We start from the raw sequence: 121,341 nt of genomic DNA, 5'->3' as shown, positions 1-121,341 counted from the left end.
CAGATAGGCCCTTTTATGAATCTTCAAACCAGTTAGGCCCCTTCAGTTAGGCCCTTTGATTGAACATGGTTTCAGTTAGGCCCTTTTATAATTTGCTAATTTTATTGATTTTTGAACTGGTTTGCATAAATCTTGGACAAAATTTAGCGATTATGTGAAAAAACACCATATAATAGCTAAATATTGGAAATTTCCGGTTGGAGATTCAGTACCATATTGATTATTCCTATTTCAAACCTATTCGCTTTTTACTAGTTTCATACTTGGGGAAGATCTAAAAATGACGTCCATCGTTTTTCGGGATTTCTAGAACCCTTCTACCCCCTCTGTCACGCTTTTTCTAATACCCAATCCATGCACTGTCACATTTTCGTACATCCCCCCATTGGAGCAGGCCCCAATTGATGGACGTCATTTTCGGATAACCCCTTGAGTTCGACACTTATAATGGTCTATTACGTGGCTCACAACGATTTGAATTTGAAATAGCACAACAACTTGTAAAAATAGTTCAATTCAAACATCATCCGCAGATAGGCCCTTTTACGAATTTTCAAACCAGTTAGGCCCTTTTTGAATTTGCTAATTTTATTGATTATTGAAGTGATTTGCATAATTCTTCGACAACATTTAATGATTATGTGAAAAAACAACACAATATCATACAAGCTAAATATTGGAAACTATTCTATACAAAATCAGCAACAAATCAATATGTTGATATTTCAAACCCATTCACTTTTTTTACTAGTTTTATACTTGTGTTAGACACTCATTATGGTTTATTACGTGGCCCAGAACGTTAGTAATCTCAAATAGCATAACGACTCGTGAAAATGGTTGCATTCAAATATCATCAGCAGTTAGGCCCTTCAATGAATCTTCAAACCAGTTAGGCCCTTTCAGTTAGGCCCTTCGATTGGACATGGTTTCAGTTAGGCCCCTCCAGTTAGGCCCTTTTATTAAACATAGTTCCAGTTAGGCCCTTTTGGAATTTGTTGATTTTATTGCTTATTGAAGTGATTTTCATATTTTTTAAATAAAATAAAGCGAGAGAAAAACAATGTAATAGCTAAATGTTGGATATTCTCGGTTGAAGGTTCAGTACCTTATTGATTATATCTATTTCAAACCCATTCACTTTTTTACTTGTTTTATACTTGAGGGCCTTCCTTAGCCGAGCAGTTTAAGTCCGCGGCTACAAAGCAAAGCCATTCTGAAGGTATCTGAGTTCCATTCCCGGTCGGTCCAGGTTTTTTCGTAATGGAAATTTCCTTTACTTTCCTGAATATAAAGTACCTTCGTACTTGTCACACGATATACGAATGCGAAAATGGCAACTTGTCAAAGAAAGCTCTCAGTTTATAACTGTGGAAGTACTCATTGAACACAAAGCTTAGAAGCAGGCTCTGTCTCAGTGAGGACGTAATACCAAGAAGGAGTATAAGAAGAACTCTTGCAGGGCTGTTACAAAAACAAACGAATTTGGTTTTGTGAAAACCGCGACTTTTGGAACTCGATCCACAACTAGAGGCAACAAATAAAAATTAACAAATACAAATTATTCAAAATTTTTAATGTAATTGATTTTTTTCAGGATAAAAAATCAGTTTTTCAACTAACTTTGCATTAAGATTATGATAAAACTAGTAAAAAAGAGAATGGGATTGAAATAGGAATCAATATAGTACTGAATCTTCAATAAAGAATTTTTATTAATCAATGTTGATTTTCTCACATTCCTAATCGATTGATTTTGATCTAAAACTTTGAAAATCACTACAATAATCAATAAAATTAACAAATTCCAAAAGGGCCTAACTGGAACTAAGTTTAATAAAAGGGCCTAACTGGAGGGGCCTAACTGAAACCATGTTCAATCAAAGGGCCTAACTGAAAGGGCCTAACTGGTTTGCAGACTCGTAAAAGGGCCTATCTGCCGATGATGTTTGAATTCAACCATTTTCACGAGTTGTTTTGTTATTTAAGATTTAAAACGTTATGGGCCACCTAGTAGACTATTATGAGTGTCGAACACAAGTATAAAACTAGTAAATAGGAGAAAGGGTTTGAAATATGAATAATCAATATAGTACTGAATCTTCAATAAAGAATTTTCAATATTCAATGTTGATTTTCTCACATAATCGATTGATTTTGTTCTAAAACTTTGAAAATCTATTCAATAATCAATAAAAATTAACAAATTCCAAAAGGGCCTAACTGGAACTATGTTAAGGAAAAGGACCTAACTGGAGGGGCCTAACTGAAACCATGTTCAATTAAAGGGCCTAATTGAAAGGGCCTAACTGGTTTGAAGACTCGTAAAAGGGCCTATCTGCCGATGATGTTTGAATTCAACATTTTTTACTAGTTTTTATGTTATGTTAGATTTAAAATGTTACGTGGCCCAGTAATAGACTATGAGTGTCGAACAAAAGATTAAAACTATTAGATAGCAATGAGTTTAAAATAGTAACAATCAATATGTTACAGAATCTTCAATCGAGCATTTCTCAATTTTTACGTTATGCTTTTCAAATTTTCACTAGGTTCCATTATGTGAGAAAAACACTATACAATGGCTAAATATTGAAAAATATGGAGGAAAATTAAAAATGCACGGAAGGGCCAATCTGATTTTGATGGAAATTTTCAGTTAGGCCCTTTTATGACCAGTTAGGTCCTCTTAGTTTTTATTATTTTCAGATAGGCCCTTTTAAATTTGAATAAAATTACCATTAATAATGCATTTTGCATGCCCGTAAGAGTATGTAGGAGTAATGAACGTAAAAAATGATACGAATAATAAATAATCAAGTTTGTTTACATTTTGCAGTTAGGCCCTTTTCAAATGTTACGCTAGAATTGTGCGGTGAAAACTACACGGGAAAAAATTCTGTGGTTAAAATTACTATTTTAGAGCATCTTTAACGGGGGCGACTATTTGGGTGATTAAAATGATCACCTCCAGAGTTGTCATTTTAGTCTAGTCACTCATTCTCACACCGGTGGCTACCATATTTAGTAACTCGTTTCCGCACCGGTCGTTGCTTTTTGGGTTAACATATGAGTTGTGAAAATAATGATGATCAATTCAGGTTGGGAATTTTTGTAACTCTGCTGGAATATCTATTCATATATTCTGGTGCGGAATTATTAGAATTCCATCGGAAAATTTTGAGATTGTTTATGAATCCGACTGGATGCTAATTTGATTGGAACCCTTGCCAATTCTACCGGAATCCTTGTAAATCCTACAAGAAATATTGCAAATTTGACCGTAATTATTGTGAATCCGACTAGAATCCTTGGGATTCCGACTGGAATCCTTGGGATTCCGACTGGAATCCTTGGGATTCCGACTGGAATCCTTGGGATTCCGACTGGAATCCTTGGGATTCCGACTGGAATCCTTGGGATTCCGACTGGAATCCTTGGGATTCCGACTGGAATCCTTGGGATTCCGACTGGAATCCTTGGGATTCCGACTGGAATCCTTGGGATTCCGACTGGTATCCTTGGGATTCCGACTGGAATCCTTGGGATTCCGACTGGAATCCTTGGGATTCCAACTGGAATTCCAGTCAGAATCCCGAGGACTCTAGTCTGAATCCCGAGGATTCCAGTCGGAATCCCTAAGATCCCAGCCAAAATTCCGAGGATTCCAGACGATATCCCAAGGATTCCAGTCGGAATCCCAAGGATTCCAGTCGATGTTATTATCAAAATCTCTTTCCAATTCTAGTCGGAATCCCAAGGATTCCAGCCGAAATCACGAGAATTCCAGTCTGAATTCCAAGGATTCTAGTCGTAATCCCAAGGATTCCAGTCAGAATCCCAAGGATTCCAGCCGAAATTCCAAGGATTCCAGGCGGAATCCCAAGGATTCCAGTCGGTGTTCTTATCAAAATCTCTTTCCAATTCCAGTCAGAATCCCGAGGACTCCAGTCTGAATCCCGAGGATTCCAGCCGAAATCACGAGGATTCCAGTCTGAATTCCAAGGATTCCAGTCGTAATCCCAAGGATTCCAGTCGGAACTCTAAGGATTCCAATCGGAATCCCAAAAATTCCGGTTGGAATCCCAAAATCCCATAATTCTCCGAAATCGATACGAGGATTCTTACGAAGATTTTCGAATGCTTCATAAACTGCTATCGGATTTCCAATAATTGCATCAGATTTTTAGTATTCTTATCGAAATCTTGAAGTTTTACCCGAATTCCTAAAATTTTGAAATTTCTACTTCATGCGCATCATGCATCCAAAAATTTCCAAAACTCTAACCAGAATTTCATATCCCACACCGTATGCTTGAATTCAAATCGAATAGCAGCGCAACTATCGCGCTGCTAAATTTGCTCACCCGATGCTTTCCGAAAGCAGCGCTGTCATTTTGCTACCCCGGTTAGCAGCGTCCGGTACGGATCAGCGTAATGATACTGCGCTATGTAATTTAGTTTAGTCGCGCACCGTTACGGTTGCTCTTAGCTGACTACGCCCATTGTTGAAACTACTATGGAATTTCAGACCAATTTACTATGTTTACGGTACATCCCACCACATTACTGGTACATTTGACAGAAATAATTTACAACAATCTGATTTCGACTATAGATATGGTAAAATCAAACGCATTTCTGGTCTGCTGAAAATTGCCGGTGCGAGCACTTAAGTTAACCCCCTAAAATGAAAGTTTTTACTGCACAATTTTTTTGCGTGTACCAATGTCGTCCTAAAGCCCTGTCCCAATTTCAGTGCCAAAGATTTCAAACATTTTAGGACCCTATTGACTGTTTAACGATAAACTTGCGACGATCGACGCGCCACCATATTTCATATAACGGAGGCTATTAGAACTAACTTGGAGGTGATGATTTGGAGGTTATTTGGCAAGTTGGAGGTTAAAATCACCTCCAAACACTAGCGATTTTGCGGTGGGATGTTGACGTTTGATCACGAATTACCAAATAACCTCTAAATCATCACCTCCAAGTTAGTTCTACACACTCAATCTCAGTTTGGCTGTTCGGTATTTTTTTTTACGGTTTTAGAACCGTAAATTATGAAAATTACTGAATTTTCAGCTGTTCTGCTTTTAATCACTGATATTCAGCAACATATTTTTCATTTTACTGAAATCGGTAATTGTCGATACTGATAGTTCAGCTATTTTGAAGCTTTACCGTACAGGCACTGTAAAATAATAAAGTCAGTAAAATGCTAGTACCGAATTTCAGTATCGATAAATTGTTAGCTGAGAATTTCAGTAAAACAAAAAGAAAATAAATCCTCATGCGGGTAATTGTCAAATAACAACTCTAGCAGCAGAAATAATTGTGAAGATGATGAGCTCCAGCTTAAAAAAGACATAAATTTATCGCGGGTTTTTCTTGTGCTCTCTTTGAATGGTAAGTAATCGAATATTGGCAACTTGTTATTATAAATATCGGATCTAATTCCATATATTTCGATTATCCAAGACAAATTTGACGATGGAACTTATACAACGGTACAATCATATTGAGGTTAGGCTGCATTGTTTCCGGAAACATCCCAAAGAAGATGGCCTCATATTAAGCAGTCACGGAAAACCAATTGGTTTTTTGGAGACAAAGTATTTCTTGCTAATTTTCGATTATTAAAATTTTTAATTTCAAACAAACTACTCTAATTCATGATTACATTTTTGAAATCTTGAAAATTGTTTGAGAGGGAAAGTCCCGATTGGAATTGATGAGAATGATTCGGTTTTAATAAAGTAGCATTGTATACGAAAAATGGGAAGGATCGGGAGGGCCCTACTCTTGAAACTGAAAAACTCAGCAAAAAAAGTAAACAAAATATTTACCGAGAAACCCAGTAATACATGTACACCAATCATTACTGACTAAATCGTTATTTTTTGACAACTTGAATAGCTTTAAGATTTACGGAGTTTTCGGTACATATCAGAATTACTGAGTTAACTCTGCTGTTCAAAAACCCAGTAAAATTTTACCGACTTCGGTAATAAAATCTTAGTGTGTAATACCCTCCGTTATATGAAATATGGTGGCGCGTCGATCGTCGCAAGCAAGGTATCTAGAAGGGAGGTAGCCCAATGTGTCAGATTTCCCATTCCACCATTTTGAAATGCCAAGTGACAGCTGGCGAGTTTGTTTTGGTTGTTTGGATATCAGATGCATGGCGTGACAAAGTAGGTATAGAATGTTTCTTTTACACCCACATCTGTGTGGTATACGCGGCAAAGTATCTGAATTTACTTCACTGTGTAATGCACTGATAGTAGAATGACTTAACTTACGAGATAAAGTTACAAGAATACAACCGTCATCGTCAGACGGCGACACCGTGGCGCATCCTCTCTTTCTTCGGTAGACCATCGGTGGTGGGTGGCTCTCACCCGCTGCACTATTCGAAATTTCCACATTTTCATGCATTACATGCAATTGGGTCCTAAAATGTTTAATGAATTCTTGTTTTTATTTAATAATACGAAAGAGCATGTTATTGCAACTACTTTAGCAAGTTTTCCAGCTCAAATAACGGCTATAACATTTTTAAACTTCAATTTTAAAAATGGTTTCGAATATGAACCTTGACACTTGTGATCTTGTTTGACATTCACTTTTTCGACAAAAATGCCACAGGGCATATAGTTTGAACACTGGGGTTGTTCCTATCTGACATTTCGGAAGGGACACGGAAAACAAAATATACCCAACATTTGAGTTTAAACCAAAAGGTGTGACAAAATCATAAAAAAATGTTTTTTGTACTTAAACCAATGAAAATCAATTAAAAATTGAGTAAACATGTGTTTCTGCCCTAAACTTAAGCGTTTGGAACTAAAATTGAGACAGGGCTTTAGGACCCTATTGTAAACCAATTTTTCAAATAATCTGCTTTTCTTCGACACAAAACACCGGAATACTACATTAAAGACGAAAATTTGATTCACGACAAAATGCTGGAGAAAATTTTCACTTCACTGTGTTTATGTTTGTTGGAATAAACATTCTCTAACAACCCTATAGAAACGGTTGAGTACACGAACCCGCCAGCTAGCCAACTCACCAGCTGTCGCTTTCGCCTTCCCCGCAGCTAACCACACCGCGCACCCACTGACTGCTAAGATCGGTAAACCTGTCGTTATAATAATCTTGGTCGCAAGTTTATCGAAACAGTCAAATTAATTATATTTCAGAGTGTCAAAAATTCTGAGAGTGCATCATTGCGTGGTCATATATTTTCCGCTGGGAATGATAAATGCCATTTATATTGTTGTTACCCGCCACTGGTGGACTGTATGGCGCTAGTATCGTAACTGGAGTGGTGCCATCGCTGTTTTTGCCATTGATTAAAAATATCAAAATATATGCGAATAGTTTCAGAATGTTATATTTATAATAGTAATTGATGTGATGCGTGCAACAATGATACATTTTGAGATTATGATCATTCTCAAGTTAAATCCAAAACATTCATCCTTCCGCGAAATACGTTTAATTATTTTAGAAATTTTGTTCTTGATCTGTTCAGATCTTCATAAAAGAATGGCATCACTGCGCTGAAGGTTTGCGACGGTGTAGTGACACGAAGCCACCAAGAAGAAGATCGAGACAAGACTCCAAAAACTGCCACAGTCGCGATCGGTTGTGAATCTCGTCGTTGTTGTCGCGTTGTTTCGTGAGAAAATCGTTGAAAATATCAGCTCGAAATGGTGCGTTTTTCCCCGCAAACGCAAGAACGGTGACCAGTGCTTCGAGTGACGGTAATTATTGCCGGGAACCGGAATGATCCGTGGTAAAAATCGTGATTCTTGCTGAGTGGTGACCCAAGTTTCTTGAAGATTTTCCTCCCTTTTTTCGATGCCTGCTTTGATGGTGTGCGCGCAAGTGTTTCAGAGCGATCGTCGTCGCGTTTCTCATTTTTCGTTTGTGTGAGTGCGTCTGTTGACAACCGAGTGTTGCTGATAGCAGGGCTAGTAGCGAGTTACTTTCCGTCACCTTATTTGACCTGATGTCTAAAAATTCGCTTTTTTCACAAATATGTTCACTAAAATTACTATATTTGGGATCTGATGATAATAAAACAATAATTCTTATTAGCTTTGTAAAATCAAACCAAATGCATGATCATTATTCTGAAGACGAATTTCTTTCTCATATAAACTAAATATTATCAGGAGATCTTGTTTGAGGATTATTTAATTTGGTACTTCCAGATCCTTTCTACCGAGTGAGAACTACTTAGTCCGCGCTAAATATATATATACCTAGCCCATATTCGGCCTGGAAAATATCCATTGCAATATATTTTAGGCAGCCACGCTTTTCCTCGTCATGATGCATCATGCGTATTATAGAAACCTTCCAATAAATTCTCCATAGGTTTTTTTTCTGAATACTTTCAGGAACTTCTAGAGGGATCTTGCCCGCAATACTTCCAGAAATTCTGCCAAAAATTCGTCCAGAAATCTCTCCAGCGATTTCTCAAGGAATGTTCAGTGTTTTTTCAAGATATTCTACGGAAAAATCTTCAGCACTCCTTTAGTACCTAATTTTATTATTCAGGATTTATCCCTGGATTTCCTCGAATCTTTTTTATACTTATTGTTCCACCGTTTCTCTAATTTCCAAGAGTTCTAAAATAAACCTTATTTTATTCCATTTTTTAAAGAGGAATCACTCAAGGATTTTCCAGAACACCCTACAAGAATCCTTTCAGGAGTTCTTACGAAGATTTTACAGTTTTTCTTATAGCCATTTTCATAGAGATTTCTTCAATAATTCAACCACAGTTTCTTCCATGAAGTATTCAAAAAAAAAACCGGCAGTTGTTGTTCAAGGGAATCAATGGAGATTTTTTAAGGATGTCCTTAATAAATAATACCAGTGATTTCTAATAAAGGTACTATAGACATTTGTCGAAGAATTTTCCTCCGCATTATATGCAGGATTTATTCCTGCAGTTCTTTCAAACATTTCGCGATCCATTTCTTCTGTAAAAGTCTTCATTATACCGTGCACCCCCACTAATTTGAAAGGTACCTCATGCAAATCATCGGGGTTCATTTTTAATTTGAACATCTAGTCACCCTAGAAACGTGTTTCTGATTACCTCTTTCACTGTTTTGTTTTGATTCTGCATTCCGTTCCACAGCGTTCCATCTCACTTCACTCCGTTCCATGAGCTAGATGACGTTTGAACCATTTTTAATCTGAACGATTAATTAGCGGGGTACAGATTAAAAAGTGTTCAGATTAAAAGTGGTCAAACCAACGGGGGTACCCGGTATAAACGTTCCACAGCGAACAATACAACAATTATTCTAGTAATTCCTCCGTCATCAAACAAATTTTTCCAAGGGTGTGCGATATTTTGCAGGAAATTCAATAATTATGTTGTCTGTCAAGATTTTTTTTCAGGAATCCTTGCAGGATTTCATCTGGAATTTCTACAGAATTTCATTAAAGATTAGGATTACCTTCAGGATTTACCTCTCGGTTTTCCCTTACAATTCGCTGGAGACAGTTCTAGAATTACTTGAATTGTATAAATTCTTTGAAGTAACCTTACGTGAATTATTTGCGGAAATACCTAAAGGTGTTGAAAAAAAAATCTGGCTTGAAGAAATCCTGAGCGATATTTTTTTCAAAAAGAAAAAAAGAAATTCGTTAAATTATCTCATTAATTTGTATGTAATTTCTGGGATATACTTTGAATTCTCGACGTAAAAAATCCAAGAGGGACTTTTTGTACAGAATCTTAGATTTTATCATGGATTAATTCTTAGTGGACTATGGGTTCCTTAGGTAATCCTTGGAAAATATTTCAGATTTAATTGTGGAACGCATCTTGGCATCAGCAATAATATCTGAAGGAAACTTTGAACGAAAAGCTGGATTGATTTCTGATTAAATTCCTTCAGAAAATCATCAAATAAATATTTCCAAGATCACATTCCAAAAAAATAAACTATTGGAAATGTCATTAGAGTCCACAGAGACTTCTTTTTAATTTTAGGGTTATTGTTTGGTCTCTTTTTTCATGTATGAGGTCTCTAAAGTTCCTATTTTGGAACATTCAGTTATTATCAGAGTTGTTTATCGATGAATTATCTCGATATTATAAATTAATCGATAAATTAACGATAAAGTTTTCAGACATTAACTTCATCGGTGATAACACGTTAACGTCTTACATAACTTTTTTTTTGCATAATGAACTGTTGCTAATGTTGTTAGTAGAGTAAATCGATTATCATAATTTTTTGTTCGAAGGTTCGTTGATGTTTAAGTTGATTTATCGCTTAGTTATCTTAGTTCCTTAACTTATCGCTTAATGATCCTGATCACTACTAGCCCTGTTTTTAGTATTACATGTTCATGTAGTATCGTTTCTAGGCATAATTTTGAAAAACATTTTTGTACATATTTTGAAGCCATTATATCAACATTTTGATCACCAAAATTACTATTATTTTACTGTTTGACCGCTACCAGCCCTGCAGTGATGGGAGTTTGACAACTTCTTTCAACGCTTCTCCGCCCAGACAGAAGCAGCAGAGCCAAGGAATAATATCACGGGAAGTGCGATGTAGTGTGGTGTGGTAAAAGTTTCTGCAAGGGAATTCTTCGAGTGAAAAAAACGGTGAAAGAAGCTCAATAACAAAGAGCGTGTGACTTCGATTTGTTGTCAACGTGCGTGGCTAATTCAGGGTGATTTTTACGCCCCTAGGATGGCACTTGATATCGACGAAACTCCAAGAAATCGCTGAGGAAGCTGTCGAGAAGAAAGCAATTTTGTGAATCGGTGATCCAAATTCCACTGCTAGTGAAAAGAATAGAGTGTAAAATTGCGTCGATCTGGTTTAGTCGTCGCATAGTGAGAAGTGCACGAAGAATAACGGAGAAACGGTGAACCAGAGTGGGGGTAATTAATCGGTATCTGAGGTGGAGCTTTCGGAACAAGTGGTTATCTGGTGCATGTTGTGAAAATGTTCTCCAAAAAGAAGAAAAAGCCACAAATTTCCTTCCCGAGTAACTTTGAGCACCGCGTCCATACGGGCTTCGACAAACGGGAAGGAAGATACGTTGGCCTCCCATTGCAGTGGGCTTCAATCGTGGGAAACAATCAGATATTGAAGTCCACCAATCGCCCTCTGCCGTTGATCGATCCATCGGAGATAACGCCTACGGAAATCCTCGATCTGAAGACCATTGTGCGGCCGCACAACACATCCAGTGCAGCATCCACAACCGGCAGCATCGGAGAACCAGGAAAGCTGGTTCTCCCGAAAACTTCCAGCGTTGCCCGTTCCAATTCTCTGCGCAGCTCGAGTCCACCGCGCGTCCGAAGAGGAGATCTACGTGCCAATACCAACGTTCCTCCCTCAGTTCCAGAAGAACCTCTCCACCTTGGTGGAGGTCAATCCCCCTTCCCCTCGATAAACAACAATTTTCCTCCCTCACTCCCAACCAAACAGTCCTTCCCCGGAAATCCCATTCATCCCCATCAGCAGTCGCAACCGGCCGGATCATCCTTCTCCGACGGTAGCCAAAGCGGCTTCAATCATCTGAACAACAACTTCGACCAGCAGCATCATCCTGCGCACTCGCATCAGCATTCCCAACAGCACCAACCGCCGTACAATCATCACCATCAGCAGCAGCAACAGCCTCAGCCAGGAGCCCATCATCATCACCATATGAATGGGCACTTGGCGGGACACCAGCAGCAGCAACATCATCAGCAGCAGCAGCCGAATGCTGCTGGAACGAATGGCAATCACCTGTCAAATCCGGTCAATGTAGTGACGGACGGAGGAGCACTGTTCCCGAACAGGTGAGTCACTTGGATAGACTTAGACGGGGTTGGAATTTATTGGGCTCTGTAAACTCATTTCAAAGAAAATCTTTGTGTTTCCGATCGAAAATCAAATTTTCCATCAACTTTTTTATAAAAGACACCGACACGTTAATGCTTCCAGTGAATGATTTGCCCTTTGAAGGAAGCACCACGCTAGACAACGGACTAGCATGCAACGCCCAGTGGCATAGTCGAAAAACCCTTCTGACGAAAAGTTTTCTGGACTGAAGCGGGAATCGAATCCACACCCCTTGACTCGATGCGGCTAAATGCTTGGTAACACTAACCGCACGGCCACGAAGCTCACAACTTAAAGGCCAAATAGCCGTAGCGATTAACACGTATATATCCACCAAGACCAAGCTGAGGGTCGTTTGTTCGAATCTCGTCGGTCAAGGTTCTTTCGGATTAAAAATTTTCTCGATCAACGATCTTTGTACCTGCCGCACGATATGCAAATGCATAAGTGATCAATTGAAAAAGGAACCTCGGTTAATAACTATAGAAATGGTCATGGAGAGCTGAAAAGCGAAGAAGTGTGAAGCCTTCTTAATGATTTCCAATGATAACACCAAGTGAATTTACGCAGAGCAACACTATTCCAATTTTTTATCATGCTGTCATCTTGTTAGAATCTCTGACGGAATTCCTGATGAGACTTTTAACAATGTTTGCCTTTGCATAATATTAGCAGATTTCAATCAGACATTTTACTGGTTTCTAAAAAAAATACTTATCGAAAGCAAGGCGAGATTTTTGGAAAATTTATGGTGAATTCCTTGGCGGACTCTTGTTGGGATTCTCGACAGTTTTTTTACATCATTATCGGAAAATTTCGTTCAAACCTTTAGAGAATAATTCTAGATGTAATCACTGGGTGTCTACTACCTGGAAATCCCTAGAAAGCCTGGAATTATCAGGGAGTTTTATTCAACCTGGAAAAACTTGGAATTCTCAGGGAAATTATTTTGTAACAGTAGAATATGTCGGTTTTTTGACACATTTTTTTTCAATCAAAAAAATAGTCGGCTGCGTCACTATCAAAATTTAGCATAGAACATGTTTAGACAATGATACAGAACTTAAGATTGCCATGCCTTTACCAAGCAAGTACAGTTCCAGTTGGGTTTCGTTCATGAGCATATGAAACATAGTTGAACACATTTCATTTTTTTTTTGTCATACAATTAGAGAGCAAAAAATACAAAAAGTACAAACATAGTACATTGTTCAGAGTCAGTCACTATTTTAATGCAAGTTTCTATTAATTAATTAATTAATCTGCCTGTAGTAAATTCTAGTGCAAAATTCTAGACTCAAGAGAAACCTTCAGAGACTATTACGCGACTATTCCACAAGTCCCTAATAATATTTTTCTCAGAACCCGAGGAATGCTTCAGCATTTCTAGTAATTCATTCAGCGATTTCTTCTGAAATACTTCCAGGAATGCTGCCAGCGATTAGGTCCAGAAAATCTTTGAGCACAACACTTTCACAAAGGTTCATTTCAGAGTAAAAAAAAAAACTGCAGTAATGTTCACAGAGATTACCCTGACAAAAAAATCCTAGGATTATCCCAGGATTTCCTCCAGATATTTTTGCACTGATTCTTTCGCCAATTTCTTCAGTTGTTACTTCAAAAGATTTACAACAGATCCTTCAAGAGCTTTTCCACAAAGGTTCACTTCAGAGTTTTTGATAAAATTAGTTTCGACATTTTTCCAAGAAACGCTACAATAATACCTACGCCGATTTTTCATTTATGCTAGATATTTTCATTAGGATTCGTTTTAAAAATTCATACACGATTACTTTTAGGAATTGCTCCAAAAACCCTTCCAAGAATTCTTCGATAAATTTGACCTGGGGTTCCACATTAAGTTCCTCCAGATTTTTCTGACAGCCTTTGCCCAGCATTTCATCAAAATATTATTTTTGCTGTTCAAATATATATCCCAAAAAAATCTAATAAAATTTCCAATCTCCATGTATTCTTCAAAACATTATTCGAGGCTCCACACCAGTTGATACTACAGCAATTATTTCAGTAACTGCTTCGATTATTCATAGATAGTTTTTTGTCAGGGATTGTGTCCGAATTTTATCGAAGCATTTTTTCAGAACGTCTTATAGGAATTTATTCAAATTATTTTAATTTTCTTGCAATTTATCAAGAAAATTTTAGGAAGAATTTTATCAACAACATAGGAGTTCTGTCAGAAATCCTTGTAACAATTCATCAAAGTATACTTAGAATTCACATAAGTTTCATCTGAGCTTGTAATGTAGCGAGGCGTTCCAAAAAATAGAAATAATCGTATAAAAAAGTAGGTTTTTTAACTTAAGAATTGAACTCTCATGTCGTGGTTCTTTTTAGGCTTCTTTTTTTTTTGTCGGTAGCGATAGGGGTAGTACTGGCACTCTTAATCTGCCCTAAGCTCCTTCCCAGCATTTGCTTTTATAAGCCTCTATTGCGTTCATCACACAGACGTTCCTAAGCAATGTTGCTCAAATGGTCACTGTGTACCCTAGCAGCAATCAGCCCTTACCGTAGTTTTGCAGTCTAGTACTTTAGACTACTATCAAACTATGATAAGGCCTGAAATGCTACTTGAGTGGTTAAAGTGAAGAACGAAATAGTTTTATTAAAAGGTCCTCAGTCTCCATTTCATTTCATCACTCACTATCGTCACTTTTATTTTCGACACTATCACGTATTTCACCGATTATGACTCATCAACTTTCGTAATACACTTCAGATATACTTTCCATTATATCACTTTTCACATCACTACATTTCCATATAAATTCATTGTTATTAGCGTTTACCATCTGTTAGCATTACTAAGTAATGAAAAGATATTCAATTTAAATGTTTCATTAATTTTGTTGCTGTAGAGTCATTACTATTCAAACTACAATTTAGCACTATCAACATAGTTACAGTAAAACAAAATCACTTCGATCCATTTTTCTGCACTCGCTGTCATTATTAACACTTTTATCATGCATGTTTCAAGAACTAGGCAATAATGTTTATATTCAGAGAAATGATTGCAAAACGTATTATGGCCTTTATTGAATTAGTAGAGTTCACATCATTATACATCATCATTATTATATTTCTAACAAAACTATCAGAATCACTTCCAATTTCATTTTCAAATTTTCATCACCATAGATTTTATTATAAACACACCATTAGCACCAACACAATCACTAAATTTAATAACAACAAGTGTTACGCACAGTTCCACCAAACACCCATTCTTATGTTGCATTATAAAACGATTGATCACACGTTAGCTTCGAAACTTAACAACCATTACTGATTAGTACAAAGGATGCTACAGCTCGTGGTAAACGAACTGAACCATCAACAACCAGCACTGGTTTATAAGTAACTAATGAGCCCTGGCGGTCCCTCCGTTCGAAGAGGACCTGATAATATGCCGAAACATATTAACAGATCCTCCGCCTGAATGCAGCCGTTTCATGATAAATCATGAACCGTTAGAGGTGTGCCAAAGTATTGGGAAGGTGATATGTTTCACAGACGGGTGTTATTATGGTGCACCTTCTACTTTGGCACCGTCAAACCCTGTGATCGTGGCCAGGGAACTTAAGAATTGAACTCTCATGTCGTGGTTCTTTTAAGGCTTCTTTTTGTATTCGTAATTCATGTAAGGACTCGTTTTGGTTCACAATTTTCATGCAAGTGGTCTCTAAAGTTCTTATTTTCAAGACGATATGTCGCTACCAGCCCTGATTTCCCCAAGATATTGGGCGGTATGAATAAATGGTAGTAAAGTTGAGTTTACTACATTATCGCTAGTAAACGCTACATGTGGAACACGAGTGGAACATGTTTGTGTCATTTCTCTTTCTACACCTTTCGAACATACTACAAACAATGCGTTGCTATGAATGAAGGTAGCATTCACTACAAAGCTACTGTTAGTTAGCTTCAGAGGTTGCTACTCATGCTTTGAGATTGTTGAAATGAATGGAATGATTAAAATTTGAGTAAACATCATGGGAAAACGATGCCAGCTTTGATATTTCGAAAGGTATTTTGAGATTTCCGTAGAAATTTTGATATTTCGAAAAAATATTTGAGATTCCGGTAAGAAATTTTAAATTTATTTGAGAGATCTGGTATTCTTTCTGGCGTTACGTCCCAACTGCGACAGCACATAATTCTCAGCTTAGTGTTCTTATAAGTACTTACACAGTTTTAAACTGAGAGCTTTCAATGTCAATTGACCTTTTTGCATGTGAATATCGTTTGACATTATTATTAATTATTTGCTGAAAAGCTAGCTGATCTTCCAATATTTGAAAAATACATTGTTGAGCCAAACTCGTGAAATACTCATAAGGAATCGTACAATTATCTCCCCACTCTCAACCTAGAATAAGTTTTAAAATGTTATGGGTTCGGTGTAATGGCGTTCGGGGTAGTGTCATAGAGTCATTAAAATGCTAGCAGAATTGTTAATGATATTTGATAATCTATTGAAATATTTGTGCACGGTAAATCATTTACCAAGAAACTTTAGCTTGTTAAGTTATTTTACAAAAGCTAGAAACCAAGCTTCGATGATATTTTGTTTGCGCCACCGCTATCGCAAATCATAATGAGTTGATATCAGTTTTCAACATACCTTCCAACATTTGCTCGAACAGTTGCACTAATGATACAGCACGACTTCTTCTGTTGAATTAGGCAAAACGTGCAAAAAAATTTCAGTACATGTTCTCAATGCCTTCTTTTTACATATGAGACTCACTTGCAATTCATGACAGTACAGAAATTATTAGTTTCTTCCTGTAAGCTTTATAAAGCTACTTCGGGAATCTTTATTTCACAATTCTACGAATAATATAGAAAAACATGCATTTTGAAGTTTTAATAGAGAAATTATAGAACAATTTCACGGGCTGTAGAGTTTTACAGTTTATTTTGTCTAAGTGAACAGGTTCAAAGAAAGATATGAATTTTGATCTAATAATAGATCACTAAGTAGGGGCCCAGATAGCCGTAGCGGTAAACGCGCAGCTATTCAGCATGACCATGCTGAGGGTCGTGGGTTCGAATCCCGCTGATCGAGGATCTTTTCGTAAAGGAAATTTTCTCGATTCCCAGGGCATAGAGTATCTTCGTACCTGCCACACGATATACACATGCAAAAATGGTCAATCGGCAAAGAAAGCTCTTAGTTAATAACTGTGGAAGTGCTCATAAGAACACTAATCTGAGAAGCAGGCTTTGTCCCAGTTGGGACGTAATGTCAGAAAGAAGAAGAAGGGGGGCTGGAGGCAAGAAGGACACCTTAAGATATATAGGTTCAAATCATGGTTGATTAGCACAATTTTTGAAGATTATTCCAGTGTAGGGGCAAGCTCAGCTCTTGTTCTAAATGATGTTATCGATAGATTTCAAAAATATAAGAAACACATGATGATTTGAGATTTTTGAAAATGTCCCTTCTTATGAGGTTTTTAAACGAGGCACGGGGCAAGAGTGCCACTCGTATGGGGCAAGAAGACCACCAGAGCAAATGCCACAAATTTTGTATATTATTATTTCCCCGCCTAAAGGATAAATTGTAGAGTAAGTAAAGATAAAAACTGAGGGATAAAAGTTGACTTACAGTTAATAAGTAATTTTACGAAATTAATTTAGTTTTCATCTTATTTGACTGTAACAATAATAGTAAAAATTTTCAAAAACCATTTTGAATGTCCAAATTGGTTTATTTTGATTTTATTTAGTAGGAAACATTGATTGAATGCAATATTAAACAAGAAAAATAAAAGTTCATTTGATTTTATATGAGAAAATTGCGGTGTCCCTCTTGCCCCATAAGACATACTGTTATTATATATGTAAAATTTTATGTCAAAAGGACTTTTTCGAAAAAAAATCCTCACAGCTATATTAAAAAATTGAAAATCATCAATACTGTGTGGAAAAATCAATATGTTTTGTATTTATTGGGAGTCAAACCTTGTTTTCCAGCCTTACATTCTTATAATATTTCGCATATTTTGCGTTGGTGAGTTAAAGACATTTTTCTAATTTTTTGTACTAAACATTTTTAACTGTAATATTTACACAACCCTCAATTAGTACTCAATTTATACTTATCCTGCGTTAAACATAAAAAAAAATGATTTGAACTACGTGAAATTAGAGGTGGCACTCTTGCCCCGGGTGTCCTTCTTGCCCCGGGTGTCCTTCTTGCCCCATGTCCCCCAACTTGTTTTTAATTGTGAATCGTGGTTTACGGCTAACCAGCCGAGTGCAAGTTTAACAACTACCGAAAAGCTAAACATTACATATAATTTGCAATTAAATTAAATGGACAAATTGATGTGAAGATTTGCGAAAAAGTTACACGTCTTCTCAGTGAGCGATTATTAAAAGCGCATTATTAATAATGAGCTCTCGAGTTAGGCATGAATAGAAATCGTTGTGTGTTTGGATGGGCATCTAATTCTCCCGAAAGAGGTGCACTTTTCGAAAAAGGACCACGTGATTATTGAGCTGAAATCGAATTCAGGTTAACTTCTGCGTTCATGAGTCCTCTCATGGCGTAGGGGTAACGCGCCCTAACTAGAGATCAGGGATTCGTGAGTTCGATTCTCACTGAGAAGAAGTGTAACTTTTTCGCAAATCTTCACATCAATTTGTCCATTTAATCCAATTGCAAATTATATGTAATGTTTAGCTTTTCGGAGATCACTAAGGTTCGATTTCTTCACGACCGCTTAGGCCTTGAACATAGTTTAACTATATTGGTAAGCGTGGTTTACGGCTTAAGCCATGGTGAAGAAATCGGCCATTAACATAAGACCAACATTGAAACAGTCACTTTCAATTTGCTGTCATGGATCCTCTACATTTGTAAAATTTTGTGGGCTCTCTTGGACATGAAGATTTTGCCAGCATTTGTCCTACCCATGGTTTTGAATGGGGTCGCGCCTCTGCCTGTAAGCATACGAACAATGTCCCCACCAGAGTTGGTTACCTGATCTTCCCTAAGGTTGCTCGTAGGTACCCTGGCTAGTATAGCGCAGAGGAATGAGTTGATGGGCAGCAGGCTAAGGACCACGTAGATGCGTGAAGTGCAAAGTATAGAAGTTGCGTAACATTTTAAATTACGTGTATACACCAAATGGTATCCTATACGAAATGCCTCCGAAATCATTTTCCAAAGTGTGTCACATAGCAGCAATATCTGGGGCGGATACCGACCTTCAGATAACAGTGCTTGCGTTCCAAGTAAACAATCAATCAAGCGTGATACGCATCGCTCTGTCCGCCACTTCAAGTCACTGTCCGTCTAGTACCGAGATAGCGCCCGGCAGAGGAAACAGAGGAAGTGGATATTTAAATTGTGCATATTTTCCCTTTTTCTATGTCATCCCTCTATCGTCACAATCGGCCTAATGTTTCATGTCGTCTTTGCCCGCAGCACCTACCTGGAAGGTGCACCGCAGAGTAAACTGCATTTTTTATGGTTTACAGCTATCGGTCGCTTTTTCCTCGACTGCTTTTTTACTCATAGCTCCAAATGATGTACACATTTACCAAGTCTGTCCCTTCCTGTGCGTGTCTCGCTGGGGTCTCGTCTTTCGTGTGTAAGCACTTGTTGGCGACCACCATCTCCGCCCGTAGCAGTGCATCTACCCTGATAAACCAACAGTGAAAAAAGGAAATTTTCTCATCCGTCTGCTATTTATCTGTCCAATAGTGGTCGCACTATTTACAAATGTTGGCCGAAAGTTCGAATTGCAAATTCATTGACAAAATTTTATGGAAACGTTCGACGAAACAAAAAAAAATCAATACAATTTTTGTATTCATTTTGGAGCTGATGATGGTGAGAAATGCGATATTTGAAACAAGATTGGGTGTCTTATTCGTTGTGTAATAAAAAGTATAAAAAAATCATATATCAGCGCAAAAAATACGCAAATGAAGTCATAGCGCATCGAATACAATGATCGATATCTCTCCATCGTTGCTCTCTTCCCTTTAGTGTTGTACTCCCTTTTTAGTTTTGTCAGATAAAAATAATCTAGATTTAGACATTAAGTTTTAGTCTGTACGATGTAAAGATATCGAAATAAATAAATAAAAATTAAATTAAGCAACCGTGTTTAATTTATAAACTTGTTGACATTCTCAAGATTTTAATACATCAAACACGATTCAAAACATTTTTTAAACACAGAATATAGTATATTTTTGCAAATGAGACCGGTTGGGATAGACTTGGTTGAGAATTAGTACAGAAACAACTGTTTTGATGAAATAACATCCACGAAATATAAAAATTTGAAAAGCGTCAATTTCAGTTCACTTCTTTACTGTTCACATGATGTGAATAGTCGAAATGTACACCATCGTACTGGAGAACTTGTTTTGGAGAAGTATTATTCAATACTGAACAGGGCAAGAAAAACAACAGTTTGTCTGTGGTAAAAGAATTTCCAAACATATATTTTTTAGTTTTGGCTAGCTTCAAGCCACTGTGCATCGTCTTCATGCACCTGACTGAGCTGACGTTGTTTATGTTGATTGCAGCGTTGTAAAATCAGCTTGCAAAACAAACAGAGAAATGTAAGAGGAAATAGTGAAACAGTCCCGCGTGTTCACATGCTGATAACACTGGGAAGGGCATTTCGGCAGGGAGTTTTCGCTGAAAATGGAATGGATTAGGCTGGTGACCAAGGTTGTTTTCGTCAACGCCATTAACGTTTGGCAAAGGTAATTAAATTAACACACGTAGCAAGTTTGGGGGCGGTAAAAAAATTGACGCTGATCTGATTCGTGTTTGTACATCTACATCGAGTACAGTACAGAACAGGAAAATAAAATAAATATTGCTGATTTCGAAGCGTCTAAAGCTGCTAGGCTATCGTACATTATGCAAATATTTGAATGTCTGTACTTTCTGAGTAAGAAGCTCGCATTAGCTTGAACAACTGTTGGCTACTTGCCTATGGGAATTGATCTGGGAACTCCTGTTCCCTGTTAGAAACTTCAGCGAGCGTACTTAATAGCGTAATAATCGGAGCAATTGAAAGAGCAGCTAATCTTCAAAGTTTATCCAGATTCTTTTATGCTACATTTTCTTTCAATGTTGGTCACCAGACCAATGAATGTATATGTAACTTGAGTCTTATAATTGCCCCGTGAATCCAAAGAATCTTTTTTGGTTTAAGTCCACATTTTTACTGAACGTTTTCACTTATCCATAGAGCATTTATAGCTTTTTTAACTTCTTGTTCCTGATGTAAACTTTAATTCAATTTTCAGTCAAAAACTACTTCAAAGTACATGACTGTACTTAAAAGTTTTAGAACAGATCTTTTCAATTTTAAACTGGTTATTTTTATTTCTTTTCTTTCTATGTACAGTCCTACATTATCGTACCACGAAGAGATATGGTTTAAAGCTATTTGCATTAAGGACTGTTCATTTTATAAAGTGGACACCTTGTACATGCAATATCTTCTTCTTCTTCTTCTTCTTCTTGGCGTTACGTCCCAACTGGGACAGAGCCTGCTTCTCAGCTTAGTGTTCTTATGAGCACTACAGTTATTAACTGAGAGCTTTCTTTGCCAATTGACCATTTTTTGCATGTGGCAGGTACGAAGATACTCTATGCCCTGGGAATCGAGAAAATTTCCTTTATGAAAAGATCCTACACTGGTGGGATTCGAACCCACGAGCCTCAGCATGGTCATGCTGAATAGCTGCGCGTTTACCGCTACGGATATCTGGGCCCCATGCATGACATGCAATATCTTTTTTATTTATCAACCGATTGCAATGGTTTTCTGTACGTCGTTGAACTAGTACTGTACAATGTTTTAGTAATAAAAAAGTTACCAAAATAATTAAATTTCACACTTGTAAGGTACAACGTTTAGAACGGTCGATATTTTGAGGTTATCAAAATCAACGATTATTAGAAATTAGCTGGAATATTCGACATTCTATAATTTTTATTTTCAAAAAAGGCTTGTTCTTCGAAAGCATCATCAATCAGAAGCCTGCTAAAAAATATCCAGCTAGTTTTGGAACAACAATTATCTAGATATCATAAAATCATTTTTCATCGATGTTTTTAGAGAAAAATATTTTCAATTTAAATGAAACTTATATGAGTAGACCTTAAATGTTCAAAGTACGCCCTGACAGAAGTAATAATATATTATTAAAGTAACCTACGTCTTCATAGAGTTGGTTATTTAGTCTCCACGTCATAATAGCACAAAAGAAAAACAAATGCTTTACTTTCAGAAGACTTCTTATAGCACAATGACAATCATCAAAACTAGGAACACTGCTTTAATAAAATCGAATTTATTTTCCATGCATTATTTTCAAAATGTGTTACTCTGAGATAACCTATCAAAATATTTGGAGAAAAACGCTTACAATTTGTTCTAGATCGATAAATATTCAAAGATGATTTTAAAAGTATGGTATTTTTAATAAAACGACCATAAAGAGTAAAATTTGTACCTAAGAATGCCGGTAAAACTCAAGATTTAGCTCTCTTTCATACAATTATAGTTTCTTCAGTAATCTAAACCAAATTTGAATACGCTTTTTACTTTACTTTACTTTTTTGCTGAGAGTAAAAGGACGGTGTATCAGCAAATTTATCCTTAAGATTTATTCCTTATGACTTCATTTCAGAAAATGATGGAATATTATTGATGTTTTTAAAGTTCTATCTTTGATAGAATAGTGAAGGATACCAACGTACAAGTTGTTCATAAAAATTAAGATGCGAACAATAATGCTTAACTTTGGTGAACAGTTTTTCTTAGTAGTTTTTGGAAAACTTATTCAGTTCTTCAACTAAAAGCATTTTGTAAGTTTTTATATTTTCATAACATTGTAAAATAATAGTTGAACGATGCACAGAAAACGATTGCGGTTTTATCAAAAAAAATAAAAAAGATAGCATAAACAAAGTGTCCACTTTATAAAATGAACAGTCCTTATGTTGGTGATAACGTGCTAAGCCAGCTAAGCCACAAAATACTTCGACAAGGGCACTAAAATTGATTATGAAACGGGCGAAGTTCAACATGAGGGACACGATCTTCAATAAACCCAGTCAGTTCATCTGTTTCGCTGACGACGTAGACATTGTCGAAATAACGTTCCAGGTGGTTGATAAGCAATCCGCGAAGCCTATTACTACGAAGCCTTGTGCTTCCACATGTGTGAGAAGATCATCAGCTATTAAAGACCACAACAGTAGTGACAGTACGCCTTCTTGAGGGCAGCTCCCTACTGTTCTAACACTGATTGATGGCTTTCAAGGTTCCGTTAATCGAACCCAAACAACCTTCAGTATGACTTTGCTTTATAACTGCGGACGTTTCCTCAAGGCTAAGGAAGGCCTCAGACAAGATTCTTGTATGTTGTATATTAAAAATCTTTACAGTTCGTGATTTTGCATGAATTTACAAAATACTTATGAACTTAAAGTGAGTTCCACAAATAAACTGTAGATGTTTCTGGGTGATTCCATTTTGCATTAATGCATGTAACAATCCCTAAAATAAATTCAGGGATAACCATTGAACTAATTCTGTATAAATTTCAGGGAAAATTCATGGGATGATCTTTTTATTGAACTGCTCATTAATCGTTGTTGAATCTAAATAAATTCCAGGAAGCATTCCACGAGTTATTCCTGGAAGCATTTCTGGAGAAAATCGTGGTGTAGTTTCAGGAGCAACTATTGATAAATCTAGAGAGGAATTCAGGGATAATTACACAGTTCGACAAAAAAAGTCGATATGAATGCACAGAGACCGGACACCCCGGGCTTGAAAGTATAAAAATACACAAAAATAATGGCGTTTTCAGAATGTTCGTGTCTGCCCCAGGTCATTTTTAAAATATACTTGAACTTTTTGCATTTTTTATTTAAAAATCTAATCTAATCAATAAACCGACACAGTGTTTTATATTCAGGACAGGGGAATTCATGTGCCATATAATGTTTTCAACTTTAAATACAATATGAAGAGTTGTAATAAGATTTGCAGGGAGCCCTCCCCCCTTTTTTGTACCCTCCCCATTTTTAAAGTATCGCAAATGATGGAATATTTGATATACAGGGGGTTGTCAAAATAACTGGGACAGGCAAAAATTGGGCCAACTTTGGAATGCTGTAACTTTGACAAAAATTGACCGATTTCAATTCTTTAAGAAGTAATGGACGGGTCAACTAATCTAGTTTTGAGGTGCATCCACGGAGATGAACTATGACCACCGGATACCGGTGATAATCCGGATTTCCGGAAGCATGTCTTATGCAGTAAAATTATGACGTGTTTTTAGCAAAGGTCTCGGCTAAAAAATCAAAATTTTACTACACATGAAGATAGAAGATCTAATTCTGAAGCGATTGGTGCGCCAAGTATTAATATTGGTCCAGAAACAACCAATAAATGGCCATTTCCCCGGAATCGGTGCCGGTAGTGGATCCGAATTGGGATCAAACAATTTATTCACTCAAAATATGTCGCGCAATATTGTTTTCTCCCTAGCTTATCATAAAATACCCTATTATAAGTTGAAAATGAGTCTTGTACAGATTTGGCCACTCATGGCGCCGCCCAGTGCCCCGGGGGAACCTTGCATAGGGGACATTTCGATTTTGACACCAAAGCATATCATGCGACGGCTCATTCTTCATGTCTTGTCGTAAATAGGGCAACTGTAGACTCAAAATGGATAGTTGACTACAGTGACTACTTCCGGGACCACCGGATGTTCCAGAGGGAACCTGTAATTAGGGACAATTGATATTGAACTCCAATACATATCGTGCGACAGTTCATTTTTCATGTCTCGTGCTAAATAGGGCTATTGTAGACCTAAAATGGATAATTGACTACAGTGGCCAATTTTGGGACTACCGGAATTTCCCGGAGGAACTTTTCATTGGGGACATTTCTGTTTTTACAATTTTATTATCGCTGTTATCATTTTGATATTCTGTTATCAATGATAACAGAATGATAACAAAATCTGTTATAATTGTATCCATGACAGATACGTTTGATAACATGTTGGTAACATCTTTCCCATAACATTTTTATAAAGCATGTGTCAATAAACAAAGTAGGCTTTTTATCATACATTTTTTTTCCAAAATTGTAGGGAGCGTAAGTTTAAGCCATAACACATCCCTCTAATTTTTTTCTGGGATTTATGTCCATAATATTCAAAAAAGAATGATGATACGCATTTAGTTATAAACTTGAACTCAGTGATAACAGGATTTACTGTTACTTTGTTATTTGACGAACAAATTTGAGTTTTAATCGTTGTTATGTTGGCTGTTAATTCAGCCAAGATGAGAACAAAATCAATTATCAAATGTTGATTATCAGGTAACAAAATTTCTTATCATTTGGTTATCAATCTCTGCTGGGGGAATGCCATTACATATTTATTCAAATATAGATAGATAACTATTGGTAGGAGTTTAGTAGTTCTTTTATTTCCTTTTTTTTCTTTTTGCAGAGTGAGTGATGAAGTGTGGTGTTAAGATTCAGTTAGTTCCTCAAGTATTCTAAAAATACGTCCAAATATAAAGGTGTAGTAGAAGTTTATGATTGCATATTTGTTTGCAATTATTCCAGTCGTAATTTATAAAAGCATCTCTGGACAAATCCTCAGGAGAGTTCTTGGGTATTCGTTGAATGAATTACTGCGAAAGTTACTGGGGAATTTCTGGAAGAATTCATAATGGAATAATTGGAGATGGTTATAAGGCTTTAAACAAAGCCACACATTTGAACTCTTCGTTAAGTTTCTTAGTGAACAAACCTCCATATCGTGCATGTTAGATCTCCACTCATACACCGCACATAATACATCCACTTTAGGACAGCAAACTTTTTGGCACTGGCTGACGCTGCCTGGACGATGTTTTGGCCAACGTCGTTGCAGTTGTTTGAATAGAATCGCGTGTTGTGCGACCTTGAAAGTAGCAACCTCCAGAGCGCGAGGGTCCATACGTATTATCATCACATCACCATTAACATCAATGCCCGTGGTCCTCCGTGTAGGGGTAGGCGGGACAAGATGGCTACCCGCTAGATGGCAAGTTGAGCACCTTTTGTTAGGGATTCTGATGAACTATATCAAATTGATATGACGACAAAAATGTTTACCGGAAAATCAATATTAGTACGTAGATATTGTTTAAGCTATTTTTCAAAGTGTTATTTGGAAAAGTATTTTTCACTTTGCAAAACCTCTGCAAGTAATCATGTCAAATACAAGAATGATTACTTATTATACACAAATAATAATGTATAAGTAGACTAGCTCATCCTTAGGGTGCTTATCTTGCCTCTTCTACCCCTACCTGGTCTACGCTCGAAACCAAAAGAAAAACCGGTCGATCGGTTTGCGGCGCACGCCTCGGACGCTCGCAGTGTCAGTCAATCGATTACGAAACGGTGATGTTTTGTTAATTCAAGAAAATCAAAGCACCGAATGCGATGTGTTACCTTCGAATGAGCGGGTCGCTTTTGGGGCGGTTGGTTTTCTTTTCAATGGTTGGCCAGGTTTCGGAATTCGATAAATATAAAGATCGTGTTTATCTAGCCACCCCAAAGACGTCATTCGTATGCGGTGCGTAGTGATTTTGGCCATTTCTCACGGTCTGACATTCGCAGACAAACTGGCGAAGTGTGAACGACCCACTTGTTTGTGTGTAGAGGAGTTGGATGCACATGCCGCAAATGCCAACCTGTTGAAAGCGTTTATCCGGTGAAGGATATTTAGGGGATCTCATCTGATTGTAATTTATGATATGTGACAAGTTTTACGATGGCTTGCGGGTGTTAAAAATGCGTCGAATCGATAGTAGCAATGGTGTTTAATTCAATGAGCGAATTAATGAATTTTATTAGCAATTTAAGATTATTGTTTGCCGATGAAGTTGGGGTCAGATGTCGGAACATATGAACCATGTGTTTGTTTGTTGCGTGTTGCATCAAGGTCACATGCTGCATAGTGGCAAAGGTTTTCATAATTTTCATACAAATTCATGCACTAGGCCCTCTATATAGGCGAGGTTATTGATTTTATAATGTTGGTGTTCTTGAGATAACAAGTTACTCCCATCCTGCATTTATTGGCTAACATAAAAAATAAACATTGTTTTCAAATTTTGGCTTCTTAAGCCAAATTAACAAAATTCAACCTTGGTCATTCTATAAAATACGCATAAATTTAAAAATTCCTTCAAATACGTTGAACATCTTATCACCACTATTACTGGTACACTGACTATCCCGAGCTCAGCCACCCTACGTTGTTTAGACGCACTAACTAATTAAACGACTGAGTTTGGACGAGTCGCCGTAGTAACATTGTCTAAATAAACTAATCGACGAAAGTGAAGCCGGCGTTGGTACACGTAAACCATACGATGGGAACTAAAAGCATTAAACAGTGCTTGGTGTGTAGTATAAAAATCAATCAACTGACTTCTGTTCCCTATGTCGCGCAGTTACATTAGCTGTTGCAGCTACTTGCTATAGTTACCCGTACTTGCTTGCACAGCTTACACCGACTAAACCAAACACCGGAAATATGAGCCAGGAGGAAAGCGATAGAAAACGAAAATAAACCACAAAACTAAATATTTAGAAGCGGAACATGCCAGCAAATAGTAAATGGCAGGGAGGGAGCAGTACCAAGTAAAAGACCGTGACGACACCATGGGGCTGACAATCGTGTTCGATAGTGGTATCATTTGTCATGTTTGACGGGAGAAAGAAGTCGTATTTGCCTATATCATATTCGACTAAGTTTCATTGTATACATTAGTAAATATACAGAGTAACATTGAAAGTTGTTCAATTGCGTGACTCTCTATTTGTATTATTGATTCGATACGACTGTCTGTCACGTGGAGCTACCTTTTTTCGGTTTCTATGGGTTTCGCGGGTATTGACCCACAGATGTTTTGCATAAAGAAGTTGAAATCTTCTAGCCTAAAGATTTAATTTTCATTTGGGAGCGTTTGATGTGTTATAGAGTGTCCATCCCGGGACATCCCGGGACAAGAAATCCAGGGATTTGGTAAATTTCGGGATTCCCGAAATGTACACTACCCACCATAAGTAATCGCATCACCTAGTATTGCAATACCCCAGTTGAATATTGCAGCACCCCGAAAAGTTTAGCATCACCTAAAAATTATAATATTTATGATGCAGTATCTCGAAATCCTTACTTCCTGCAAAGTTGCGGTCTTCAGCAAAGTTGTTCAACAGCCTTATGGCGTTCATTAGGTGGAGTTATGGATGCGCAATTTCGCCGCTACGTGGCGCTAGTGTGCATATTATTTGGTTATACTCCAGTAGACTCTAGCTCATGATCCTGACTACCTAGAAAGTTCGTGTCTTAGGCAAAGTTGTTCAGAAACTTGAAAGCAATTTGGGGCAGCTTTGTTTAGTTAGCCATTTTGCCGCTACGTGGCGCTAGTGTGCATATGACTTTGGTCATAATCATGATGCCGACCTAGAAAGTTGTTCAAAAACAATTTGAAGAAACACTGTATGTTATTTGTCAAATTTGATATTTGAATGTTTTGAAAACAAACAGATACATAATTTCATATTGTATCATATAATATTTCATCATGTTTCGATTTTTTTTCCTAAGTGTACAAGTTTTTAGAAACATACTTTCTGCTAAACATTCATGTTTGAAACATATTTCTATTAGGATATTTTGTTATTTCTCTCAAAAATATATTTTTTAACACCCTGCGGTGTTGACAGCAAAATTACTAATAAAACAGTGCTGTCTCAAATTGCTTTCAAGCTTTCAAACAACTTTGCTGAAGACATGAGCTTTATAGGTGCCCAGGATCATGAGCTAGAGCTTTCTAGAACATGGCCAAATCACTTGCACATCATGAGGGATGGTACACACATTATGTCATGCTAAGTTGCAACTGTTTTGAACCCCCCTCCTATGTCACGTTTTTTTTTTGTATGAGTCCGCAAATTTTGTAGGGCTTGACACACTTGGCTTTACCTTCCTCCCTCTTGAAGCGTGACGTAATTTGTGCAGGACCCCTGAGCAAGTTTTAGCTATAATATTACCAAATTACATTCACACTACCGCCACGGTGTCTGGCCATTTGTCGAATGCCATTTACCCGAATGCTATCTGGCCGAATGGGTCGTTTGGGCGAATGCCGTTTAATTCGTGGTTCGTAATCAAAACTCAAATTATAAATGACTGTTCTTTCAAAAGAAGCCGTATTTGTTACTGTCAAAAGCTGACTACAAACGCAATGCGAAAACCTCTGCTGGTAACTATTACCGCTAGCAATGAAATAAATAATTGCTTACATATAGGATGTTCTTCTTTCAGCACTGACTGATTCTTGAACTAACACTTAGAAACTAATTGTTTGTATATCAATGATAATTCATCCTTGTTTCAGAAAAAGCTGAATAAGTTCTTTGAAGTTCAGCTTAGAAATTCATTACAAATGCATGCTAGCTGTATTTCACAATTGATTTTATCATTATTAGCATTTATTGGCTTTTCTCGGTGTTCTAGTTATAGTTAGCAGGTCGAGGCGACAAATGTTTGCCTGTCTAGTGTTAGTAGTGACCAACGCTACAACATCTCGCCGTTCAAAACCAGGACGTTAGGCAAGGATTTGTCGTTTCGATTGTGTTGTTCATATATGGCCCTCTGTTAGTTTTTAACTTCTATTCATTTCTCTCGTCGCTCGCTTGCGATTCTATCCATCATATTCTTTCATTACTTTCCTTGCTCCCTTCGACTTTGAGTAGTATCGCATTCACCGAGCAAAGCCAATAAATGCTAATAATGATAAAGTCATGCGGTGATTAAACTTTGGATTTTAAATTTCGGCCAAACGGCATTCGGCTAAATTACCCGGAACCATCGCCACGTAGCGGCAAAATTGCAAACTACACAGTGCTGCCTCAAATTCATTTCAAGCTTCTGAACAACTTTGCCGAAAACAAGAACTTTCTAGGTGATCAAATTACATCATCACTACCGCCACGTAGCGGCAAAATTGCTAACTAAACAGTGCTGCCTCAAATTGCTTTCAAGCTTCCGAACAACTTTGTTGAAGACACGAATTTTCTAAATAGTCGGGATCATGAGTTAGAGCCTGCTAAACAATAACAAGTAACTTGCACGCTAGTGACACGTAGTGGCAAAGTTGCTAACTAAAAGTGCCTTCTCTTTTTTTTAAGCTTCTTAACAACTTTGTTGAAGACACGAACTTTCTAGGTGGTCAGGATCATGAGCTAGAGTATAATGAATTTGATAAAGTTACATGCATACTAGCGCCACGTAGCGGCAAAATTACGCATTAAAAATTTCGCCAAATAAACGCCATAAGGCTGCTAAACAACTTTGCTGAAGTACGGAAATTTGTAGATAGTAAGGATTCCGAGATATTACATCATAAATATTATTGTTTTTAGGCGATGCTAAACTTTTTGGGGGGTGCTGCAATATTCAACTGGGGTGTTGCAATACTAGGTGATGCGATTCCATACTTATGGCGGATAGTGTACGTAAAATTAGATGAAAACCATTAAATTTCAATGAAAAACACTTTTTCGAGGTGCGTTACGGGGTAAGATCTACCATATTGTACTTTTGTTGTATCTGTTCTTGTTAAAACTTATAAGTTACGGTCGGAGGAGTATAAGAGATTAAAAAAACACTAAGACCAACCTATTTGTCCTAGAATCCTAGATGATGAGGAGGTCGAAGTGGAAAAATGGCTCAATCAGCATCTGAGGTTGGTTTCAACTCATGAGACAAGTTCTTTCCGAGTTCAAGAGTTTATCTTTCGATATCTAGGAGGGAAACGATTCCGAATCAGTGGAGTAGCAGACCTACCTAACTTCTAAAATAAGCTTCTTGTTTCAAGGAATCTAAATGTCTCATGCGATGAAACCTGTTCACAGTTTCAAAAAACGACTTTGAACCTTATAAGTAGAAGCAATAATTTGATACGCTAGAGTACCGATGTATGGTCAAAATCAGTATCATTCAACCAGCTTATTGGCCGAACCTGATTAAGGGGCGCGCTTTTGAGAGTTTAATGGTGACAAACTGTTTTCTCCAAAAGGTATAAATAGCGGTATCTTTTTCTAAAGAGCCTCTATGCAAAATGGTAAAGAATGATAACACAGAGTAGCAAAAATAACACTTTTGCCTGTCTTAAGGATCAAATTATGTGTCTCTAGTAGATTTGGGGTTGCTTTATATTATACCGTTCTCAAAAATGTTCCAGCACGTCAAAATTTTTAGCTACAGGTCGTCAAAGTTGTATAAAATACTGCTTTTATTGATGTTTACATGAATTTTATAGTATGATTTATCGAACTTATTTGTGATCTAATACACCAAACATACAACCCAAGTAACCACAAGCATTATACCATTGCATTAATTTGGTCGAAAGTCAACATTTTTTGCATTAATAATGTTATCATGCATTTATTCAATAACTGTCAAGCAATGATGCTTTTGATTAACATTGTAAATGCTTTGTAGCATTATTTTAGTATAGCATTATGCTAAGCGTTTAGAGTGAATATACAGTTATGCTGTCATACAAGATAACATAACGCACTCGAATCTGTAATAAATAAGTAAGACGATCGAGCACGTTCGCACTCGCTCATTACGTTTTGTGGAATATGGAAGAATAATGAAATGACTTTCTTTCATCTCGAACCCCCATTTCATGATCTAAGGATATAAGTATTCATTCAAAATTGTTGTATTTTATCTATGAGACTCTTTTATTCATAAAGAGCGAGAAGAAATGTCGATCAATTTCTCTCCCCCGAAATCTGTTAAATGCGCTACGGCTTTGTTTTGTGGATTAAGTTCTGTTATTTCCTCTACGAGAAAGAATGGTGATCAAATTATTTCTATTGTGTTTCATTTGGTGAGGAAAGGAAATTAATCGCCGAAGAGAATTCTTTCTAATCGTAATAACTGGGCGAACAGTAATGTTGACACACACAATGGCTTCGTTTATAAGGAACTTTTATCCTACCTTATTACATCAGCAGCTTTAGCACAGGACACCAACGCGCCAGGCATCCAGCACACCATCATCCTAGTTGTGGGTTCGAATCCTGATTCCAACAAAAAAAAATCATTAAGCTGGTAAAGAAACCCATTGAAAGGTAGTCAATGGATTCATTGTTTTGTTTATTTTTAACGCAAGCCCTAAACATACATTGTTTTAAGCTAATATACATCATGAACCCTAAATATACAAACATAAATGCTTTAGTAGGGCTTGTGCATTAAAACTGCTTTACCAAGTATTGCATTAATTTGGTTGTTGTGGGGCCCTTTCCTACTTTAATTATGCTTTATAAAGCTCTTAAAGGTTATGTCACTTTAAAACAAAATCTGATAGCATACTATAGAGCAAACATAAAGTATTCATATAAAGCTTCGTGGTTACTTGGGAATGTATGACTTGAAGTTTCAATTCAGATGTAATTTGGTTGAAATTGCACGATTAAATTTGAAATAAATTGATTTTTGCAATATGCTTGCAGTCTCCATACAAAATTATTTGTTTCTCTTATATGGAAAAATACAATACTTTTCAAAACAATCAAAAAATAACTTTTGAACATCGAAAGTATTATGAACTTTGTTGATAATAATTGTTATACACATAAAGTTTGAATTCTGTGGCAAATTGAGCGAATAAATTGCCATACAAGCTAACAAACTTGCATGCAAGTTGGCTGAAATAGTAAAATTTTGCATTTTCAACAGTTAATATCTCAAAAACTAGACGTGTTATGATATGTCTGAAAACGGCAATGGATTCAGCAACCCATATTTTAGTAAACAGCGGTATTTTGGTGCTTGAGACAAAAACGTGTACCGCTGTGTAATTGTACAAAAAACGACTGCTTCATTATTTCTCAATAGTAATGGAGTAGAACGATATGCACTAAACACAGAACACGGGTATACCACAAAAGATCAAAGAAAACTGGTCGCAGTAGTTCATCCCGAACAGAAACAGTAATAAAAGCCTTATTCAATGATATAGATAAATATCATAGAAAATAACAAATGAGTAATTGTTTTCATGAAAAGACCAATTTACCAAGTAAAACACATAATTTTATTTGTCTAGTTGCAAAGTTGTCTTTTTTTTTTATTCTGCTCACTTTAGAAAAGATACCCGTTTCATTTTAAATATATCAATTATTTAACCGAAAACCCCCGCAAAACTGAACAAATTTACAGTTTAGCTGTAAAATACTGTCGAACACCTCGATGAAAGCAATATTTTTACTAGACTTTCATAAAACAATGTGGGTCGCGCACTAGAAAAGTTTGGGAACCTATGAATCTAGATATTCCTCTGATCATTCCTTTACAATGATTTTCAGGGTTTCTTTTAAATTTTTCCGCCGGACATTATCCAGGAATTCGAAGTATTTTTTCAATTGTTGGAAAATTAAAAAATCCCTCAAGACTCCCAAGAATTCATCAGGAACTTCTGCAAATCAGAGTTTACTTTTGGGCTTTCTTAAGAAACACCTATTGGAAAAATACTTGAAGGAATTCCTGGACAAATACTTTGAGGACTTCCTAAGAAAATTCTCAAAGAATTTTAGGAGGAATCTCCTTAGTATTTTTTGAAGATAGCCTCAGATACATTTCTGGTTGACATCTTAAAGCAATCTTAAACAGTAATTTTGAAGAAAATCTTCCTAAATCGATAGATCCATCTCTGAAGAAATTAGTGGTCGAGTTCTTGTAGTTGTTCTACACAAAACCTAGAAAAAAAATCCTCGTGAAACATTGGAAAAATCATTATTCATCAAGTGCTCTTAGAACTTTCTTCAGAAACATCTAAAAAAATATCTTTGGTGGAAATCCTGACGGAACCACTGTAGTAATGAATAATGAATTATTTCCAAAAAAAGTTACAGGTTAAAAATATTTTGAACGAACCTGATTCAGCAAGTAAATGAGACCCGAATTCAGATACGCGTATTTCGACCTCAACTGTGGAGACGGGCCCACGCCACGTCTTCAATGTCACGATGAATTGCAAGAAATATCCTTGGTGAAAGGTCTGGTTGGATTATCTGATAAATCTTCATAGACATTCTTATCCCCGGGTTTCGTTGGTTGATTGGTGTTTTCTTGATTTATTTAAATCTAATTTTGTTTCATCTATGTTTTTTTAGTTGATTTTTTAATCCTGCTTGGTCTTTTTTTGGTCCTTTTTCAGGCATGAGTTCCTATTTTTAAGACACAGCAATGCATTAATATAGTAAAACTTGATTTTTTCCTAGTAAATCATTTATCCATACGATGACATTTTCCATGTCAATGAATTCATTCCAACAATTCGTTTATGCTCCACGGCTAGGTCACGCTTGAATGAGTCCAGTGTTAATACAACAAAAAATAACTGACACGGCATAGAAAGTGATGGGCAGTGCCACCTCTGCTGTAGGAGGAGAAACAATTGAATTTTTCAGCTTCCTACTGTCTGTCCCCTTGCTCCTGCACTTGGCTCTGCTTGACCGTTGTTTTTTTTCTGTCTCCGGATGGGTTGGACGCGTGGAAGCGAGGAGGGTTAAGTTGAAATCAATTGACTGTGCTAGAAGAGCAGCGAAGAAAGGTGCCTCGCAAAGGTGAATCTACAAGGGTTCTGTGTGCTCCACCGTATGGTTGGCTGATTGCCGATTACGTGATGGCTTTTGTGTCTCCTCGATGGGCAGGGGCGTAGCACCCTGTTGCTCTCAAAATCCTTCGAAGATTTTTTTCAAAAACATATCTTAGAAAAAATCCCAGATACATTTTTGAAGGACTTCCTGAAAGCATTCACAAAGTTTTTTTTAAGAAATCCCGAAAAAAAACCTGATCTGATAGTAATCTTGAATTAATATATTATTTATGAAAGAGTGCTGAAAAACATGCCAGGAGAATTTTTTGGAAACATTATTAAAAGATTTTTTTCCTCAAATATGCTAAAAGAACTTTATAGATTTTCCATACAAAATTGTCAATTTTAGAGTGTTAGATTAGGATTTTCACAGTTCTTTAGACATAGCTTATATTTCAACATATATTTTTGAGTGATTATTCTAATCACGAGTTTAAGAGCAATAACTAAGATCTAGCCTACCCAAGTACCCTGGGCTTGGGATTATATTTTCCAGGGAGCGATGAATTTTGATAATTGATCGCTGTTGTTAGTAGTTTTGATTAGATGTTGGGTGAATTTCAAAGCAATGGCAACCTTTTTATTACAAAATTTAGATTTTATCTTCTGACCTAAAATTCTGGTTAAACTACTGTACTATGCAGTTGGGCTGCACTAGGCTATCACTCATCAAAATTACTTTCACTTCGGGAAAATATAATTTCAAACTGGCGAGAAGATTACGAACTGAGGGTGGGTTAGGAGCACAATTAGACCCTTGAATGTGCAATGTGGGGTAGTAATTGGGAATGCCATTGACGGTTTGTAATCTTCTACGAGGTTTTCGAAAACCAACAGGGCGCGTGCACCGGGTTGCGGATAGGAGCAAAGGGAGATCAATAGCATCTACCTAAAATAATAGAACAAAAAGCCGTTCGATGATTAGGTAATGTTTAGCGATCTTCTATGGTGTTCTAGTACTATAAAATTCTTCACTCACTGGGAATTTTGGCCTTGATAATAACAATAGTGATAAAAACATAAAATAATACCTAATACTTGATAAGTACAATGTAGCTTCAATATAGTAATAAATGAAATAAAATCAATTTTCTATACTTGACAAGGTTTTGAAGACAATCAATGAGTGAAAGAACTACCTATTAGAAAAGCCACATCAGCTAAGGCTATACATATACAAATGTTGGTCATAGGGTCATGGCGAGCATTCGGTATGTACGTCTATGATTGATTCTTATCTAATAGGGGCACTAGAAGACCACGCGGACAATTTCGAAACAAATTATTTTTATACATCGGTCTTACGATCCGAAAGGCTCAGCTATGCTGCAAAGTCATTTTAAAAGCTATTCATTACTACTGTTTAATTGTTTATAATTCTAACAAAACTACATAATTAACTCATTACTAATCACTGTTTCTATATTCTCTTTTTCTCTCCTTCTTATCTGTTGCATGATTATGAGCATCACTAATATAACGCATGAGCATGCACAATAAGAATAATTTCAGGATTGAAAGCAGTACATGGATACCTGGATAGAATAGCTTCGAAAAGGGCGCTCAAAATATAATATTTCTGATCAGGGAAGTATTATTATTAAGGGTATGTATGTTTTTCCATTATTAACACTTAGATCACACAAACAAATGAACTAATAATATCAAATATTTTTAAAATATTTTTATTTGAATCAGTATCGTCAATCAGTGCAAAAACAGATAAAGTTTGTAAAGTTATCACCATCGATTGAATTGCGCTCTGTATAGTAATGTTCAATCAGTATCAAAATCTCCTAAAGCGTCGCATTGTGCCATCAGCAGCCCTCATATTGTTATTATTTTGTTGTTTATAAAATTTCTGGAAAGCGATCAGCATATTCTTTCTTACTTGTACAATGGCCGATCTATTTGGAATTTTAATAAGTCAAATCTAACTTCAAAACTCAAATTTAATTGCTCTCAGCACATTTACATTTTGCAGCATTAATCGCATTACTGTGTCAAGTCTTCTCCATTCCCTATACCCTACCCCAACCCTTCTTATCCTTTCCGATGGTGTTCAAGTGGTCCGCATAGACTATTACGGCCATTACCTATCCCTTCCCCCGGCTTTGGACTGACTTGCGCTCTCATTGCCCCACCAAACGCTGCAAAATGAAAATGAAAATGAAATAACTAAGATCTAGCCTACCCAAGTTGATCATTTTGTATGGAACATCGAAAAATACTGTATAACAGAATCCCAGAAAAAATATTAGTGGTAATGTCATAAGAAATTTCTTAACAATAAACAAATTTAGATGAAATTTAAAACAATGTCTATAAAAACAAACGTACCGATTTCTGGAATGAATAATGACAGTAGTACCCATGAAAGAATCCCAATAGGAATTCTGAGTATAATTCCTGAAGGAATCCAACGTTCGAAGGAATCTGTTGTGAAACTGAATGTATCATTAGTGGAACTCGTCGAAAAATTACTTAGGAATCTTATGGAAGAATCAACAAAATGCTAGTATAAAATTCATGAGCCTATTCCTTGTGATTTTGAAGTTTTGCATTTGATAGAATACATAACCGGAAGATAGACTAAAAACAAATTCTGGAGAAATCCTAATAGAATCAAGAATTTCTAATGGATCTTTAGAAGAATACTTCGAAAAATTATTTTAGAGATGCCTGCTAAAATTGTGGTGTTATCTTTGCAAGAATATTTGATGGAATCTATTTCAGGAACACTCAAAGAAACTGCATGTACTTTTTATATTCCGTGTCTACCACTGGCCAGAGTAAAATTGCTAAGTATTGGAATTGGAATTTTCCAAACCGTTATTGGACCTTCATATTACTCAGAAAACAAATTAGACCAAGACGTTTTGTAAACTACATATTGTGAATGGTTTTTTGCCAAAAAGGTGCAAACTTAGTGTATGATGACCGTTTTTGCATGAAATTCGTGAATGAACTTTTAGTGTCGCAGGTTACGCCCTGTGAGGGAGGCACCGATACTACACACATAATATAAGACAACGTTATTTTGAACTGCAAGATAACTCCAGTATGCCAACAACAATCAAGGCAGGCTTCGAGAAAATCGGTAGTTTCCTTTTGTTGTGCACCTTCGATCTTTCCTGACAAACATGAAAAAAGGCCACAGTTTTCTATGTACTAAATATTAATTTTCATTGGAAAAAGTAGAACGATGCGTTTTTCAATGCTTTATGTTCAATCAGATTAAATGGTGCTCACGTGACATTACTTGCATTATATGCATGAATTGATTTTTATTCGATTTTTATTACTTTTGAAGAAATACGAAAATGTGTTTTAATCAGTTACGCGCTTTTTTCATGTTAGTCCAATGTTTGAGATCTGGGCTCACAGTGACAGTTCGTGACAGCGGAATCTCGGCTCACTATGACGTACAGAAATTTTGTATTGGTTTCTCCCTCCCAGGTTACGCCCATCCTGGTTACACCCATGCCGATAGATACTCGAAAATCAATGGGAATGGTTATTATAATTGAGCCGACCGTCGTTTTGTTCGCTTCTTGAACTGTAAGTCAGTGACACAAATGCGACAAAATATTTGCTCAAGGTGTGGGATTGCAGAAAAGACCTTTTTCGTTGGATGAATGCTTAATTACAGCACCGTGGAAAAGTTATTTGGGTTGTATATTGTGATCGTGAGCTGAATGAAAACTAAATGTAAAAGCGTAGCGATTGATTGCAATCGATTCCAGATTGAATGAGAATTATATGTTTTGCTTGTGTCTTGCAGTTATTTATAATTTAATTTGTTTTTTTTTTCAGGTCACAAAAATCTTCTCCCACTGGTTATCCACATCAGCCGTACCCGGGTCAATATCCGGGCTCACTCCAAGGACATCCTCAGCATGGAACGGGGCCACCTCCGCTGCATAGTAAACCCAACTTCAGCAGTTCACCTTTGGGCCAAGGTCCTTCAACGGTTCCACCCTCTCACACGAACCATGTGCACCATCAAGGTATGCATGGGCCATCCGTTACCGGGCAATCTGGCATGGCAACGCCTCAGCTTGATCTTGGACCGAGTAATCCGGTCCCCCACCATCACCACCACCATCCGAACCACATGGGTGGAGCACCCGGAGCTGCTTCTAGCCATCAACACCAGCCTCAGCAACAGCAGCATCTCCCGCCTCACAACCAACAGCAGCATGCTATGCCACCGGGCAGTAACGGACCCATGAATGGACCGGGTCAGTTTCCGGGCCATCATCAGCCCACCATACACCACAAGATGCCATCGCCCGCTTCGATCACGGGATCGACAGCCGAGCCGAATGTAAATAGTATGAACAACAACAATCCCAGTACAAAGGCCAACTCGCGGGCTTCCAGCTCCAGCGGTGGTAACATTTCCGTCGCGCATAGTACGACCTCTTCCGTGCAGACCGGCGGTGCCAGCCAGCAGGGTGGTTCGGGTTCCACGAAAGCCGAACAGAGGTTGACCCATGAACAGGTTCGATTGTAGCAATGTCTTTTTTTTTCTGGCAAATCATTAACAACTGCTCTTGTTTCAGTTCCGAGCGGCGTTGCAAATGGTAGTATCTGCCGGTGATCCACGAGAGAATCTTGAAAATTTCACCAAGATTGGCGAAGGATCTACGGGAACGGTCTGTATTGCGACGGACAAATCCACAGGTAAGCTAGTCGCAGAATTGTTTATTATTTTTAAATGCTACTGATCTCATATTTGGCCACAAGCGTCAATTTAAAGGAATTTTCCATAAGAATTCGTGGAAAAACCCTCCAAAACAATCCTACAGCTTCCAGAAATTCTAAAGCAAATCCTCTACGAGTTCTTAAGTCATTCACAGGGTGTTTAGAGGAATTTTCTCCAGCAAATCCCTCAGCAGTCCAACACTGATTACTCCAGTAAATCCCACAGGTATTCTCTCAGGATTTCCCCTAGAGATTTCCTCTAGAGTTTCTTCCCCCGCGTGTACGCACAGACCTATCGACCTCAATGTTCCTGATTCGATATCATGTTGCCGCAAAAAAGGTTCCATAGGTGTCGTGTTCATTTTACCCAAACTCCCCAACTTGTTCTTCTTCTTGGCATTAACGTCCTCACTGGGACAAAGCCTGCTTCTCAGCTTAGTGTTCTTATAAGCACTTCCACAGTTATTAACTGAGGGCTTTCTTTGTCAATGTTGCCATTTTTGCATTCGTATATCGTGTGGTAGGTAAGATGATAACTCTATGCCCAGGGAAGTCAAGGAAATTTCCATTACGAAAAGATCCTAGACCGACCGGGAATCGAACCCAGACACCTTCAGCATGGCTTTGCTTTGTAGCCGCAGACTCTAACCACTCGGCTAAGGAAGGTCCCTATCCCACACTTGTAAGGTTTTTATAAAAAATTTCATATTACTAGTGGTCCCGGTTAACTTTGTCTTGCCATCAAGTAGGCTGTTGAAAAACACCATGAAACGTCTTGTACAAAATTACTTTTCCGCTCACTCCCGTTTTTCTGACTTTCCTGTTAAATATCCTGTGCTTTTTATATACACTTTTATAAACACGTCGGAACACTTTAGGAACATAACTATGTCAGAATTTTCGAAATCCGATCACCCATTTTCAAGCCATTTCGTTTTTATTCCAAATCAATTCCATTTATATGTATATAGATATGATGGTGAAACCGTTTATGCGCTATTGACATAACGTTTTTCCAGCGATTAGTTTGAAAAATTGTGTGCTTGAATAAAAACTGATCGCACAGATCGGTTCCACTCTCATTTTACCAGAATTCTCTATTCTCATTAGGGTTTTGATAGGCTTTCTTTTATGAAACTACATAATGTTTTCAAAGCGACTGTAGGCTAAGAAAGTGCGTGCTGGCTTTATAACTGACCGCAACGATCGTTATCATATTCTTGTTTTTTCAACACTTTTAAAAGAAGAAGTCCTTTTTGCATGTAGCGAAGTTGATTATGAGCGACTGAAATAACTTTTTCTAAGTGACAATAGTCTATGAAAGTGAGTGCAGGAACTGATCGGAAGCATCGGTATCTCGCTCGTATTACCAAATTTCCCATTTTATCAGCTATTGAAATTACGTTTTCATAACGATAACGCCCTAGGAAAGTGAGTGCAGAAATTTAAACTGATCGCACGGATCGGTATCATGCTCATTTTCACTAATATTCACTCTTATATAAACAGGTAAACTTCATGAACAGTTGAAATGATGTTTTTTAAGTGACCATAGTCTAAGAAAATGAGTGCTGGAAGGGAAACTGATAGCAGGCATCGTCTTATGCTTCATTTACTCATATTTCTCATTTAATATTTTTTATAGAAAAAAATAAGCATTGCTGTTGTGATTTGAGCTATTGAAATAAAGTTATCTAGGCGACAATAGTCTAAGGAAGTGAGTAACATTTCAGCAGTAATGTTATCACTTAGGAAGTGTTAATGCATAGCTAATTATCAGCTTCCCTGAATATATAAGACCGATAAATGCGGTTTTTGGGTAAAACGTGAATGATAACGATCCGTTTGATCAATTGTAATTCATGCATTTATTTACTCAGACTGTTATCGCTTAGAAAATGTTGTTTCCAACAGTTTCCTGTACATCATATGAGAAATCCTATCAAAACTTGGTAAAGTAGGTCATTCTGGTAAAATGAGCTTCATACCGATCTGTGCGATCAGTTTTAATTCATGCACTTCCTTCTCTAGACTATTATTGCTTAGAAAACGTTATATCAATAGCTAAAAATTAATAAGCTGATAAAATGGATTAATTGGGTGCCATGGGCATGATCGTGCGGTCAGGTCCAACTCCTGCACTCACATTCATATAATCTTGTCGTCTGAAAACGTTATTTCAATAGCCCATACACAGTTTCCCTGCAAAATGTGAGGAATGCTATCAAAAATCTAATAAAAATAGGGAATTCGGATAAAATAGACAATCCGTGCGGCCATCCAAACTACTTTCATTCAATTCCTTAGTCAATTTTACAAAAGATACATGTATTTTCTCAGGGATAACGCGTTGCGTTCACAAGATACAGAATTCTTCGTCGGTTTCCTACCTTTTTTTCTCATTGTGGACCGGTTTGACCAGTTGTAATGAGATTTCCCAAAGATCCTATAGGAACTTTTCCAGGTAAACGCAATAAGGTTTATCCAATAACTCGTTTAACTTTTCAAGTAAATCCTGCAATACTTTCTCAAGGAATTTCAGCACCATATTTTGAGTACTTATTCGAGCAATATTCCAAGGCGCATTGATTCATAAGTTTCTTCCTTGACAGTTACTTGGAAGAATTTTCCCAGAAACGCCCAAAGAATTCCTTAATAATTAACTCACATAATTCCTTGAGAAATTCCTGAAAGAGTCCTTGAAGGAAGCCATGGAGAAATTTCTGTGGAGAAATTCTCAGTCGAAATTTCAAAATTCTCGTGAATGCAAAGTTTGAAGGAAGTCTGTAGAATATAACCTGGATGAATTTATGTAGAAACCCAAGAAACAATTCATCAAAAATTTAACAAGAAATTTATCGAGAAAATTCCAGATAAATCTCTGAGGGAAACTCAATATTTTTTTTTTAACTTCAAAGACTTCCTAGACAAATTCCTTGAATAATCTTCGGAAGAATCTCTGAAGTAACTACCTCAAAAATAACACAATCAGGTTTTCTATTCCTACCTGCAAAACCATGTATGTACTTCGTTTCGAAGTAATTAACAGTTCAGTCTTTCCTCGCTGTCTTTCTGTTTAGGCACACAAAAACCTCTTACACGTAACGCGTGTTGAGTAGATAATCTTTTCGTGATATTGTATGCGAACTTTGTGACCATTTCTGATAAACATTATCATTCTCGCTGAACTTTACTAAAGCACCTATGTATGTACAAATGAGAGATTCTTCCCTTTCTCGCTCTCTTTCGTTTATAACAGTGGAATACTAAAGTTTTTGGGACATTTTTCACTATAGATCGAAAGGCAATTTCCTTGACTAGCGTTTCATACAAAAAACGCAACAGGAGAAATTAATGTGACTCAGTTAATGATTAAAGAGAAAGTAAACAAAGAGAGCCCCTCAATGCTAGATATGTCTTTTCGTAAACGCACAAAAATAAATTTGAAAAATATGAATTTTGACATTGCATTTTGATATATTATTATTATTATTATCACGAGACACTAGTATAAACATTACAAAGTAAATTAAATTGTAGTTTTACCATATTTTGTTCAAATATGGTACAAAATAATTCATACTTTCAAATTATGATTGCTTTCCATTACGTGATCTAAATAAATTATTTTTCTTTATTCAAAATCATCATTGATTATATTCAAATTTAAGGCAATACGTCAACTTTTTATCGGTTTTCAAATATCTCTGTTTTTTATTTTCAACAAGCAATGTATATTGTAAGGGTATGCAAACATTACTATCCATAATAGTTTCCTTTTCTCTTAATACATCATTTTGATAGGACTATGATTTCTCAATTTTTTGACGGTGTCTGGTATTGGGTGCTGTCCGGTACTAAGGGATCTCCCTATACATATTTTTGTTTGATATCGAGCCGAGTCTACTTCAAGATAAAGTTCGTAGGCATCTAAGAGAGCCGAAGGAGATGTAGGGTTGTGAAGGAGGAGAATATGGGGTCGTGACGGACTTTGACGGTTGCGCTGCAGAATCGTTATCCGTTCTGTGGCGTAGTTAGTTAACGCGCCCATCTAGCGTATTGGGAGTCGTGGGATCGAAGCCCACCAGAACGATACCATTATTTTTCACAATTTTAAATCTCAATTTATCCAAATTGACTTTTGTGTCTATGAACTTCAGGGTTTTGTCGAGACTTACAATTTATTTATTTGCTTCATCTTCGACTTGGAAGTCGCACAGACTGTTAAATTGACTTAATCCTAGTCTTATAAATTAATTTACTAATATTAAAGTTGAACACATTACACACCTGATTGAACAGTCTACAACATATATCAAAAGGATTATTCAGTCCGTAAAGAGTGCTATGGCCAGGAATCCACAACAGTTGGCGGTTACGAAGCTGACGAATGGGCACGTGTAGTCTGACATTCTCCAGAAGGCTGCTACAGTCAATGTTATTTCTGATAACGTCGAAAGTGAACAGGCGTTGAAGCATCACTCGACGACTCGCCAACGACTGTACACCGATTTTCGTAGGGCGGTAAATTGACCGGATCATTCCAAGGGAGCCCACGCGGAAGCGTTTTTGAACTCTTTCGATGCGTGCAATATGCACGGCGTGGTACGTTGCCCATACCTGAACTCCGTATTCGAGTATGCGTCGAACTAAAGCACAGTACAGTGATTTGAGAGCATACAAGTTATCCAACTGCGATGTGTTCCGGCGCAGGAAACCGAGCATCGCGTTGGCTTTAGCTGTTGTCATCGAGATGTGTTCGTTAAATCGAAGCTTGCTATCAAGGGTTACTCCAAGGTCCTTGATCGTTCGAACCTTTTCAAGTGACGTGTTATCCAGAGAGTAATCGAACGAGATAATAGACTGACGGCGGGTAAATGTAATCACCTTACACTTCGAAATATTCATCTGCATTCCATTTACTTCACACCAACGAGATACGGTTCTAATATCGGCTTGCAAAGCACAGCAATCCAAAAGCGATTTGATGACACGGAACAGCTTCAAGTCATCGGCGTACAGTAGTTTGCTAGAGTTGAGGGTCTCACACAGATCGTTGATATACAGGATGAAAATAAGTGGCCAAAGATGGCTGCCCTGTGGAACTCCAGAGTGGATATCAAAAACATTTGATCTTGCGTCGTGCACTTTCACGAAAGCTTTTCTCGATGAGAGATAGGACTTCAGCCATTGAATCACCCAAAATGGCAGACCAAGCCGGCTCAGCTTTTCAATAGCTAGTTCATGCGGCACTTTGTCGAATGCTTTAGCAAAGTCAATGTAAATGGCATCGACCTGATTGCGTTTCTCCAGATGGTTGATTATAGAATGAGTATATGACATAAGATTTGTCGTCGTTGATCGTTGTCTGACAAAGCCGTGTTGATATTCGGATATCGCGTGCTGTACAATTGGGTACAATATGCCGTGTATTAAGCTTTCAAAAACTTTTGCAAGGCAATTTAGAATGGAAATCGGTATGTAGTTCTCCACGTTGTTCATATTTCCCCCTTTATGTATTGGGGTAATTGAGGCGAGCTTCCAAGCATCAGGAAAAACTTCAATCAACGAGCGATAAAGGTTTATTTTTATATTATCATATTGTTTATACATGTAGCACTAAGTAGCTAATATAATACAAATTTATAACATCACAAAAATATTGAATGATAACAGAGTAAACATGAAATAATAATATTAATTAATTGATATAAAAGTATGCCTTCAACTTGATACTGAAAACAATATATGTTTTTGACTTGTTTTCTGTTAAATAATGGATTTTGTTTTGGAATGGTGTGTTTTTCGTTTTCTCTTTCGTGGCTCATTGTCTTCCACGAATAATAAAAAGTCATGCGTGTTGTGTGAATGCGGGTGGATAAATGGGATAAAATTATGGCTCGTGTGTAAATAATCGTTGAATTTTGCAAAGCCTGCAGATTACAACGGAATTGCTCTAGGAAAAGCTTCCGGAAGTCTTCATGTGATTCCTCCAGAGATTTACGCAGGATCTCTTCTAAATATCTCTAGAAATTCCTCATACTTAAATTACTTTTGCGTTTTTTCATAGGACGCTTGACGGATTTCCTTTCCACCAGCAAGTTGGTTCCGTCAATAGTTGCTCAAGGAAATATCTCAGAATTATCCCCAGAACTTTTCTCCAAAGATTTTTCCGGTAATTCTTTTACCGATTTTTTCATAAGACCTTCCAGAGATTTCTACATGATTGTTCTCCTGCTATACGCAATGAAGGTTTTCAAGAAGTTTCTACTTTGTTTTTTTTTCAGTTCCCAGGAATTGTCGCTTAAATTTTTTCATAGAAGATTCTCCAGAACTTCTTCCAAGCAACTTTCCATTCAATCCTAGAAATGCCTCCAGGAATTCTTCCAGGCATAAATCCAGAAATTCTGCCAAGACTTCTCAATATATTCGTCCAGGAATTCCAGGATTTTCCCCAGAGATTTCTGCAGGATGTTCTCCAGAAAGTACACTAGCAGATTCTTGTAAAGATTTTTCAAATAATTTCTCAAGTTAATTTTCCACGGAATCTCATCTCAAGTTTCTTTTACAGCTGAATTAGGATTACCATCCGTCCTGATTTCCAGCTTTTTCAGGCTGAAACCTGATGAGTTTAGCAGATTAAAAAAAAATACATGATTTCATCAACTGATCAGATGGTATCCCTAATAAGGGTCATTGTTCCAGTAATTCCGTTGATTCCTGTACCAATTTCTCCCACCGTTTTTTTTTTTTAAATTACCGGTTGAAATCCCGCATGACGAGTATTTATTTGAAATGCTCAAGAATCCATTCATTTACTTGAAGAATTTCTCGGGAAATTTACGGAAGAACTTCTCTGGAGTGATTCCCAAAGTTACCTTAGAGAAATTCCTTGTTGAATTATTTTTGAAGAAAACCCTAAGAAAGTTCATGGAAGGTATAAATTAACGGAGAAATCCCAAAAAGCCTTCCTGGAAAAAAAATATCACCTAGGTATAAACTTGATAAATTTCTGCAAAAAATATGAACAAATTTATAAACAAATCACTTAAAATATTTCTGGAGTTAACTTTAGATGAATTGCTGGTTGATTTGCTGAAGAGGTCTTGAACAATATACTTATCAAAATGCCGGCTCGTTAGTGCAAACCTCGTCTGTAATTTAATCACTTCGTCTCTCTTAGTTTGTTAAACAGAATACTCGGCAGAATTTTGTAATCCAAATTTGGCAAATTTATTCCTCTGTAACACTTCAGACTGAGCACTTTCTTGTAGATTGAGCGTATAATGCCATTCAACCTTCTAGTCGACTTCCAATACCTTCAGAAACACTCGATGGATCGACTGATAAAGAATTTCCTCACTTATCGTGCATTGATATCTTTTGATCGTAGAATGGAAACAAATAACCGTTGTCGTTAAATGCGCTGCGCAATCGATTTTACCCGGCTAACCATTTGAGCAAGAGTAAATTTTGTATATTCATTATTTTTGAAATTGAACACGCATTATTATTTGCTGAAAAATTTCCAAAGCCAAATCAAACACGTATTTCTACCGTTAATATTTTCGAATTGCAGGTCGCCAAGTGGCCGTCAAAAAGATGGACTTGCGAAAGCAGCAACGACGCGAGCTGCTGTTCAACGAAGTCGTCATCATGCGGGACTACCACCATCCGAACATCGTGGAAACCTACAGTAGCTTCCTGGTGAACGATGAACTTTGGGTCGTGATGGAATACCTGGAGGGAGGTGCCCTTACCGACATTGTTACCCATTCGCGGATGGACGAGGAACAAATTGCCACTGTGTGTAAACAGTGTCTGAAAGCACTTTCCTATCTACATTCACAGGTATGCTTTGTGTGGTGATGGTTTTTATTAGTGTGTGAAATTCATGTTCTGTTTTATCCGTGTCTTTTTAAAGGGTGTCATCCATCGGGACATTAAGTCTGATTCCATTTTGCTGGCCTCTGATGGCAGGGTAAAGTTGTCCGATTTCGGTTTCTGTGCCCAAGTATCGCAGGAGCTTCCGAAACGTAAATCGTTGGTAGGTACGCCGTACTGGATGTCTCCTGAGGTGATATCCCGACTACCGTATGGTCCCGAGGTGGACATTTGGTCATTGGGTATAATGGTTATCGAAATGATCGACGGTGAGCCGCCGTTCTTCAACGAACCTCCACTGCAGGCCATGCGAAGAATTCGCGATATGCCACCGCCAAAGTTGAAGAACTCTCACAAGGTGTCGAGTCGGTTACAGAACTTCCTCGATCGCATGTTGGTTAGGGACCCGGTACAGAGAGCAACGGCCGCTGAGCTGCTGGCCCATCCTTTCCTCCGACAGGCTGGACCACCGTCGCTATTAGTTCCGCTTATGCGCGGTGCGAGACACAGTAATTGTTAGGTTTGACGAGTATTGAAACGAAAGTGACCTTCGAATTGTGTATATACATGTAGCTCTAATATATTTGGAATGAGACAACAACCATTACGTTACATGCTTTCTAAAGCGAATTATTGCCGCTGTTATTTTGTAGTATGTTTCATTTTGAACCATATGTCACGCAGAAGTGTGTATTTTAAATGTATTTTAACATGATTATTTTGTTGAAAGCTAAGCTACTATCCCTTACATATATCAGCATATTTTACGAGAAAAGTTAGTGTATAAATTAAAAGATAAGACAATTGAATGCCCTTGATTCTCTCTAAAGCATTTCTTGTAGGGTTTCGACTTCTACTATTCATCTAACGCTCCTTTCCATATCTAATCCATTACGATAATACAAGTTTCAAGTGCGAAATATTTTGTTTTCAAAGGAGTTATATGAATAAAGGAGTCGTTCCCTTCAAAATGTACTCAAAGCTCCTACTATATCAGCAGCGAATAATATCCTTTATCCAAAGGAAACGATACATTCCACCGCAATTTCTAATCATCAACGAATCTACTTCTAATTCTCACCCATCAATCCACTATTCAGATTCAAGGGACAAAATCTGCATTTGCCATTTACGATTTTAATTTTACATCGAATGTTGATTGTTTTACAAAACGCCAGATATAGTATTTTAGTTTAACTAAAAATGTGTTTGGTTTAATAAATTTTTACAGATACGCTACTTTTTAGATCTACTAGTAATAGTTTGCATTCCGTTCGTTGAATGCCGTTGAAAACGAACTTCCACTCCACCAGTATTTATTATTTCCAATTCAACGAACTACTTTCTTCCACTCTTTCATACTCGAAAAAAGCTGGGTATGTGACAATTACTTTGCCTCCGAGAGTACTCTCAAGCAGCAACGATAAGGACTGAGATGTGAAAACTTATACACGAGTGTTTACAAAAATGCCGGCACCGTATATCACAGGAAATGAATGGCAGCGAAAGAATTTATTTTACCCGATTGGAGACGATCAGTATACAGTTAGAGTTTATCGAACACTTTACGACTAGATGAGTCCGTCTACTTATACATTCAAGATATATACAAGAAATGTTACTGTAAAATAAACTTATCATAAAGCTTCTCCAGAGAAACTTCTACTTTAGGAAATATGTACTACATACGTTAAATGTTATGATTATATCAGTCTCGAAAGATTTTAAAATAAAGGTAGTATTACAGATGTCGTGCTTTGATTTCCTATCTGATGACAGCCTACATAATTTCTCTGATTGATTTTACATAATAAGCTTCGATTCTCCTGCTTATATTCCACAAGGTTAAAACGAGAGTTTAGGATCGTTAGTTTGGTAATGGATTTAGTAAATCAACCATCAAAAATGCAAAAAGGTTGAAAAACTATCGATTTTTCTGAAGAGCCGAGTGAGTTCGATCTAATCCCATCAAAACCTTACGAACTATCGACTGATTCGCACTACTGGACTTGGTAATAGGTAGCTAGGTTGCAATACCTTATGTTCAAATCTAGAAAGGGAAAGACACTATCGAAGGATACAAACTAATCACGTTTATCAGTTACATGGCTACGCGCCACGAGCCAAGACGTGCAGGAATAAGGACGGTAGCACCTTGACGGACGAACGTGAGGTGATCGAAAGGTGGAAGCAGTACTTCGATGAACATATGAATGGTGCTGGGAGTGTAGCCAATGAGCGTAAAGACTACGAAGGAAATGTCTACATCAGTACTGCGGACGAAGTAAACCAACCAGACCCCACTTTTGAGGGACGTTAACATGCCATTCACCAGCTCAAGAACAATAAAGCTATGGCCAGGATGGCATGGAAGCCGAACTCATAAAAATGGGTCCGAAGAGGCTGGAATCTGGGAAACAGAACACTAACGGACTAGTGAACAGTGCCGGATTTGGTCACCAGGGGTCACCCGGGTCAGATGTCAGAAAAAGGCCCCTTAATACAAAATTCAACACGTTTTGGGATTCCACAAACTAACGTATTGATTTTGAGTTTTTTTTAAATGAGATGTTTGGTCCTAAAACAATTGAAACATGTTGACTTTTTTCTAGCTTTCCAGTTGTATTTCAGGATTTGTTTTCCGTTTAATAGGGAAAAATACCAGATTTTGTAGAAGATTGGCTTGTGTTACGGATTTATATAATTTGTATGGAGTGAATAATTGTTGAAAAACTTCAAAGCCGTTTTCCTCCAATGTATCTCTTAACTCCTTCATATAGAAAATTGCATCTTTTCACTCTTCTTATAGTGCTCCATTTAGACAAAAAGAACACAGTTACTAGTTGATATAACGACAAGCAGTTTTTCCAATTGTATATGAATATGATGCGTTAGTGTTCTGGGGCCCAGATAGCCGTAGCGGTAAACGCGCAGCTATTCAGCAAGACCAAGCTGAGGGTCGTGGGTTCGAATCCCACCGGTCGAGGATCTTTTCGGGTTGGAAATTTTCTCGACTTCCTAGGGCATAGAGTATCTTCGTACCTGCCACACGATATACGCATGCAAAAATGGTCATTGGCATAGTAAGCATCTCAGTTAATAACTGTGGAAGTGCACATAAAGAACACTAAGCTGAGAAAGCAGGCTCTGTCCCAGTGGGGACGTAACGCCAGAAAGAAGAAGAAGAATGAATATGATGCTATTTTCATTGAAATCTTCCATGACGAGAGTAAATGTTGTATCGAGAATAGACAGGGCAATGCTACTTTTCAAATTAATCAAAAGTTCCTTAATTTATTCTGTCCTCGGAATTATTAGCATCCATTTTTATTTTCAATTTATCAAATTATTTTCTACTTTCTAGTTTTTAATATTTTTACTGGGCCGTATTTGAGCATTAGCCCGTTATATGAACCTATTAATAATAGTGCCCCGAATATCCCGTTTCCCCGACTAGTCCACTTCCCTGAAAAGTTTTTAGCACTCGTGGTTGTCATAACTTTATACATTTCAGGGTGGTGAACGAACTGACCATCTAATATGCACCCTTCTTTATTTAATTGGCGGTTCTTTCGAGTTTTACTGTCCTCAGCATTTTTGCCAACATGTGTATAGCCGAGAATGACAGAATATTTCCTTCTTTTGCCTGTTTATCGTTCTTTCTCGTCACCACTTTTCGGGGAAACCAGTCATTCAGGGAAATGGCATTCGGGGAAAAGTAGCACAATCACTTCGATGATTCTGAAAGCACTTTTTATGTCTTTTCGTTTTATTACGCCACAATAATTTTTGGCGTCCATTCTTCTATTGGTACCATGACCCCACAGTTATGGATCAAATAGTGTGGAGTCCAACCTATAAAATTCAATAAAACGACATGGAAAACGTAAAATTGTAATTTAAAAGCACGAATCGAGTCGTTTCAAATTGAAACTTCGGTTAGTAAACTGTTTTAAGTATAATATTTACATAGGATTGCAAAAAAAATAAAAATTGTGTCGGTTCCTGAAAACCATATTATGGATCAATTATCATATTATGGATCAAATTGTGACATATTACGGATCAGTGCGCAAAATCAATAGATTTTCAACTCAATGCATCTGTATTGCATGGTACGGCGAAAGTTAACAATGTGTTATATATTACTGCAAAAAATAGCAGAGTTAGAGCTGGAAACAAGGGTAAAATGCCCTTTTTATTGTGATACTGCATTGTAGTAACTGAGACATGAACTGCTTTCGCTCCACACCAAGTTTTCCACCCATTTTTGTCTGCTAAAATATGAAATTTACAAACCTTGATGTTTTATTAGTTTTATCCTTAGTGCTATTGTCTGAAAATGTCAAATCCAATGCTTAAAATAGCAGAAATCTACATTCTTTGGAAGTGATCCATAACCGTGGTAAACAATCATTTCCTGGTCCATATTATGGATCACTAGTTAGAAGTGCTAATACAGGTCGGACTCGATTATCCGGAGACTCGATTATCCGGGGACTCGATTATCCGGGATTCGATTATCCGGAATTTTAGACTCGATTATCCGGAATTTGTTTTTTGATGTTCTTGTTTTTCAATTTTTATGCACAAATATGAGATAATTTGGTATTGCAATATACAATATGAATGTTTTTGCAGTTTTGAACGTATTTAAAGGGGGGTTTGAAGAAGTGTTTTTTTTTGTATACTGGTCAAAAAAAAAAGTTTTCTTGTAAAGACCCCTACTATTCCTAGGAATAATTTCTGGTTACACCACTGCATCATATAAATAAAACAAAAAAAAAATAATAATATTTAAGTGCTTCTATCGAAGATTTCAATTTTTTTCTTAGTGATTCGATTATCCGGAGGATTTGATTATCCGGAGTGAAAAAAAAATCGATACTCCGGATAATCGAGTCCGACCTGTATTCGGTGTTTTGAATAAAAATTCATGTAAAATGTTTTCCAAAGATGAATTCATACTAAATCGAAGCGAACCAGCATAAAACATGCTATAACATTTAAATTTTACCACCTGTGGGAGCTTATGAATGCTGACGGCACTTCTTACAGAAAACGACCATATAATGATAGCTTTGTGGTACCAACTAAACATTTGTCAAAAACACCGTTATTTAGCGGTTGAATGTTGTGCTTAACATTACAAATGGTAGAAGACAAATAGTATAACATGGGAAAAATATGTTTTACGTCAACATTTATGTTTTGAGCGAGTTATCCGATGTTGAACGCCAAAGTGATCCGTCACTGTGGGTGATCCGTAACTGTGTGGGCATGGTATAATTATAAATTTTTCCTACTTTTCAAAATAGGCTGTCCATTAAATTTATACTGTTTTAAATTTTATTATTTAGTAAAGCCAAATGCTAACCATTTTTATATTTTGTTGTTTTATCAATTCTTGCCAGATGTGTTACTTACTTACTTATTTGGCTTTACATCAATTATCTTGATAAAGCCTCGCCAACAATATTTCGCCAATTCCCTCGGTTCATGGCCGCTTCTCTCCATCCTCGACTGCGACCCACGCTCTCCAGGTCCTGGTGTACCTGGTCCATCCACCTAGCTCGCTGCGCCCCACGCCTTCTTGTTCCGACCGGATTCGTGGCGAACACCATCTCTACAGGGTTGTTGTCCGGCATTCTTGCAACATGCCCTGCCCAGCGTATCCTTCCAGCTTTAGCTACCTTCACGATACTGGGTTCGCCGTAGAGTTGAGCGAGCTCGTGGTTCATCCTTCGCCGCCACACGCCGTTCTCCTGCACGCCGCCGAACATCGTCCTTAGCACTCGGCGTTCGAAAACCCCAAGAGCTTGCAAGTCCTCCTCGAGCATAGTCCACGCCTCATGCCCATAGAGGACTACCGGTCTTATGAGCGTTTTGTACATCGTGCATTTGGTGCGGGGGTGAATCTTTCTTGACCGCAGTTTCTTCTGGAGCCCATAGTAGGCACGACTTCCGCTGATGATGCGCCTTCGTATTTCCCGACTAACATTGTTGTCAGCCGTCAACAAGGATCCGAGGTAGACGAACTCGTCCACCACCTCGAAGGTATCCCCGTCTATCGTAACACTGCTTCCTAGGCGGGCCCTGTCGCGCTCAGTTCCGCCAACCAGCATGTACTTTGTTTTCGACGCATTCACCATTAGCCCGACTCTTGTTGCTTCGCGTTTCAGGCGGGTGAACAAATCTGCCACCGTTTCAAATTTTCTCCCAATAATATCCATGTCGTCCGCGAAGCAAACAAATTGTCCGGATCTCGTGAAAATCGTGCCTCAACTGTTAAGTCCGGCTCTCCGCATGACACCTTCAAGCGCAATATTGAACAACAGGCACGAAAGTCCGTCGCCCTGTCGTAGTCCCCGCCGAGAGTCGAACGAACTGGAGTGTTCGCCCGAGATCTTCACGCAGTTTTGCACACCGTCCATCGTTGCTCTGATCAATCTTGTGAGCTTCCCGGGAAAGCTGTTCTCGTCCATGATTTTCCATAGCTCTATGCGGTCGATACTATCGTATGCCGCCTTGAAATCGATGAACAAATGGTGCGTAGGGACCTGGTACTCACGGCATTTCTGGAGGATTTGCCGCACGGAAAAGATCTGGTCCGTTGTCGAGCGGCCGTCGATGAAACCTGCTTGATAACTTCCCACGAACTCGTTTGCTATAGGTGATAGACGACGGAAGAGAATCTGGGATAGCACTTTATAGGCGGCGTTTAGGATGGTGATTGCACGATAATTTTCACACTCCAGTTTGTCGCCCTTTTTGTAGATAGGGCATATAACGCCTTGCTTCCACTCCTCCGGTAGCTGTTCCGTTTCCCAGATTCTGACTATCAGCCGATGCAGACAAGCGGCCAACCTGTCCGGGCCCATCTTGATGAGTTCGGCTCCGATACCATCCTTGCCAGCGGCTTTGTTGTTCTTGAGCTGTTGAATGGCATCCTTAACTTCCCCCATCGTGGGAGCTGGTTGATTTCCGCTGTCCGCTGTGCTGACGTAGCCATCGCCTTCGCTGTCCTAACCTTCTGTGCCTGTGTTCTCTGCGCCATTCAGGTGTTCATCGTAGTGCTGCTTCCACCTTTCGATCACCTCGCGTCCGTCCGTCAAGATGCTCCCATCCTTATCCCGGCACATCTCAGCTCGCGGCACGAAGCCTTTGCGGGATGTGTTGAGCTTCTGATAGAACTTCCGCGTTTCTTGAGAACGGTACAGCAACTCCATCTCTTGGCATTCCACCTCTTCCAGGCGGCGCTTTTTGTCCCGGAATAGGCGGGTTTGCTGTTTCCGCTTCAGTCTGTATCGTTCCACGTTTTGCCGCGTACCATGCTGCAGCATTGCAGTCCGCGCTGCATTCTTCTCCTCTAAAACCTCCTGGCACTCCTCGTCGAACCAATCGTTTCTTGAGCTCCGTTCCACATATCCGACAACGCTTTCGGCAGCGTCGTTAATGGCTGCTTTGACTGTCCTCCAGCAGTCCTCAAGAGGGCAGATATATATATATATATATATATATATATATATATATATATATATATATATATATATATATATATATGTATCGCAACAAGCTCAAAGATACTCTATGTTTTGAGACCCGTCACGAGTTTTATTTAGTAATGCTTTCTAATTTCATAACAATTTTTTGCTTGTTCAGAACCTACCATTTTTTTCTGCTATGGGCTCGGTGGTGTTGATCTCGGTAAAAGCTTAAAAAATGCCGATATTTATTTTAAGTCAATCATTATGCCAAATGACCATTATGCCAAACGGCCATTATGCCAATCAACCACCCAGACAACCAAAATGTACGCATAACGAAATCACCTGGAGGCTTTGTACGTGCAAAATTTCACTTATAAGATGTCGCGAAAAGGCCTTCTACGTACAAAAGTGGAGGCGATATGCGTGCATATATTATGCAGGGTGGCCACCGAACCGGGAAAAACGGGAAAAGCGGGAAAAAGACGGGAATTTGAATCCATCGGGAAAAAGACGGGAAAAACCGGGAATTTGAGATTGTCACCGGGAAAATTATTCATTTTGAACGAACATCTTCTAACTCTAAATCTACAAACCACCGAAAATAAGTTGTAGACAGTTGTAATGGTTAATAATATTGACATTGAGTAACTGTAATTATGGAAACATAATTTTTAAACAATAATGATTTAATAAATTGTAGAAAATTTATTTGCAACACTATATTTTTTTATAAATGTTTCACTTTTCTCATCGGCTAGCATCGTCGCAAAAAAAATTGATTTGTTTTCTCACCAGGGTTTGAATTTTTCTCTAAATTAGTCTCTGATTTATCTGTATCACAACCAATTGACAGACATATGATAAGTATTATATTTCGAAGATTGCTTTTTATATCACAAATTGTCACTATCAATCAAGTGAAATATGGAAATGCAAACAATTATTCTACAATAAATTTCTACGCATTCAATGTTGTTTGCCATGCCAGAAGATCTCCGCGGACATTTAGGTAGCTCACCATGGTTCTCAATAGGAGTGTTCTATTCGAGAGACTGTTACGGCGAGTACTTCAACATGTGTGGCTCCGTTTTGAACTTGTTTTCTTTAGGGAACTCTTCAATTTTATGAAGAAAAAGAAATGGAAAGAATTGCAATTGATGCACCTTATAATGTTGATAAATATGGGCTTGGTAGTTTTAAAACAAACCCTGTCAAAGTGAATCAAAAGAATAGGAACCGCTCTAATTGCACAATTGAGAAGCAAAGAGGTAATAAAAACCTAGTTTTGAGAAAACCGACTAATAAGTTTTTTGAGCAAATTTTATGGAAGCCAAAAAAAAAAAAAAACAAGCCAATCTTCTACGAATTATATCTTTTTTTTCTATTGGACGGAAAAATCACCTAAACATTCAGTTGAAAAGCTTTTTTTTAGTATATTCAACTCAAAGCTGACTAAAATGTCAATTTTTTACGTTTGGACACCCCTGTTAAAAACTGGGAAAATTTTGAAAATTATATCGGGAAAACCGGGAAAAAAGCGGGAATTTCAAAATGGATATTTGGTGGCCACCTGATTATGTGATGATTAATAACATACAATGCGAGTGTATAAATATTCTCCCGAACTAACCTGTTATGTTATGCGACTTAACTTATGATAACAAATGTTGATTTGACAGCTGCTACGGATTGATCCGACTTACTTTGTACGAGTGTACGAGACGAAACAAAATGTACAAATGAACTCAGAAAAAAGTATTTTATGCGAGGAAACTCATCAATTTGACGAGTTTATCCACGGTGTTTTGCGGGTTTGATGTAATTAGTATGAATAAACGAGTTATAACGTGAACTTTCATGCGATTTCTGGTTCATTCGGTGGCCGTCTTGCCCCATATAGGTGGCACACTTGCCTCATGGTGTTGAAAAATTAGTTATTTTAGATGATATTTGAGAAGCTCTAAAACTAAAACTTTTTGAAGTTATTTTCTGTTAAAATGGCACAGTGCTTAAGAAAAGATGCGAAACTAACACAATAAGGTTAAACTAACACAATAAGGTAGGTTTTGTAAGTTTTAGACAAAGTTAAAGAACAATTTGCTTAAGGTGGCACACTTGCCCCAAATTTCGTTTCCTGCTAAAGAGCTTTTTCTTCGTTCATACAACTGGTTCTTTAAAAACAAATACATTCCACTAGCCTGGAGAAATATTAAGGTGGTAGCTATACTCAAAGCTGGTAAAGATCTTGGTCCCTGGAATATCACAGTCGTATCGTCCAATGGGGTGCTAACCCGTCGGAAACTGTACAAAACGACTATCCTATCAGTAATTGAATACGGCTCTTTCAGAATATTCAGAATTGAATTGCAGATATTCAGTCAATTGTCACATAACATATTCTAGATTGATGACCCAATTGGATGAACTGTTCAAAATACATCAACAGTCAAATTTTCTCAATACATTTCTGGAGTTGAAAATCCATGGAGAACTTCGGTAAGAATGTCGTTATACAATCAAAGAATGTACTCCTGAAGAAATATTCGGAGTTATACCAGAATGAAAATTTGAGCAAACACCTGAATTATTTTCTGATGAAATTCCTGGAAAAAAACTCGAAACAATACATAAGTTAATACTTGTCGTAATGTCATGAGTAATACCTACCTGCGCAGAAAAAAAAAGAAATCTCGATTACTTTTTCAAATCGACGTAAGTAACTTGCATACGATTTTGAGAAAATTAATTCAGAAGAATCACAACCTGTCTTCTAAAACTGGTTTAAAATGAACCACTTTTTTTCGACGTGTACATTGCTTAAATTTTGCATACAATGAGCTCGCGTTCAGAAACTGTGGAGTTCCTATTATTTCACACAAGATTTTTTATGACAAAATTATAAGCCGTTTTATTCAGTTACTTGCGACGTTTTTCTACCAGTGTAAAATCGACTCAAGTAGTGTTTTGTTTTGATTCGTGGTTAAGTCACTTTGTCTCTCCATACAGCGGGGCGGCGAAAGTAGTGGTTAGGTTGCGAAAGTTGAAAATCTTACTTTCGTCGTTTTGTAAACCCAGAAATTAAACGTTCTAAAAGTGAAAAATCGAATTGGTACAGAGCGAAATGGGTAGAATTTCGTCTGCAAAACACGTAGGATCGATAAAGTAAGTTTGCATACTTTTTGACTTGAGTCTGTATGAATAAGTTTTCGAGAAATGTCCAAAGTGGAATGTCTGTCCGGATGAGGTCCTATTTTCAAGAAACTTAGTCGCTCCCAAACCTTCAGTTCTTCTCCAGCAGTTATCAACGTGATATTTTTTTGTTTAATATAACATCACAGTAATTATATAAATTTTGTACTACAACGTTTTCTGTATTATTACCCGGTAATTGTAAATTGATAGATTATCATGTAAATGCACTGTTACGTGTGGTGTCCATTTGAGGAACTTCTATTGGGGTGAAAATAATCTACAAAGAGAAATATACTAAAGTGCATTTATCATGGCATTTATACATTCAAACCTACATGAGTCGGTGTCGAAAAGACTATCGACTTATGGAAAATTTCGAGTTGTTGTGAGAAAGATTATCTTCGGAAAGCTGTTTTAGGGGACCATCATCGAAAAGTGTGGATACTCATGAAGGATTCAGTGTACCTATAATTCCATAAATTGATAAGCAAATAAAATTCCATTTTAGTATCCAATGGTATCGAATAAAATATAATATTTTGAAGTTACATTCAGATCCTTGAAATGATTATCAGTATGTCATGAATAGAAAAAAATGATATAATTTTGAAAGGGCTTCAATACTGATGGTCGTTCTTAAGATTTATAGTTTTATTCAAAGATGATTGTCCTTAATCACGATAAACTGTTTCTATCAAGATTTCTACTTACCATTACTTTGTTCACTCTTAAACAACAGTCTGAAAATACACTCAGTCGATTCCATAATTATTTTTATTAGACCATTTTTGTCACTGACTGTATTTAATTAGATATTGTTTTTATAGATTTTATTTTTGCTTCAGGACTTTTCACATTTTGCACATTTCCGCTCCAGAAAAATACTGATTCTTCAAGCCGCACCGCAGTAAAGTTACATCACCAGCCAGGCGACTCTTGCATCTCACGCCCTGAATATTCTCATGTCACATTATCGTACAGTTAAAATCCGACAAACAGCTCCGTCATTCAACGATGCATCCAATAGAACGTAATCTTTCCCGTATTTTTGGACCGTTTTAGCTTGGTTGACATCGTCTTTCTTGCGTCACAGCTAGCAGCACTTCAACGCTGTTGTTTGCCATTTGTATCCTTCTCCATGTATTTTCCATTGCACGTGCACATTTTTGCTTCTTTCCACTTCCGCTGATGGCCGCAAACATAGCTCTACCAGTGTTTGGCTTTGGCTATCGACAGCTTTGACGTCTAAAGGCTTTTGAGGAGAACTATTTTTATACTAGACCAAAGCAAACGAACCATTAACCGTACTTAAGAATGGTTATACGTTTATTTCAGGCTTACTCTTAGAAGAAGCATATCAATGATTTAGTTAATTTAAGCATTATAGATTCTAAATGGTCAAAAGAATTTGTTTCTCTTGAACGATTGAACGATTAATCTCAATAACACAGTTATCAATTTTAAAAATTTCTAAAAAAATCGGATTAGTCTATCAATGCACGTGCTCTATGGAGGTATGTCTTTGGCATGAATTGTCACTAAGAAAGATATTCTCACATCTGCTATTGACTTGCCATATTTCAAAAGCCATCCGAAATGGCACTGACAAAGAGCCTCAGTGATGTTGAATCGCATTTTTGTCCCATAGTTTCTGGGATTTGTGTTATTCCTATGGGGCAAATATGCTGTACAAGGATTCATCTCGAGGGGATACATTTCCACCGTTTTCATAAGCCAATCATAATATCTAGTTTCTCGATTTACCTGGCGTCGTTTGGTTGGTGTGCTAACTCTAACGTGGGAGGCTTGCTCCAAGTTCGATCGAGGATTTGTGAGATAAAGGGGCTCGATAAAATACGTATAATATCCTTCTTTCATCATCTTGCCGTTGATTTCCATCTAATGGTGAAGCCGTAAAATTATCCTATTAAAATATAGATACGAAATAGATCCTGTTTTGCGGTTGCTACTTTTTTTATCGTTTCAATTTAGCTGCTTGCTTTGCGCAAAATGTTCATTAATACCTTTGGTTGAGAGATTTAGTTTCGTTTTAGTCTGTAGCTTTTCATGAAAAGAATCGCTAGATCTTTGGAATTAAGGGATTTGTTGTTCATATTTCAGACACACGGAACGGTTTAGTATTTGTACGTTAATTTTCTCTTTCGGAATGTCTTCTAACCTAAACTGAAAGAAATATTAGCACTTAAATGTAATCAAAGTTTCACGAAGCTTCATTATGTAACTGAGATTGCGTATACTTACATATTTGGAACTGTAAACTCATTTCAATAGACCTCGTGTATTGTATTGTGTTGAAGCTTTAGATTTAAGCACATAGTATTTTAAACAATATGATTACTAATACAGATATAAGTTGACATCTTTCGATATCTGATTACTGAACTGGACTAGAATGATAAAGTTGCATTACAGGAGAAATGGTAGTTTCAATCTTTTTATTTATTCATAAAAAAAACTAGTAAACTCTGGTTGGCCTCTAACTTTAGCAATGATCGATTTCCTTCCTCACCATTACCTATACTGAGATGAAAACGGACAGCGTCTTCAGCCATTTAGCTGCACAGACTGTAGCTTTACCCTAGACAACGGATCATGTCAAAAGTCATCAAAAAGGTGAATTTTTTTAAATGTCCTTGTGCGGGGTGACTTGCAACACTCAATGCTAATTTAGCGTTTTCCAACAAAATGTTGATATTTTTTATTAGTCACACTTGTTAAGTATTGTTATTCATGTATTTAAAGCATTCGAACCAGTACAAGAGCATTTTGCATATTTTTTTGTAAGAAAATAATTGAGCTATTTTTGTATGGGAAAAAGAGGCGTTAAATCGTCAAGATCCAATATCTTAACTGAACAATATTTTTAACGAGTGTTTGTAGTTGAATAATAAATTCTTACTCTTTTGATTATAAATTAGACCTAACACAAACGTGCTTAGAAATAAAGTGTTGCAAGTCACCTCGCACAAGGACATTTAAAAAACTATAAGGGTACATCCCTATGGGGTTGTACGAACTGGTGACGTAGGACCAGGTAACAATAGAAAATATATTGCATCCCAACAGCACAGCAGCAGCGTCCTCGGAAACATCCTCAAATAGCAGTATTGTCAATAATTCGTAATAAATCAATTATTGTATGCTGCTATGAGATGAATTAAGAAATTATAGCAAGTATGTGGTAAACACATTAGGGAATATTACACAATCAACTCTTTAAAACACATTTGTTGGCTCTGAAAAGGGCCGATTGAATTGTTGAATTTGCGTAACACGGACACACTTTGACGGCGCACTGGTTGCAATCCTCCTCGCCCGATGAGATTTGCGGTGCGGATGACGATGTGCGCTTCAACAAGCGGCTTTGGTCGATTTTCTTCAGCCATCTCGTACAAACAGCTTGCCTCTGGTAGCGAGGAGCTGAGCAGGTTTGGAGGAGCTCTTACCAGCTCGAAAGCGAAAACAGAATGAAACCGAATTCAACAAAGGAGGGATGCTTTATACCCTTAGAATAGCAGATGATGCTCCTCCTTTCAAATTCTTCGTTTTCTTATCTGGGAAATAGGCTATATGAAACTGATGTCTGGGTAAGGGATGTACAAGATGAACATTGTGCTGTTATTGCATCCCGACGGCACTGCAGCAGCGTCCTCGGAAATATCCTCAAATTGCCGTATCGTCAATTATTCGTAATAAATCAATTATTGTATGATGCTATGAGATGAATTAAGAGATTATAGCAAGTATGTGGTAAACACATTAGGGAATATTACACAAACAACTCTTTAATTTCTTTTCAAAAGCATTCTAAACATGTCGCAATTTTGTTACATGTGATCATTTTCGTAATCGAAGTGTTCTCATAAAATATGGCAAATCAAAGACACTGTCGGAAATGCCACTCTAGTTTACAATCGTTGTGAAATGTTGAGCACTCACCCCGACGGCACTGCAGCAGCGTCCACGAATAGTCAACTATTCATAACAAATTAAATTTTGTATGAAGCTGCGAGATTGATTGAGAAATATAAGTTCTAATAAGGTCGGAAATATTATTCCTTCAACTCTTCTCCACAAATTTGATGGTCCTGACAAGGTCCGATGGCAGATAAATAGCACTGCGGGAAGTTATCACTTGTTTGCAATGGTCAAACGGGAAATCCTCAACGCAAACAGCAACAGCAACGGGTAGTGGATCCCCGGGCACAAGTCGAAATCTGGAAACGATGCTCACTCTTGGAATCTCGAGCGATTCCGACGCTCGATTAGCAGCAACTCCTCGGATCAGCAATTCTGGGGGCTTCTGGTAATTGGCTCCTAACGGGCTTGCTTCTTGACCGCCGATGCTGAATTTATCACGGGTCGAAATCTGGGAGCGCGGATAAATTTGCGGCGGTGACGACGATGGCTTGGACGCCCAAGCCATCGTCATCGCCGCCGCAAATCAATCTTGCGTCTTCCTCTTCCGACGACACAAATTGGACTGTGACGCGGGTGCAAAAGCAAAGCGAGAATGACTCGCCCGACCGTGTTCACATTCCGACCGCAAAAGAAGACTGAGGGAAGAAGCAGGGACCCGTTTGCTTTTATAGTGGGAAGCGACACCGTCGAAAAGTGCTCGAACGTGATTGGTTGGATAAGAAAGGGGTCAACTTTTATCAAATTTTCAATAGTTTAACAACAAAATTCACTTATCGGATATATTACTAACGATGCGTAGATACATTTCTGATCGAATGATACTAAAATCGTAATAATTGGTTCATAAACAACTGAGTTATTAACGTTCAAAATCTCCCCTAATTTCGTTACATGTCTCATTTTCCGTACTTTTAAAGTGCACCCCAATATAGAAAACAAAGACGTAGTCCTACGTCAACAAATATAGGTACATTTATATAAAAATGATTTCTATTAAAAAATTGTTGCTACATTTTCGTAAAATAAAATTCGTCATATTATCACTTATTAGTTATAGAAACAACATGTAGAGTATTACATTTGTAAATTAAATCTATCTCATGTTTTCAGGTCAGGATTTTGAACCTCAATCAAGTATCAGTTTTCAAGACATTCAAAAGAATTATGTTTATTGTATAAACATATTAATAATAACAGCTTTAATCGTGGCCCCTACTTGAATTGTTAGTCACACGTATAGAAGCACCGATTTAAAACAAATTTTCTTTTGCAATTTGAGTCACCCCGCCGTTGCAAGTCACCCCGTTTGAGGTATAGCTTTAAAAAAAAATTAACTATATTCCACCATTCTCTGACATTAGGTAACTTTAGTGATGCACCCATTTATGGCCAAATTTGCTGATAAACCATCCTATCACTCCCAGCAAAAGAGGAAAGTAAAAAGCGTGTTCAAAACTGGTCTGGTTTACTAAATAAACTATATTTGTGCAAACGAGAGTTAAATCGTGCGTTTAAACCACAGTCCTAAGCACAAATTTTACTGTTTATGGTAGTTTTACTAAAAAGTTTCATACTTTTAAAATCGTGTACGCATATTTATCGATCTGCAGCAAATTGTAAATGGTTTTCTCCGAAAATTTCAATTGGTAATCTCAGAATAACATATTACAAAAATAATAGGTGCAAAATAAAGTCGATTTTATTACAGCAGTGTTGCCAATTTTGATGATTGTCAATGTACTTTGAAAGGTCTTCTAAGAATAAAGCAATTGTGTATCTATTGTGCTTTAAATGTCACTTGGGGACTTAATAAGTAACTCTATGAAGGCGTAAGTCATTTTTCATATTAATACTATATTAGGACTTCCGTCAGGACTTTTTTTTAACCAAAAAAATCTACTCATACCGATCCCCTTCAATTTTAAAATGGTTTTCACTAAAAATATAGGGGGAAAATGATGTTATTATATCTGTAAAATTGTTGTTCCAAAAATAACTTGATTTTTTCCATCAGGCTTCTAGTTAATGATACTTTCGAAGAACAAGCCCTTTTTGAAAATAAAAAAAATAAATTGTGGAATTTTCCAGCCAATTTCTAACAATCATTGATTTTGATAACCTCCAAAAACCGACCGTTCTAATCGTTGTTCAATATTCGTGTGAAATTTAATTAATTTTGGAGAATTTTTATTATCACAACATTGTACAATACTAGTCAAACGATGTGCAGAAAACCGATTGAAATTTCATTGATAAATTAAAAAGATACAGCATGCACAAGGTGTCCACTTTATAAAATGAACAGTCCTTAATGCAGTTTTTAACTGCCTAAGGTTTGCAGCAGTACGGAGCGAAACGTTAGGAAGCAGTGACGGCAGATGGTAAACAGAACAGAAGAGGGTGTCAGGTCGCGATAAAGGTTAGACACTGCGTCGGGGACTAGACCGATTGATAGGTTAGTGGGATAAGGTGGCATCCATGATATAATAACGACTAACCGGATTTTTGATATTAACCGGTGTTCAATGAAAAATGAGAAAGTAAAAAGCGTATTTTTTCTCTTTAAAATTGTTGTTCTCTGGACTCCCTAAAAATGGGTGGCATGTTTTTTTTCGCTCGGTTACTGTCAGTTCAATCGAAAATGGTGTCGAAAGATCCGTCGTCCGGAAGATGGACGTCTGCCGTCCAGCGCTATTGAGAGAGCATCGCGACGAAGTTGCGTCACACGGCTGATCATGACCCCCTGTCTATAATTCATTGATTTTTTATTGAATAATAAACATTATATTTTAAACGGAAAGTTTTGAATTCGTTAAAAAACTTTTTTTACTATATTTTTTTTTTATTGAACACCTGTTACTTGATTACGCAGGGCATGCCAAACGGATGCTTCGGGTCCCATTGCTCGCTCCTGCAGGAACAAGCGACATAATCAATGGACCGAACATTACTGATTCGATCACGTCACTTTCTTCACACTACGCGAACCGGACACAATTGATCCTTACCTTAAGAGCAAGCGACACAATTGTTAGATCAAACACTACTCTGTTCAACCGACTGTCTTAACTGGAACTAAATTTTATCTAGCCGAAACCTTCAATAGATCAAAAAGCCTTCTTATTAGTTTCACGAATCGAGCTGAACGGCTCCAATCAAGTTAAACGACGTCTAGCTCACATTGTATCTTATGTCTCAAGAATTACACCATGAAAAATGTCTTGTGATCCTTACAAACCACAGAGCACAAGCTTCTGCAAAAAATCCCATAATGTAGGTAACTGGGATTTTGAAAGATCAACGGAATCATACAACTAACTTGTAGTTCCAATGGATGAAGACTGGAGAGTATCCATAAAAATCGGTCACAACCAATACAGTATAGAGTTCTCAAAGTCGTGTAATGCGGAAACACATGTTCAGTGCAACTAGTTCCCAATAGGCCCTATTGAATAGGGGATCCATAGGAATCGATAAAGATTGATTCGTCTCCAAACCAAATTTTGTTATATTATCATAAGGCTGATAAAAATAATTATTTTCTTTTATGTCCGAGACCACTTGGAAGGTACGAGGGGAGGGGATGAAAATAAATAAGGAACAAAAAAAATTATTATTAATTATTAGTTATTTTTTCCAATTTTTATTTTTAACGATAGTTGTTAAACTTTTTCCAATCGTCATCTAGATCAATATTTTACCTGTTTTTTACTCTTAAAATTTAAAAAACCTAACTGATATCAAAAAATGATGAATCTTGTTTTTTTCTCCCCTTCAAAATTTTGGGATTTTTGAAGTGGGGGGGGGGGGGTGACATAAAAGAAAATTAATATTTGTATCAGCCTAACTAGCCTTCCTGATAAATAGTTGTTTTGTATCGTATCAATCGTATACAAGTCTGTAGATAAAGATAATCGATCATTGCAGTTAAGACCCCCCAGTAAACACAAACTCGTATACGATAGCGCATAAGAGTACAAAAGTGGAGGCGATATACGTACATGCACCATTAGGCTGCATGCAAAATGTTCGTATATCGCCTCCACATTTGTACTCTTTTATCCTATCATATACGATTGTGTGTTTACTGGGCCACTTTCAAGCAGTTTGTTTGCTCAAGGAAGGAATTTTGCTCGAGTTTCGCAATGTTTCAAATAAGTACTGTACAGTCCCGCAACATATCACAGAAAATGATAATACAGATACCTACTACGTACAAATACTGTTGGTAATTTGCCACACAGTTGTGTGTGACGATTTGGTTTCGAACATTTTATGTATATTTAGGCCTATCCTACAAAACGAGTAAAAACCGTTACCTGCGCGATCAGCTAAACAATAATTAAGCCGCGATAGGTTGAAAGCTTTTCAGTTTCATTATTCATTGTGTGTTGGCTTGGATTGACCAAATTTTGGCCAAGCATTGAGTTAACCATCATCCATGACACGACATCTATGTTTTTTTGTTCCTGTTATGTACGTGTTATATGCGCTTTATTCAAATACTTTGTTCTTTGAAATTGTTAATCTTTGTTGCCACAATTTGATGTGTAACGTTACAAATAACAGTTAATGAAGTTGAACATCGAGAATTTCTTTGTTTGTCCGTCTTTCTGACTGTCTGTACAAAAAACACTAACTTACGGTTCAATTCAACAGAAGCCGACTGATCACCTTTACACCTAGATCAATCAATTCTCGATCTCCGCGGGCGAATCGTCGATCGTATGTAACCAATTGAAGATAAGCATGTGGCGCTCGTACTTGGACAGTGGCTTACCCCGTTCGCTTTCAATGTCCAAAAATGTGAGATTCTTCTTGGCGCTCGACTTGTGGCTGCTGGAATATTTTTTCGATGATGGTGCCGCCATCGGTGCGGGTGTAACGGCTGGGCTGACCGAACCCGTAGCCACTGGACTGGAATCCAAATTGACGGACTTACCACCGACCGGTGATGCGGAAGCATGAGTTGTAGGTACGACGAGTTCCGTTGGCCCCGGGTTGCTGAAGTTGTTGGCAGCGAACGCAGCCGCCTCCAAGCGATCCAGGTTGAACTCACTTTGGGACAGTCTTTCGATGGCACGGTACGTGTTGTACAAACGCCTTCGGATGTAATTTTGGCGAATTTTCTTGTTCACCGAGCTGATCAAGTCGGACACGGTGAAGCTCGGCGTTGGAGTGGTATTGCATATCGTGGGCACCTGGTTCGAGGATTGTCCGCCATGGGGCGAAGGCAGTTGTGACGTGGTGGCTAACTCTCCCACAGCGACCCATGTTGAGTAGGAACGGGACGTGTGGTCGAGGCGAGGATGGTCGAACAGATAGCCGGCCTTCTGGAACGGAGTCAAGGCCAGCTCAGACGTCGACAGTCTTCCCCCGAGGTTGTGCTGATCGGACGGCAACTGGTAGATGTCCGTTGTGCTGAAGCTCTTGTGGATGCCGAGGGCAGCCGAGAGCGTGGCACAGTTGCGAATCAGATCGTTGCTTTCACTCCATTTCTCGGTGAGCGTAGAAGAGCTGCATGATCGGAAGAGAAAAAAATCGTTTTATTTTCCAGATAAGCAAGACTGGTCTCTTTCTAGAGACTTGGTCTCTATTTTAATCAAAGTCTCTCAGAAGTCTAATGCACGGTCTCTAAGATTCTACCCCATTACCCCGAATCCCATCACCCCGAATGTACCACTACCCCGAATGCCATTTCCCCGAATTCCATCACCCCGAATGTACCACTACCCCGAATTTACTATTAATATCTTGACATGATGATATTGATGACATTTCCCCATGATTTTGGAATTCGGGGTAATGTCATTCGGGGTGATGGATCGTTCGGGGTAATGGGGTAGAATCGGTCTCTAAAGTCTCTTTTTCACCAAAATGTCAAACACTACCGAATGCTTTTTCTACGTCTAGAAGAGCAAGACCAGTAGAATAGCCTTCAGACTTTTTGGAACGAATCAAAACTTGATGACATGTCGAATGTCCATGTCGGAATCCAGTTCGGATCATTATCAAACATTGAATTTTCGTTGATGTGGACCATCATTCTGTTCAAAATGACCTTTTTAAAAAGTTTACTGGTTAAAGAAAGCAAGCTAAGTGGACGATATCTGAAAGCTTCTGCAGGATTTTTGTTTGGTTTTAAAATTGGTACAACCTTGTCATTTTTCCATTTGTCAGGAAAATATGCCAAATGAAAACATTGGTAAATTTATTAACCAAAAATGATAAACTACTCTCTGGAAGTTTATTGATGAGGATGTAGAAAATTCCATCATCGCCAGGGGCTTTCATATTTTTAATAATAGTTCTCACTTCTTCCAAATCAATCTACAAGGAATTTTGGGAAACGTTCTCTTGATTGAAAATGCTTTCAAAATCCTGATTCGAATTTTACATCACATTTTGGTATTGCACAAATACGTCCATACTGCCCTCCTTTCTCCTACCGCTTTTCACATCAAGAAATATCAGAAAACTATTTCAAACATACCGATTCTTTTTGGCATCCTTTTGCATCAGATTTCCCAGCTTGTCCTCCATGGTTTTGGTCAGCAGGCAGCTGCTGGAGCGATTCAACACGCTGGTCGCTTCCGACGCCATCGACGAGACGGAAATCGAGATGAGCGACAGGTCCGTGGAGAAGCTCTCGTGCGAAGGCGACCGCAAAATACGGCTCGAAACGGTCAGGGCGGACGGGATTTGGCTGGTGCTGATGGTGTTGGCGGTACTAGCGGTGCAACTGTTGGTTGCTGTCGTTGGGGCACTGGTTACAATGCTTGTGGTGCTGATACAGTTCTTCGGTGACGTCATTTGGCGGGCCAAACGGTGTGCTAAAGCGAACAAAAGATAAAATAGGAACATCGTTGAGCTAAGTGTTGTTGACTTATAATGTGACACCGCATAATGGGTGAGAGCGTCCAGGAAGATATATTTAGAATATGTCCAAGCCAGCGGATGCCACAGAAGCCTCGAGGCAGAGGCCAGCTTAAGTTATTACATTAGCATATAAACATTGCCGCTGCAGCTTAGATAAGGAAAGCTTCGCTTTTGCTTTATTTTAGTCCTCATAGAAAACTCTAACAATAGACAAAGTGTTAGAGTGTTTGCCATCCTATAGGCAGGGCTGGCAGCAGGTCTCTTGGTAGAGATTTGGTCACTATTCTTCCTTGTGGTCAGTGCGTTCTGGGCCTCCAATAATTTCTCTGGTGATTCCTACAAGAATTCATCTTCAAATTCCTCCACAGATTCTCCCATTTCTCAGAAATTATCATATATGAATTCTAGGGGTGGGACAGCTTTTGCTTTTGAGCAAGCTCTTGAGCGCGATACAGAGTAACTCTGAGTAGCTCTCGTTGCTCGATATCAAGCGCACATAGCAACCTGTGTTGTAACTGTCGTTAGTATGTTAGAAACAATGGCGTCAATGAGGTGCTTTCATGAAAGCAGTTTTGTTTTCTAAGTTCCGACACTGCTTTTGATCCGGATATCGCTTTTTTGAACACAATTAACGTAGTTTACATATACGCACGAGTTAAATCGAGCACCAAGATCTTCCCTGAAATGGCAGGCTTTTCTTAAAACAAACTGTTCGTCAAACTATTCCTTGAATCTTTTCTCCGCTGTTACGCGGTATTACGTCGCAAAGTGTGATTTTCATAAAAGGTGAAATAAAAGACCATCCAAGTTTCAGAATTCTTTAACAATTTATCATTTTATTATCATGACCATACATTGAACATTTTATTGATATTAAAGAAGTGTTTTTTCCTCCCAGAAGGATTTCAGATGTTGTTATCCATCATTTTGTAAACGGAGAGATTAGTAAATTCTCACACACAAGAACCTAAGCTGCTATTTACTTGAGGGTGGTCTTTTGCATATGGGACAGGATGTGAGTCAGTTCCTGGCTCTAGGTGCGGATGTCCGACGGACCACTCAGGAACCTTAGAGCAAGCTTATCTTAGAACACTTTTAGCAATTCCATGTCTTGCTTCTCGTACCGGGCATGTACGACGACCCCATGGACTAGATCGCGCATGAGCTTGGTGTGTTTATTTTGAATTTCATTGGCATGAGACAGGCGATCTTCGCGATACTGCATCTGCTCAGCTTAGAGCTCATATTGCCCTTGTTAGGACCGACACAGATTCCATATCAGTATGAAATTGAGACCGCTAAAAATAAGGGACCAGTAAATTTTGATCAGTTTTGGTATCAAATAAGGTTTCGGTTTACTTACATTGGCTGGGGTGAAGAATATTACCTTCACGAGATATTCAATATCAATTGACGTGTCACAATACTGGCACATGGCCACTTCAACTGGAACATCGCATTTAGAACTAATAAATATTGTCGAAAAAACGACTTGACATATGGAACACTGCGCATCATTGATGATGATTGCTATTGAGATCCAAGTAATCGCACATAATTTTGAGCAAAATGTGAGTAACTCAAGCTTGCTCAATGTTCAAAGTGTTGCTCTGTGCAAAGCTGTCCCGCCCCTTGTATGAATTCCTCCAGGGATTTCTCCAAGATTTTTTCCAGGATCTCCTTTCTAGTCACTTCACTCGAGACGAGTACTGTCACCTCGCAATACGAGTTCGACAATTGGGGATTTTTTTTAATTATCGGAAAATTTGGGCCGGAGGTTCTCCGATTTGTATGAAATTTTTACCAGAGGTAGAGCTCGTGGATATATGACCAAAAGTGAAATTCAAAAAAAATCCTAGTGGCCTATTTTCCCGGAAAACTCTAAATGAATTTTCGCGATTTTCCTATATACCTCAAACTTTAAAAATTCATATCTCCTGAACATATGCATCGTAGAACAAAAGTCTTTTAGTGAAATCAAAAGGAAATTTTCTCAGCAATCCATTAAAAATATAAAAAGAAAAATATTTCCCGGAAAATTTTTCACCATGGAGAATATTGTCGGAAAAATAGCGAAAAAACTATCGTCTGTATCATGAAAAATTTTCAAAAAAATATTTTTTGTTTCATTTATCCATATTCTAACTTTCCTCCATAGACGCCAAAGTGGTATCTTTTACCGTTTAGGCGCCAGAACTGAAAAACCGATGACCACCCGCGCGCTTCCCATAGGAAAATGTGTTCTATTGTGGGCCTCATAACCGTGCGCACGATAGTTTTTTCGCTATTTTTCCGACAATATTCCCCATGGTGAAAAATTTTCCGGAAAATATTTTTCTTTTTATATTTTAATGGATTGCTGAGAAAATTTCCTTTCGATTTCACTAAAAGACTTTTGTTCTACGATGCATAGTTCAGGAGATATGAATTTTTATAGTTTGAGGAATATAGGGGAATCGCGAAAATTCATCTAGAGTTTTCTGGGAAAATAGGCCACTATGATTTTTTTGAATTTCACTTTTGGTCATATATCCACGAGCTCTACCTCTGGTGAAAATTTTATACAAATCGGAGAACCTCCGGCCCAAACCTGTTCGATAATTTAAAAAAATGCCCAATTTCCACCTCACGCCACTCGTAGAATGAATCCAACTCAACTCACTCGCTACCAGCCCTGTATATAGATGGAACCGGATGTACAAGGCGGCATGGTCGGTTGAATTGGAACTGGAAGTGTCGAGAACGAATACAACGTAAATTGAAATGCTATTCTGCTGGATTTGATTGCCGGTGCGACTATGTATTTATATGGTGTTTCCTCATCCTGTTTTGTGAGAACGGCTGAAGCCATAAACACTAATAGCCTTTTCATGTGCAAATGATTTACCGCATCGTTATTATTGCCATAACAAACGGGTCAACATTATTGTGATGGAAATGTCGGAATTTTTCTTCCTATCGTGGTGTAGGTGACCTTTGGCATTGGGATGAGGATGGCGACCTTCGTCGATGAATTTATTATCGAATATCGGGCTCGTGCCATTGATCGTTGTAGTTGATGGGTTTGCCCCTAATCAATCTTTCTTACTAAATAGAGTCAGGATACGTATGAAATTACATGTCCACACAGCTAACAAATGATCTTTTAATTTAATCTCACTGATATGTAATATTACAAGTAGCTACGCTACGGTAGACTGGGGCATTTAGCTAATAACTGTTGTAGCATATCCATAGTTCAAGATCATTTTTCGTCTAATATACCATAACTTATGAGAGATAATTGTGGTTTATTGGGCTGAAATGATTGAACGGCACAGCGCATTGAAAATTATTGTTTGCAACACATTTGGGTTGAAGTTTACATGTACGTATCAGGTTGTTTCATTGTACATTGGAACAACCTAAATTTGTGTTTATGTTCAATCATAATTTTTGTTGCTTTTATCAAATCTTGATTCATTTTCATCAAGCATTAGGTTGCTTATTATTGAAACATGATCCAGGACACAAATTAATTTTGCAAGTTGATGCAAACAATTAAACACTTAGATTCAAACTAATATTTTGATAGGAGAAAAACTGACTCATAATTCAGTTTGAAGCAAACTAATAATTTACGTAGTTTCAGTTTTCTTCGCGTAGTTGTAATATTTTTGTCAAATATTGCCAGGACATCTATAAATTATCTTTAAATCGTGTTTGGCATCAAAATCTTGCAATAAAGTAAGTTGAAACCTCTTTCTGTTTGGTTACATACGATTTCATTCTGGTTTTCATATTGAATCTTTTAAGGAAATAGAGGTAAATCGTCCGAATACGCAAACTTCGAGGAAAAAATTTCGATACGGAACAGGTACAGCAGTTTAGAAGAAAACAAAAATTGTGCTTTTATTTCCTAACAGCTTGTATCAACTCCGCCCTTCAATTCAATCGGCATTTGGGTTGATTCGGATTCATAGGGTAGCCGGACATACAAGATTTCTGATGGATCTATTATACTGGAAATGTAATTTTATTAATTTACATAACATTACATTACATTACGTTACATAAAATGTAGAATTTTAATGTTACAAACGTGATTTTACAGCCTTCGATTAAAAAAAAAAAAAAAATCGCTCAGACTAATTCTTAAAATCTAATTCTTGATTTGAAAGCTAGTTTACTTATTCTAAATTCATAATATTGATTCACATCGTTAAAAGATTGACAGCAAACATAAAGGGGACCTGACCGTACTGCGTTCTATGCGTGGAGCGTCGAAAGAATTCCGTTCTGCGAGTAGTTCTTGCTGGGACATTAAAACGAAGTCGCGTCAACAATTCAGGACAGTCGATGTTGTTTTCGAGGAGATCAAAGATGAAAAGTCGTTGTAAATAAGTTCTACGGGTTTTCAATGTGGGCAGGTTGATCAGTGCACACCGGTGTTCGTAGGGAGGCAGATGAGGCCGATTCCTCCATGGAAGACGTCGAAGCGCAAATCTGATAAACGCCTTCTGCACTCGTTCGATTCGCTCTATATGCACTGCATGAAAAGGAGTCCATACAACTACACCATACTCGAGAATACTGCGCACTAGTGATATGTACAGTGTTTTGAGGCAGTAAACGTCTTTAAATTCACGAGCATTGCGTTTTATGATGCCCAATACAGCGAACGATTTGGCAACGACTGATGAAATGTGCTCGGTGAAACGTAGTTTACTGTCCAGCAGAATACCAAGATCCTTTACGAGTGAGACTCTGTTCAAAGAGCAATCCTTCACCGCGTAGCTGAAAACTATCGGAGAGCGAATGCGCGCGAAGGTGATTATGTTACATTTCTGTACATTCACCTCCATTCCGTTCCTTTCACACCATCTCAAAACGTGCTCGATGTCCTCTTGTAAAGCACAACAGTCCACTAGAGATGATATAAAGCGGAAAATTTTCAAATCGTCAGCGTACATTGTTTTGGAAGACTTCAATTCACTGCAGAGGTCGTTCACAAAAAGCACGAAGAGAAGCGGTCCAAGATGGCTCCCTTGGGGGACGCCGGAAGTAACCTGGAAAGGATCCGACTTAACCGCCCCAAGCTTCACGGATGCAAAACGGCCGCTGAGGTAAGAAGAGATCCATTTTGTCAACCAGTCAGGAAATCCAATCCTTTTGAGTTTTTCAACTGCAAGCTGATGTGGAACTTGGTCGAAAGCCTTCGAAAAATCAATATACACCGCATCGATTTGTTGTCGTTTCTCTAAATTTTCGATTAGCGTTGACACATAGTTCATGAGATTCGTAGTTGTTGAACGTTTTTTAACAAATCCGTGTTGTTCATTCATAATGACGTTTTGCACCGCTGGGTAAACGAGATCCAACACTAAGCTTTCGAAAACTTTTGCTAGGCAGCTTAAAATGGAAATTCCTCTGTAATTTCGAACGTCATGTAAGTTCCCAGCTTTATGAATGGGCGTGATCAGTGCATCTTTCCACCTTGATGGAAAAGTACTTTCGGCAAGTGAACGATTGAACAACAACGATGCAGGAAGAGCGAGAGAGATTGAGCACGCTTTGATGAATGACGGTGGCAGCCCATCTGATCCTGGCCCCTTTGATCTATCCACATCACGTAATTTTGAATAGACGTCCTGTTCCGTGAGGGTAGTAGCAGGTAAGTTAAAATCGAAAGTCTGCAAACTATTCAGGTACGTTTCCGACAAAGGTGGTGAGTTGTTACTTAACACGCTTCGAAAGAACGACGAAAACAGGTTTGCTGACTCGATCCACGTTGTCGATGTTTCGTTCTGATAGTTGACGATCCGAGGAGCTCCACAGTTCGATGTACGGTTTCGCAGGAATGTCCAGAAATGCTTCGGGTCGTCTTTCATCTTACTTTCGAGTCGGGAAATGTATGACCGAAACCGTGATGCGTTCAGAGAATTAAATTTGCATTCTAAGTCGCGCACCAGAGCCTTCAAATCATCACTTCTCGATCGAAAATACCGCTTGCGAGCTTTCCGTAGTCTGTTACGCAAATTTCTCAGCTCCCCATTCCACCAAGGTTGTTTGTTCCTGGGCAGCTGCGTTTGTCTTCTCAAAGGTACGTATCGTCGGAAAATGAAATTCAATTCGCCATAGAATCTATCAACAGCGTCGTCCAAAGCGTCCAGATTTAAAATTTCCACCCAATTTACTTGAGAAATTGCAAAATTCAATTCGTCGTAATTGCATTGATTGAAATCATAAGCTAAATTCGAGCAGTCGTCATCGAGTTCGCTAAGGAGAGTTTCAATGACCATCACGAAAGGCTGATGATGACGGTCAACGTTCATTAAAGGCAATGGCGGTTCAACAATTTCGCAAGTATTTCCACTATTCACGAATGCCAAATCCAACAACCGACCGTTTTCGTTAATTAGGTGGTTTACTTGTTGCAAACCAGATGCGACAACATTTTCGACCAGCGATAATTCTTGTTCAGATGAAGCATTCATTGGGATAAAGCATGATTTTAATTAAATAAAAAAATAAATACAGAAGGGAAAATGAAGCATCAAATTAATAAACAAACCATTGCTTAATTCAATAAATTAGCCTGTTTGGTTTTGATTGAATTTTCGTTATATCAAACGATTATTCTTAGTTTAAAACAACCTAGATTATTGGTTGTAACCTGGGGGGGAGGCACCGATACTACACACGAAATATAGAACAAAGTTTGTTTGAACTGCAAGATAACTCCAGCTTGCCAATAACAATCAAGGCAGGCTTGGGAAAAATCCCTAGTTTTCTTTTGTTGTGTACTTTCGATCTTTCGATCTTTCTTCTTCAAACATGGAAAAAGGGCCACAGTTTTCTATGCACCAAATATTCTTTTTCATTGGAAAAAGTAAAACCATGCGTTCTTCAATACTTTATATTCAATCAGTTGAAAGGTGCTCACGTGACATTACTTGCATTATGTGCATGAATTGATTTTCATTCAATTTTTGTCACTTCTGATGAAATGCGAAAATGTGTTTTAATCAGTTACGCGCTTTTTCCATGTTAGTCCAATGTTTGAGATCTGGGCTCACAGTGACAGTTCGTGACAGCGGAATCCCGGCTCACTATGACGTACAGAAATTTTGAATTGGTTTCTCCCTCCCAGGTTGTAACAACAACTGTCTAAACGAACAACCAATTTAATAATTGTTTTAAAGAATCGTTTGTTGAATTCAACAGAAAATCTTTGTTAGATTCAAACTAATCATCCTGTTAGCTTTTACTTTTGCGCTAGCTTGTATCAAACTAAAGTTTTGCTCGTGCATATTTCAAGCTGTAATTTGGTTTGAAATAAACTAAAATCTGTTTCTTATAACAATGCATTTTTCTCCGTGTATTGATTATTGTTCTAGCGTGGCCTTCGGAAGATAAGGATTTTTTAAACCAAACACTTGACTCATATTTTGGAATTGGTTCATATAGTATTACACATCATTGACATCGTTTCAGTCTAGTAGTATAATCGACTTGGATCGATACTAGAGAATACATGACATACAAGACCCGAAAAATGGCAATACACTTCAGTTAATTCTTGTTCGCGTATAGATGGAAGCACATTTCATGGTTTTCACTTCAATAACGTTCATTCGGGAAAATGGATCTTCCCTCAAACCGCTATCGTTTTGTTTGATTGATATTCGACCGCAATCTATAATTAACATTTTCGGTCTATCATGGTCAAAAGATGCTTGGAGATGACATCTGTGCTGCAAATTGTCAACATAGACTAGACAACATAGCTCTCTTCCCAAGAAGTACATTCATTAACGACATATATTACCATGTCGCTAAAGGCTGGCTATACAAACATGACTACGGGAAGGAAACTGAAGCAAAAGCAATTTAATAAAACAACTTCTGCACAATATTCAAATAGTGTTAAAGCGGGCAATATAGTCTATTCCGTGTTAATATTGGCAAGGTAAAATTTGCCCTTTTGGATCCAGCACAGACAAATAAGCTGTCATGCTGCTCCAGCTGAACACCCAATAAAAAAATCTCTGAAGTCTTTTTTTTTAATTAAAATGGTCTCTAATGTCTTTTTTTTTTTCTATTCTGCTTGTAGTGAATAATGATGCAAAATTTTACAGACTCTAGAGCAGGGCTGTTAAGACTTAACTTAGTATCATGTCCGACTTGCGACGCTGACGAAACGAGTTTTCTCTCTGCTCACTTTGTCTCGTCGTAATGATGGAGCTTTCACGAGAGCAATTTTATTGATGTTTTGCTATTAAAATTTCTATATCATTTTGGAGAATTTCGGGAAATAAATATGTTTAATAAGTTAAGGGGATATCCTACCATGATTCCAGCGATATAAATAACAATCATTCCAGATAACGAACTAAAAATTATCAAGTTTACGATTCCGTCACATGGAAAATGAAAGAGAATTTGAATAAATCTCTGTCATTGTCTCGCCGTCCGATGACAGTGAGGGGAGCATGTGTGCAACACGACGCTCTCTATTTACATTGACGCTTTCCAGCCCTGCTCTAGAGAAACCTTCAGAAACTATCACGCGACTATTTAACTGATTCTTCGTGTATTTCTTCTCAGATTCTTCGAGGAAAATCTTTAGAAGTTATCCATGTTGTTTCTTCAAGATTTTCATCAGGAATACTTTCAGGGTATCCAATAGGGATCTTACAAGAAATTTGTCTAGAGATTCCTGTATCAATTCCAGCTATTTTTCGTAAGGATACTCCTAAAGTTTTTTTTTCAGAATTTGCTGCAGGGAATCCTTGAGCGACACTACCACTAGACTAGGCCACTGCGACCAATATTTGATCTATTGTTGTATATCCCGTGTCCTTTGTTTAGTGCATGCCGTGTTACTTTGTCACTATCGAGAAGTGATAAAGTATTCGTTTTTTTACAGTTATCATTCCTAACTTGATCACAGTAAAGGATTCTAATTGAACGGTTCCGCCTTTTTTACCCTTCGAAAAGTCTGGTGGGCACACTCTCCACAGGCGCGCCTCTTTATCAGTCAGACTTGTCACTTTTACCAAGGTTTAAAATGTAACAAGGACTTATTGTGTTCCTTTGATTACTATAACATCCTGTCCTCTTCGTTTGAAGCAGTCTGGAGTAGGGTTCGCTAGTAGATCTTTACCCCATAACGCACTACGAAAAGGTGATCTACCCGCGTTATGGGTATTCTCCAGGGATTACTATATTATTACATTTTTATGACTAGAAAATAAAATGACTGACTATCGCAAGTAGCTATTTAATAGCGTAGCATAGTAGATACCCTGTTCAAGAATCTTTGGAAGATCTCCTAGTGTAATAACTGGAAAGTAATCCCTGCGGAATTCACAACCCATTTATTCAGCATAAACAATTTTAGAAAACGAAGCAAAACTAAAGATTGCCAAGTTGGCAAGTACAGTTCCTAATACCAGTTCGGTATCGTTCATGAGCATATGAAACATAGTTAAGAACATTCCAAGGATTTAACATTTTTTCTATAAAAATAATAAACTTTGTAGGGAAAGAGCAAAAAATTACAACAGGTACAAAAAAAGTACATTTACCAGCAAACAGGTCTCTTTTTAAAATATTGTTCATTATTTTAAGGCAAGTGTCTAACAGTCTATTTTTTAATGTAAAATCTCTTAAAATCTCTATTTTAATTAAAATGGTCTCTGAAGTCACTTTTTTTGCCTTAATCTACTTACAATGAATTCTGGTGCAAAATTCTGGGCTCAAGAGAAACCAATGATTTCTCAAGGGATGCTTAGAGGAATTTCTTAAGAATTTAAGAGTTCTTCCAGAGATCATCGTAGGAATTCATCAAGGGTTTTTGGGAATTCACACAAGTTTCATCAGAGATAACTGTAGGATTCTTTTTAGATAATTCCTAGCGGATTTGTTTTTCAATTCTTTGACATTTCCCTGGAAGTATAACTTGATGAAAGTCACACACAGATAAAAATATTGAAATTCCAATGTAGTGTAAACTGAGGCATAGAGTAAAAATAAACCAAATTCATCTATTGTTACGGCATTGCGTTTAGTTTTCTACCAAATATGCTTGAATGCTACATGATCGTGTAAATTTAAAGTGCATTCGATTGAAAAATAATCGATTTATCGTTGACATTTCAGTTCATTTTGATGCTCCAAATATGTGCATGAAAATAAACTTAAATTTACAACATATTTTTAGCTGTGTAAGGAAATCAATGGATAAATTTCAGTAAAACTTGAACCTTTTTTTTAAATTAGGCGATCTTTGGAAGGAAATGATCGTTAGAAAAAATCAAGATTGAATTTATGAATGGAATTCTTAGAAGAATTCACACTTAATATATGATCTCGCCCTAAAAGTCATAGGTAACCTAATGTTTAGCTTATTTCTGGCCAAACGATTGGATTTATATGTTATTCAACAATGCTACAATGAAGGAAGGCCCTCCTCTATTTGCCAGTGGTGATAGTTTATATTACTGTTTGCGTTTTAGCTGCATATTTTGACTAAAAGTGTTTCAAATGCGATAAGACAAAACAGTCAAAGGACACCTAGCAACGATTTTCAATCTCACCGCCAACCTAGCAAAGAAAAGCTATATTTGATACCGCATTACTTGAGGAAAATCTTAGCGCGTTTGGTATTCCCGCATTTGATATTTACGTTTCAAACGCACACAGCAACATTTTGGACCATTATGGGATGATTCAAATATTACGTGATGCAAAATTTGAAAATGTCAGACCCCCTCCCTCCCCCACGTTAGAGCTTTTGTATGAAAAATTTAAATTTTTTGTATGGACCGTAACACTCCCCCTGTAGCGTTACGTAATATTTGAAAGATCCCTAACTCGCGTAAAAACAACGAGTAAATTAATATGTGAAGGAAATCTACAGGCAGTTACACATGTTGTAATGACACTTGGAACTTAAAAAAAGTCTTCGAAATATTCTTAAAGAAATGTCAAATGAGAAATTAAACTCTCTTGTCATGGTTTCTGTTTGGATTTTCTTTATTATTTTTTTCAGGAAAGAAGATTTTAAAACTGTCTGCTCTGACTTCCCCAAGATATCATCTATGTCAAAAGATCGTCCATAAATGACGTATCATTCTATGAGGGAGTCTATGATTTTGGTTCGTCACAGTCGTATTAGGTATGGAAAAATAGGCTACGATGGGGGAGGGGGTGTCATGAAATAGCCTAAAAATACTACGTCATTTCTGGATGCTGTCCATAACACAAAACGCAATCCAGAAATTTTCTGGGCACGTTGCTGATGTCCATAAATCTGAATCCCATTTTAAGAGGAAATTTTTTTTTTCTTAAGTTCGAATAGACCATTTTCCTCATACCTGACTTTGATGATTAAAAGCTTTTTCAGACCATTTCTTGGTTTTCGTGGCAATTATATAAACTCATTTTTTTTTCTTAAGTTGTTTAAACATTTAAAACAAACAGATATTTTTTCATTGAAGTCAAAAATACTTTGAAATTTATCGTTAGATTTTTTTGTAACAATGTTTCGAAGCTAATCTTCTATATTTGAAATCTGTTTAATCATATAAATAAAACAATTCTTCAATCATTAATGCATTTTGGAAATTTTATTGACCCTTGAATTATTATTTTAAAACCTGGAAATATCAGGAAAATTCATTTATGTAAACGAGTAGACATCCTGCCAAAGAAAACTATTCAAGATAATTCACAAAGGTTTACATTAGCAAAAATCCGCACCCCTTTTTATCCACGAGGGGTTATTCGAAAAAAATCTATTGAGAACTTTTCCATGAATTCCTCAATTATTTTGACTTGTGATGCATCTTCAAGTTCCTCTAGAATCTCATCCAAGGATTTCTCCTGCATTTCTTCGAATAAAAATCAATGAATTCCTCACAAAAATATTCATGAAATCTTATTATTTTGAAAGATTATTTAAAGTTCCATACCGGTTAACACTACAGCTTTTTTTTCCTACTCAAATTTATTCAGGAATTCCGTCTGATGTTACAATAACTCAGAAATCTTCTAAAACTTCCTCCAGAGTCCACGAGTTCTTTCAGAAATTCTCATTGACCAAGGATGAGTCCCAAAAAAATGTTAGATGAAATCTTTGGAGTATTTTCTGACGGTATCCTTGGAGAAATTGTTAGTTGAAATCTTGAAGAAATCCCGAAGAACAAGTTTGAGGGGAATCGTAAGATTCTGGATTCGATTTGACTTCCCTGGGCATTGAGTATCATCGTATCTGTCACACGATGTACGAATGCGGAACTGGCAACTTTGGCAACTCTCTTTTAATAACTGTGGAAGTGCTCATTGAACACTAAGCAGAGAAGCAAGCTTTATCCCAGTGAGGACGTGATGCCAAGAAGAAGAAGAAGAAGTTTGTTGAGCTCATGTGTTGAAGCATGTTTATTTTTGCGTCTAGCAAATTTTCGTAAACCATAGTGTAGTGGAAGACATTCATAAACTTTGAGTGTTGTTTAAATTTATTGCTTAAATGCGTAATGAAAAGTTAAGAAACAGAAATAATAAGGATTCCGAAAGATTTGGGCCGGATAAATTCCCTCCCCTAGGACGTGTAATCTTGCCGCGATGGGTGGGCTTACCCCATTAGCACTTATATGGGAACCAAAGACATGTCCAGTCGTGGTGGTATCACATCAGGAAATATTTGTTTAATGCCGCGTCATCAACCATCTGGCTTAGATGCATCAATCTTACGGATGTGATCCAACGGTTATCCTGTTACCTGGCATCGGGGTAACAGGAGCCGTAGCCACGCTTTGATGCAGATAGGTTAGATTTTGTTTAAATGGTTATAATATTGACTAATGAGGAGAATGACTAAGGATCCATCGAGTAGAATGTGACACAAATGTTAATTTGTTATGCTTTTCTCATTAGAATCATAATAAAAAAACACATTTATTATGTTGGTATCATAAAACTACAACAACTTCATTCTCGCAAAATTATAATAAATAGATAGGGCTTAGGCGCGATGAAGCTTTATTTTGTCACCGAAAAGTGGATCTAGACAATAAAAAATGACTTTCTATTTCTTTATTATTTCTAGTATAGTTTTTAACACATATAAATGTATTTACGACGATTCTAAATGAAAACAGACGAGACCAGATTTGAATATGAATAGATGTATAAAACAAACTGATCAAAATCATTATTGACCAACATGACAAAAGTAGTAAACTTAAAATATTCAACTTGTCCAAGTACTAATAAACATGTTAAAAAGGACCTTTAGCAATACTGACCAACGGGACTGAGGAAAAACTAGATCAACAGTCAACACATAAAGTTTCCGATGTCGTTGACTATAATCAGCGATGTAGTCAAATGTAATTTAATGAAAACTCACTAAATCCTGTTTATTCCTAATACTAATGGCTTTCATTCTTTCTTTTTTTCTTTTCATGTATAACAACTAACAACAACACCATCACGAGGGAGCAAGTGGTCTGTCGTATGTATCAAACGTCGTGTTAGGAGCCGGAGCACATAGATCAGCACGGACACGGATCCAAACTGTAAACTAACTTGAGACATTATTCAATTGAATTCTCATTTTGAGAAGATCTCAGAACAATAACAATAAGACGAACATAAAGCACATCGATGACCAAACCAAACACATTTACAGTACATTTAGATTTGATACTTCTCCTCATATTAATTATCTACAACTTGGATTCGGTACTACAAGATGGCAACATAGACAGTCATCTCTCCTAGAAAAGTATTGTATTGATTAGCATTCCAGTACGACCTTCGGAAGATAAGACTATTTAAAACCAAACACTTGATTCATATTTTAAAATTTATTCATATAGTATAACACATCACGTTTCAGACTAGTAGCATAAACGACTAATATACTAGAGAATACATGACGTACAATGACGAGGCACTTCCGATAGTTCTTGTTCGCGTATAAATGGAAGTACATTTCATGTTTTTCACTTCATTCCATTCGGGAAAAAAGGATCTCCGTATCGCTATCGTTTGATATACGATCGCATTCTGTATAATTAACAATTTATGTCTATCGTTGTCAAAAGATGCTTGGAGATGACATCTGTGCTACAATTTGTCAACATAGACTACTACAACATAGCTCTGTATGTTATTTCCAAGAAATGCATTAAGATTGCTCAGAACTAAAGGATGACTATACAAACATGACTAAGGGAGGGAAACTGAAGCAAAAACAATTTAATAAAACTACTTCTGCACAATATTCAAACAAAAAAGTGTTAAAGCGGGCAACATAGCCTATTCCGTCTAAATATTGGCAAAAGTAGAGGTAAAAATTTGCACTACGGGGTCCAGCACAGACAACGAAGCTGTCATACAGCTCCAGCTGAGTACACCATAAAAAAAAAAAAGATTTGGGCCGGATAAATTACTCAGCTATGATTGCTGAAGATACTGACCAAATTTCAGATCCATAAAGAGGAAGAAGATATTTTTTCGTACTTGCACTTAAAAAATCCTATTTGAAAAACACAAAAATCATACTACATTACCATCAAAAGATACAGTTGAACCAATACCTACCAGTTTCACTCCACACCGATGTGAGAGTTCTTCTAGAGGCGTCGTCGGTAATCCCTAATCTTTATGCTGCAGATAATTAGTCCGCTCTGTAACTGCTCGTTCTTCCTCTTCCAGCCACCAATAGCACTTTAATTCGACGGTAATGCTCCTTTCACTTTTCCGAATCGATCCGCTTCTCGGCTGCTTGGCCACGTAATAATCTCTCAACTGTGCGGCGACGAGGTCTACCTAATTACACAATCACACTCGCATGTAGACGTATATCCTTTGGGTGAATCACCATTTTCACAGTCGCACTTTCTATTTTCCTTCTTTAGTTCGACAGGCTTTTCCTGGATATCCTTTTTTCTAAATGACACTATTCATTGCAATCACTTATCGGACTGGCAACAGACATCCATGTGAAAATATTTGCCGACCTGTTCTCCAGCAGATTCTGCATATGTAACTCCCGGATACTACGTCGAGCCGAAGGAAACTCTTGCGCAAAGATGCTCTCTTACATTGCACACCTAGCCATTGGAGGAAAACTGGACAACGATTGTGGAAAAACACTTCTATGCGAAACCGGAAAATGGCACTTTGTCCTCTGTCACTTTCGAAGTCGAAGGAAGTTCAATTATTTCACCAATAAATGGCAGCTGATAGCCATCGAGCACAATTTTCCACGGAGTATCACAATTTTAATTGGATGCCGATGTGATGTGCCTTCCACCAGGAGTCAACTTGTTCTGAAGTTTTCCTATGCTACCACGGAGAGCATCCCATGGTACCGTTACGTGGGGTGGCATTGGCGACTATTTGATGAGAGTATTTGTATTGCAGTAAAAAGAAGTGTAATAAAGTTTTCTAAAACAAATTGTGTTTTAATTTAGTTTTAAATTGAAACAGCTTTTGTTATGATAACTGGTTTTGTTTCAATAGTGTTATAATTTCCCCCATCAACTCAAAGTTATTCTAACAAAAATGAAACAAAATTTGTTAGTTATAACAAATTTTGATATAAATGTGATATGATTTTGTTGTAATCCACTGATCGGGCAGTGATCCAGCAAGCATATTTACACCGAAAGATGCATTCATAACATCTTTCATTTTTTTTTGTATTTGTTAGGTCCTTTGTTTGGTGTTGTTGGGAATTTAAGAAGCCAACATTTTCTTAAAAAAAAAAAAAAAAACTTGATGGGTATAGCCATGGGTTTTCATGGAAGTAAAATAGCCAACTTTCTTATTTATAAAAGACAAGACAATTCACACCGTCTGCAGCCAAAGGCTTCACAGATTGAACATAATTTAACTTACATAAGCAGGGTGTCTACTACCTGAAAAAAATCTGAAACTCTCAGGGAAAATATTTCAATCCAGTAATGCATGGTAGAATTTGTCCTTTTTGTAACACAAAATCTCTTTTATACCACAAAATTTTCTACTGCGCTGCCATTACAACGCTACTTGGGATATTTAGTCATTTAATTGTTAGTTATTTCAATTTATTCTGAACAAAGCTTGTCTGAACAACGGAGTAGGACTTGGGGTTGTCAAAATGGTAAAGGCAAGTACGATTCCCAATTTCAGTTGGGTATATATCATGAGTATATGGTATAATTAATTTTCTAGGATAATATTAAAGATTACAACAGATACGAAAAATAATGTATTTATATGGTCTCTAAAGTCACTTTTTATCTTAACACTCTCTTTTCCATTGTAGCTCCGGAGCTCCATTACTTTTCGACTTGAAATTGAGACAAACCGAACCAGATGAATACTGATTCTATACTCATTAGATCAATCCAAAAGTCAAATAACTGTTTGAATATTGAACTATTGATAAACAATCAATTTACTATTGTAAAACAACCACAAATTTTAAGCTGATTTTGGAGAAATAAACTATTTGCAATATTGTTTGTTCAATAACTTTTTACAAACACGCTTTGTCATAAAGAAAAAGTCGATTAAATACTTGAGAAATCTGCTTGCAATGAATTCTGATGCAACATTTTAAAGGCTCCAGAAAAACTTGCAGAGACTATTACGTAACTATTTCTCCGTTTCGCCAGAGATTCCTTCTGGAATACTTTCAAGAATTCCAACAGGGATGCCACCAGCAATTTTTCAATAGATGATTAGAGGAATTTCTTCAGAATTTTAACCAGAACATTCTAGAGCACTACGCTATTACTTCCAGTAATTCTCACAGAGATTACTCTGTAGAAAAAAAAGCTCAGTATTTCCTCCAGATGTTTTTCCACTGATTCTGTCTCCGATTTCTCCAAGTGTTACTTCTAGGAGTCTTCCCACTGGTCCTACAGAAGTTCCTCCCCAAAGGTTTATCCCAGAGTTGTCAAGAAAAAACGATATTTTTACAAGAAACCCTACAATAATTCTTACGCCTTTTTTGATCCAAGCATTTAAATAGGGATACTTTCAAAAATTCATACACAATAATTCTCCGGAATCGCTCAAAACTTCCTTAAGGCATTATTCGATGAAATCTATTATAAACTTTTCCAAGAATTTCTCAATAAATTGCATCTGAAATTCTCCATTAGGTTCCTCTAGAAATTGCTTGAGCATTTCATCAATTATTATTGCTGTGGTTCAAACACTTCACTATTTTTTTTTTCAAATACAATTTCCAAATCTCTTTAGTTCTTTAAAACTTCATTCAAGCTTTCACACGAGTTAACATTACAGCTACCGTCGTTGGGGGTGACAATGGGTCAAAAACGGATATGTGCGATTTATTTTTTGAATAACTATCGCAATTTAACTCCAATAAACTTCAAATTTGGTGTGTATGTACTTTGATGGCACATTAACAACTGTTCAAAAAATTAAAGACAAATATTTATTCACAGCGGCACCACAAGTGAATGAAAAATGACCCAATCTCACCCCATAGAGGGGGTGACATTGGGTCACTGTAATTGAAATAACTTGTTTTTGAGAATATGATTTCAAAACCATTCACAATTGAAAAATATTGACAAAAAACGATGCAAACAAGACAAAAAGATATCTAAGAAGTTTCACAAGTATGATAAACCCACTTAAAAGAAAGATTATACTGAAAATTGAAGAGCAATGAGAAAAAATATGTAAACCCAACATTTATCGCCAAGTTTACATAAATTGTCTTGGTTTTTACCTCAAATTGTCTTCAAAGTCTCATCCCCATTGCTATAAAGCCCATTCAGTTTCCCCAAAGGTGTACTGAAACAGTGATTATTTTAAACCTTCGCAAATAGTTAAATTTCGGTGCGACATTCCACGATCAATAAATTTCAGGCAGAAGTTGACGTCATAATCCCAGTATTTCAGCGATGCAACTCATTTGTACTTCGGTGAGATGTTTCTATAATATGAAAACACTGATAAATAATCAAATTTAGGAAAAAAAACACCCTTTTGATCAAAATTTACGATGTTGCTGAGCACGAAACACAGTTGCTGGTTTGAGAAGTTGTCAAAATGCGTTGTATTGTTATTCAATGCACGTAATACTCAAGTAGACTTGTTTGATGTTTCAGAGATGCTGTATTTAGAAAGAATAAACACATATTAATGAAAAAAGAGAATACCCGGCACCGTAATATGTCAAAAAAGTGGACTTGGAATTTCATTTACTATCGTTCTTGCTTGACCCAATCTCACCCCCATTTTCAATGTTTTAGACATCGTACCGAAAAAAATGATTTTTTTGTGGGAAAATCAAATAGATTCCGGAAAATACCTGTGATGTGTAATGAAAAGGCTTTCAACATTCTACTAATACAACGATAGAGGCTAGAGTACATGCGTGATACTTTATACAGGAGAAATTTAATGTAGTAAATTTTATCTAGTTTCAACATGCAAGTTCATTGATGTAGTACACAAAAACTACTATTTCTAAAAATGTATATTTTTATGAATTGAGTGTAATAATATGTTCCCTAACATATGAATTATTAATATTAGTAATATCAGCGTTATTAGCTGATATATTTCACAAAACATATTTTTCCGTTTTGACCCAATCTCACCCCCTAGACCCATTGTCACCCCCATCGACGGTATTATTATAGTTATTGCTCCGAACATTTATAGAAAAGTTTTTTCATGGATTCGAATTTCTTCAAAAAGCCTTGTAGGAAATTTATTCATTATAATATTATTGTAGTATTTATTCAATTCGTAAAAATTGTTGTTCCAGTCAGATTTTCGTCTTTTCTTTGTTATTTCAAAGATTAGTAAAATCGGAATCGAAAAGATTGCAAAAACGTTTTGCAGACGTCGGTGCATGTTAAAAGAGTGCAAAATGTTTTTTTTTTTCGGGAGTGTTGAGTGAACGGCGCCAATGACAATGTTCTCCAGTTCATATAATAATCAAGAATTCAAGAGAATAGAGTGGGGTTGATGCCGTAATTGTGACTTTCATTAATTTAGTCGGACTATGGATGGTTCGTTACTGTAAGTGTCGGCATGAGCCCTTATTCCTGTTTATTAAAAAAATGATGTGTATGTATTCTTTAATTTACTAAATAATCTTTGGATAGTTCGACATTAAAATTGTCACCGCACTGATAGATAACTTGTTTCAATTGAGGCTGCATGAACCACATCACTTACCAAGGTTAATCCTGATCAAGTAGCTTTTAATCCCTCCCACTAACAAACTTCCTTCCTGTGAAAACCATGGAGATGCAGAGGTGATCTCGGTCTCTAGTAGCAATGGACGTCACACTAACATTCCTTCCCTTCCCCGATGACCGTAAGGACGTGGCCGGCGCCGTTATTGACATTACTAAGTTTGGAATCCTCGGAATTGTACATTGAAGATGATATGCTACTCCCAAGCTACTTCTGTTGGTTCCCTGTACAATTTTGATTATTCCGGTCAATCACGGAGTAGCAACTACGAATTGTACGGTCATCAATGCTTATGCTTATGCTTATGCTAATTAAGAGCTTCATTAAGAATCCATGAGTTCTTTTAAAAATGAGGTAATCCCTAGGGAAATCAATGGATAAATTTCCGGAGAACTTGGGACTTCCTTGAAAAATGTCTGAAACAATCTTTGGAGCAATCCTGATGGAATCTTCGAAGTAATTTTTTCGCCATGTTAAAGAACCAACTAATATGATGATCTTTTGAGATAAAACCATGGCTCGTATAAAGAAAACTATAAAAATCCATCCGTAATTGATGTAGGAGTGTAGTTTTAATGAAATAGCGTGTTTTTATTAGAAAAAAAAAACAGATTTAATTTTTGAAGGTATATAAAATTTTCGAAGAATTAAATAAAAAGTTCGTAAAAATCACAAAACAAACTCCTTAAGAGGTTTTTGGAGTAATATGTAAAATAAATTCACAGTAAAGCGAGCAGTAATTTTTCTTCGACACTTTAAGATAATTCAGTAGTTTCCACAGGGATTATCCCAGAATTTCCTCCAGTTATTTTTCCTGTTACAGGTAACTGCATATTTGTAACATTAGACAAAAGTAGGTATTGAGTAAATGGAACACCAAGTGTGCATTTTATGGCAGTATGGGAGGAAACTAATATTTCTACAAGTTACCAAGAACTCAAAAGAGCTTATTTGAGGCTGAAATTTTGTACAACTTATATCATATACTGGGTGAATAATCAAAAAATAATTCTGATAAAAATTTCATTGCTACTACATTACGAGGGTCACTATTGATTAATTGTTATTATTTAACAATGTCAAAGCAATCATTATAGAAACTTGTTTTTTGTATAGAAATTTTTGATCAAAGTCGTGAAAAACAGTATCAAGGGATAATCAATGGAAAAATGTATAGCTTATGTGTTGAAATTTCTAAAGTAATTTTTGAAACGATTTCTAGCAAAATTAGTACTCGCTTCTGAAGTCCTGGACGAGTTTCTGACGAACTCTTTGATTTTTTCTGTTATTCCTAACTGTCTCTGGATTACCTTCTGAGGGAGTTTTAATGAGATTCTTTCAGAAGGCAGATTAAGATTTCTTCTATAGTCGCAGATTACTGCAGAATGCTCACTGGTAATTTATTCAGCAAGTCTGTCAGATATTAAATATCTCGGCCAGAAAATTCAGCCCATAGTCGCTTTCTTTGTTTTGTTAGAATCTTCTACAAAACTTCCGTTAGAATTTTTGTTACATTTTCCGTTGGAAGTGTCAGGAATCTCTATCTTTCTTGACACTATATTTGTCTTAATAACAATTTTATATTTCTTGCTGTTTGTGTTTGAAAAGCAGACCCTGCCTTAAATTTTATGATCAAATTTCATTATCACGAACATAGTGACTCTAGTGACCATTTTTCTGAAGAATTTGGTTTTCATTGACTTTTTGTTGTTGATGATCAGATCGAAAAAAGTTACTAAGTCACTAAAAAGTTATTCGCTACCAGCCCTGCTGTTACCCAGACAACCAGAAGTCGCATAACAGTTTACGGACAAAGTCGTTTATTAGTACAAATTGCATTACACCCGCACTACATGGTGTGCGAAATCGTTTGACCGACGAGTTTTCTCGCATAAAATGCTTTTTTATGGGTTCATATGTACATTTCGTTTCGTCCCGCATACACATACATAGTAAGTCGGATCAATCCGTAGCAGCTGTCAAATCAACTTTGTTGTTACAAATTAAGTCGTATAAGAGCACAGATTAGTTCGCAATAAAATATATACACTCGCATTGCATACTACTTTTCATCATATAAAATATGCACGTATATCGCCTCCACTTTTGTACGTATAAGGCCTTTTCGCGACATCTTATACGTGAAACTTTGCGCATATAAGCATCGCATAACGCAAAAGGTGATTTCGTTATATGTACATTTTAGTTGAGTGGGTATGCATCTACCGATTTCTCCAAGTCCAGTATATAGTCTAGGAGTTTTTGCAAAATACTCAGTTTTTTCCCGAGAAAATCCACAAAGACTTAATCTAGATTGTCTTAAATTCGTTTAGGATTTTTTTCAGGAAACTCATCAAGAATCCCTTCAAGAGTTTCTACGCCGTTTTTCTCCTGTTATTCTTTCAGTCATTTAACAGAGGGATTGCCTCAAGAATTCGTCGACAGTTTTTTCTAGGAATTGCTTCGAAAAATCTTCCAGTGATTGTTACAGAAAATCTCTTACATCAATTTCTCAATGAATCCGATCGGTTATTCCTCATGAAATTCCTTCAGCTAGAGATTTATTTAGAAATTTCTAGAGATTTATCTAGCAGTTCTTTCGAACAATTCTCGAGCGAATTCTTTTGTAAAGTCTTCATGGATTCTTAAAAGAAATATCAGATGTTTTCCGAGCAATTATTTTAGAAAATCCTGCGGAATATTTTCCAGGAATTCTATTCATAGCTTTACCAATAATTATAACGCTTTTCAAAATTATTTCATAGGTTCACGATTTCTTTCGGAGATCGGTGTAGGGGGTCATCAGGATTTTTTATAGAAGTCTCATTAAAGATTACTCTAGATTGAGCGATCAAAGATTGTCTAGAAATTTCTCCCGGATTTTTTTCAAAAGTTTCTCTAATCATTCAGAGAAAATTTCGCTGGAAACATCCCTAGAATAATTACTGGACAAATTCTTTGGAAGAACTCTAGGAAGCAATTCCTGAAAATTTTCTTTGATGAATTCCTGGTTGAAATCTTAAAGAAATGCACAAGGATTTTGGAGTAAATCAAAAAAAAATCCATAGAGCAAACTCTAGAATAATTAAAAAACTGTATATCGATTGAACTTTTGAAAAAAAATATTAGAAGAAATCTTTGAAAAATTAATAAATGAATTCCTGGAGGACTAACGCCAGAAAGAATCTTCGGAAGATTTACTGTACAAATTCAAACTGTATTTTTTTGGAGTGGTTTCTGAAGTCATCCTTCGTAAAGTTTCAGGATGAATCATGAACAAAAACCTGGGAGGACGTCTGTGAAAAAACACTGAATACCAGTCATATCTGAAACAAACATTGGACAAATACCTGAGTTAAAATTCCAGGAAAAAAATCATGAAACATACATACAATATGACTAGTAAAATTTATCGCAATGCCATAAGGAGTTCCTAAAAAAACGCTTGGAAATGTCCTTAGAAAACCGTCAGGTTAATGATACTTTATGAGAAATGTTAGCTACTGGTTCCTGTTTAATGTCTTGACTCTGTTTGATTCCTTTTAGATCTTTTATTTCAGGCATGAGGACTCTAAGGTTCCTATCTTTAAGACACTCAGTTGCTACCAGTCCAGTTTCGTTATTATGCGAAGGATTTCGCTAACATTGAATAAAATTAACCCAGCTAAACAAAACCACCACATTCAACGGTACCGCAGCAAACTTGGCCAGCCCCCATCATTCCTTACTCACTTCTCTCACTTTCCCTCGGAAAACTTTTTCTTCGGTTTTCCACACCAAATGCAATATCACACCAGACTCGATGTTGTTGGTTACACTTCCTCGACAAGTGCTCTCGCCACACCTCTTCAAAGGACACCAAATACCTTCACATAGGATCCCTTTTTCTAATGGCTGTTTTCTTGAAGATAACACATCCTTCTAGTCTTGTTTTAGAAAAACAGCTGCATTTTCATGTCGTAAAATTTACACCGTATGTTGCTCCGAACGACTCGTGAGCTACTGACTGTTGACTACTCTTCCGGTCATGGATATTACCGGCTCGAGTGTTTTCCTGACGATGAAAAACGCACAGCATCGTGAACAAGAGAGCGGAAAATGTTGCTCACTTTGATGTTCTTCTCTCCCATTTCATCAACAGTCATCATAAACAACGCTCTCGCATTGCTTGCTCTCTTCGTACAAGCCTGAGCTGGGGGATGGAAAATCGCCACCCCTTCTTTGGGGTGGTTGGCAGAGTACAGTAATCCCTCCAAGTAGAGCGTACTTCCTATATGCGGTTTTCAAGCAGAACGATCTTAAAAGTTAACGCGGTGGCATCGTGCGTGGCTTATTGAATTTGAGTATGTGCGTCGATCATCATAGTTTATTAAACTAGGTGGGTCGTGAAAAATTTAATTTTGAATTTTAAACCTACAATCCCGTGCAAAACTTTGGGACAGTGTTGTAAGCAATCATGATATTCGATATTCGACAGCCCTTACCTTCATCATACACACACGTGCGGTCAAACTAAAGTACGAAAGAAAAGTCTCAAATCAATACAACTGACAACGATGGCGTCGCCAGAAATTTGTTCGATTTTGTTTATTCCTATCCTTTTGCGTAAAACGAGTTGCTTTCTCTTTATGGGTACCGTGGGTGATATCAGTTTCGCAATTTGTCTCGGAATGTTCTGCTAAATACGAGAATGTGTTCATTGGTAATGTATTTGCAAATGCTGAACAAATAATTGATAGTCATTTATTTTCCTCTGAATAGGAAACGTTTAAAAAAATGGCCCAATTTTACCCCTTTGGGTGACATTGGGCCAACCAAACTAGAATTGATACGCAATAAGCACGAATTGAAAGAATTGTCTCCGTTCAAATTTTCTAGAGTATTACAATAGCAATTGACATGTGTCACAGTGCGTTGCTGCATAGACAAAAATCAAATTTCAAGTTGTTTTATTCGGCGATAATAAGTGTCCACAAGTATTTATAGATAGCATCCGTTATTGAAACAAGTATTTAGAAGCTATACAACGCACTAAAACTACTGCAACAAGCGTCGAAAGTGGCAGCTGTCGGAGTGGCAGAAAAACAAAATTTTGTCGCATGTTCTCAGCAATCCATTCAACTAGCACGGAGAGTGTTGAAACCAATCTATTCAATCAAAATCTAAAAGAGAACATGGCTGAAGGTTGGTAAAGTATATTTGATGTGATAAAAAAACCAAATTTTTACTTTGAATATGAGAAATCGGCACGTTGAGTTGGCTATGAAATCAAACTTATGAAATACTAACACGTAACTTTGATTATCGATTCAAAAAAAGTTCCACCGAGTTCCACCCTAAATCACGCACAGATATGTTTCTTAGAGTGTCCTCTGAGAGGTCTGAAAGATACAGCTGCAACTCCCTGCAACTCTTCGAGATTTTTGACTATTTTTAAGTATATTCCTCAACCAGCACAATTATGAAAATAAGTTGATTGTGATAAAAAAATACGAAAATCTTGCAACGCTATGTGGCCTCGGCTCAACCAGACATTACACCAAAGCAAGTGAATGCTTAAAATAATATATTTTAAATGTACTTTCCAAGATTTTATTAAAATTTTATACAAAAAGCTGATAAATTTAAAACAAAATCGTTTTTTTTTTAATGAAGGCGTATAAGTCACTTTTGCAGCTACGAGTAAGAAGAGACATACTTGCAAATTACTTCTTACATCATTATAAGCAATAAAAGTACAAATTGCAAAGTTTTATTTGGAAAATAATGAAATTGGCGCTTAGGACAGTTTTGCGATTATGCGTATATTATATGTCATTTATGCAAATTGTAGCTCTTTTGACCAGAAACAACATTCCCTTCTATACCAAAGTGCTCAAATGGCTTGATCTTCCAGTTTTGATTTTTGTCCCGTATCTCCATACATTCAACGCACTGTGTGTGTGTGAGATTTCAAAATAGTATACCGTTTTGTCTCAAATTCCGAACAGACTCATATTCCGAACACTCGGTTTTTGTATGACGATTTGGTTGAAATGTTTCGCTGAAATATGTCACCAAATAACAAGGAAATGGCAGTCAATTGCAATTCAATTCAATTCAATTCAAGTCACGGTTGGCCTTAAGTGTTCGGAATATGAGTCAAAACGGTACATCCACCTAAAAGTGAGAATTTCGAAAGCTCACAGTCAGTGTTGACCAGACTCATTTCCCCGAAATTCGAATTGTGAAGCCATGAACTGTTATAACTGTGCGTTGTATTCCTGAGATGGAGGGGGAGGTGGTTGGGCTTGAGTGTTGCCCATGGGATCCGACCAGTTTCGATCTCGGTGGGCCGCAATTCAAGTTTCGGTGAAATGATTCGCACTCACTCACTCACTCATTTCATTTCACCGAAACTTGAATTGTGGCTCTCTGGGATCAAAATTGATCGATTTTGTGTGCAGTACTCAAGCTTAACCATCTGCTTTTCTATCTTAGGAGGATAGAGCATGGTTGTAGTAGTTCGTGGCTTCGTAGTTCGGAAAATGTTATTTTCGGGGAAATGAGTCTGAACAACACTGCTCACAGTTAATAACTGTGGAAGTGTTCATTGTGTCAAGAAAGTCAAGAAGTCAAAGAAATTTCCATTGAGGAAAGATCCTGAATCGACCGGGATTAAAACCCAGACACCTTCAGCATGACTTTGCTATGTAGCCGCCGACTCAAACTACTTGGCTAAGGAAGGCCCAGGACACAGCTTATTGTTGAATGCGATAAACGCAATTTTCGACGCCTCCGTTACAAAAATTACCATGATACTTGAACGCGTCAGTATTTAAAAGATTGGCCCTGGAACAGGTTCCCCAGAAAGCCGGATATCGATTCCGATCAAAATCACGAAGTTTGATGTGTCGCTTGACAATGTTCACTGAATTTCAACAGTTGACCCCGAAACCTGGAATTTCGGTTTCATTACTTCGTATTATCTGAACCATGAAAATAATACTGATTTAAATATTTAAGCGTTAAGCAGCATATTCACTGCATTATGATTTTACATATTAATGGAAGGTGCCCTGCTCGAGGTGTGCGGTGATGATCTTACAAGGGTTATGTAAGAATTATCTAAATAAATCCATACAATATCTGGTCGGTGTTCACACAGACCGGAATAGGGTAGGTGTACCAGTTATGACCATAGTGGTTCCCTATTTCGCCATACGTGATAACTTGAATATCTCAACATTTTGAAAAGTTTTTTTGTGTTTTAGCAGTAAGATATAGGATATATCTTGATGTTAAAACATTCGAAAAGATTGAAAATTTGAAAGTTATCCGAATTTCGCATATGGCCAAATAGGGAACCACTATGGCCATAACTGGTACACTTTCCCTACATGATATTTTTGGTCAGAGTTTATATGCTCGTAACTTTAGCAAGTTTGAGGAACTGAAAAGGACTATCGAAATTAATAAGCTTGACGCTGTTTGCTTTACCGAAACATGGTTGAATGATACTATTAGCGATCGAATGATTTGTTTGAATGGGTTTAAGGTGAAGATGAATCGAAGCCAAACCTCAGATTTTCAAGATCACGGATCTGGAGAACCAAACATCCGTTTGGGCTGGAAACTTAATCGTTTGGTCAGTAGCTGGTGGTGACCAATCGATTAAGTTTTCAGCTCTAACGGGTGTTTGGTTCTCCACATTTGTGCTCTTGAAAATTTTGAGCTTGGCTTCGATTCATCTTCACCTTAAGCCTTTTAGGAATGATCGTAACAGACACGGAGGTGGTATAGGTATGTGGTTTCATTCGAAGTAATCTCTTTTGTCGTGTAGTATGCAAGTCTTCTGTCAGTGATTCTCAAAGCATTTTACAAAGAACATAATTCTTGATAAACGCCGCCTATAAAGTGCTATCCCAGATTTTCTTCCGTCGTCTATCACCTATAGCAAACGAGTTCGTGGGAAGTTATCAAGCAGGTTTCATCGACGGCCGCTCGACAACGGACCAGATCTTTTCCGTGCGGCAAATCCTCCAGAAATGCCGTGAGTACCAGGTCCCTACGCACCATTTGTTCATCGATTTCAAGGCGGCATACGATAGTATCGACCGCATAGAGCTATGGAAAATCATGGACGAGAACAGCTTTCCCGGGAAGCTCACAAGATTGATCAGAGTAACGATGGACGGTGTGCAAAACTGCGTGAAGATCTCGGGCGAACACTCCAGTTCGTTCGAGTCTCGGCGGGGACTACGACAGGGCGACGGACTTTCGTGCCTGTTGTTCAATATTGCGCTTGAAGGTGTCATGCGGAGAGCCGGACTTAACAGTCGAGGCACGATTTTCACGAGATCCGGACAATTTGTTTGCTTCGCGGACGACATGGATATTATTGGGGGAAAATTTGAAACGGTGGCAGATTTGTTCACCCGCCTGAAACGCGAAGCAACAAGAGTCGGGCTAATGGTGAATGCGTCGAAAACAAAGTACATGCTGGTTGGCGGAACTGAGCGCGACAGGGCCCGCCTAGGAAGCAGTGTTACGATAGACGGGGATACCTTCGAGGTGGTGGACGAGTTCGTCTACCTCGGAGCCTTGTTGATGGCTGACAACAATGTTAGTCGGGAAATACGAAGGCGCATCATCAGCAGAAGTCGTGCCTACTATGGGCTCCAGAAGAAACTGCGGTCAAGAAAGATTCACCCCCGCACCAAATGCACGATGTACAAAACGCTCATAAGACCGGTAGTCCTCTATGGGCATGAGGCGTGGACTATGCTCGAGGAGGACTTGCAAGCTCTTGGGGTTTTCGAACGCCGAGTGCTAAGGACGATCTTCGGCGGCGTGCAGGAGAACGGCGTGTGGCGGCGAAGGATGAACCACGAGCTCGCTCAACTCTACGGCGAACCCAGTATCGTGAAGGTAGCTAAAGCTGGAAGGATACGCTGGGCAGGGCATGTTGCAAGAATGCCGGACAACAACCCTGTAAAGATGGTGTTCGCCACGAATCCGGTCGGAACAAGAAGGCGTGGGGCGCAGCGAGCTAGGTGGGTTGACCAGGTACACCCGGACCTGGAAAGCGTGGGTCACAGTCGAGGATGGAGAGAAGCGGCCATGAACCGAGGGAATTGGCGAAATATTGTTGGCGAGGCTTTATCAAGATAATTGATGTAAAGCCAAATAAGTAAGTAAGTAGTAATTCTTGATATTGGAAGTTGTAATTGGTGATCATTGTCTACTTTTGGCTGTCTACTATAATCCACCAGACGTTGATTGTGCTGATATTCTGGAAAAAACACATAACAGACTATTCACTTAACTATTCATCTACTTTTCTAATCGGTGATTTCAATACAGATCCCCGAAAGCATACGGGTAGAGCAGTGCGCTTGAACGATGTTTTTGCCAATATGTCGTATAATGTGGTCAATCATGAGCCTACTTTCTTCTTCAATTCCGGTAGTTCGTTATTGGATTTGCTTGCTTATCACGGACTCTGCTACTTCGGTGTTAAGGTTTAATCAGATTTCAATGCCAGGTATTTCAAAACATGATCTTATATTCGCATCGCTGGATTTCGATCGCGATTCTCAACACGATGTGTTCTCAACCCTCGTTTAACCGACTTGCATGAACGTTTCTTTCCAATGAAGTTCAAGAAGTTCAAGAAAAATCCCTGGTACAGAAGAGACATTTAGAAGGCTATGATAGATAGATATCTACCGTCGAAACAAATGTGGAATAACGTAAAAAGTCTGGGAGTATCTCATAGAAAGTCTTCATCGTAAAATTGTGCTCATTCATCCGATGTTATAAACGATTATTTTTGTTCCAATTTTTCTATTGATAACAATGAAGGTTCCTACGTTCCAGGTGTTTCGCCAGGCTTCGAGTTTAAGGTGATTCAGAATGCTGAAATTGTTAACGCAATCTTTGGAATCAAATAAAATTCCACCGGACTAGACAACATTTCAATCAGGTTTATCAGAATCATTGCACCTTATGCTATTCCTATTTTTGAACATGTTTTCAATAGAATAATTTTCTCAGAAAAATTTCCTGCTGTATTGAAACGCATGAAAGTAATAAGTGCGATAAGTATAATCCAGATGAGTCTGTGTAGTGATTTACAATTAACAAATTAAGTACTACATTCAGATTTAGTGTATCAGCAACGAATCTAACTATAAATTATTTGTCAAAAAGATCTCAAGCTGTATTTTCTAATGGTATATTATCTCCTTTTAAACCCATAATATCTGGTGTTCCGCAAGGATCAGTTCTTGGACCGCTTCTGTTTTCTTTATTTATAAATGACTTGCCTTCTGTTCTCGATTTTTGCTCTGTCCACCTATTTGCAGATGATGTTCAAGTTTATCTATGTTCCAACGGAGCAATTGATATTCGTAATATGGCCGAGAAGATCAACCACGACTTGTATAAGATCGTACAATGGTCACGGAAAAATTCACTGCTCTTGCACAAATTGAAATCTCCTCCAAATTCTCCTTCTTTGAATATCGATGGGGTTGAAGTTGAGTTTGTGAGTAAGGCTAGTAACTTAGGAGTTGTATTTAAAAATTCTCTTTGAGTGGGATGGACATATAAATTCACAGTGCTCTAAAATATACAGTTCCCTCAAACGCTTGAACCTCACTACTAGACACCTAGATATTCCGATGAAAAAACATCTGTTTAAGACATGTTTGCTCCCTCACTTTATATATGGCGACTTCATTTATACCAATGCGTCTTTCAATAGACTACGAGTCGCCTTTAATGTAAAGGTATGTTTATAATTTATCGAGATTTTCACATGTTTCGCATCTTCATACGTCAATGATTGGTTGTCCATTTGTAAATTTTTATAAATTGAGGTCGTGTATAACGCTTTTCAAAATAATTAAAACTAAAGCTCCAAACTTCCTATTTTCTAAACTACCACCTCTTAGAGGCATACGTACAAGAAGTTTTTACATACCACGGCATAGTTCCTTCTATTACGGCCAGTCATTCTTTGTAAGGGGCATCGTGAACTATAACAATCTTCGAAATAATATTAAATCTTGCGAATCGACCACTCGTTTTCGAAGTGAGATAATATCATATTTCCAGTAAATGTGTAGTGATTTTTGTAAAAAGAACATTAGTTGTTAAGTTACGTAAAAATTCTTGTAAAACCTATTACTTTTTCACATTTGGGTTTATTCTACGACTGGCGTGAGCTGACAATTGTCGGTGTCCTATAGCGAGGTGACAATTGTCGACTCGAGTGAAGTGACTCGCCGTGTAAATCAAATGGAGAGTCACTTCACTCGAGTCGACAATTGTCACCTCGCTATACGACACCGACAATTGTCACCTCACGCCAGTCGTAGAATAAACCCAATTGTAACAATTTAAAAGGCAATGCCTTACGTTACGAAGAGTCAATAAATAAATAAATAAATAAATAAATAAATATAGATACAACTGAATAAATCCATCAATTTTGACAGTTTTGGTGCTATTCTGATATAGATTACCAAATAGATATGTTCCAATATTGCAGCAAATGAGACAAATAGTTTGTCATGCCAAATGGTTGGAGTGCGTTTTGCTGAAATCATTGAAAAAATACTTATTCCAGTTTATCTGATCATCGACTACAACTCGTATAATGTCCGACAAAATTAATTGAAAAAAATAGGTAAAATTACTAAAGAAACTAAGGTTTCTGAAACTTTCGCGAAAAATAAGGCGTCATATATAACAGATCTTTTTGAGGAATTTCACCCTGGCTGAAGCTTCTTAGAAATGTCCAACAAAATCCGCCATAGTTTTTTTTCTTGCGGCACTTAATTCTTTCTCAATTTGCTTCAGTCTTTTTTAAAAATTTCGAATAAATAAACTTATAGCTTTAACTTGAAACAACTTTTTTCCAAAAAGTGTTTTGTTTCATTTAGTATAAATAAATATTTTACACGCTATGTCTGAACCAGCAGATTATAAAAATCAAAAGTACATCGGATTTTTTCTCGTTAGAAATCAGTATTTTAGTTAAATTTTCATAATCAGAAAGTTTTAAAATATTCTATCGATGAACTTTTGATTTTCTTCGCTTTCAAGCTATTTTTTATACAAAACCCATGAAAATCCTGTTTTTCGAAGTTTTTCAGCACATACAAAATATAGGGTAATTCGCCAATTGTTGAACGAAAAAATGCTCGCTAATTGTTGAACACGCCATAAGGAATACACGGACTGTTCAACAATAGGCGAGGTTTTTAGCCGTTCAACATTAGGCGAATTGCCCTATGTAAAAAATTTCACAAATGAAATGTTTTAAAATCTCCCGATTATGAAAATATAGACCAAATACTGATCTCTAGCGTGAAATAATCCGAAGTACATTCGATTTTTATAATCTGCTGCTTCAAACATAGCGTGCCTTAATGAATATCTAAGAGTAGTTCATACTTTTTGCTACAAATCTCTTGGAAGTGAGTTAATTAATGTTGTGAGATTAGTTCATACTTTCAACGTGATTTCCTTCTGGAGGACAACTAAGTATACCTCCTATGTCTTCCTTTTATCCACAATTTGCTGAAAAACTAAAAAAAAACTTAACCTTCCAAAGGTTTGAACATTTCCTCCGCAATTCATTCAATAATTAAATGATTCTGTCAAATTCTTTCATATAATTTTACATCAAATCCCCGGGTTGTATAGGATTTATTTACGAAATGAATTTTTGGAATGTTCCTTGCCTTCGAATCGTCAGAGGAAACTTGTTGGAAAACCCGAGGAATACTTTTGCTTCCAAAATTAGCAGAGCGGTAAAGGGATTTGTGGAGAACATTTAGCAAATGACCGAGAGGGGATTAATTGAAAAATTCAGGAAATTCATCAATTCGGACAATAATAATCCATATTCTGGAATTTGATTCTTGTGCAATTTCAAGATAGAATTCCTAGAGGTTTTCTGGCAGAATTCTGGGAAATCTAGAAACGGATCTAAAACGGATTCTGCTAGATTTCAAGTATAATTTCTAAAGAAGATTCTGATGGAACCTCTTGCGAAATTGCTTTTTTATTCATTTGAGAGGTTTGAGTTATCCTGTAATCACTTACTTCTAGAGAAAAAAAAATATAAATATTCATTAATCTTTATCCACCTGTTCTTTCTCCTTTCTTCACATGAGGAAACAAAATAAATTCTAGGAGTTTCGAAAAATTGCAGCATTTTTATGGTTCCTGATTTCTGTAAGTTCATCCTTAACAAATTTCGAAAGCTAGTAATTCTCAAAGTTTTAAATTTGGTAAAATCTTACATTAAAAATACCGCCATTATCTTTTCGTTAACTTCTGCAATTATATCACAATAGTTATAAATAGACCATCAAAAAAAGTTTGTTTGGAATTTATGCAAGTAGGAAGGAATTGATTTTTGCATTAATCTGTTCGCCATAGTATCACGAATCTTCGGAGTTCATGCAAAGCATTTTCTATTATGTTAAATATAAATACCTCCCGTAAAATTCCATTCGTTTCAACGTAAATCATTTTCAACTGTAAATACTACGAATAGTACGATTGCAATACACATGAAAGCTCTTGTTTTAGGCTTTTGAATGAACTTATTCTCATCGCGGGCACTTTTATAAAAAATAATATGTTTTTTGGAGATTTTTTGTTTAAATTTAATGAAAAACATTTTTTTTTTTTGTTTAAATTTAATGAAAAAATGCTCATCTGCTGGTTGGATGGCCTGATACGCCCAATCTTCAAGAAAGGACACAGAGTGGAGTGTGCCAATTACAGAGGAATTACCTTGCAAAATTTCGCCGTACAAAATACTGTCGCCCATCCTGTTTATTGAACTGAAATCGCTCGAGTTCTTCGTCGGCAAATATTAAGCTGGTTTTCATCAGATTTACCTTAACGAATCATCCTAGATAGATTCCGAGAGTATAACTTGCAGACTCACCATCTGTTCATTGATTTCAAGGCGGCGTACGACTCAGTGAAAAGAAATGAGCTTTGGCAAATAATGTCGGAAAATGGTTTTCCGGCGAAACTAATTAGGCTGATACGTGCTACGCTCGATGGTTCGAAATCAAGTGTTCGGATCGCAGACGAGGTGTCAACATCGTTTGTGACTTTAGATGGATTGAAGCAGGGAGACGCAATTTTGAATTTACTGTTCAATATTGCACTCGAGGGTGCTATTAGGAGATCTGGCGTGCAGAGAAACGGCTCTTTCATCACACGATCTCACATGCTCCTTGGCTTTGCGGACAATATTGACCTTATTGGAATCGATCGCAGGACAGTGGAGGAAGCCTTCGTGCCTCTGTAGAGGAAGACAGCGAGGATAGGCCTTACAATTAATTTTACCAAGACTTGGTGACATGGGTGTTGAGGTAGTGTTTGAAGGGGTGTGGTCTGACGTTGTTGAATAATTTGTTTACCTTGGAACATTTGTGACATGTGACAACGACGTTTCTCGCGAAGTGAAAAAACGTATTGCGTCTGCAAACATGGCCTTTTACAGACTAGGTACTTAACCAGCTTAAGTACCGTAACTTGCAAACGGATACAAGACGCACGAATCATTATTAAGCGTGAATGTCGCAAGAATTGCGAAATAATATTCAGCAGGGAACCAGTTAGCGGTAGGTAACTTCGTGGAAGAGCAAGTCAGCGTTGTGCGCAATGGAAGAGGACCTGCCTACCCTTAACGTTCTAGGCAATTGGAGAAGTATCGCCCAAGACCGACGAAGATGGATCTCTACAATAAGCCCAGCAATGGCGTGACGTTACGCTGTAGCTATCAAGGTACAAGGTAGACAGATACTAAAGTCGGGATTGTTTTAGCTTATTCGAATTAGAACAAGGATTTTCTCTATATTAAAATTGAAACATACTTTGTAATCACGGTTCACATAATTGGTATTCTTATTCATATTGCAATAAAAATCTTTCCCATCGAGCGAGATGTCTTCCTTCATAACTGGTATGCCACAGAAGTTTTTATCTACAACAGCTTTTCAATAGTTCATTCTTATTTTCAAACGAGTAAATTCGTTTAATATAATTATTATCATTTGGTTTGCAGAGTCGAAACATAATGATCAACATTATTCGATAATTTCTCTTACGTACCAATAAGCCGCCCGAACGAAACACGAGAATGCAGGACGATAGCCAAAGTGATGCGCATTTCTTTCCCGCCAAAGTAACAATCCACTGGGAGAGCAGGGAACTAGCTATTTCAAGGTTGGAATTGAGCTTTCTATTTTGTCCTCGTTTTTATCTTTGTACTCAGTAACAAAAGTTTCATAATAAAATTAAAAAAGATCACTAACACAGGGGTCCCCACCGAAAGGAAGGAAAATATTAACACAGATTCTGAAACCCTACCGTTGAGGAAGTGGGGACGAGTACGAACGTTTGTCATTAATGCAATCCCGAAATGTCGTCGTCTTGTGGTTGATACGCGCGAAATAATTGTCTTACTGGCTAAACGCGACTTCCCAAACAATCAATAACTCTTCCTAGCAAAAGTGCCGAGACTTCATGACACCTTCATTCACTAGGTTCTTTTAGTTGTAACTCTACTTGTTTCCTAAATAAGTTGCAATTTGTTTGTGTGTGTTTCCTATAATGATGCGTGGTTGCTGTTTGTCTCCAATGTCCGGCGAAATTTGGCTAAGCACTATCAGGTCTACAACTATATTTTACAGGATTTCTGGTTGGATTAGAAGTAGGAACGGGGCGAAAGAAAATAACTTAGTTTTTGTTCTCCTTCTTTTCTGCGCTATCGTCGCTACTGCTGCTGCCGCTCGAGCTGCTTCCGCTGCTTTCCCGCTCGGAAGCCATCTGCAGGAGAAAACGTTTGAGTTAGAATCTTGATTTTGAATCACATTCATATTGCAAGGACAAACCTTCTTGTAGGCCATCTCGAACAGTTTCAGGGAGGATTGCTGCAGGGTACCGACAGTCTTGCGGATTTCCTCTGGATCGGCCTCATCCTTGTTGGCCAGGATTTCGCGAACCTTGACAATTTCTTCGCGCAGTTTATCGCACTGTAAAAAAGCAACCCGATTATAACATTTGATCAACACTTCATCGTTAATAATCTAGCAAATTACCTCTTCCTTGGGCAGCTGATCCTTGAATTCCTCCATCTTGGATTCGGTATCATGCACAACACCCTCAGCCTGGTTGATGGCCTCGATGCGTTCCTTCTTCAGCTTGTCGGTAGCGGCGTACTGTTCGGCGTTCTTGACCATGTTTTCGATTTCGTCCTTGCTCAAACCACCCGACGATTGAATGACAACTGCAAAAAGAATAAAAATATTCGACGTGAGTATTCAGGCATTTCCTCTATGTCTTATAATACAGTACAATCTCTTTTTGTGACCTTTGTAGGTCCAAAGAGACCAAACAGGGATCAGAAAATACTCATAAGTTTCAATAAGACATGCTCAGAGAATCTGACCAGACGACTTCTTTTAGAGGTCATTCCTAAGAATTTCTTTGAAGATTCCTTGTTACATTACGCAAAGTATTACACTACGTATTTTTAATGATGTTCTTCGAAAATTTCATCAGAATATATGTAGTTCAGGTATTTCTCAAAGTTTTCTTCTGGTGGTATACCTACTACAAAGATTTCTTCAGTAATTGATCCAATTATTCATTAGGCATTTCTCCCAGATACCTTTGAAAATTTGAGAATGCCTCCAGAAATTATTAGTTATTACAGACATCCCACCAGAGATTTGTTCATGCATTCCTCTGAGGATTCCTTCAAAAAGTCCTCAGCCCTCCCGAAATTCGTCTTAGGATTTTCTCCATGGCTTCTAGGACTTCTTCTGGAGTTAAACTAGTGTTCACCCCTATTCTTGTTTACGTTCGAATGCTCATTCGATCGAAAACCGTTTCGCATTCCCGTTTACGCCAGCAAAATCAAATGGGCTATGGATTCGAACGAATAGGATTCGATCGAAAGTTGGATCCGCCGTAAACAAGAATGAGGGTGATTTTCTTTATTCTCAGAAATTACTCCAGAGAATTCTGTGATTTTTTTTTGATTACCTTTCATTATTATTATTATCTTTATTATCGAGACATTCAGCCGGAGGCTGGTTCGTCTCCAATTACCTTTCAAATTTTCGTTGGTTGGTTGGTTTGACTTTATTAACGAGATTTTTAGCCCTGGGCTAGTTCATCTCGGGACCAACGGCTTTACTTCCCTTCCGAAGGAAGTCGTCACTATAACTTTTTTTTACGTCAAATTTTCGTTCAGAATTCCCAAGACTAGAGTTCTATCCCAAGACTTTTCAAAAAGTTCCTAAACATTTTATCCAAAAAGAATTCCTAAGTTTGCGTCAAGAAGTTGCCAAGGATTTTTTTTTCGTAAATTAGTGGAAGTGATGATAAGTGATTGGTAGGGTAGCTAGATCTCAAGCATTTTTTTTTTAATTTGAACTAGAATACCACTTCATAATAATTTAGCTTGAAAGGCTCATTCTGAAATTCGTAATGTAACAGTTCATTTTTCACTACTTGTTAGAAAAAGGTGAATTTCCATCAAGCTTTAACAAAAGTTGTAGTTATAATAAATCTTCGAGCTGTTTAGTAGAATACCTATAAGTAGATGAAAAAACCGAGTTTAGTACTATTCCATTTAATTCCACTAGAATTTGTATCCTTTGACAGATACGCGTATTTCGACCTCAACTGTAAGGCCGTCTTCAGTGTCGTGTACTAGACTCGACTTGAAGAAAACCATCGTATGCACACATTATTTATTAAAACGTATAAACGTAATTCCCTATCCATTTTTATAAACTTAAAATTTATGAGCTTTTAGGTACATTCCATCCCTATTTTGTTGAAACTTTAAATGCTGAAAGGTACATCACGGGAACGATTAGTAGGTACCAAGTTGAATAGCCATGTATTGCCGTTGCCGTTGTCTCTGTTGAGTAGCGGATTCTAACAGAATAATTGCATGAATTTATATGGAAACCTTGGGCAGTTGTATACGCACAAGTGCAGGAAAGGATTCTAATACAAAACTTGGCAATATCTTCGATAACAATTTGTTTGCTTCGCGGACGACATGGATATTATTGGGAGAAAATTTGAAACGGTGGCAGATTTGTTCACCCGCCCAAAACGCGAAGCAACAAAAGTCGGGCTAACGGTGAATGCGTCGAAAACAAAGTACACGCTGGTTGGCGGAACTGAGCGCGACAGGGCCCTCCTAGGAAGCACACGGTGCCCCGACAGACCGTTATTATGTAAAAAAAATGTCCATCAAATCTGAGCACAGGGCTCGATTCCTGAAGTCATTCTGCACCTCTGGGCCAATTTTTAAAAAAAATCCTTAGGAGGAATCTCGAGAAATCTTAATTTGAAGTTTTTTACTTAAAAATTCAATATAATCCATATTAAAATTTTGCAATAGCACTGAAAAAACCTACAAAAACGCTCAAAAAGTTGGCAAAACTGTTCGCAACTAGTATACAATTGCTACCGTAGTTAAAATTAGAAATATTAACAACTGGCTCAACTTAATCCACTCCTTAATGTGAAGATGAATGATAAAATAAGTTAAATCGAAGCCAAACCTCAAATTTCCAAAAGCACAAATCTTGAGGACCGAACATCTGTTTGGGCTGAAGATTTAATCGATCGGTCACCGCCAGCTTATGACTAGTTGATTAGGTTTTCACCTTAAACGGATGTTTGGTTTTCCGGATTCGTGATCTTGAAAATTTGGTGTTTGGCTTCGATTTAACTTTTTATTCATAGTTTACTGGTTTAAATTTCATTGATTGTTGTTTTCCATATTAAACCGATTGAAAAGTAAACCAAATGAATCAATAATTAACAATGTTGTTATTAAAAAAAAAAGGATCTGAGAATAAATGTAGCACAATAATAGTTAGCAGATAAGTCATTTGAATACTTTTATAGTCAATGAGAGCTAGTATTACCGGTTGTTTCAAATTTTGAATGATTTGGTTACTCTGGTAAGCTCAAGTCAATAACAGAATGATCATACGCCGATGTCTTCCCAGGGGTCGCTGAGCTTCACCTGATTGATGCAACTTTTTTTCCAGCATTCGCACTAAACGACCAGCTCATTGAAGTTTGCCTATTTTATTCGCTCAATAGTTTTCACTCCTGTTCTCAAATAAATGTGCTAAGGGAGCCAAGAATAAGCGTTTTATACATGGCAAATTAACAGTGATGTTTCTATTAGGCATGCTTGCATTCATCGTTGCTTTCTTTGCATTATTATTGAAAACTGATTTGGTTTTCGAAACACTTTTCAGTGTTGTACAATGAAGGATCGCGAGGTATTTTGGCGAAGTTGTTAATGAAATAATGGATCTATGAAATCCGATAAGCCTTTATAAAGCAAGAGTGTAGAAATGTCGTTTCCCTTTGCTCTCGGTTCCCTAAGCTGGTTACGTTATTCTTAAAAGGAGATATTCGCAGCCAGAACACGTGTTTTTGCTACAAGGGAAACAATATTATCATACGTATTAAGTGTTATATGGCTCTTCAACAAATTGATCCACATCTCAATCTAGCACTGCTTCAGCACCAACACGTCTGAACCTGCTTCTTTCTCTACATGTAACCATATACAGTGCTGTTCTGAATAATAGCAGCGCATGTCGATTTTCATACAAAATGCTCAACTTTGACATGCTGTAGTTTTGTTCCCTTTCAAGCAATCGAGTTGAAATTTTCTCCACAGAACTACAAATATGCCCAATTTTGTAAACACAAAATTTCAAAATTTTCTAAGCCCCTGCCGGAAAGTGAGATACTAGGTGAAATTGTTCGAAAAAATAGCAGTTTTGAAATTTTGAATTTCGGCTTGACATTATAGTTTTAAATTGTATATCACTTACCATTGGAACAATCTCCTCCTACTTATAAAACCTACACCTAAACCGAAAATGTTTAAAATATTTGTAGAAGAAAAATTTTAAAATGAAAAGCTGCTATTTTTTCGAAAAATTTCACCTAGTGTCTCACTTTTTGGCAGGGACTCAGAAAGAACTGAAATTTTGTAGTTACAAAATTGATCATATTTGTAGTTCTGTGGAGAAAATTTCAGCTCGATTGCTTGAAAGGGAAAAAAACTACAGCATGTCAAAGTTGAGCATTTTGTATGAAAATTGACATGCGCTGCTATTATTCAGAACAGCACTGTACGTTTGGGTAGAGTAAATGGCATTACAAGCTTATCCTAGTTGTTCATTTTTGAAATAGTGAAACCCTTCTTTACTGAACTGCGATCGATTACAGTAAAGTCATGGGTCTGCAAAATCAAGGAGTATATGTGATAAAACGCAATATTGATCAGTAAACTCAGAAACTCATCTCTTCTTATTCCTAGTAATTTCACAAAACAAAAATAAGCTCCTGGTTTTTTTAAGTCTTTGATGTTATCTGCAACAGCTATTTTTTTGTTACTGAGTCGAACGCGACTTAGAAGTAAATATACAGATTGATGTTGAATCCCGAAAAAAAAAGAACGAAGTTAAGGGTTGCAGATATACAGAGTGAAAGTCCTAGTGAAATTGATTCTTAAATACTACTTATTCGGAATTTGTTTGAAGTTGTTAATCGTCGAACACTAGTTACATATGGTTGGTGTTCAGACAGATCTGACTAATAGTTTCTATGGTTCCATCGACGCGAACTTGATTCTCTATTGGTTCATCGATTGGTTTTCGGCGAGAACCAATCGATGAACCAATGGAGAAACAGATCTGACTAGATGACATTTTGGCCTTGCAAATACATATAAGTCAAGGACTCCATCAATTATAATATTTCCAATTCTATTTTGAAACAGATGTTTTTTTTTTTCAAATAGATAAGCAAATAATGCACATATTGTATTATACTTATACCGAATGCACGGGGTAAGTTTTCCTGAAACCATTAAAAAACACTTGGTTAAGTCTATCTGAACACCGACCATATGACAATCATGTTTCTCGTGTAGTTATAATCCTGTTGTGACTGAGAATGTTGAACAAAACATTTTTTATATTGAGTGTTGAGGGCAGTACTCGGTGGAAAACTTGACGTAAACATCAAGAGAATACCAGATGTAAAAGAGCAATTTTTATTAAACAAAATAAATACGGCAGACTTTGGTGGGCTGGTCATTCACTATGAAAGTCGTAAAATAAGCTGTCAATTAATAATATTCTGCATTGAATGTTTCACGTTTATCGAACGTTACATCAATTGGATATTGACATTTATTTCTTAGATTTCATTTTATTTAACAAAGCTTACTGGTTTAATACATGTAAAAATATACTTAAGCCGATCTGGTAAGTTAAGCCAGATGTAAATATTTGTAATTGTAACAACGGTAACAATTGTATACTAGTTGAGAACAGTTTAGCCAACTTTTCGAGCGTTTTTGTAGATTTTTTCAGTGCTATTGCAAAATTTTAATATGGTTTATATTGAATTTTTAAGTAAAAAACTTCAAATCAAGATTTCTTGAGATTCCTCCTAAGGATTTTTTAAAAAATTGGCCCAGAGGTGCGGAATGACCTCAGGAATCGAGCCCTGTGCTCAGATTTGATGGACATTTTTTTTACATAATAACGGTCTGTCGGGGCACCGTGAAGCAGTGTTACGATAGACGGGGATACCTTCGAGGTGGTGGACGAGTTCGTCTGCCTCGGATCCTTGTTGGCGGCTGACAACATTGTTAGTCGGGAAATACGAAGGCGCATCATCAGCGGAAGTCGTGCCTACGATGGCTCCTACGCTGCCTACGATGGCTCCAGAGGAAACTGCGGTCAAGAAAGATTCACCCCCGCACCAAATGCACGATGTACAAACCGCGCATAGGACCGGTAGTCCTCTATGGGCATGAGACGTGGACTATGCTCGAAGAGGACTTGCAAGCTCTTGGGGTTTTCAAACGCCGAGTGCTAAGGACGATCTTCGGCAGCGCGCAGGAGAACGGCGTGTGGCGGCGAATGACGAACCACGAGCTCGCTCAACTCTACGAACCCAGTATCGTGAAGGTAGCTAAAGCTGGAAGGATACGCTGGACAGGGCATGTTGCAAGAATGCCGGACAACATAATCTACCATGAGAAAAAAGGAATAACAACAGTAGAAACCAGTAGAAAGATTACTGGAAGACTGTCTGAATGAAATTCTGCGAAGATCCCTGTGGAAAAATTGGGGTTATCAACGTTAGACTGATGAAGGAGCAATTTCAGGATGAATTCCTGGGGTAATCTTCAGAGAAAATTTTGGAAGGATACTTGGAGGTGACTCTAAAAAAATCCTGAAAAATCCCCTGAAGACTCATGAAATACTATCATAAGAATCTTTGGAGAATTTAAGGATGCAGAACAGCATTCATTAAAGGAGAGAAGGAAAAGCAATCAAGTCATTTTAAAGACCATTTTGCTTAAAAAGGTTTGAGAAACTTTTCATTGAAAATAGAGACTTTTAAGAGACTTAGTGGCCAAAATAATGATCGAGTCTCAAACAAAATCTGCTACCAGCCGTGATCAGGTTGTGGTTTCAATTTATTCAGTTTTTTTTTGAATCTAACCGAACAGTGTTGCCATCGAACAAGAGGATACATGTATCATTTATGGTAACATAAATAGATCTCCAAGTTTCCCTACAGTTTTGAGAAATATCATGACCATCTAATTTGGTACATTATGAATATATTGGTTATTTATAAAAAACGATCGTTAAGCTAAAGTTTGGTCGTAAAAAAGTGGTCAAGTAGAAGTTTAAAAATACTACTCACTCTGTTGTTCCTTTCCGGTTCCCTTATCTCGGGCCGACACGTGCACAATACCGTTGGCATCGATGTCGAACACGACCTCAATCTGTGGCACACCGCGAGGCGCCGGTGGAATTCCAACCAATGTGAACGATCCGAGCATCTTGTTGTCGGAGGCCATCTCGCGCTCACCCTGGTGGACCTTGATTTCGACCTGGGTCTGACCGTCAGCGGCTGAAAGGAGCGATAACAATGTTCATTAGTTGAATTGAGAAACTTCATTCCGGCCGAACTTACCAGTCGAAAAGACCTGCGACTTCTTCGTTGGAATAGTGGTGTTACGAGTGATCAAACGGGTGAAAACGCCTCCGAGGGTTTCGATACCCAGTGACAGAGGGGTAACATCCAGCAGCAACACATCGGTAACATCTCCGGCCAGAACACCGCCCTGGACGGCAGCACCGACGGCGACGGCTTCGTCCGGATTCACGGCACGGGATGGCGTGCGTCCGAAGATGTCCTGCACGGTTTGCTGGACCTTTGGCATACGGGACATACCACCGACCAGGAGAACCTCTCCGATGTCCGACTTGGCTACCTCAGCATCAGACAGGGCCTTTTGGCAGGGTCCGATTGTGCGCTTGATCAGATCTCCAACCAGCTGCTCCAACTTGGCACGGGTGAACTTCAAGTTCAAGTGCTTGGGTCCAGAGGCATCCATAGTGATGTATGGCAGGTTGATGTCGGTCTGAACGGAGGAGGACAATTCACACTTGGCCTTTTCGGCAGCTTCCTTCAGACGCTGCATGGCCATGGCGTCCTTGGTGATGTCAATGCCTTGATCCTTCTTGAATTCCGCAACCAAATAGTCGACAATGTGATGATCGAAGTCCTCTCCTCCCAACAGAGTGTCTCCGTTGGTAGACTTGACTTCAAACACGCCCTTTTGGATCTCGAGGATCGAGATATCGAAGGTACCACCTCCCAGATCGTACACGGCAATGATCTTGTCCTCGCTCTTGTCCATACCGTAGGCCAAGGCTGCGGCCGTCGGTTCGTTGATCACACGCAGTACATTCAGACCAGCAATCTGTCCAGCATCCTTGGTAGCCTGTCGCTGCGAGTCGTTGAAATAAGCTGGCACAGTGATGACGGCATTCTTGACGTTCGTGTTGAGGTAGGCTTCGGCCGTTTCCTTCATCTTCATCAGCACGAAAGCTCCGATCTGGCTGGGTGAGTAAACCTTGCCGTCACCGCCCTGAACCCAGGCGTCACCATTGGAAGCCTTAACCACCTTGTAGGACAGGTTCTTCATGTCCTTCTTGATCTCCGGATCGTCGAAACGACGGCCGATCAAACGCTTGGTGGCGTAGAAGGTGTTTGCCGAGTTGGTAACAGCCTGACGTTTCGCTGGCATGCCCACCAATCGTTCTCCGTCCTTGGTGAAGGCCACGTGCGATGGAGTTGTGCGGGCACCTTCGGCGTTTTCAATTACCTTGGCCTGTTTGCCCTCCATGACGGCCACGCACGAGTTGGTCGTTCCCAGATCGATACCGATGACGGCACCCTTCACTGTGTCTGACCTGTTCCGCGAGAGAAAATAGAATCAAGGAATGGTAGGTATAGACTTAGTGCTTTGAAATGATAAAACAGTAGCATGGCGGAGGGATACGTGGATGACAACTCTTTTAAATGGAGATGAATCAGCCGTGGGATAGAAATCTCCCTAATGAAATCAATAGTAATAATAATAACTAGTTTAAAATTAATGTTTTGAGAAACTATTGAAGTAAAATCTGGATGAAATTGACAAGCAATATAAGAAGCTAACACTGGTTTGGGATTGCTGAAGCTGATGCCGTTCTCAGAAATTTCCCATCACGTCACAATTTTTAGCTACAGGTCGCCAAAGTTGTATAAAACGTTGGTTTTATTGATGTTTACCTAATATTTGAAGTATATTTTATCAAACTTTTTTGTGATCTTATCCACCAAGCATGCAAAAGAGAACTTAAACTTTCGTTCTAGATATATTTTGGTTGAAATTTCACGATTAAATTTAGATTAAACCGATTTTTTCAACATGCTTGCAGCCTCCATACAAAATTCTTCGTTTCTCTTATATGGCAAATTACAAAACTTTTCTAAACCATCAAAAAATAAATTTTCCGCATCAAAAGTATTATAAACTTTGATGATTAGTATTGTTATACACATAAAGTTTGAATTCTGTGGCAAATTCAGCTACCCTTAATTAAGTGAAAAGAGGTTTTTGATGCAGGAGACAAAATCGTGTTCCGCAGTGTAATTAGTAAAGTTTATTTGCTTAAAAATTTCTTCTTCTTTCTGGCGTTACGTCCCAACTGGGACAAAGCCTGCTTCTCAGCTTAATGTTCTTATGAGCACTTCCACAGTTATTAACTGAGAGCTTTCTTTGCCGATAGACCATTTTTGCATGTGTATCGTGTGGCAGATACGAAGATACTCTATGCCCTGGGAATCGAGAGAATTTCCTTTACGAAAAGTCCCTCGACCAGCGGGATTCGAACCCACGACCCTCAGCATGGTCATGCTGAATAGCTGCGCGTTTACCGCTACGGCTATCTGGGCGCTTAAAAATATAAAAACTAAATAAAAATTCAGACCGTTTTTCCTGAACGAATTCAAGAAAGAAGCAATTTTTCTTCAAAAAGCAGGAAATTTTTTGATGAATGTAAAGAAATTTTCCGAAAGGTATCATTTTCGAGGAATACTTGAAGAAATCTTTACATCTAGAGTTGCTAAAGTATATCATAAAGTTTGTCCTCGCGTTTTTTTTTAAGTTCCATCACGACTTTATGGATTTAATTTTCGAATAGTCCTAACAGAAATTCTCGTAGGAATTTATGAATGAACTATTGTTATTATCGATCATCTTTATCTGAGTGGATTTTCGCTTACAATCGGCGAGATCGACAACTTCTTAAAGGCCACCCTCCTTCCTCCATCTGACGACGCACATGTCAAAGGTGGAAAGCTGCTCCCAACCAATAGAACGTATATTCCTTGTGCATTCGTATATTCCTTGTGCATTCTGGTCAATCACGGATAAGCAACTTCGTTTATCAATGCTCAAGCTCATCAATGGTTGTTTAGTGTTACCAAGCATGAGCCGCATCGATGCAAGGAGTGTGGATTAGATTCTCGCTTCAGCCCGGAAAACAATAAATTCGTCAAAAACGTATTTCGATTGTGCCAGTCTTTCCATGCTAGGATAATAATGTTTGATCACGATAAGGATTTGACAATTTAAAAGTGTCATTTTTATTGTCAAAACTTATTCTCGATTACTTATTCAAATTGACGTAAGTAACTTTTTTTGAGAATTCCGGAATCCCTGTAGGTATTTGAGATTCCGATAGGCATTCTGGGTTTATTATCGATTTATTATTATTATTCTGAAATTTTGGAAGGCATTTTAGGAACACTGTGGAAATGCTAGAAATCTGGTATAAACTGTAGAATACGAGTGGGAATGGAATTCCGGTTATTAATCTTTTGGAACTGTGTGGCTATCGTTGATTTACAGTACCGTTGTGATTTCAGAATAAATTTTAATATGATCCTTTTTAATGTTGGTAAATATGTTCTGGATTCCGATGGGAATTTTTGTGATATCGACAAGAATCTTAATCATTTAGAATGAAACCCCGTTTTTTTAGGGGGAATCCCCATTGAATTCTAACAATTACCATCGGAGTCACTAGTCTAAGTTTTTCATAAAAATCTCGAAATTCCCATTTGGATTTCAGAATTCCCATCAGATCCAATGGATTACAAGATTTCAACAAATCGAATGAAATACAAGATCAAAAAAAAAACTTAGCAATTTTACTGGACTCACAACGGAGATTCCTACCAGAGTTCCAAATAATCCTTCCCCAAATCAACCTCTACAGGTGTGTTCCGTTTTTATTGTGTTCCGCTTTTGTCACGTTCCAATTTCTTGGAAATTATTCCGTTTTTATCAACACACAAAAATAAATTTCAAACGTTTTTTAGTAGCCTCAGGGTTGAATTTTCGACATTATGCTAGTGTTGAGCGCCTGCGATACATGATAGGTGTCAAGTCGTATATCATTCACAAAAGTTTTATTCCTTCCTATCCGCTAATCAATTAGAGCTTTCAAACTTAGCATGTGCTGTTGGACAAGATTGAAGCATCCTTTAACAGTCGAGAGTTGCTCTGGCCAGGTCCTAGCCACAACTGTAAATTGTGATTAGCTGAATACGTACTTATACCTTCTTTTCATATAACAGCATCATAGAATGTTCTATGTGAATCCGATAGACATTCAGTCATGTTTAGTCAATGTTCATAAATTATCTCAAGATTGTTTGGGCAACGGCAAGGATGTCCCTTCGAGTTTATTTTTTCTTTGATAAGACTATCGACCCCGTCATATTATCTTTTAGCTCTCAAACGCGATAGCATTTCACAGAGTATAGTAAACAGCCATATATTAGGTACTTCTTCAAGGGGTCCAGCAAAACTCAATCTTTTGAAAATTTTGTAGTCTGCATGCAACAAGTTTGCATCGAGTTAGAGGGAAAAGGGCTGAGAATTTAAAAAAACGGTTGAACAAATTTGCTGGGATCCTAATCTTTGAGCAGACAGTAATGACACTACTACACTACTAATTCAAACAAATTCTGATGGAGTTGCTAATTTTCACAATGCTTTCTTTTTTCAGATGCAAGGCAATACGGGTACTTTTTTTGGCTATTCGGCCTCAGTGGAAGTTGATCCTCAATATCAGCTTCTATACTCGAATAGCCTAGATAGCCGTGTAGTGTCCGTATCCGATTGCAACAAGGCTAGAAATAAATTTACGCATAACTGTTCCGCTGGTATAAGTCCATCATACAGGTGGCCCCTAATTCATGGTGTCATGCGACTAAAAGCATACCGTGCCTAGGAATGAATGGTTAGGTGGGAGCATGTTAATGTAATATGAATCGAATAAAAATTATCCAGGTAAACCTTCATCATGCAAAGGGCGGATCAGCAGTGCTCAGCAGAAGGTTCACCAAGGAAAATATTAATGTGGGATTAATTCAAGAGCCCTGGGTAAATAATGGTAGGGTACTTGGTTGCCCTTCGAGCAGTTGTAGAGTTTTGTACGACGAAACTCAGTCCAAACCACGAACAGCTATTCTTGTACCTAAATAGGGACACAAAATTTGTCCCAATTACAGAATTCATCCGTAGAGACATTGTTGCGATCAAAGTAGAGGTGCCAACTATTAGGGGAAAACTGAGGAATGTATTGCTTCTGCTTACTTTCCTGGAGATGTTGAAGATGTGCCTCCATGTTCTGTCGTCCATTTTGTTAACTACTGTAAAAAAATTAATGCCCAATTTATAATCTTTTAAACTACATGTCGTCTAACAACATAGACATATGTGATAGAGGAGATTCTCCTACTTTTGTAAACTCTATCCGACAAGAGGTTCTTGATCTCACGATCTGTAGCGTCCTGCTATCGGAGAAGATTGTGAACTGGCATGTTTCTGATGAAGAATCATTGTCAGATCATAAACAAATCCGGTTCGATTTTAAAGCTGGATCAGAAATAACAGAAAGCTATAGAAACCCAAAGAAAACCAATTAGAATCTCTATTCTTTTTTTTAACGAATAAGAATAACAGTGCACAGTTCACGACTGTTTCACAACTGAAAAATTCCTCTAATGAGATCATTGACCAAAGGTCTCATCTTATCATGCTAGCTGTTCTATTCAACAAAGGTCATCTAACAGGGATGCGCCTTGGTGGAATGACAAGCTGGCAGGATTGAGGAAGAAATCCAGGCGGTTGTACAATAGAGCAAAGATCACTTTAGATTAGGTTGAATACAAAAAAGCCCTAACAGAATACAACAGGGAACTAAGGCACGCCAAACGTAAGGACTGGAGACGGGTATGCGAAAGCATAAAAAACGCTCCTGCAGCTGCAAGGCTGCACAAAGTCCTATCAAAAGACCATTCAAATGATCGGGTAGCCTTAAAAAAGAAGACGGTAGTTTCACTGTTGACTCTTCTGAAACACTGGAAGTAATGATGAGAACTCATTTCCCTGAATCGATCTCATTTTCGGATGAAGAACAGGTCTCAGATGAGGCAGGACATGTATGGTTGATTAATGCCTATCAGAAAGCTTGTGAAATCTTCACAGCGTCGAATGGGCATTGAATTCTTTTCAGCCTTTCAAATCTGCCGGAAAAGATGACATTTTCCCAGGCTTACTGCAACAAGGAAAACAGACGCTCCCAGTCTAGCAAAAGCCTATACTGAACCTTAATAAAGGAAATCTTAGGGTAATAACTGGCCTGATGACCGGTCACTGCCCAAGTAGGTAACATCAGAGCTGTTAAATGTCATGAATTTCACGTGACTTTGACAATTGAATATTGCTAATGTCATCGATCCCCGTGTAAAAAGTCATCGGAAAAGCATTTTTCTGGTGACCTTTTCCAAACTACTATCGGTTGACATTATGTGCTGAAGTGAAGAGCATAGGAGGATGCTATGAGCATTCTAATTTTTCCAAAATTTTGACTTTTAACAGCACTGGGTAACATCATTAAAAGATAGGAATCCTATGAGTGCCGTTTTTGTCAAGCTGAAAACGAAACTGCTGGATATTTGCTCTACAACTGCGGAGCATTGCTTAATCAAAGAATGTTAATATTTGGAAAAGGGTTATTAGAGCCCTTGGAAATTTGGCAAGGTAGTCCTGATAGGGTAATAGACTTCATAAAACGAGTTGTGCTCAGTTGGGACAGTGTGACACGTCAACCAATGTCTATCACATTTCAATTGTGAAAGGATATTTGATGAGCACCAAATAAAATATGGGTCATACCACAATATTCCTAAATAATGGAAGCAGTGGTTAAAAGGCTCTACAGATGAGGAAAAAAAATGGATACTTTTCAGAAACTACCACGTCACAATACTAATAAAAAACAGTGTTCATGTGGGCGCCATTGCCTAGGCCGTCTGAGTATTGGTCCTGGTAGAGGGGAAACTTGGCAAAATCCAGACCGAGGGTTCAGCAGCCTTGACAAGTAAAGCTGTCAGGCAGCACCAACTGAATACCATACGAGAAGTAAAAAACAAATAAAAATGTATCGCATTATTATGTCTAGTCTTATCCAATTCCCCATACCCTACCCCAACCCTTCCTATTCTTTCTGATGGTGTTCAAGGTTCAACATTTCCCTCCCATCCCCAAATTGACCTGCATTTAGACGCAGCCGGCGCCGTTATTGTTTGTTATAATAATGAAAGCATCAGTACTTACACATTGAATCACACAATAATGGAACAAAATCGTTGAAAAGAAAGGGATAATTTAAAAGTAAGAGCTAGTTTTAAGAAATGTAATTCCTAAGTAGGAAGCGTCTTTTTGCTCGGTCATCTAGAGAAAGCACAATCTCAACAATAAATTGTGGCCAAGATCGAAGCCCTGATGATATAAAAAATCCAACCGAAAAGAAGGCACTAACAAAAAATCTAAAATAAAACTACATGATGTATCCAATTGTAGAAAAAATTCAATCAGACATACGAAGATAGTAAGATAAAACTAAAAGTCGAGATACAACATTAATCTCTAAGAAGATGTGTTTTACGCGTCTAAATATGTAAGTCATTACCCGGCACTCGTACTTGATGTTACATTGTGGGCATCAAGGTAGCAAAATATGAGTAACATTACGCCATTAATTTATCACACTTTTCGTTAATATAGCTGTACTGTACTAATCATCGAACACCAGTTCAAGCTATCCTCCACAGTTGCAAGTCAAGCATTTACGTAACAGATGCGAACATTCCACAAGAAGTATAGAAGCTGATTAGCTTCGTGACCTTGATCAGCGTCAAATGCTGCGGAAATTGAAGTGTTCAAGTGTTTCTATGCTAGGAATGTTCCGACTAGCTTAAAACTTTCAACAAGGCACCTGATAAGCCAGAAGCTTACAGGTAATTGGCATTATCACGATTTAAACCTAATTTCACAACCGGTAATCATCCACCTTCACCATAGTCCTAAATGGAGCGAATCTTCAGATCTTCATTCATAAGATTCTATCTACTTACTTGAGGCGGGCCTGCATGCTGTTGCGAAGGATTCCTCCCTACAGAGGGACAGAAAAGAGAAAGCATTGATAAGTCACTCATCAACTCATTCACGACCGGCACTTGAAGATGGGGGGTCAAAGTTCACGTAAAACACATCACCCTGCAGGAACATGCAAGTGCTTTTAGTAAGATGTACACGATTCCATCAAAAATCTGCAGTTCGAATCCTTTACAATTCTAGAACGCAAGAGATTACACAAGCACCCTAACCTCACTTTCGTTGTGTGCGCACTTCCATGTTCCCACTCTTGGGGGGCTGTTTTCCGCAAGCCGATCCCATTCACAGAAAAGCCTAGAAAGATTCCTTCCACATTACTTACATTTTGCAACAGGGCACGGTTCTCCGTCAGGGCGCGGGTCACGAATTTTGCGGCCTTCAACATTTTACGCTTTGCACTGCACTTTCGGTTCGGGTATGAAATTCACGAAACAAAAATCACGTTTCTGGAAAACTATGATGCAATATTATCAGAGGATTTGGAGAATCGCCTTTCAGCCAGGTTTTTTGACAGATTCTCTGCTGCTGCTTGCTGCTCTGAAACGCACACACGAAAAAGAGGCACACACGTCTGACTGCGCACTCGGTTGGACTTCAAATGAACGAAACCAAGCACCGTTCGGTGAGGCGAAGTTTGACGTCTTTCCAGTGCGTGAGCTTTCACGAACGTGTGTTCACGAATGAATGCCGGCATTTTCTCTACACGGAAAAAAACAAGCGGTAACGCTAGTTTAAGGGGATGGTCGATGAAGGGAAGGGAGAAATCTGTATGAAATTTATTTACGATCCAAGGCTCGAAATAATTGTGGCCGCTGATGCCTCCGTGAGTGGCGTGGGAGCTGTTTTGTTTCATCGATATCCGAATGGAAGCATCAAAGCAGTTTGTCACGCTTCACAAACTATGACTCAAGCAGAAAAAGAAACATTAGCGCTCATCTTTGCTGTTATGAAATTCCATCGGATGCTATTTGGTCGTCAATTCACATTACAGACGGACCATAAGCCGCTGATTTTAATTTTTGGCTCAAAAAGGGTGTCCCGGTTCACACAGTCAACCGGCTACAGCGTTGGGCTTTAACTATGCTGCTGTATGGACCAATGCACGAGTTCACGAATTTGACGTTTGAGCGGTGCCGAATTCACCCGTTGCCATGGCCACATAAATAACACGGCACCGCTTAAACGTCAAATAGTGAACCCGTGCATTGCTCCATAACTTCAAAATTGAATTCAAGTCGACGGAAAGTTTTGGTTATGCTGATTTTTTATCAAGGCTCATCAATCAGCATTCAAGACCTGAAGAGGAATACGTAATTGCAAGTACTCGGATGGCAACTAGCATTAGAAATATTTAAGCCGAATCTCTTTCAACGCTTCAAATCACACGCGAAATGGTTGTAGCTGTTACCAAGAAAGATAAAACACTTCAAAATGTACTTCAACAGATAAACATTGGATGATCAACAAACAATTTAACACAAGAGGTCAAATCATTCAAAAATCGTGAAGAATCGTTATACAGCTCAGGCGATTGTGTAATGTTGTCCGATATAGTGGTAATTCCCGGATTCCTCCGTACTGCAGTTCTGAAACAACTACACGCCGGGCATCCTGGTATGGAAAGGATGAAAGGAATAGCACGTAGGCTATGTATTCTGGCCAAAAATTGATGTGTACCTGTTGTGCAGCAGTGGCCAAATCTCCAGTAAAAACAACGCTTTCATCATGGCCTATTCCTGCGCAGCCTTGGTCCCGGATTCATATGGATTACGCTTGTCCATTCAAGGGCAAGTATTTTCTGGTTATCGTCGACGCACTTACAAAGTGGCCAGAAATATACACTCAAGATAATAGCTCCCTTAAATATATGTGCAATTGCATATACAGTGCTCAATTTTTGCTTTTCATTAGATTTATTTGCCCCACATACTCATCATATTCTCATCGAATACTTTCTATCTGAGTAACATTGAAAGTGTGTGCGAGATTTACTTATGTGTATTCCATACCACATGGTATAAACGAAGATGGCCGCCGAAGAAGTGTTACATCGTTTGCTCTCGATAACTTGAAGGTATTTATTCAAATAGATATCGTTTAAAAAACATTTAAAATGATAATTCATCAAAATATAACGTCTGCGCAGGTGTGGAAATACTTTTCAATCAACTACAACGACTGCGGGTTTTTGGAAACAGCTAGCAAAGAAGGATGGAACTTTAGCGAGAGCAAATTGAACGAGGTGTCGTAAAACTATTTATTTCCTAATATTTTTTACAGATAATATGCATTGAACTTTGGAGTAACGAAAAATGTTTCTGTGTAACAATG

General features: G+C 37.7%; 3 protein-coding genes across 17 annotated transcripts; 1 reads left to right on the top strand and 2 right to left on the bottom strand.

Annotated features, from left to right (window-relative positions):
• The first annotated feature begins 7,554 nt into the window (after positions 1 to 7,554).
• LOC5566181 (serine/threonine-protein kinase PAK mbt) lies at positions 7,555 to 49,043 on the top strand. 13 transcript variants are annotated; one of them, XM_021848780.1, is made up of 6 exons: positions 7,555 to 7,778; positions 10,748 to 11,854; positions 38,518 to 39,208; positions 39,270 to 39,390; positions 46,991 to 47,262; positions 47,336 to 49,043. In XM_021848780.1, the coding sequence occupies exons 2-6, from the start codon at positions 11,007 to 11,009 to the stop codon at positions 47,813 to 47,815; spliced, it is 2,412 nt and encodes an 803-aa protein (XP_021704472.1). In that variant the 5' UTR covers positions 7,555 to 7,778; positions 10,748 to 11,006; the 3' UTR covers positions 47,816 to 49,043. The 13 variants fall into 13 exon arrangements, with proteins under 13 accessions (XP_021704472.1, XP_021704469.1, XP_021704466.1 ...); XM_021848777.1 differs by having other exon boundaries at positions 10,567 to 11,854; XM_021848774.1 differs by having other exon boundaries at positions 10,513 to 11,854.
• A 17,263-nt stretch (positions 49,044 to 66,306) lies between these two features.
• Positions 66,307 to 92,049, bottom strand: LOC5566068 (uncharacterized serine-rich protein C215.13). 3 transcript variants are annotated; one of them, XM_021851998.1, is made up of 4 exons: positions 91,898 to 92,049; positions 83,394 to 84,190; positions 68,413 to 68,752; positions 66,307 to 67,436 (listed from the first exon to the last, which is right to left on the bottom strand). In XM_021851998.1, exons 3-4 carry the CDS (start codon positions 68,730 to 68,732, stop codon positions 66,611 to 66,613), a joined length of 1,146 nt encoding a protein of 381 aa, XP_021707690.1. In that variant the 5' UTR covers positions 68,733 to 68,752; positions 83,394 to 84,190; positions 91,898 to 92,049; the 3' UTR covers positions 66,307 to 66,610. The 3 variants fall into 3 exon arrangements, with proteins under 3 accessions (XP_021707690.1, XP_021707691.1, XP_021707689.1); XM_021851999.1 differs by lacking the exon at positions 91,898 to 92,049 and having other exon boundaries at positions 83,390 to 84,298; XM_021851997.1 differs by lacking the exon at positions 91,898 to 92,049 and having other exon boundaries at positions 83,394 to 84,297.
• A 10,886-nt stretch (positions 92,050 to 102,935) lies between these two features.
• Positions 102,936 to 119,624, bottom strand: LOC110679353 (heat shock 70 kDa protein cognate 5). Its single transcript, XM_021853764.1, has 7 exons — positions 119,333 to 119,624; positions 118,971 to 119,008; positions 111,120 to 112,405; positions 110,847 to 111,056; positions 104,156 to 104,343; positions 103,949 to 104,089; positions 102,936 to 103,883 (listed from the first exon to the last, which is right to left on the bottom strand). The coding sequence occupies exons 1-7, from the start codon at positions 119,393 to 119,395 to the stop codon at positions 103,794 to 103,796; spliced, it is 2,016 nt and encodes a 671-aa protein (XP_021709456.1). The 5' UTR covers positions 119,396 to 119,624; the 3' UTR covers positions 102,936 to 103,793.
• Between the last annotated feature and the right edge of the window lie 1,717 nt (positions 119,625 to 121,341).

The sequence above is a fragment of the Aedes aegypti genome, chromosome 3, assembly GCF_002204515.2.
Source record: "Aedes aegypti strain LVP_AGWG chromosome 3, AaegL5.0 Primary Assembly, whole genome shotgun sequence".
Classification (NCBI taxonomy): Eukaryota; Metazoa; Arthropoda; class Insecta; order Diptera; family Culicidae; genus Aedes; species Aedes aegypti.
This window is presented reverse-complemented; position numbering and strand designations above follow the sequence as displayed.

Excerpts from the sequence above, each read along its gene's own strand:
- LOC5566181 (XM_021848780.1), top strand. The coding sequence starts at position 11,007 with ATGTTCTCCAAAAAGAAGAAAAAGCCACAAATTTCCTTCCCGAGTAAC. Across the intron at positions 11,855-38,517 it reads GGAGCACTGTTCCCGAACAG|GTCACAAAAATCTTCTCCCA; the intron begins GTGAGTCACTTG and ends TTTTTTTTTCAG. Across the intron at positions 39,209-39,269 it reads AGAGGTTGACCCATGAACAG|TTCCGAGCGGCGTTGCAAAT; the intron begins GTTCGATTGTAG and ends CTCTTGTTTCAG.
- LOC5566068 (XM_021851998.1), bottom strand. The coding sequence starts at position 68,732 with ATGACGTCACCGAAGAACTGTATCAGCACCACAAGCATTGTAACCAGT. Across the intron at positions 67,437-68,412 it reads AAGGATGCCAAAAAGAATCG|CTCTTCTACGCTCACCGAGA; the intron begins GTATGTTTGAAA and ends CCGATCATGCAG.
- LOC110679353 (XM_021853764.1), bottom strand. The coding sequence starts at position 119,395 with ATGTTGAAGGCCGCAAAATTCGTGACCCGCGCCCTGACGGAGAACCGT. Across the intron at positions 111,057-111,119 it reads GTCGCAGGTCTTTTCGACTG|CCGCTGACGGTCAGACCCAG; the intron begins GTAAGTTCGGCC and ends CGCTCCTTTCAG. Across the intron at positions 104,344-110,846 it reads AACCGGAAAGGAACAACAGA|TTGTCATTCAATCGTCGGGT; the intron begins GTGAGTAGTATT and ends TTCTTTTTGCAG.